Raw genomic sequence first — 144,179 nt, 5'->3', positions numbered from 1 at the left:
GTATTGATACTTCCAATTAATTTTAGAGTTGAAGGGCTATCATTTAATCTTTTATTTTTTCTCTTACCCGAGAATCATAGTTCTGATAATGTCAGCATTACCTTGCTGTATTCTACTCATAAGATGGTTTCAGACTAACAGTGCTACTATTGCAAACAATATTAGTGAAAAGTTCGTGTATTTTTTACTTTCTCCTTAGTAGATAAGTATCACTCCACTGGGAATATAGAGTTAATTTAGTGTATTTTCAAGTCACTTAAGAGTTTGTATTTAAGCCACTTTTTTCATTTTGCTTTTGATTTTTAGTGATTTATCACATTTTGTAAATTTATGATCATGTGAAACATTACATGGTTCTAAAGGAAAAATGTCAATAAGTACATTAAGAAAAACAGTATCCATCTTGGTTCCTTCTAGCCTATTTCTTATCTCTTTTTGTGGTAAATAAATGAGTTTTGGTTTATCCTTTTATGTCAAAATATAAGTATTTGTGTGTGATTACATGTGTACTCACACATATATACACACTTCTATATGTACATAATATAAGTCAATCGTGTCTGACTCTTTTGCAACCCCGTGGACTGTAGCCCACCAGCCTCGTCTATCCATGAAATTTTCCAGGTAAGAATACTGAAATGGGTATCCATTTCCTCCTCCAGGGGATCTTCCCAACCCTGGGATCAAACGCATGTCTCCTGCATTGGCAGGTGGATTCTTTACCACAGAGCCACCTGGGAAGGTATTCTTCAGGCACAAATACTGGAATTGGTTGTCATGCCCTCCTCCATGAGATTTTCCTAACCCAGGGATTCAACCCGAGTCTCCTGTATCTCCTGCATTGGCAGGCAGGTTCTTTACCACTAGCATGGCATGGGAAGCCCATGTACAAATATATTTATCTCAACACATACTTAATAGAAGATAAATATTGTTTGCATCTTGTGTTTTTTGAGTTAATATATCTCTCCATATATATGTATCACTCCAGCAAATGTCATATTCCTTTCCATTATATAATTGTATCATGTAGTAGGTAGTTTCCTATTGTGGACATTTGGTTATTTCTAGTCCTGCTGTTACAGATAGTGCAGCCTTGTGTATGTGTCTTTTCATGGGGTGTTTTGCTTCTTAATGTTTGGGACAGATTCCTAGAGTAGATAGAATTCCTGGATCGAAAGGTAAATACATAAGCAGTTTTGCTGGGTATTGCCAAATTCCCCTCTTCAAGGAGACCGTATCAGTTTGTATTCCCATCAGCAGTGTTTGAGAATGCCTGTTTTTCTACAGCCTATGAACACATTGTTATCAGGCTTCACAAAATGTTTTAAGTAGATCTGTGTTTTAGAGTCTTTGGCCAAAGTATGGTGGCATCTAAGGAGTCTAAAACAGGGAGATGAGTTGGCCTTGACAGCCTCAGAGAAATGCAAGCCTTTACTGAGGTTATAGAGTTACATTAAAGAAGCATTGACAGTATGCATAAGGAGGACTTAGTAATGATGGAGAGATTGGGGGTAACTTCAATTTCTGGGAGTATGAAAAATTAAAGAATACTGAGCATCAGCAGATTAGAGGATGGGAGAATTTCTTGAATTTGAGGTGCTCCTGAAATACATGTTAGAGATGCAGTTGGATATATGAACCTGAAGAGAAATTTGGGTTAGAGCATTTGAGTCATCCCTGTGTGATATGTGTAAATGAAGATGCTGAGGAAAAGAATAAAAGTGATAATGGAGCCTCAGCGTGTTCTTGACTTTGGTAAAAATAGTTTTATGGGTCCTTTCTATGTCTTCTTACTTAGCAGCTGATTTAACACCTCTGGGTGGCATTAGAAAAAGTATACTTCATTTTCATGACTTTTACACACTATACATAAAGATTGTGTATTCATATGCTCTACAATGTAATTCTGTTCTGAAGTCATACAAACTTAGTTTCAGGGCAAACATAGCTTAAATTCCTTTGATATAGGGAATGGTTTATTTTGACTCATCTCCAGTAAACATGATTTTATATATGATTTTAAAACTTTTTAAAATATTTCCATTCTTGGTATCTAACTTTGGCAATCATAGGCAAATGGAGAGTTCTTGCCAGTGAAATACCCTTTTTTCCCTATATTAACCATACAGGAGTATATGATAATGTCAGGATGTAAAAATCATGTTATAGCTGAGAAGAGGATCTCATATAAAAGAATAGTTTTCTATCATTTATGGCCTTAAGAATATTGAGTCAGGAAACACATTCACTACGTCAGAATTAGAAAAGCCCTAAAATAGCTAGTTAAAAGTCTTCACCATTTTAGTTTTCAAAACAACCGTATGGGCTAGTTAGTTAACCATTAGGTATTTACACGTGAGAGACAGTCATGTGTAAACTAAACACAGGTAGAACTAAAACAGCGAAGCTTGGTAACTTCCCCAAGGATACACAGTAGTAGGAAGCTAAAATGGAATTTAAACCCAGGCAGGGTGAAAATACAACATATTTTGAGTGAAGAGACAGGATGATAAAGGATTCAAAACTTTATGTTAATTCATTTATAATGTTTTATACTTAAAGGGTGGCAGGGTGACCAACTTAGACTATCAAGGATTAGGTCTTTAGTGGAGACTATGTATATTTCTTCTTGGCACTTAAGCTGTGGAACTCATTGTGTTTATCTTTGGTCCAGTATCAAGTATATTCTCTTGCCTATGTCAGAGCTATGTGAAAACAAAGTGACTTTTTTTAGAGTTAGAGCTGCCCTCTTCTCACTCACTGTCCAAGCAGAGGTTGCTCGGAGGCTTGTGGTAAAGGGGCATTGTAGCACTGAGGGTGAATGGACCAATCCTTTTTAAGGCCCCTTGTGAGTCTGAGATTTTTTTTTTCTTTTTTCGTCTCTGCTTAACTAAAATTTGAAGAAGTTTGATTAAATTGAGTGATTAGCTAAAATCCCACCAGGATTAATATCCATTTATTATAAATAAGTTAGACATACGGTGAGAGTCCTAGGCCTGCATAGTACTTGTTTGATTTGGAAGAACCGAGACAAGCTGCTAGAGCTGCTTCCAACTTCAGGCTCACTTACATTTTGAGTACACCACCCAATTGGTTAAGGGTTAATGGTCTTTTCCCTTAGTTACTACCTTGTTAATGCCATCACAAAATGCTGTGATATTTAACTATTCTTGTGTTTCTATATAGCACAGTAGCTTATCAAACTTGAGTATGCTTGAGAATTGCTGAGAGGATTTGTGAAAATAGACCACTGGGCCTCACTCCCAGAGTTTGAGTCAGATCAGAAGTGGAGTTAGGAGTTTGCATTTATAGCATGTTCCCAAACGGAACCACTGCTTAGAGAACCAATGCTATATTAGTCTGACCTACCCCAGGAGATTGAGTTTTCCAAGAGCAGGAACCAGAAATTACTTGTTTCCTTATCCCTCTACTAGCGAGCAATACATAAAGACAACAGATCTTATTAATGTTATAGAAAGCACTATGGACTGTTACATTGCTATTTTTGCCTATGGATACCAGATGTTAGGCCCCAAATAGAGGAACCTTCTTTTAAGTTCAAATCAGGTTTAGGTTTGTTAAACCTTTAGAAATTCAAATAAGATCAAGATTCTACTGGAATTCTTTTGCATGGGCTTCCCAGGTGGCGCTAGTGGTAAAGAACCTGCCTGCCAGTGCAGGAGACTTTAGAGACGTGGGTTCGATCCCTGGGTCAGGCAGATCCCTGGAGGAGGGCATGTCTCTCCAGGATTCTTGCGTAGAGAATCCCATGGACAGAGGAACCTGATGGGCTACAGTCTAGAGGGTCGCACAGAGTAAGACATGACTGAAGCAACCTAGCATTCACGCATATTCTTATTATGCATAAAGCAAATGGCAGAGCTGGATAAACTAATTCCAAGTTCAGGAAGAGATCAGCATCTAGTCTTACTAAAGTAATTTTTAAATGTGGGTTAAGAAAATGTAGAAAAGAAGAACTTGGTTTTTTTACCTACCCCTACTCATCATTCCCCATCACCTCCCTCCCCAAGCTAATTAAGAATGACTTATTAAGATTTTAACAAGACTTGTTTATTCTGGCATTTAAAATCAGAAATAAATATAATTTACTTAAGTGCCATTAAGAGTAAAATTATTAGGCTTTTATACATATTGCATATAATTTTAGTCTTCCATGCTGATAATCATAATCATAAGCAGTGTTCTGTGATTCTTTTTCCTCAGATACCCGGAAAGTGGTACTGTAGAAATAAATGTCAAGGATCTTCGACCACGAGCTAGAACCACTTTGAGATGGAATGAACTAAATGTTGGTGATGTGGTAATGGTTAATTACAATGTAGAAAGTCCTAGTAATAGAGGATTTTGGTTTGATGCAGAAATCACTACATTGAAGACAATCTCAAGGACCAAAAAAGAACTTCGTGTAACTGTTTTCTTGGGGTAAGATTCTCTTCACTGATGCCATTTAATTGCTGAATTAAGAAATGTAATTTTTAAGTGTTAAGCACATGTTCTTTAATTTAAAAAAAGATGGAATCCATGAAAGATGGAAATTTCCATACCTCGAGGAAAACTTTTTAATAAATTTCTTGAATTTTTTATTAAGAATGACCCTTAAATCTCCATTGCTACTTTAAGGCTGGAAGTATTATTTGAAAGCACCTTGGAAATAATTGAACATGTTATTAGAGAAATTTTTGTCTACTGTCCAGGATTCTACTAGGCTAAACCAATAATATACAGATGTGTTTCAATACCTATGTTTGCTCTGAAGATGTGTTGATAGAATAGAAATGACTGTCTACCTAGCCAGCTGTCTGCTGGACTTGAAAGACTAGCAAAAATTTTCCTTTATAGTAATTTTATTTAACTTAGGAACTTAAAACCACCTTTGAAAAGAATTCAAAACGTAAAATGTCACCCAAGATTTCTATCACTCAGATACTTCCATCGTTAATTCTTTAAGAAATACTCTTGTATGTTTCCTTCAAATGGTACAAGTACTATGCATTGTTTCAAAGCTACCTTTTTACACTTGGAAAAATGTTGTCAACACTGTTTTGTGTTCAGTTCTGAAGAAAATGAGAAATAGTCACTAATTTACTTTTTAAAAAAAGTCTGCCAAAGTATTTCCAATTCTTTATCATGATGCTTAAGTAAAAACCTTGTGTATGCACTTTTGTGCATTTTTCTTTAGAATGAATTTTTAAGAGTACATTTGCTGTGTTGAGCATTGCGGATACTAGAACGACCCTGACAGTTTTCTTTTACTTAAGAGAAGCAGCCAAACTAACATACTTGTTAAGTTCTGGTTAACTGATTATGCATTGTACATATATATAAGGGATACATATATATCTAGTTTAATATTGAGATGACAAATCTAAGATTAAGCATCTGCTTATGATGAGTAATATAATACAGAAGTTGGTAAACTGTGGCCTGTTGGCTACCTGTTTTATGAAAAGAAATTTTTATTGGAACACAGCAGTGCCCATTTATGTTTTAGCTAAAACTGGCTTTTTTATCTGTGTATTCAACAGCATTGTTGAGTGGCTGCAAAAATGAACCTTAGCGAATTTTAAACTACTTACTCTCTGACCCTTCATGGAAAAAGTCTGCTGACTCCTAAGATAAAGAAAAAGATTGTGAGCTTTTATTTTAGAAAACCATTTCAGAACTTAGTGCAAACACAAGTGTGATTCTGTTGTCAGGCTAAGGATGTAATAACGCAATTAACAGATTTCTAAGTAGCTTGAAATTCTGACATGGATACAAATCATGAAGGAAAGGAGAAAGCATCTACATAAATTAGTTATATAGAGATTCTTATAATGTACATAGGTGTAGGAAGTGAAAAAAAAAAGCATGTATACACAGCAGTACTTGTAACATTGAGCTAAAAAAGCTTGCTATTTAAAACGTTTTCCTGAGTAATTTTGAGGTACAGTTAAAGAGTGGAGCACTCTGGCTTTAGGGACTAGAGAAAAGATTGAGTGGAAATTACAGATAGGCAAATATTGACTCATGAGAAAATGGTGGTATTTGAGGGCTGTCCCAAAATAAAACACACTGTCCTATAAAGGCTTACGTTTGCTGTCATTTAGGTTTTTACTAGACTTGTTAAGGATACAGGAGCCAAGAAAGGAGTCACTTTGGCTTGTGGATGGGAATTTTTTTTCATTGTTAGAAATCTTTTCCCTTCACTGGAAGGAGTTTGGTGCTGTTACAGACAGTGCTTCCATGACATTATACTTCTGTCCTGCTGCTTATGTGTGTTAGTTTCTGTTGGGTGAGTGTTGTCTAGAAGAAGATTGTAGAACTTGTGCATCTCTAACTTTAGTAGATAGAACCAAATATTTAAGTGGTTATACCAGATTCCACTTCGACCATAGTAAGTTCAAATTGCTCTGCATTCTTAACCACACTTAATTTTGTCAGACTTGAGTTTTTGGTACTCAGGTGAGTTTCTAATAATACACTATTGTGGTGGTAATTTACGCTTCCCTGACTATTAATGAGATTGAGAACCGTATGTTTATTGGCTATTTGGATATCTCTTGTAAGAATCCTGTTTCAAGCGTTAAGGATCCTGTTTCAAGCATTGGTATATGTTGTAGTTAATTAGGTAGTCTCTCATTGAATTTTTAGGAGTTCTAGTTATGGTAACTTGACCATTTCAGTTATATGTGGAGAAAATACCTGCTTCAATTCTGTGGCTTATCTTTTTTCCCTATGTTTGAATAGTAGTCTTAATTTTAGGTGGTCAAATTTATCAAAAATTTCCCCTTATGCTTATACTTTCTGTGTCTTGATTTAAGAAACCTTCTGAGGGTTGGTCAGGGTGGGAGATGGGTGAGAGTGGTTAAAAGGTACAAACTTCCAGTTATATAAGTTGTAGGGATATAATGTACAGCATGGTGACTATAGTTAATAATGTACTGTATATTTTAAAGCTGCTTAGAGAGTAGATCTTAAAAATTTTTATCACAAGGAAAAAATTTGTAACTGTGGGGTGTTGGATGTTAACTAATCTTTTTGTGGTAAACTTTTCTGTATATCAAGTCATTATGCTGTACACCTTCAGTTCAGTTTAGTCGCTCAGTCGTGGCCGACTCTTTATGATCCCGTGGACTGCAGCACACCAGGCCTCCCTGTCCATCACAAACTCCCATAGTTTACTCAGACTCATGTCCATTGAGTCTGTGATGAGACATCCAACCATCTCATTCTCTGTCATCCTCTTCTCCCACCTTCAATCTTTCTCAGCATCAGGGTCTTTTCAAATGAATCAGTTCTTTGCATCAGGTGGCCAAAGTGTTGGAGTTTCAGCTTCAGCATCAGTCCTTCCTATGAATATTCAGGACTGATTTCCTTTAGGATGGACTGGTTGGATCTCCTTGCTGTCCAAGGGACTCTCGAGTCTTCTCCAGCACCACAGTTCAAAAACATCAATTCTTCGGTGCTTAGCTTTCTTAATAGTCCAACTCTCACATCTGTACATGACTACTGGAAAAGCTTCATGTCTAGCTTTGACTAGACAGACCTTTGTTGGCAAAGTAATGTGTCTGCTTTTTAATAATCTATCTAGGTTGGTCATAACTTTTCCAAGGAGCAAGCATCTTTTAATTTCATGGCTGCAGTCACCATCTGCAGTGATTTTGGAGCCCCCCAAAATAAAGTCTGTCACTATTTCCACTGTTTCCCCATCTCTTTGCCATGAAGTGATGGGACCAGATGCCATGATCTTCGTTTTCTGAATGTTGAGCTTTAAGCCAACTTCTTCACTCTCCTCTTTCACTTTCATCAAGAGGCTTTTTAGTTCCTCTTCACTTTCTGCCATAAGGGTGGTGTCATCTGCATATCTGAGGTTATTGAGATTTCTCCCAGCAATCTTGATTCCAGCTTGTGTTTCATCCAGCCCAGCATTTCTCATGATGTACTCTGCATAGACGTTAAATAAGCAGAGTGGACAATATACAGCCTTGACATACTCCTTTCCCTATTTGGAACCAGTCTGTTGATCCATGTCCAGTTCTAACTGTTGCTTCTTGACCTGCATACAGATTTCTCAGGAGGCAGGTCAGGTGGTCTGGTACACCTTAGACTTAAACAATTGTATGTCAGTTATATCTCAGTAAAACATGGAGTGGAGCAGAGGGGAGAAACTTCTCCCTACTCATAGAACATAAAGATATTCTCCATTATTACCTTATAAAAGCTTAATACCAGCTTTCTTTAGCTCTTTAATCCACTTGAAGTAGGTTTTTTGGTACAATGTGAGGTAAACATTAGACTTGCCTTAATACATGTGAATAATCATTTTTCCTGGCATCATCATTTAAAAGGCCATTCATCCATCTGATCTCTATTTTGTATCATTGGTTTGTTTTGTATATCCTTACATAAGTTTCATACTTTCATAATATGACAGAGCATTCTAGTCATCTTGGTAACATCTACATAAAAACCATTAGGAATTTGATAAGTACAGGATTAAATCTAATCTATGAGTGTGATTTCTTTGCATTTATTTAGGTCTTTAATATGATTTTGTCATGCTTTTAATTAGGTTAGGCATGTGCGCTCAGTAGTGTCTGACTCTGTGATCCCATGGACTGTAGCCACCCCCAGGCTCCTCTGTCCATGAGATTCTCTGGGCAAGAATAATGGAATAGGTTGCCATTTCCTTCTCAAGGGGATTTTCCCAACCCAGGGATTGAACCCAGGTCCCTGTGTCTTCTGCATTGGTAGGTGGATTCTTTACCCCTGGTGCCACCTGGGAAGCCCTTTTTATTAGATTGGACCATATGAAATGTTTTTATAGATTCAAAATATTTGAATGTTGACAATTATATGACTCAGCCTGGTAGAATTCTCTCCAGAGGTCTGATCTTATGTGTCTTTTATTCTTATTTAGCCTCAGGTACCACTTGTTATAAGTAAATAAATTTCGTTTTTCTTTCTTACTGGTATGTAAATAACCTTTGATTTTGGATCCATTATCTTTACTAGAGTTATTAATTTTAATTTACATGTAGGTAGTTTTGGGGTTTTTATGCTTGTAATCATAATCTGTGAATTATGTTTGTGTTAGTCACTCAGTCATGTCCGACTCTTTGCGATCCCACGGACTATAGCCTGCCAGGCTCCTCTGTCCATGAAATTTCCCAGGCAAGAATACTGGAGTGGTTTGCCATTCCCTTCTCCATGAATTACATTTATGTGTTCTTTTTCCTTTGATCTTTAACTTTGTCTTCATTCACCAGTTGCCACTTGGTTGTTAGAAAGAGGTGGTGAGAGTAGGTATCTTTTTTTTTCCCCCACCCTGATTGCCAAGAAAAAACTTTGTTGAACATTTTACTAATACTTACAATGTTTGACAGGTATTTTGTAGGTATGCTTTCCTGGATTTGGCTTGACAGTATTTTGTGTAGGATTTTTCCATTTGGGTTAGTGAGTGAAATCTGTATATTATCTTTCTTATCTAGCTATCCTTTACAAATTATGTTGATTTTATAAAAATAGTGTGCTGTAATATTTTTCTGTTTTATGGTAGAATTTTGTGTCCTTTTCTTGAATGTTTATTAGAACTTCTCAGTTAAGGTCTTTGGGGCTGAGTTTTCTTTGTACAAAGTTGTTGTTTTTTTTTCCCCCCTGTAATGATTATATAGAACTATAAGGTGCAAAGGAAGAAGCAAATAGAGGACATGATTTTTAATCTGCCTTGGAGATTTGATAAGGGAACTTGGAGTTAAAGTTCATTATTGTTTCTAATTTTTAATGTGAGTACCAAAAGGTGAATATGCTTAAACTATCTAGTTAACACATTGTATTTTTCACTTGTCATTTCTATTTCTATTTGAGCTTTGAAGAAAATAGAAGTCTAGGGTTTAAATCCATTTTTCCAACTTTTGTTCACTTACTCTTGTTTACTTAATACTATATAAAATTATATTAGATTAGAGTTTCCTAAGTAGAATTTGAATCCTACTTAGCAAAAACAAAAAAAAAAATTTAACCTCAAACTATGAATATACTTAACGTATTTTGCATCTTTTTTATAGGGTTTCATTTACTAAATTTTATCTATACTTGTTTATCATAACATCGCTAGTGGTGATTTTATTATTGAATGTACCATTTTTACAGAATATAAACTTGATGTCCATATCAAGTTATAAATCAAAGTTTACTGTATTCCAACCATATTGGCCTCCTTATGTTGCTTAATCATACAAACATGCTCCTGTTTCAGAGCCTTTGCCCTTGACCATTTCCTCTTACTGGTCTACTCCACACCGGTATTCATTTGACTGGCTTTGTCTTTTGTTTTATTCTTTATTCAAACATCACTTTGAAAGACAACTTTCTTGATCATGCTGTGTAAAATCATACACACCCGGCATGGGTTACTTAAATTCTCCTTTAGTCTAACTGAATTTCTTTATGATACTGATTATCACCTGACATTTATTGTTCTCTCTTGCCCTACTTGTATTAGGTTCTTATTATTGCTGTAACAAATTATCACAGACTTTAGTGGCTTAAATTGGAGAAGGCAATGGCAACCCACTCCAGTACTCTTGCCTGGAAAATCCCAAGGACTGAGGAGCCTGGTAGGCTGCAGTCCATGGGGTTGCGAAGTCGGACACGACTGAGCAACTTCACTTTCGTGCATTGGAGAAGGAAATGGCAACCCACTCCAATGTTCTTGCCTGGAGAATCCTAGGGATGGCAGAGCCTGGTAGGCTGCCGTCTATGGTGTCACACAGAGTCAGACATGACTGAAGCGACTTAGCAGCAGCAGCAATGGCTTAAATAATACAACTTATTATTTTGCAGTTCTGTAAGGCAGAAGACTTACAAATTTTACTGGGCTAAAAGTATCAGCAGGGGGTTGTTTTCCATTTTGGACACTCTGAAAAAAAATATAGTTCCTTGCCTTTTTAAGATTTTAGGGGTTTCCCAGTTCCTTGGCCTATGGCCTACTTCCTCCATTTTTGAAGCCAACAAAGTTGTATCTTTGACTATTCGTTTTTAGTCACATCTTCCTTCAGGCTCTTTCTTCCCTCTTCTACTTTCAAGATCCCCCATGATTACCTTTGGTCTATCTGTATAATCCTATTTAAAGGTTATTAACTTCATAATGTCTGCAGAGTCCCTTTTGCCATGTAGGGTAATATATTCATAGGTTCCTGGGCTGATAACAGATATCTTTGGGGCATATTATTTCGCTAGTCATACCACTAGAATGTTAATGCTTTGATTTTTGTTTTTGTTGCTGTGTGTCAGACCCTGTTCTAAGAACTAGTTAAAATAGATATTCAGGAGATACAGTATTTCACAGAATCTGAAATTAACTTTTCTGTATTTTAACATCTATGAAATTAGGGTGTATCTTAAAATTGCTATTGGACTGACTAAAGTTGGGTTCTTTCAGATACTTGATTTTACTTCTACTAGTTACCTTGGAGTGCCATCTAACTTGAAGTTAAATTTTCTATATCTAGAAATAGGACTAAAGAAGAAAGTATAATATGTAATGGCTTTATGGATAGTATGTAACAGCTTTATGGTCTGACACTATAGCTATAACTGTAATACATGGAAGAAATATACACAGAAATTTTAAAGTATTTTCTATAATCCTAATGATAACTGGTGAAAATGTCTTATGTGTAACGTGGAATAAAGCAAAGAAGTACTTATAGCATTCTCATTTAGGCATCCCTGGTGTCTTTGAGAACTAGGATTTTCTGATTGTGAAAGAAAAGAGAAACAGATAAATAATTGCTTTGTCAAAAGCAAACTTACCCTTCAGTTCTGAATTTGAACAGAAACTGTTTGCATGAGCTCATGAGGTATCTTGTATATGTATTAATGTGTATGTCTCAATTTTGTAGGTTTGTCCACTAAAAAGACCTGAAAATAGCAATCAGTCCAGTTGCAGTAAGCTTTTTAGCACCTAAATTGTGGTCTTGAAATAACCATTTCCACCTAAAAGAAGGCTTCCCGGATAGCTCAGCTGGTAAAAAATCCACCTGCAATGCAGGAGACCCTGGTTCAATTCCTGGCTTGGGAAGTTCCCCTCTGAAGGGTTAGGCTCACCCATTGCAGTATTCTTGGGCTTCCCTGGTGGCTCAGACAGTAAAGAATCTGCCTGGAATGTGGGAGACCTGGGTTCAATCCCTGGGTTGGGAAGATCCCACGGAGGAGGGCATGGCAACCCACTCCAGTATTCTTAACTGGAGAAGCCCCATGGACAAAGGAGCCTGGCAGGCTACAGTCCATGAGGTCGCAAAGAGCCAGACATGACTGAGCGACTTAAGTGCACACACACACACACCCCTAAAAAACCAGGCTTCATTGGAGATAAGACGACAGGCTACAGGCAGAAATGTACCAGAAGAACTAGGGACATCTTGTCTCGCAGATAACAAGGAAGCCCACAAAGACTGCTAAACTCTTGTCAGAAAGATATGAGAGTCAACTGGCTGAAGATGAGACAATTTGACCATCATTAAGGCAAATAATAACTAAAGTGGATTGAAACACCTCAAATATGTAAACTCATAGTAATATGGAAACTGGTCACCTACATAGAATGTTTGAGAGCTATTTTTTTTTTTTAACTGCTAAAGAAAGTATTCCATTTTTTTGTTATATGAGCTATACAACTGAGTTACCAAATAATTGATGTGGTCATGTTTTTCTTTATGGAATTATTTCAGCAAATAAGTGAAAAGGGAGTGAAAGAACTAGAATATCAACATTATCCAATCCCCAGTGAATTAATCTAGTCGTTGAGCGTCTGTGGCTGCTATCATCATAGGAAAAGACAACTAAATAATTAGGTGCTTACTGATGAAAATAGACCTGTAGATGATTTTACTCAAAAAATGAACCTATTTGAGTAAACATTGAGAGGAAGTGTCAGCGGTTTTATTCTATAAAGAGCCAGATAGTGAATAGTTTAACCTTTGGCCGCCAGATGGTCTCTGTCACAACTCAGCTCTGCTGCTGTAGCATGAAACCAGCCATAGAGAATACATAAACGAATAGGCATAGCTGTATTCCAGTAAAACTGGAACACATTTTTTAAAACATGCCTCAAAGCCACAGTTTTTGACCTTTTCACCAGACCAACTACTGATTTACTGGAAACACAAATGACAGAAAAAACTGAAATGAACTTAGGGAATTCAGATATCAAAATCAAAACCATGGGAAACTGTAGGACAAATGGTGGGGGTTCATCAACAAGTTATAAGGGAAAAGATTGGGAATTTAGTTTTTGAAACACAGAACTATATCATATACTTAGGGAGGAAGACAGGTGAGAAGAGTGAAGAAAATTAAGGTAAAGGTGACTCATGGGAGGGCGTGAAGAGGTTTTGACTTGGAGGGAGGATGTGAAGTGCTGAGGGAGTTGATAGTCCTGTCTCTTGTCATGGTTGATTACAAGGATATGTGCCTTTTACTTGGCTAAACTATACATCTGTCTATAAATTTTCTGCATTTGTTTGCATTCTACATTAGAAGTTTTAAAAGAAAGGTGAAATATTTGAAAAAGTCACCAAGCAAATAGTAACCAAAAAAACCAAAGGTACACTTCTGATACAAAATGCGTTAGTAGAGATAGAAATACCTTTCATAAGAACATTTAAGTATTCTTAGTCTGTATGTACCTAATAATATATCTTCAAAAATATAAAGCAAAATTTGGTAGATTAAAAGAATTATATAAATCTATAGTTATGGCAAGAAACTTTGAAGTATATGCAAATAGCTATAAATATGTTTGTGAAAAATATGGCTTAGTATTTGAAAGACTTTTCTTTGTAATGAGGTCATCTGTTTACTCAGAAACATGCATATTTATTGGAAATATGTTTAAATCTTTTATTTTAATTGGGAGTATAATTTTACCTTACCTTTAAATTTACAAGATAGGTGTCTTCTCACCAAATGATCTAAGTCTTGATTTTTTTTTTCCCCTAATATTAAAGTTAAATTTTAACTTCAAATATTAATCACTGGACTTTTCCTACTGTTGGAAACAGTAATTCAGTGATTAGAATAGCTATTACCCCATTTTTAGTAGTGTTCAGTGAGTTTTGAAACTGACTTTTAATTACTGTTTGCATATGGTTTAGATTTTGCTGACCTTTGTTCCTTTTTTAAACAGGGGTTCTGAAGGAAAATTAAATGACTGTCAGATAAGATTCATAAATGAAATCTTCAAGATCGAGAAACCTGGAGCCCATCCTCTTTCATTGGCAGATGGAAAGTTTTTAAGTATGGATCTTTCTTATGGGCCGAGACTGCATGTATTGTTCAGGATTGCCGTTTTGACTAGCCAGGGAATGACTTTTGAGGAAGTACAAAACTAAAAACCATACAAATTGATTTTCAAGACAACCATTTTGATATAAGATCAATTTGGTTTAATGGATTTTTATCAAATGATAAAATTTGTTTCCAAAGAGTATTTTCTCATCTTGGCATTTTATTGCCATTTTCTTGCTGTTTCCTTTATTATAGTCTGTCCAGATAAAAAACTCACTTTGGTAATGTGGCCATTTAAGATTAATAGTTAATAATGAGGCTTATTTTTATACTAGTAGAGCCTAAGAAGAATAATGCTGGTTGAGCCCTGAATTTCTGGGAGGTAATGAATGATTTATGTAATTGTTAGAATGTAGCCTCATCTCCTCATTGTATATAACGTAATTTCATGCAGCTAGTTGGTAACAAAGGTAGGACTAAATTCTAAGTCTTTTCCTTCATAGTTCAATTTCTATCTTTCCAAATAGGTTACAGTGTCTCATACTCTGTTAATTCTAATTTGTGTGTGTGTGTGTGGAGAACAATTCATTGAGCTTTTGCCATGTGTTGATGTCAGTGTCTCATATATTCTGGCAAAAGAAATATTCAAGATTAAAGAATCCTGCCTATCCTCTTCTTAACCACAGTTGTGCAGAATTAGAGCAAGACAAATCCTTTAACAGATTAATAACTAGACTTCCATGTTACTGGTTTAAGCCATACTCGTTTTTTGAGACTGCAATGCTAAATACATCTAGACTTGAATTAAGAACTTTAAGGCATACTGTGTATGATTGTATGGTTATATTCAAGGAATAAGGGTAACTTGTTAAGTAAATTTGTTTAATATGATTTGCTCTCAGTAAAACACAAAAGAAAAATTGACTAGGTTTTTCTTGTGTTTTCTCTGTCAGTATATCTGCATGTATATGTTCTTTGCCTAATGCTAATCATGTTATAGCTACGACTTTGAACTTCTGTGTAAGGAAACCATTTCAGAGCCACAGCCAGACTGCCAGTGATCACTCTAAACCAGAAATCTAAACATACCTTTGGCAACATGTCATTCTAGACATCTTTCTGTATCTGTATAATTCATCTTTGTGTGTTTATACAGTTCTGTATAAAAAATTTATTCTGCAGTTTCATTTTTTAATATATTTGGCTATCTATATTATAGTTCTTATAAATTTACCTCATTTTTCATAAAATTTATCCAACTGTTACTCTTTTGATACTTAAATTTAACTTGATGTTAGTGAGCATTACTATAAGACTTTTGTGTATATATATGTTTATTTTATAATTTCAAATGAACATTTTGGCAAAAAGTATTTTGGATTTAGATGGGAGAGACTGGCAGAGGAGGGGTGGGCAATAAGTGGAACCTGTTAGTTGCCAGAATTCTGAACCAACTGATAAGTAAGATTAAAAAAAAATCAACTGTTAGTACTGTATTTACTAATAAAGAGTATGTTGGGGGCATAGCAAAACCAAAATGGATTTGCTGACTTCTAACAGGTATACCCCTCCTAATTTAGTCCACCTGGGGAAAGATTTGGATCTGCAGAACAGATGATACCTAACACTTCCATTTCGGAACAACTTTGTTCAGTTATTTCACTGGAAATTTTAATATATCTAATGATGCCTCATGAGTTAACTGCATTACCCCTATGCATCTTGATGCACATTTGGGAAATAGTAAAGTCTTGCACTGAATTATTCCATATGGTTCTTTTTGTTTAAAAAAAAAAAGCTGTGTGCTATTCTCATGGGTTTTTCTTTATAAGATTCATAGACATAAAAATGATTTTAAGACTGGGCTTGCTATAATTTTGTTCTTAATAGGGAAAAATGACCCTGAATGTGACTCCTGTGGTGGAGACCCAAATAAGAAATGCCGTTCTTGCTCCTGTCATGTATGTGGTGGAAAACAGGAACCCAACATGCAAGTTCTATGTGATGAATGTAACATGGCCTATCATATTTACTGCCTGAATCCTCCTTTGGATAAGGTCCCTGAAGAGGAATACTGGTATGATTATCAGGGGATTTTTGTTGTTACTATGTAAGAATTGAATGTGCAATATGTATTTGAAACCCCAAAAGTAGATTTCTAAAGATACAAAAGTGTAAGAGGTGGATTTATTGAGAGACATACATGTCTTCTCTTGGCAGAGATGTGGTCCATCTCAGAAGACGAGTGGCCTGCATAATGTATACTGAAGTGCTTAAAATTGTATAACTAATGGTTATTTGGCATTGGTACCTTTATTCAGTTACTACAACAGCTTCTAAACTGATCTCTCACTCCTTTTTTTAATCCCTCCAGTCCTTTCTCCAATATGAGTCTATGTCCTTTCAAAAATGCAGATTTGGTAATTACTCCTTTGCTTCAGATGCTTTACATTACTGTAGAGAGCCTTGCACAGTGTTTTTTAGTTAATTTTTCCCACTGTATCTCTTACCACTTTCCTCTCTTATTTTCCCAAGTGGTCCCTAGATGGCTTCATGCAATAATGAGACTTTAAATACCAAGCAAATGGTTCAGAATTTATATTTTCAGACCCAGCCTTACCTGAACTTTATGTTCCTATATTCAACTGCTTGCTTGACTAGTATTACAAAATTAGTGACTCCAAGTGGAGATCTTGATGTCCACAAACGTGTCCACTGAAATCCTACTCCTCACTCAATCATCAGTAAATAATATCATTGTCTCATCCACCTGTTGAGGAAAAAGCTGAATTTCATTTCAATTCTCTCTTCTTCGTCACATACTCTACATCCAATAACATTAGCAAATCTTACAGTTCTACTCTCATTACCCAGTTCAGCCACCATCTGTACCCTGAACTGTATGTGTGTGTGCATGTATGCTCAGTTGTGTCTGATTCTACCACCTCATGGACTGTATAGCCTGCCAGGCTCCTTTGTCCATGGAATTTTTCAGGCAAGAGTACTGGAGTGGGTTGCCGTTTCCTTCTCTGGGATCTTTGTAACCCAGGAATTGAACCTGAGTCTCTGGCATCTTCTGCATTGACAAGTGGATTCTTTACCAGCTGAGTCACTAGGAACTCTATAGTAAATGCACAGCTAGTCGTCTTGCTTTCACATTGTCTACCAGCTATCCTTCCTGCCATAGCAGCAGAATGATCTAAATCCTGAATCAGAATACTCACCTGTTTAAAACCCCTAATGTCTTCCTGTTGAATTTAGGATAAAATCTAAACCCTTGCTGTCTGTGAACCGACTTCTGCCTACTTTTAATGTTCTTCAGAACATACTGTTCCTTATTATGCCTCAGGACCTTTACACTTAATGTCTCTTTGCTTGGACTCTTGATAGGTTTGGCTCTTCTAATCTCATCTGGAATAGCACTAACCCTGATGTATTTCCTTTATCAGTCAGTTCAGTTGCTCAGTCGTGACCAATTCTTTGTAACCCCATGGACTACAGCACACCAGGCCTCCCTGTCCATCACCAACTCCCAGAGTTTACTCAAACTCATGTCCATTGACTTGGTGATGCCATCCAACCATCTCATTCTCTGTTGTCCCCTTCTCCTCCTGCCCTCAATCTTTCCCAGCAATGAGGGTCTTTTCCACTGAGTCAGTTCTTCACATGAGGTGGCCAAAGTATTGGAGTTTCAGCTTCAGCATCAGTTCTTCCAATGAATATTCAGGACTGATTTCCTTTAGAATGGACTGGTTGGATCACCTTACAGTCCAAGGGACTGTGAAGAGTCTTTTCCAATATCACAGTCCAAAAGCATCAATTCTTTGGTGCTCAGCTTTCTTTATAGTCCAACTCTCACATCCATATGGAGAAGGAAATGGCAACCCACTCCAGTATTCTTGCCTAGAGAATTCCATGGACAGAAGAGCCTGGTGGGCTGCTGACCATGGGTTTGCACAGAGTCGGACACAACTGAAGCGACTTAGCATGCATTACATCCATACTTGACTACTGGAAAAACCAAAGCTTTGACTAGGCAGACGTTTGTTGGCAAAGTAATGTCTTTGCTTTTTAATAAGCTGTCTAGGTTGGTCATAACTTTCCTTACAAGAAGCAAGCGTCTTTTAATTTCATGGCTGCAGTCACCATCTGCAGTGATTTTGGAGCCCCAAAAAATAAAGTAAGCCACTGTTGCCACTGTTTCCCCATCTATTTACCATGAAGTGATGGGACCAGATGCCATGATCTTAGTTTTCTCCATGTTGAGTTTTAAGCCAATGCTTTGACTCTCCTCTTTCACCTTCATCAAGAGACATTTTGGTTCTTCGCTTTCTGCCATAAGGTTTCTTTCATCTGTTTCTGAGGTTATTGATATTTCTCCTGGCAATCTTAATTCCAGCTTGTGCTTCATCCAGCCCAGCGTTTCTTATGATGTACCATGTGTATATGTTAAATAAGCAGGGTGACAATACACAACCTTAATGTACTCCTTTCCCAATTTGGAACTAGTCTGTTGTTCCATGTCCAGTTCTAACTATTGCTTCCTGACCTGCATACAGGTTTCTCAAGAGGCAGGTCAGGTGGTCTGGTATTCCCATCTCTTTCAGAATTTTCCACGGTTTGTTGTGGTCCACAGAGTCAAAGGCTTTGGCGTAGTCAATAAAGCAGAAGTAGATGTTTTTCTGGAACTCTCTTGCTTTTTCGATGATCCAGTGGATGTTGGCAATTTGATATCTGGTTCCTCTGCCTTTTCTAAATCCAGCTTGAGCATCTGGAAGTTCACAGTTCACATGCTGTTGAAGCCTGGCTTGGACAATTTTGAGCAATACTTTACTATCATCTGAGATGAGCACAATTGTGTGGTAGTTTGAGCATTCTTTGGCATTGCCTTTCTTTGGGATTGGAATGAAAACTGACCTTTTCCAGTCCTGTGGCCACTGCTGAGTTTTCCAAAATTGCTGGCATATTGAGTGCAGCACTCTCACAGCATCATCTTTTAGGATTTGGAATAGCTCAACTGGAATTCCATCACCTCCACTAGCTTTGTTCACAGTGACGCTTCCTAAGGCCCACTTGACTTCACATTCCAGGATGTCTGGCTCTAGGTGAGTGATCACACCATCATGATTATCTGGGTCATGAAGATCTTTTTTGTATAGTTCTTCTGTGTATTCTTGCCACCTCTTCTTAATATCTTCTGCTTCTGTTAGGTCCATACCATTTCTGTCCTTTATTGTGCCCATCTTTGCATGAAATGTTCCCTTGGTATCTCTGATTTTTTTGAAGAGATCTCTAGACTTTCCCATTCTATTGTTTTCCTCTATTTCTTTGCATTGATCACTGAGGAAGTGATCTTATCTCTCCTTGCTATTCTTTGGAACTCTGCATTCAAATGGGTATATCTTTCCTTTTCTCCTTTGCCTTTCACTTCTCTTCTTTTCACAGCTATTTGTAAGGCCTCCTCAGACAACCATTTTGCCTTTTTGCATTTATTTTTATTAGGGATCGTCTTGCTCCCTGTCTCCTGTACAATGTCATAAACCTCCATCCATAGTTCTTCAGGCATTCTATCAGATCTAATCCCTTGAATCTATTTGTCACTTCCAGTGTATAATCATAAGGGAGTTGATTTAGGTCATACCTGAATGGTCTAGTGGTTTTCCCTACTTTCTTCAATTTAACTCTGAATTTGGCAATAAGGAGTTCCTGGTCTGTGCCACAGTCAGTTCTCTGTCTTGTTTTTGCTGACTGTATAGAGTTTCTCCATCTTTGGCTGTAAAGAATATAATCAGTCTGATTTCGGTGTTGACCATCTGGTGATGTCCATGTGTAGTGTTCTCTTGTGTTGTTGAAAGAGGGTGTTTGCTATGACCAGTGCATTCTCTTGGCAAAACTCTATTAGCCTTTGCCCTGCTTCATTCTGTACTCCAAGGCCAAATTTGCCTGTTACTCCAGGTATTTCTTTTATACCTTTATATTTACGTTATAGCACTTACCATTTTCTGAAATTGATTCCTTGTGTGTACTAGTCTTCCTTAACTATTTACAAATATTTTAATCACAAACATTTATCCCTATCCAGTGCTAAAATAGTTCCTAGATTCATAACAGACCTGATGAAGAGATGGATCCCAGGGATGACTATAATTAGAGGACTCTTAGATTACTCTGTGAAGTATTTCTACATTCATATTGAGGTCCTTAACCTTACATCTTTTCTACTTCTCCAAATCACATTGTCTGGATATTTAGTCTCTGAACTCATTTTCTCATTAGAGATGATACCTGCTTTCACCATAAGATCTTTGATAAAATTATAGTTAGAAGGTTGGCATATCAGGTAAAGCAGTCTTTCTTAAAACAAATTAATTTTTGGAAGTGTTCCTGATTTCCAGATTAGTAGGGATTTTACTTGATAATATTCATTGCCTTATCACACGTAATTTTGCCTTGGATTTATTTCTATATCTCACTGCCCAGCTAATTTTCTCAAGGTCTGAATTGTCTACGTATCTTGTCTATAGTACTAAACATAACGTCTCATAATTAGGTATTCACAATTAACTAGTGGGTATAGATATCATCATCTTTGTGAAAATATAGAAAAAGAAATCTAAGATTAATGGGTGGAATGGCAAGTTGATCTTTGGATATACCCAAAGTTTCCATTTCTTTGTGACTCAAAAATTGCCCCATTTCATTCTATAGATATACTTATTCTTTGCTTTTCAAAAATGATAACAAGGCAGCCTATAATGGTGTATACGTTACAGTGGGCTTCCCTGGTGGCTCAGTGGTAAAGAATCTGCGTGCCAGTGCAGGGGACACAGGTTTGATTCCTGGGTCAAGAAGATCCCCTGGAGAAGGAAATGGCAACCCACCCTGGTATTCTTGCCTGCGAAATCCCATGGACAGAGGAACCTGGCAGGCTACAGTCATGGGGTTTCAGAGTTGGATATGGCTTAGTGACTAAACAACAACAAACAACCCAAGTTACAGTACAGTGACAACCACAAATAGGCTAAAGGATAAACAACTGTAGAGAATTAAAATTGAGCTAGAGACAAACATCCTTTAATCCAGTATACTTGTTATAATTGGCTATAGATTTTTTACTTTGAAAATTGTAATAACCAGTTCAGATAGGGAGATATATCAGTTGCCATCGTTCATTGTTCAGTCTAGATTCATCTATTCTTACCATTTTTGTTTTAATGGTAAAAAATTGAAATGAACAATGTCTACGTTGAGAGTTAGTGATAAGATTAGAGTTTATGGTGTCATTTGGATTGGACAGCCTTGTTTGGCTTGTGTACTGAATTTGATAATAAAATATTAAGTTCTCTAAAAGAATGGAAAGCTTAATCATGTAAATATTTTGGAAAGTTTAGTACTGAAATGCCAACTGAAACTCTAATATGCACTAAATATTCAGTTCAGTCGCTCAGTTGTGTCCGACTCTTTGCGACCCCGTGAATCTCAGCACCCCAGGCCTCCCTGTCCATCACCAACTCCCGGAATTCACTCAGACTCACGTCCATTGAGTCAGTGATGCCATCCAGCCACTAAGTATTACACATCTTAAAAGTTATTCTAAACTAGAAAGGCCATTATTTGTTATTGACATTAATATATTATCAAAATTCTTTTTTTTTTTTTTTAAAGGTATTGTCCTTCCTGTAAAACTGATTCTAGTGAAGTTGTAAAGGCTGGTGAAAGGCTCAAGATGAGTAAAAAGAAAGCCAAGATGCCATCAGCTAGTACTGAAAGCCGAAGAGATTGGGGCAGGGTAAAGAAGGAAGTCTTTTTCTTCCTAGCTATAATGTTTATAATTGTAGTGCAAGTTATAATGTTTCGATTCCAGTAGTAGTAATGATATAAGTGATAATCTGAAATGTTAACAAATAACAATATTGACTAATCATATACATTGTTGGGATGTGCCTAATGGCCCAGTGGTTAAGCCTCTGCTCTTCCACTGCAAAGGGTATGAATTCAACTCCTGGTTGGGGAACTAAGATCTTGCATGCTGAACAGTGTGGCCCCCAAAAAAGGGAAAAAAAATTGTTAAATATTAATCATTAATTGTAGAGTTTTATTTTATCTGCATTTTATGGGGATTGAGGGCTTTCTTTAAGATTTAAAATAGCTGATTTCTCAAACAACTTGTTTGGTACCTTGTAGGGAATGGCCTGTGTTGGTCGCACTAGAGAATGTACTATTGTTCCTTCCAATCATTATGGACCTATTCCTGGAGTTCCTGTTGGATCAACTTGGAGATTCAGAGTTCAGGTATGTTTCTGATTGGCTTAGTCAAAAGAGTAAAATTGGGTATACCTCACATTGTAGCAGTGTTAATATTAGTTGATTCTAAGTGAACTAATGTAGGTAGTATCATATGGCATTCACTTTTTAAAATGAACAATTTCCTGTAGGATAATTAGGCACTTCCTCATAGCTTAGCAGACAGAGGAACATAACATCGTGGACTTGGGCATCATCTTAGCCTTTGTATCACTTTGTTTTATTTTTCTGTTATTGTTATACTCGTTAAAGTTATTATTCAGTATTCTGAAGAATTTTCCTTGCCCAAAATGCAATATTTGAAATAGATCTTCCGTCATGCAGTAAGTTCTCATTTAATGTTATTGATCTGCAAGGAAGCTCCCTTAGATAGTATTATTCTTCTCAGTGAATATTAAGATACTGGTCAGAGGAAATGTCATACAGTCCAAGGATTTGATTACTTCCCTTTTTATCTTAAAGAAGACTCTTATAGTTTTCTAATTACTTCTTTAGAAAGATAATTTTTTCATTGTGGAAAATTTAATGTGGGGAAAAAAAAATCTCTTAGTTTCCAGTTAGACAGGGTTCTAAACTTTCAAGAGCTGAATAGTGCTGGTGCTTAGAACTTTGATGAAATTCTATGATTAAAATAATGTAATACATATACTTAGCTTGAAATGTTGAATACTAGTGTATGATTTATATTTTAAAAACCTACTCTCTTCACCCATTTTCTGTTTCTAAAAGACAGTCACTTTAAAGTTACTTCTGAATTTACCTCCTTATATCTAAATAATATATGGCTTTTGTCTGTATTTTGGTTTTGTTAACCTCTTTCTGTGGAAGACAGGCATTTAGTTTAACAAGTACTGTGTTTTTTACAAATGGAAAGTTTTTGGCAACCCTTTGTCCAACAGGTCTATTGGTGCCATTTTTCTGATAGCATTTTAAAATTAAGGTATGTACATTTTTTGGACATAATGCTATCAAGCACTTAAGACTACAGTATAGTGTAAATAGTGGCTTTTTTATATACCGGGAACCCAGAAAATTCATGGGGCTTGCTCTGTTGTGATATTCACTTTACTGCAGTGGTCTGGAACCAAACCTGGAATATCTCTGAGGTATGCCTGTACAATAATATTTATTTTTTATACTATGCATTATTGATAATATTTAAATATAGAATAAAAGTTATAAAATACACTTCATTTTAGTTGCTCAGTTGAGTCCGACTTTGCAACCACATGGACTGCAGCATGCCAGGCTTCCCTGTCCGTCACCAACTCCCACTTAATTGTCTTGTTCTTTGGTTATTTTTTTGTTTTGTTTTTAATTTTTTTTCTTTTTGTATACCTGTCATTCGTTCCCAAATTCTAAAAACCTCATTAATATGGTCTAAGATGACTTTGAAGCCATTGACTTGAGCAACTAGAAGGATAGATTTGCAGTTTAGGAAATAGGGAAGATTCAGCACAGATATATTTTTGGGTTGTTCATAAAGCTGAGAATCAGATGGTCTTTGCTTCTAAAGTACTTGGTATTTCCAAGGCCTAAATCCAGGTTCTGTTGTTTTTATCATCTTCTCATTGACTTCTAATGTACCTCTTTACCCAGCACACTATACAGGCTTGAATTTCAGTTTCCCTTACTCTGAGAACAGTTGTGTAATAAACAAATGAATAGAATACTTCTCTTGGGGAGTTTGAAGTACATGAAGAAGTGACACTTAGTTTAAGTGAGGCAGAATTAAAGGTATTTGGGGAAATGTAGTAAGCCCATTGCAATAAACTAAAAATGAGTGATATGTTTGAGTATTACTGAGTAGTTGGGCTTAGATGTATAAATTCCATAAAGAAGAAACTGGATATAAGGATGAGAAAGTAGGTAGGAGCCCAGTTGAGAGAAGGTAACATATAATACTTAACTTGGGCTTGATATACTATTATGACCATTTAATACATGTTAAGCAGTTGAAAATTAAAAGCAGATTTATTCTTTAAAGGGTTATTCTGTTTTTGATGGGTAGAAGGAATTTGAAGGAACAAAGCTGGAGGCAGTGAAAAAGGGTATGTTTTTTAAGTATTCATGACTCAAATTAGAATTATATCAGTGAATGTGGAAAATGATGGATTTGAGAAGATTAGGAAGTCAAATGAGCAATATTTACAACCAGATGGGTTTGAAGAATACAGAAAAATGAAGCTGAAATAACTGTTGCCTGTCTGACTTGACTGGGCTTCTGCCTGCAATGCAGGAAAACCTGGGTTCAGTCCCTGGGTCCGGATGATCCCCTGGAGAAGGGAATGGCAACCCACTGCAGTATTCTTGCCTGGAGAATTCCATGGACTGAGGAGCCTGGTGGGCTACAGTCCATGGGTTGCAGGGTCAGATATGACTGAGCGACTAACAGTTTCACTTTGACTTGACTAGGGAACAGTACCATAATGAAAGATGAGAAATGAGGAGTTCTGGAATACTGATAGTAAATTATTTTTCACCTGAATTGAGCTGGAATTACACAGGATGATGATTATTTAATAGTTATTTTGAAACTCAAAATTCTAGGCCTGAGCAGTTTTACGAGTCATTACTTCAGTACCTGAGGAATATATAGTTGGGGAGAAGTCAAGTCTGAGCAAAACATGGAATTCTGGGTGACATTCGGTTCTTAATTGGAAGCTTTTAGGATACAGTAACATATGTGAAACCATTTTGTAAATGTAACTTAATGAACTGTTTGAAGGTATTTTGAGTCTCACTTGATGTTATAGGTGAGTGAAGCAGGTGTCCATCGACCCCATGTTGGTGGAATTCATGGTCGGAGTAATGATGGCGCTTACTCTCTCGTCCTGGCTGGTGGATTTGCAGATGAAGTAGTAAGTCATGATGCAACCTTGTTCTTTAGAACCTGTCTTGATTATTCAGTAAAATACAGAAGCTTTGTCCAGGATAAATCCCATCTCTTTAGCATCACTTTTGTGTTGAAGTGGTCAGTTCTATACAAGTAACATAGTAAATCAGTCAGTGTCTTTAATCATTTCTTGTGCTGATTACTGCAATGAAAATAGTCACATTTTCTTTAGAGCTCATTTTAATTTGGGGATAATTGTAGATTGACAATTATTAGAAATAATACAAAAATGTCTGTGCCCTTTACTCAATTTCAGCCAATGGTAACATCTTGCAAAACTATAGCCCAATATCACAACCAGGATACTGATACTGCTATACATTCAGGACAACATTTTCCTTACTGCAAGGTCCCTCACATTGCCCTTCTTTAGCCATCATACTATTTCTGCTTCCCCAATATCCCTTAACTCTAGACAACCACTAATTTGTTGTCCATTTCTATAATTTTTGTCACTTAAACATTTTTTATAAATGGAATCTTCTAGTGTATAATCTTTGGGATTAGGTTTATTCAGTCAGCATAGTCCTCATTGTGGCATGTGTCAATGGTTCATTCCTTTCTATTGCTCAGTAGTGTTCCATTGATATAGGTGTATCACAGTGTAACCATTCATCCATTGCAGCAAATAATGCTGCAGTAAACATTTGTGTACAGGGGGTTTTGTGTGTATAAATATGAGTGTTTGTTTCTTTGGGATAAATGCCCAGAAGTGTAATTGCTGGGTTGTATGGTAGTTGCATGATTAGTTCTTTAAGAAACTGCTCGCCCCTCAAAAAAATGGGGAGGAAAAAAAGACCTGCCAAACTGCCATTGTGAAGTCAATCCAGATACCATCTGGAAGACCGTATCTAATCAATTTAAGAAGTATTCTGGACTTTTTAATATGTACTTTTTATTAGACTTTCTTCAAATGATGTATACACTGAAGATGAATTCCTTAATGCCTTATTCCTTAAAATATAAACCTCAGTGTTGAATCAACAGTGTTTAACCCAAACCTCAGTTTGGATCTGCAAAGGGTCCCAAAAGTTTTAGGACATATAAAAACACTTAAAATCATGAAATTTTAGTTCTGATTCTTAGTCCAAAGGAAAAATTAGATGAAAAACCTTTATTACAAGCAAGAATGAAGTAAATAAAATCATTATATTCAGTCTGAATTAATTAATCTTGCATTGAAGAACGACTATTAAGATAGCGTTAGTAGAAGTCATTTACATACTGATGGTTTTCTTAGTTTAAGCACTGAATCAGGTAGAAACTTAACAATAATGATACAAAATTGTAGTTAAATTCTTTTCTAACTTTCTTCTTAATTATATGCAGTTGTCTTACCCAAATATAACTTGGGTAAACCCATAGATTTTGAAATGTGAGGAACTTACAATGCTATTAGGATTATAAATTTGAAAGTTATCATCAAACTTGGATATGGTATAGATTGCTGTTGAGAAATCAGTTTTGGAGTATTTATTAAAATGATGCCCTGTAAAGAACCTACAAACATAGTATTGATATATTTATTTTAATAACATTGAATTAATATTCCCAACCTATAAGACCTTATTTTGTAACATTCTATAGATTATTTGTATATCACAAGAATAGCTATGTCTGGAGGTGTTGGAAGCTATAATATTAAAATGAACTCTTTAGATCAAGTGATACACCTTGACGGTATATTACACACAAGACTGTATTTGAATTTTCCCTTATTTTGGTAGATACCTTGAGAGAACATGTCAGCTTATAACATCCTAACCAAAGTTCTGGCTATGAAATAAGAATGGGTGAAATCCTACCTGGATTTAGATGTTTAATGCCAAAAATGTTCTTCTGCAGGACCGAGGTGATGAATTCACATACACTGGGAGTGGTGGTAAAAATCTTGCTGGTAATAAAAGAATTGGTGCACCATCGGCTGATCAAACATTAACAAACATGAACAGGTACTCTTTATTGTTGGAGTTTATAAAAATTGTTTAGAATTTGGGCTTTGTATTAACAGTTGGAATATAGGACTATAATTTATAACTTACACTGTAGAGAAGAATCCTAAAGTGTAAGTTAATATAGCTAAAATAAAAATCTTATTACCTGATTAGTATATAAATACTTATAAGCTTTTAACTTATTTTTATTACTCTTTTTTAAATGACGTAATTCCCAGTCTTAATATGTGTGCTTTGCATTTGGAAACATGTTGAAAACTTTGAAGAAAAGAAACCTATATAATTTAAGTGAAATTAAGGTGAAGATGGCTTGTCTACTACCACATAGGTCAAATTTTGTTCTACTAAACACAAATTTATCTTTTAAAGTGACAGACTTCTTATTAGAAGAGACTAATGTGAAATAGGGTTATGTTTGGGAGCCACATTTATGTGCATGAAACATCAGATAACTTAATCAGAACTACACAAGGTGCTTTTAGAATTTATGTCTTTTAAGTGTCTAAAAAAAAATCATTATGAAAGAGCCACCTTGTGCCAACTTTATCGTATAGAAGTATTTATGATATTCCAGCTTCATTGGAATATAAAGTTTAACTTCAAATGTTGTATTCTGTAAATGCATGCTAGCACCAGAAATAGATTAAGTGACCCAAACCATCAGATAGCAATGACCACGTTGTAACTTGTCATAGTGATAATTTTGCAATGATAAAGTTGAAATTTTTTGTGTTTTATTATTAAGAATATTTTGTGAAATATTGAATAAAAGTGAGTTTTGCTTGCCTGAGTCTAAATCACTCAGTTTTAAGTAGTGTGCCCTTAATTTCTGATTACTATGTGAAGAATATACTTTGTGGTTTCAAGACTTTTATTGTATACCAAGTTATATAGAATCTGTTTTTATGTCTTCCTTCTATATTATTTCTGACAGTAGGATTATTATATTGAACCAGCAGAGGAGACAGGTCAGATTTGCTGGTGAAAACATTGTTGAGGTAGAAGTCTAGTCCCTATGCAGTCTTTTGCTAATGAGGAAGCAATTCTTTAGGAGGAATGATCTTAAAAAGAATTAGAAATATTTTGATGTGTATTGTCAATGTATCTTGAATTTGCAAAAAGGCTTTTTCATGTCAAATCTGAAAATTATATATTTTTTAAAATAATAAGATTATTTGACTTGAATGAAACTTCCTTTGTAACTACCTGCACTTGTACATGAGAGTTTCTTTTCAAGCTTGGAAAAATCTAATAAGTATACCCTGTTTATCATATGTTACAATCTCAGAAAATAATTGACAGACAGTAAAAATGTCTATATTAATGAAGAAGGTAGTGAAAATGAAATAGTAACTCAGAGAACAATTCAGGATTAACTTATCACAGAGATGTTAACATTCCTTCACTTAACTTATACACTGAGCTGTGCGTACGCCTTGTGATTGTAAAGACCTCTTCAGCAAAGATACCTATGTGTCTTACTATAAACATGAAAACTGGAGTAAAAGACCCTTAGCTTTGAACCATAGTATATTCTTTCCTGGAGTGTATATGGTCTAATTCCTTTTTGCTTCTCTACTGAGAGGTAGTTTGATACCTGCTCCTTGGTTTTAAGAAGTTTGTTCCTGTTTCTTCTCAGCTCTTCCACTTTATGAAACTGAAAAGGGCAGCAGGTAACCTGACCATCCTTTATCGGGACAATTAGAGGCAACCGATTGAGCTGTGGACAGAGTATTGGAAAAGCCTTTTGTTTTGCCTAGTTTCATCCTCTTGGACTCTTTACACAGACTTGAACAGACTGCACACTTACGTGAAACTGGAAGTGAGTTAATAATCCCAGTTAGTGGTGGCAGTCATTATGACGGAAGGTACCTGTGGCACCAAAGCATTCTACTCATTAACAGGAAGATAGTACATATCTCTATCTCAGTTCTTTTAGGGGATGAAGTATATGTATCTCAGTAGATATTCCATAAATAATACCAATGCTGGAATTGATGGCTACAGTTTCTTCTACCTGACAGGGTTTTAATGCATTTCTCATATGAGATTTTAACCAAAAAATGATAACTTGATGAGTTTTAATGACACCTAAAAAATTTTTTTTATAACAAAACACTTAAGTTCATTTACTTTAACTATGATAGAGACTATAATAAATGAGTCATTTAGTCCTAATTTTATTTTTTTGAGCCTGCATAAAAAGAACTATATCCTGGAAAAAAGTATTTTGTTCATATCTGATTCAGATTTCAGGGGAGGGTGTCTGTATATTTTTAACCTTAAATGTTCTCAGTGGATTCTTTGCACTTAAGTTAGGATACAGGTGTCTTACAGAAGGAATCCTCAACCTCACGGATCTCATGCCTGATGATCTGAAGGTGGAGTTGATATGATAATAATAGAAATAAAGTGTGCAATAAATGGAATGTGCTTGAATCATCCTGAAACTATCCTCCCCACCCCCATTCCATGGGAAAATTGTGTCCCATGAAACGGGTCTCTAGTGCCAAATAGGTTGGCTACCACTATCTTAGAGGAAAAATACTAACTTTAAATAGTTCTAGTTTGTCTTGGAGAGCAGGACTATGTTTCCCCAAGAATAACATCTAATAACCTTACTGATTAGTTACTACGAGATGAGTACACATACTAAGGAAGGTTCAGCTAAATCAAGTGCTGCTTCCAGCTCAGGGTTCCTCCTTGTTCATGTGTCATCAGTAAAATGTAGTGATCTTGAGCAGCCAAAAATCTTTATTGTCATGATTTAGCACAGGTATTTGAATGCTTCAGTTTTATTTAAACTTATCTTTTTACTGGAAATCTTTAAAGGATATCTTCATATTAAACTTGTTCTTTATTATCTTGTAAACTTTAAGGAATCTCTGTCTGGAATATGCAAAGTAGACCAAGAAAGGTCATTTGTACCTTGCAGACAAATTTATTTTTCTGGATTTCTTTCTACATTATTCCAACAATTTAACCTTATTCCCTTATCAAAAATAATGGTTACAGCAGTCAACTTGCTTTAGTTTTCCAACTTTCTCCCTTCCCTCAACAACGTTATTTAAAGAAAATTCCATGTATTTCTAGTTGTTTTCTATTATACGTGGCACAGATGTTATTACTTTCAGAAGAACCCTACAGGCTATCTGAGAACCAATCCCCTGGCTTGGGGGTGACATCAGAAAACTGATTTGTCTTCTCTGCTGGTGGGGGAAAGCATAATCCTATTATCTGGAATAATATGGAAAGAATCATAGAATCTTAACCATCAGGTAAGGCATAATTCACCTTTTAAGTTAGCTAATGATGTGATTATATACTTGAAGAAAGATTACTTGGTATAAAGACTTTGTTTTATTTTTTAGGGCATTGGCCCTAAACTGTGATGCTCCATTGGATGATAAAATTGGAGCAGAGTCTCGGAATTGGAGAGCTGGTAAGCCAGTCAGAGTGATACGCAGTTTTAAAGGGAGGAAGATCAGCAAATATGCTCCTGAAGAAGGCAACAGATATGATGGCATTTATAAGGTGCTCTATCTGGCATGACATCTTGTTAGTCATTCTTCTGGGCTTTCAAGACAGGGTTGCCACAGGGAACTGCTCTACTGTGGGTGGGCTAAAGGAAACAATAGAGCTTCTTAGTTGGTCTTTCTACTTTTTCTAGAAATAAAACAGGCACAAAATGAGCTCTTAATTTTGATACTTGTCTTTTAAGACTTACCTAAAGTCCCTAAAGGCAAAGTTATATTTGGGGTTAAGTTTTTTATAAGTGATATTCTCTTATGATAAAACTGTTCAAATAACTTGGCCGTTGTAAATATTGAATTCTTGTATCTTCCAGAATTATTCTAACTAATAGATTTTTCAAAGTAGAGCACATTATAATTTTAAAATAGGATGCATTCTTTGTTTTAAAAACGAAGGCATCTACTGCCACCATTTTAATCTACTATGTAAAATTATATTAATGAACATAATCTTGCTACAACTTGAAATTTATAGCAGTCTGTCCTTATGGGAATTATCATAATTAAGAAATAAAGTCAAAACAATATTTTAGTGCATACTTCTACTTACTATTCCAGCAAAGCCAGTATCTTTCAAAGTTGCATTTAGTTCTGCCAAGTTTACTTAGAACACTAACGTGACATTATGATTAAGTCTAAACTGTACATCTCAAACTAGCTGAAATATTATGATTTAGGTGGTGAAATACTGGCCAGAGATTTCATCAAGCCATGGATTCTTGGTTTGGCGCTATCTTTTAAGGAGAGATGATGTTGAACCTGCTCCTTGGACCTCAGAAGGAATAGAACGGTCAAGGAGACTATGTCTTCGTTTACAGGTTAGATTACATTTGTCTAGGCTACATGTATGTTCATAAAAATGTATGCCTGTGTACTATCTGTGTGCCTTAACACTGGATATAACCCACAGCAGTTGATCAGTGGACTGTAAGGGGTGAGGAATGAGATCACACAAGTATAGGAAAGGAAAAGAAGTAAAAAAACAGCCTCCTAGGTATCAAACTGCCCTAAGACCAAGAATTGTGCTTGGGGAAAACTGGGCTTGACAATGAAAAGTAAAATACATTTGACCCTTGAACAGTACAGGCATGAGCTAAATGGGTCCACTTATACACGGATTTTTTTTTTCAATAGCAAATATTGCAGTACATTTCTGCAGTTGGTTAAATCCCCAGATGCAGAAGGCCAACCATAAGTTACTCATTTTTGACTTCTGTACAATTGGCCCCACCCTAAATTCCTGCATTGTTCAAGGGTCAACTGTATTTCCAATTCACTCTGGACTTTTAAGTATGAGGGAAAGGGATACCTGAAATTGAGGTATAGGAGGCCTTGAGAAGGGAAGTTTTATCCTAGAGGGCACAGGGGGTGTGTCTCTGGTAGGGGAAGGGGGGAGGTGGCTTATAAGAGTGGTCTGCTTTCTACCCTTCTCACTTTTCCTCACCCCTTTTCTCTCTCCCCCCTCCAAGCTGCTTCCTTGTCCTGTCACCACCTTTAGTGCTTTGCCTTTTTTTTTCTCTTTGCCCATGCTTAGCTGTTAACCCATGTAAGACTTTGTTAGTTTTGTGTGCATAATGGATGGTATGGCTACATTCCCCCTCCACTGCCTATACACCCTAGACTTTGTCCCTGACACTGACTTCAGAGCATGGTTTGAGTTTATCCTCCATCATTCCCCATCACTGTGCTTCTCGTAAAGACTACCAGCTTTGTCATTTCCCCTGGCTCTGCCCACACTGCATGTGTAGGGGCTGAACTATGGGCAAGTGTCTGACCACACAGGCAGGTGAGTGTGTCTCTTCTAGTGCAAGTCTGTTTTTTTGTTTTGTTTTGTTTAGTTTTTTCTTTTTAAACTCACGGAATTGTTTAAATGAGATCCGTCAGCTGCTAAAATAACTGCCAAAATCATTCCTTTTATAAATACTTTTAAAACCTATTGTTAAATCCATTTTCAAAACATTTTTTTTTTCAGGTCTACTGTTCAGCAGAGCAGTATTCTAGATAGGTTAAATGTGAAACAGTTGAACAGAAAGAAGCATGTAAGCCAATCAGCTATGATGAGTTAATATCATTGAGACTTGTAACATTTTGAGCTTTAAATATGAGTGTTATCACAAAGCATGTCCAAAAAAATGTATAGCCAATAAAACACAAGGGTAACTGGGTAGAATTTACTCCTTAAAGTCTTACCTTTTAGTTGATAAAGGATTCAGTAGTGGCTTTAGGTCTTCTAAAAGCTCTCCTGCCTTACCCTATCTGCCTGTTAATTTTCGGAGGCAGAGACTTACCTTTCTATCTAATTCTACTTTCTTCCTCAAACTTTTTAAGCCACCTAGTCACAACTTGTAGACTGTTCTTTTCTCTTTTCAGTCTGAAACTAAGATCATGATGTTATAAAATAGAATATCTTTACAGTCAAAACTATATTCTTACACTGAATTGGGGGATTTTTAATAATCTTTTGTCCTTTGAATTCTGTTTCAATGTCTGTGTCCTTTATATAAATCCTTTTAATTTAGGGAAAGTATAGATCCCTCCCCATTCCCCTTTAACCTCTCTTCTCTATGAAGGTTAAATCTACATTGCGCTTTTTCCCCTCATCAGTATCCAGTAGGTTACCCTTCTGATAAGGAAGGGAAGAAGACCAAAGGACAGTCAAAGAAGGCCAGAGGAACCTCAAAAAGGCCATCTGCAGATGGTAGGTAATGATCTAAGGATGTAAATACAAATAACTTAGTTTTTAATAAAGGGAAATACTAAGAGTAAGCTGAAAACTCATAAGAAATTAAAAGAAAAGGGGTTTTTTTTGTGTGTGTGTATGGTGGGGGTGGAGTGGGGTGGGATATTTGTGTATTTGAAAAATGTCAGAGCCTAAACAGCAAAGTATCCTAAACTATGGGAAAGTTAGATGCTGCTTTATGCTTGTTATCTTCATGTTAAGCATAACTGGTGCCGGTTAACTCATCTGCTTAGAACCACTTGTAGTCTGCTGATATATTTTTAAATAAATCTAGATGATTGTCCAAGTGCCTCCAAAGTCCTCAAACCATCAGATTCAGCAGAAGCAGTTGAGGCTTTCCAACTGACCCCTCAGCAGCAACATCTAATCAGAGAAGATCATCAAAACCAGAAGCTATGGGATGAAGTTCTTGCATCTCTTGTGGAAGGACCAGTATGTAAAGATTTTTTAAAAGAGTTTCTAATATTAATAAATGATGAAAAATAATTTCCCTATGAATTATCATTTTCACAAGGCAGTTAAAACTTGATCCTTTTATCCAGGCTTCTCATTCAGTTGCTCCTTTCAGAAATGAGGCAGCACTCAAATGCTTTTAAGTTGATTTTAGGCCTCTTAGATGTTGGTTTTTTGACTACTTTGTGCTTAAACTGTATGAGGTACTGTTCATAGGGAGCATTTTCAGTTGTGAAACACATTCAATTTAATCTAAACCTCATCAGGAAAGTTTTGTTCCAAGTTACCTAATAGAATAAGTCTTAAGCAGTTCAGCACAATTTTCAGTGCTCGTATGTTTAGCCTAGGAGTAAAATAAAAACCAGCATTTAAGTATTTCCTGTGTTTTTTATTTTTTTGTTTTCTTTGATAATCATAACATTTTAAAGTGAAAAGGAATTTCAAGTTTAACTGATATCTGGGTTTTGTGTTAAGCTGTGTTTGCAATGAATTTTTATTATCAAATCCCAAAAGGTAAAGGTTCCAAATGTAAATTGTCCATTCATTCTTGGCTCACTGTTTTTGTCTCTCAGTTTACTTATAAATTTGATTCTTCAGTTTTCTTAGATATTAGACCTTTGTCAGGTATAGTGCATTACTCTTCTGTTTTCTTTCCTGTGTATGTGATGTGCAGCTGTTGGGGGTGAACTCTAGTAACCTCTCTTGAAATTCCATTTGATCACCTTTTAGTAGTTTTTTCCTTCCCATGTTTTCTTCATTTTCTGAGGGCATTGGCCAGAACTTCTGTGTGTTTGAAATGGGGTTAATGCATATCTTATATGCACCTTTTATGTGGATTTAGAGGAAACCCTCATAGTTTTTGTGTTGCTTTTAGTCATCATTATGGAAAAATCTTCCTGATACGCTTTTTAGACTAAGGAATGAATCAGTTCAGTTCAGTTGCTCAGTCATGTCTGACTTTTTGCGACCCCATGAACTGCAGCATGCCAGGCCTCCTTGTCCATCACCAACCCCCAGAGCCTACCCAAACTCATGTCCATTGAGTCGGTGATGCCATCAACCATCTCATCCTTTGTTGTCCCCTTCTCCTCCTGCCCTCAGTCTTTCCCAGCATCAGGGTCTTTTCAAATGAGTCAGCTCTTTGCATCAGATGGCCAAAGTATTGGAGTTTCAGCTTCAACATCAGTCCTTCCAATGAACACCCAGGACTGATCTCCTTTAGGATGGACTGGTTGGATCTCCTTGCAGTCCAAGGGACTCTCAAGAGTCTTCTCCAACACCACAGATCAAAAGCATCAATTCTTCCGTGCTCAGCTTTCTTCACAGTCCAACTCTCACATCCATACATGACCACTGGAAAAACCATAGCCTTGACTAGACGGAACTTTGTTGATAAAGTAATGTCTCTGCTTGTGAATATGCTTCTAGGTTGATCATAACTTTCCTTCCAAGGAGTAAGCGTCTTTTAATTTCATGGCTGCAGTCACCATCTGCAGTGATTTTGGAGCCCCCAAAAATAAAAGTCTGACACTGTTTCCACTGTTTCCCCATCTATTTCCCATCAAGTGATGGGACTGGATGCCATGATCTTAGTTTTCTGAATGTTGAGCTTTAAGCCAACTTTTTCACTCTCCTCTTTCACTTTCATCAAGAGGCTCTTTAGTTCTTCACTTTCTGCCATAAGGGTGGTGTCATCTGCATATCTGAGGTTATTGATATTTCTCCCGGAAGTCTTAATTCCAGCTTGTGCTTCTTCCAGCCCAGCGTTTCTCATGATGTACTCTACATATGAGTTAAGTAAGCAGGGTGACAATATACAGCCTTGATGTACTCCTTTTCCTATTTGGAACCAGTCTGTTCCATGTCCAGTTCTAACTGTTGCTTCCTCACCTGCATATAGGTTTCTCAAGAGGCAGGTCAGGTGGTCTGGTATTCCCATCTCTTTCAGGATTTTCCACAGTTTATTGTGATCCACACAGTCAAAGGCTTTGGCATAGTCAATAAAGCAGAAATAGATGTTTTTCCGGAACTCTCTTGCTTTTTCAATGATCCAGCGGATGTTGGCAATTTGATCTCTGGTTCCTCTGCCTTTTCTAAAACCAGCTTGAATATCTGGAAGTTCACTGTTTGGAGTGAAGGAGATTTATGAAATACCCTTTGGACTGATATTGGAGAGTTTTTTTCTTTGTTTGTTTTGTCTATAAATATAATATTTTGGGTTGTCCTTGGGTAGAATGAGACTTACATGTTTGGAGAACAGAGAAAAGTGAGTTAACTCTGTGAGAAGTGTTAACTTGCTTTTTAGCCTAGAGTCTCAGGCATAGAGCGTCTTGACTCTGGTATGTAAGAGTCATTTTCACTTAGAGCAAGTAAGAAACAACAAGCAGTTGTTGATTATGGTCTAATTTTCTGGTTGGAGAGGATACAGCTGGGTTAGTTGGTAACTCAGGTGAGTCCTAGCTATGAGTGGGCAGAAGACAGAGTAGCAGATACAGGTGAAGGATAATGACATCTGGTGCACATGAAAGTTCTCTTTTGCACATTTGTTGTCTGGGTGGAACTTATGTATTAGACTTCAATATGAGGCTTTTAATATATCCTGTTTATCAATTAAAAAAATCAAAGTCATCAAATCCTGCAAGACTTGATAGATATGTGCAAATCAAGTATACTTTTCAATCTCTTCTTTCAGTGTAACTTTTATATGAAAGTCAGCACTTGACAGTTCTCAAACAAACAATAAAACCCTGCCCTCTAGTGGCAGGATCTTACATACCTAGGTCAGGTGACTGTAACCTTGCTGCTAGTGGTTACCCTGCATAGGCTTCATGCCCATTTTCTTCAGATAAACCAAGAACAAAAAATCAGATTTTAGCCAGCTGTGACTTTTAAATAAGTACATATATTACATATGTATGTTTATATCCAAACACCTTCCCAAGGCCTTACCTGATCTGGCATCCCTACCAACCTCTGCATTCCCCTCTTGCCACTCTTCCCCCTCAAACTGCTTCAGCCACAGTGACATTTGTGCTATTTAAACACACTGAACCTGTTCCTATTCCTGGACCTTTATGCTGTCTCTCTGACTGGCATTCTCCTCTCTTTATCTTCATGTAGCTCATTCCTTCATATCCTGTAAGTCTCTACAAAGTACTACACTCCCCAAAGTACTAGGGAAGTACTACACTTCCTGGCTATATTTTCTAAAATAGACCCTCCTTACTGTTGCTTTAATTTGCTTTGTTTCCTCAGTTATGAATATCTGAAATTGAATTTTTAAAAATTTGCTCTCCTAAAGGAATATAAAGTTCTCTGAGAACAGAGACTTGGCCTTTTTGTTACTCTCTGTAAATGAGTACTTAGCACATTGTAGGAACTCAAAATGTTGATGCTACATATGTTTATATTGCACTGTGAAGGTACTGGGGAAATAAAGTCGTTTGACAGAGAGACGGACTTAGTATTAAAGTTTTCTCCACATCTCCCCGGAACCGGTATATTCTTCTAGTGTGTTGGATAATACTTTAAAAGTTAGTATCAAGATATAAATATGAAATGTAATCCTTCTTTGTTTGGGTTTTTTTTACCTGAAATTCTTGTAGATTCTACTTTTTCTATTAACAGAAAGAACAAATATAAAATACACTCCCCCACTACCCAAAAATAACTGAGTGGAGGATTATCCTGGTGACTATTCAAAAAACTACTTTTCCTTCTAGGTTAAACAGCTTGGATAAAATAGAACACAATAATGGCTTTTGAAGATTAAAGAGTACTCATTTGATCATGTTTGCTTTAGAAAGCTTGACCTTCTATAATTTAATCCCAGTTTGAGTAAATGTTAGCAATAGGAAAATAGGGGATTTTTGGACTGGGGCAAAATATCACAGAAAATTATCCTAGGAATATAAATACATTGATTCTTTGGGGTTTTTTATACTAGAGTATTATTGCCAAGTGGTTTCATCTTTTTCAGCATAAAAAATAAGTATTGAAGTTTTATAAGAGAAAAGGGTGAATAGATATATTAGAATATATATAGATATATTTAGAATAACATGGAGCTTTTTGAAAATCTTTATGTAATGACCTTGAGACAAGTTGTTCATGATTTTTTTCAAGTGAAAAATAGTAATCTCTGAAATATGTTTTCTTTTTAAAGTCATATCTTGACTTTGCAAACTTTGTGACTGAATCCTAAGATTTAAAAACTAATATGTTTATCTTATGGATGAGATTTCTGCAGTTTCCTATTACACATTTGCTTGTAGTTACAACCACTACTTGATTTTTTTTTCTTGATAGAAAGCGTATATACTAAACGCGATTGACACTTTTCCCCCCAATTATTTAGAATTCTGTTAGTATGTTATGAAATGCTAACCTTTTTTTCTTTTGCTTGGGTACCATTTTAGAATTTTCTGAAAAAATTGGAACAATCTTTTATGTGTGTATGCTGCCAGGAGCTAGTTTACCAGCCTGTGACAACAGATTGCCTGCACAATGTCTGTAAAGTAAGTAGAATTCCTTTCTCATTTTCCCTTATTAGGCAAGGAGGCACACTAACCTCCAAACCTGTTTTTAGCTCATGAAAAAGCAGTTTTTTTTCATGAAGCAGAATAGATAAGGAACCTTGCAGGATAGGAAGCATTTAATTTCATCTTGGTGGTGAATGCATATTTTAATTCTACAACAGTTCAAATCTATATAGTCTCCACATTCTACCATGTTTGAAATTATTGAAGATGAATTGAAATGGAAAAGAAAGTTAGGTGTTGCTGGTGTTTTCTATTAAAACTTATGTATGTCTCATATGTTATAGTGCAAACTGAAATAAGTCGGTGTACTTAACAGAATCTAGAACAAATTCTGTCTGGCAGCATACCCAGAGGAGTTGTGTATTGTCTTATCAGTGTGGTATAAAAGGAATTTGAATTTCAGTCAAACCAAGGTTGGAATCTTGTTCTACTGCTTGGTGGTTATATGTCCTGACCTAACTTCTGAGGTTTAGTTTCTTTTGTAAAATGGAAACAGACTTTCCACATAAGTGTTTTTATCTGACCTTGAGTCAGTTAAATAGTATCTTTTTGGAAAACACATTATATAAAATAGATAATGTAGTTTTACGGAGGGAATTCCTGAGTTTTTTTTGTTTTTTTTTTTTCTTTAGTGCCCCATCAGGAAAGATAAGGATTAAAATCCAATCTGGGTGAGGCTAGTAGGAACCATGCAGAATTCTAACACTCAATTCACTGAATGAGGAAATTTATATAAAAATTGTCATTTGCCTGAAGTCTCACAGTGTGTGTTAGAGGTGAAACTGAAGCCTTGTTTGTAAGTTCATTTTCTACTGCAGGTTCAGGCTTTGACAGTTGTTCATCTTTTATGTTTCTCTTGTTGCCAAACAGTAAGTTTCTAGTTCAATTCAAAAGCCTAAATTGTTGAGTATTTTCTATGTGCTTTACCCTCAGATGAAATCAGGTGTGTTTACTTTTCATTTTGCTTTTGGTTTTGCCTTAGGATTGTTTGCAGCGCTCCTTTAAGGCTCAAGTGTTCTCCTGTCCTGCTTGCCGGCATGATCTTGGCCAGAATTACATCATGATTCCCAATGCGGTTCTGCAGACTCTACTTGATCTTTTCTTCCCTGGCTACAGCAAAGGACGATGATCTGTCTACTACTGTGTTGCTCCCCATGGCTTTTTGGACAATAAGGAATCTAAAATGGTTGGGGGTGGTTGGGAGGGTGGAAGCAATGGTGGACCATATCTCACGTTCTGAAGCAGCTAATCCTCTTTCCTACATAGCCATCATCTTGTGTGTGTAGTGAGAGGCCCATTTCTCAACTGTCTTTTAAATATCAAAAGGTAGTTCTTGTCAGTTAACAACTAGTTTTAAGGAGTAAGAAGTCAAAGCCTCAGCTCTAGTTGATATCCAAGTTATGATTTATTTTGCAACTACCTCAGGACAGAAAAGATTTATGGGGATTTTTTAAATCATTGAGAAATTAGTTAAATGAAATTTTAGCTACACACTGCCTCCCAAATATTAGTTGTGCCTGGTTCATGTAATTTGATTTTAGAAAAGGAAGTGACACTTGAGATTGTTGGAATGAACGCAGCTTCTGTAGTGTGCATAATACATTTTTAATGTCTTCTTCCATTTCAGTGTGTGTTTTGCAAGAACAGGTTCATTTTTTAGCCCATTTTGTGAGCTCCATTGTGCTTTTTTCTGGTGTTTTATGCAAGTTGACTACTAATGAGAACAATATGAATGCATCGTTGCTGCATTAGTGTAATGTGGTGTGGTTTTGCACTTAAAAGAGGTATTCAGATGATCTAGTTGTAAATTTCATGAAAAGCCTCTTCTGTACTAGTCAAACTGCTTTTAGTGAGTCTCACCAGTGGTTTTACATCTGCAGAGCATTGAGGACTGGGCTGACTTTTTGAGAGGATTGAAATTGCTTCATATTGTGATCCTAAATTTTATATTCACTATATTCCCTAAAGTATACCTTAATAAATATTTTATGATCAGAAAAAAGCTCATCTTGCTTCACTTTTTTACATTTGTATGGCTTATATTTGTAGGTATATTTAAGGATCAGTCACTTCCAGAGTATTTCAGTGTGTGTTTTTACTGAAACAGACATTATGCACAATTTTTTACTCTTAATTTTTGGTATGAAATCTTAAGTACTAAAGGATAGATTTCACCCTGAATTTGATTTTTTTTTTTTTTTAACTAAATGGGGGAAATTTTCAAATTAAGAACCTAGTGACTATTTTATCTATAACAACTCAGTCTTATGTTCAATTTTAGCATAATCAGTGATACTTGTTTCACAGACATGAGAATATTCTAAAACAGTTCTAGTTTCTGAAACTAAATTTTCACAAAAGTTTTAATATTATTGAGTCATTTTTCCTGCCCTTGAATACAGAGTCAGAAATATAGCTATATTTATTGAATATTTGCTTTGCATTTGTTCATTTTCATGTGTATTCACTTAACCCTACTGACAGTCCTAATAGGCAGAACTTCTTATCCCCTTCTTATGGATGAATATCAAAGTCACAGAAAGGTTAAGAAACTGGCCAAAGTTCACTGGACAGGGGAGTGACAGAGCTGTGCTATACACAGGCCGTCTGAGTCTACACCTGGCAATCTACTTTGGGCTACATAGGCTTACGCTTGAATATAAGCCAGACTGGTTTCAGAACTTTTCCTGCATTCAGTTAAGCTCAAACACAGTGATTGGAGCTACTGTCAGCGAGGGCTAGTTTTAAACATTGGAATTGTTTTTATTTTGAATAAATTAGGTTGAAAATGAATCATTAAATTGCATCATCTGGTGTTGGCCATATTGATGCATGAAGAGTGGGGAATACCTTCCAGTTTCAACTACTTGAACTGGTTCTACTACTTTTATTAGGAAAACAAAAGATTCCCACATTTATGGTATCTATTTATTTAACTTTGCTATAAAATGATAGACTGTGAATAAAAAAACTGATTACAGTTTAACATGTTCAGAAGTGTCAAGAATGTCTCAAAGCTAAACAGTTTTATGTTGCTCAAGCTTTTTTTGAAGACTTCAAGGTTTTTTAACATAAAGCATAGGAAGTTTAAAAAATTTAATGGTAATTATATCCTCAAATCTAGTAAATATTTGTTCAAATTTCTCTTGTCTCAAATATCATAAATGGATATTTAAGTTTGTTTGAATCAGGACCCAAATAGACTTTAAATTGTTATTACTTGCTATCTTCGTATCTTTAATTTGTGTATATCTCCTGAATCTTTTTTTTTTCTTTGCCTTTTATAATTTGCATTTTGAAATGTCAAAAGCCTTTCAAACAGAATAGATTTTGCCAGTTGTAACCATGTGGTACAGTTTAACCTATTTTCTTCTAAATTGGTAGTTAGAATTCAAGAGTGACCAGATTTAGACTTAAAAGTGTGGCTGGGTAGGCAGCAAGACTTCTTCATAAGTGTTGTAGTTGTCCATCAGGAAGGTGGGACATAATATTTGATTGTCTCTTAGGCATAAGTTTGAAAGATGAGATTTTTACTGGATTCTGTTACATTTAGTAAGTTATCAGATCAGATCAGATCAGTCTCTAAGTTGTGTCCAACTCTTTGCGACCCCATGAATCGCAGCATGCCAGGCCTCCCTGTCCATCACCAACTCCCAGAGTTCACTCAGACTCACGTCCATCGAGTCAGTGATGCCATCCAGCCATTCATCCTCTGTCGTCCCCTTCTCCTCTTGCCCCCAATCCCTCCCAGCATCAGAGTCTTTTCAGTGAGTCAACTCTTCGCATGAGGTGGCCAAAGTACTGGAGTTTCAGCTTCAGCATCAATGAATGATGATGAATCAGCTTCATTCTTCCAATGAATATTCAGGGCTGATTTCCTTTAGGATGTACTGTTTGGATCTCCTTGATGTCCAAGGGACTCTCAAGAGTCTTCTCCAATACCATAGTTCAAAAGCATCAATTCTTCGGTGCTCGGCTTTCTTTATAGTCCAACTCTCACATCCATACATGACTACTGGAAAAAACCATAGCATTGACTAGACATACCTTTGTTGATAAAGTAATGTCTCTGCTTTTGAATATGCTTCTAGGTTGGTCATAACTTTCCTTCCAAGGAGTAAGCATCCTTTAGTTTCATTGCTGCAATCACCATCTGCAGTGATTTTGGAGCCCAAAACATAAAGTCTGTCGCTGTTTCCATTGTTTCCCTGTCTATTTGCCATGAAGTGATGGGACCAGAGGCCATGATCTTAGTTTTCTGAATGTTGAGTTTTAAGCCAACTTTTTTCACTCTCCTCTTTGACTTTCATCAGGAGGCTCATTAGTCCTTCGCTTTCTGCCGTAAGAATGGTGTCATCTGTATATCTGAGGTTGTTGATATTTCTCCTGGCAATCTTGACTCCAGCTTGTGCTTCCTCTAGCCAAGCGTTTCTCATGATGTACTCTACATATAAGTTAAAATAAGCAGGTTGATAATATATAGCCTTGGCGTACTTCTTTCAGGATTTGGAACCAGTCTGTTGTTCCATGTCCAGTTCTAACTGCTGCTTCCTGACCTGCATACACATGAGGCTAATGGAAGCTTCCTGATGGGAGAGACTGACTGAGGGGGAAACTGGGTCTTGTTCTGATGGGTGAGGCCATGCTCAGTTAATCTTTAATCCAATCTGTTGATGGTCTGGGCTGTTTTCACTCCCTGTTACTTGACCTGAGGCCACAGTATGGTGGAGGTAATGAAGATTACCTCCTTCAAACGGTCCCATGCTCTCACTGCTGCACGCAGTGCCCCCAAACCTGCAGGCCACCACTGACCCACACCTCAGCCAGAGACTTCTGGACACTCATGGGCTAGTCTCCTGTGGGGTCACTGCTCCTTTCTCCTGGGTCCTGGTGCACACAAGGTTTTGTTTGTGCCCTCCAAGAGTCTCTTTCCCAGTCTTGTTTAAGTTCTGGCTGCTCTATGGTGGGGTTAATGACGACCTCCTTCAAGAGGGCTTATGCCATACCCACCAAGAAGCCTTTCAAAAACAGGTTTAACAATAAAGGAACTCTTGAGAGGAAGCTCACATTTGTTAAGCATTTATGTGTCAGACATTATGACTGATACTGAAACTTTGCAGCAACCCAACAAAGAAGACATTTCTCTTTTATTACAAAGAAACTGGCTCAGGAAATGGAAGGAAAGTAACATCTGTGCTATGTTCTATGCCTATTGGGGTTTGTTTTTGAAGATTTTTTGATGTGGAGCATTTTTAAGGTCTTTTTTGAATTTGTTAACAATACTGTTTCTGTTTTTTTTTTAATGTTTTGGTTTTTTGGCCCTGAGGTATATGGTATCTTAGTTCCCCAACCAGGGATTGCACTTGCACCCCCTGCATTGGAAGGCAAACTCTTAACCACTGGACTGCCATGGAAGTTCCTGTTTGTTTTTAAAGTATGAAAAAGTATAAAAGTAGTATATACACAAGCTAACTAGTATTGATCATTTTAGGATCATTCTTAAGATTTTAAATAAAATACTATAAACAAAGACATACTTTAATCAATCACCTTGCCCATTCCCCTCCCTAAGAAATTATGAGTTCAGTGTTGCCTTTTCTGTTTATTTTTATACTTAGGTATTCATAAACAAAATATAGTCATTCAGATGTTGAAATCTTGACACTTATTTCATTGGACTTTATGCTTTGGGATAGTCTTCTCTTAATAGATGAACTTAGTATCTCTATGTTTATTATCCTGGCATGTATATTCCTGTCATTGCAGTTGTTGTTATGGAGGATACAGGAACGAATCTTCTCTTTCCTCCTTGTTCTTACATTTAAAGCAGATTTTATCTTCCCCCGACCCCCCAACACACACACCCATGACCAAAAGGTAACGTTTCTATCATTCTGTGATCATCCTTAATCTTTCAATATACCTACACATGAGAGCATATTGATACTGATATTTATAAAATGGTCAATTAGCTCAGTTTTTTCCTGAATAAAACAAGTATATTTTTATTTCCCTTCAAATTATCTTTTCTGACCTATTTTCCATGTTAATGTTTAATATTTGTTATAACTTATTTTTAAAACTCGTTATTTTAAACATGACTTACTGATTTACTTGATAAGTTTTGTCTATTTACTCACTGTTTCTTGTTGAATACTTCAAGATGTTTTTGTACCAGACTTTTCAGTGAGTCTATGAACAGTAAGTTTTCTCTTTGTGGGCTGAAAGTGTCTTTTTTCCACACTGATTTTAGAAAGCTAAATTGTCTGGGTTTAGAATTGTAGGTTCCCAGTTATCTTTCTGTCGCATCCTGTAGGTATTCCATTGTGTTCTGACATCTTTTATTGCTGAAAAAAGTTGGATGTCATTTTGATTATTTCTTTCAAGGATGTACATTTTTCTGTCTAATAACTTCTGAGTTTCACTAAAATCTATCTAGGTGTGGATTAATTTCTATTTGCTTTACTTGGGATTCACTGTATTCCTTTAAATTGAAAATGCATTTCTGGAATTTTTAATTTTTCCTTTAAAAATAATTGCTCCTCCCATTTTTTTATCTCCTTCTCAGCCTCCTAGAAGTTTGCAGCAGTCTACCCTCCATACCTTAATATCTCTTACATCTGTCTCTTTACCCACTCTGTGCTACAGTCTGGTAATTTCCTTAGATCTTCCAATTCACTGAATTTTCTGAGTCTAGTCCACTGTTTAACTGAACCAGTTGTTAATTTTGTTGAATGGGACTCTTTCACAATGCAGCTAGTATAAATTTGACTTCTGTGTTCACATGCAGCAAAGATTCTTGTTGGTGACTTTGTTTCCACCCATGGCCTGGGAGGGAAAGCTTGCTTTCCTGCTGTGACCCTGAACTAGAGATACCAAGTTTTCAGTCCTCCTACTGGGACAGAACTTTCCCCATTCTAAGCATACCCCATCTCTACTTCTTACTATCCATTATACCTGCAGCCTCAATTCCTAACATCTCTCTGCCCTGGCATCTTTGGAACGCCAGTTCCTAAGACACATCCAGTCCAGCCACCTCCATTGGCCTTGCAGTGTCAGGTCCTTTGGGTTCCCTCTTCATTTCTGCCACCTGGAGTTTTCCTCTTCTTCCTTGAACCTTTTTTTTTTTTTTAAACGGGGGGGAGAGAAGGTTTTCACTGGCATATCCATGTCTTTGGAGCAGGGATAGCAGCTATTCCCATGTGTGTTCATTCTGTGTCCAAAAAGAATTGAGCACCATTGGTAGTGTTCATTCCAACTCCTATTCATACACACCCTGTGAGGCGAGTAGCATCATCTCCACTTTACTGGAGATGAGAGTTATTCATCCTTAGTCACTAAAGGTAGTCAGGAGCAGACTTAGAATTGAAACTCATTGCTGTGTTACTTAACCACTACTTTATCTGCTTCACTGTATCGACTATTAACTCCAGTATTTTTATATCCTTTTGCTCTTCGAAAACCAGGTTTGGACACTAAAGAGAACCTGTGTGTAACCTGACTGAATTTCATCTGAAAATGTCTAAATGGTTGTTGCATGGCACTTGTTTCTTTTTAGAGACTCTTCTCATTTTCATATAAAAACCTTGGACTTCATTCCTAAATGCAACTAGTTTCTGGGAAATAATGAAGTTGTGTAAGGATGGTACTGAGGCTGTAAGTTGTGTAAGGATGGTCTTTCGGCCTCTTGTCTCCAAACTGCCTATTGCTCCTCAGGAGAATTAGACCCCAGTCTGACAGCACTTCTGTGAATGGCAGGCACTGTCCCAGGCTAAAGGCAGTCTTTCTGACAAAATACAGAAATAGTGCTGACTCTCCCCCGCTCCCCCGCCCCACAACATGGCTAGCACCACACACTATACTCACTCCTTTGCTATTTGCGAGTTTATTTAACAGCCTACCCAACTGTCTCCTTCCATGGAAAGTATTTTCTTCATTGTCTTTTGGAATGCATTTGAAGCCACTTCTCTTAACCAATAAAAACATCTAGTTCTTCTATTTTAGGGAACTTTAATATTCTTATGTAGTTCACGTTAGATAAAATGTCTTGAATGCAAGCAAGTTATCTTTTTCCACTCTTTATGCCAGACTTTTAAGAAAGAATCTGTTTGTATCTAATTCTGCTTTGGCTGCTTCCTACTGCAGTGAGTAGCAATTTTGGATCAAGTTCCCAGTGGCAGCACTGTTGGGGGAAATTCTGCATTTTTGGGGAATGACTGACATCACTCCTGGTGCTGTTGGATTCCACCCTGTTTTCTGGGAATTTATGACTGTGGCTCTGACTTAAAACACTTAAATCTTCTGAATCTCACCAAGGTTTTCGTTTTGTTTTTTCAAATGCTCCTCAGACGTGGTTTTGTAGGAAATTGCAGTTGTCATACTCCCAACTATATAAAAGCTTTTTTACTGGTGAGGTTAAAGTACAATGCAATAAGTGGATCAAAAGCACACTAAAACTCTCTTGCATTGGTTCTGAAAATCCTAGACCTCTATAAGAGATCCAGACCCACAGAGAGCCATGGAGGTCCATTAAAAAAAAATAATTTGTAGTTGATTTTTCAGCCTTCCATTATTCATTGATTCCCTTGAATTCAGAAGAAGTTGCAGGCACTCTCCAACCTGCATTTTAGAACTTAATTTGTAAAAGAATGATGGCCATAGCCTGTAGCTTAATGTAAGTAGAAAATGAAATCTCTTGATGAATTTTATAAATATTTCCTGTAGGAACAATGATACAGAGGAAAGAGGTAGATTTCCAGGCTAGCCTTCAAAGGCCTCTTAAACCATAGTTAAGCAGCACTGCTTTTACAGAAAAGGTATCTTAGTAACTCTTCCTGGTTCCAGGCACCAGAGACTGCCCCCTCCCCCAGATTGACCATGTGTTCCAAAACTTTGAGACAGGTCATCTGAGAACAGGGATTGTATCTTCTTTAATATCAGGGACTTAGTCCCCATTCCCAGGGATTTATACATGAGAGGTGGGGAAGAGACCTGGAAAAACCTCCAGAAGAACAATGTGTACAAAGGCTCTGAAGTTAGTTGGCCAGGTAAAGCCACAGCCGGGAGGCCCTTCTGAATGGGGAGGACTAGGAGATCAAGTAGTGAATGAAGCAAGTGAATTACACCTGAACAGAACGAAGAGGCAGCAGTAGGAGAGCATCACTCACCCACACAGGTGCAACAGGGGCCCTGTCTACTGCGGCCACAACCAGCCCCTTGGGAAGCCCCTGGGAAGTTTCCACTAGCTCTGGCCTCAGGGCTTTGCCACTCTCTGGACTCTCAGTTTTCAATTTCACAGATATTCTAACCCTAAGATAGTCACTCCTCTGTTGCTCACTTCCTTACCTCTGTCCTCAGGTTTGGCTCTTACTTGCTTTCCTCAGTTCAGAAATCTTGCTGCCTAGTTGGCTTCTAAGAAAGACTTCTTGCCCTTCCTCTTCTCTCAGGGCCCTCCCTCCCACACACATTTCCCTCCTGATGATGGGGTCCTCCCTCTACCCTTTTTATCGAAGGGCCTCCCCACTCTACTGCATCTGGGCCCTCCTCCCAGCTCTTTCTCACCCAGGGAACGCAGACCCTCGGTCTCTTCTGCCACCTCCATGTGCTGCCTGCCCCTCATTACTGTGCCTCTCCTCGTCTGCTTCCTGCCAGCCTGCCTCCCTCCCAAGTTTGGGCCTCCTCCTGCCTCCACCCCTCCCTTTTGTGAGACTGCTCTCAAGTCAGCTTTTTCACTGTCCCCCTGCCCATTCTCTCGATTTCTTCTCCTCTCCCTAATTTGAGGGAGTTCTTCCCGCCTGCCTCCTTGGGCCTTGTGCTCATGCTCTCGACTCCCTTCTCACCCTGGAGCACTTTTACCCCCCTCCCCCACCCCGTCATCTGACCTTTCTTTCCTGTCAGTCAGTCACCTGTCTTGTCACTGAGCTAATGATGATCTTTCCTCTTCCGCATCTAAATCCTTCCTGTCCCCACCATAGGCCCTTACCACCTCCTCCCCCATTTCCTTCTATTTCTAACCTGCATCTTTCCCCCATTTTCATTTCTCTCTCCTCACTTCCCCAGTTACAAATCCTGCCCTCCCTTCCTGACCTAAGGACCAAGCCCAACCCCTCACCCCCATACATTTTCTCCTTTTCCCTCCATCCTGAGCCAGGGCCCCATTTTTTCCTTTCTGGACCCCATTTTCGTCCCCTGTGATCTTGACTGTAGGCTCAAATCCCTCCTCCCCGTTCTTGATTTCAGAAATACTCCAACACCTTTCTTCAACCCCAGCCTTTATTCCTCATCTTCTTTCTTCCTACCCTATTTCCCAGGGATTCTTTAAACCCTTTACATATGAGACTGAAAATAGCCAAATGCTTAAAGATGGAAAATACATATACTAACATCTTCAAACATGCTTCTCCCTCTTCCTGATCCCTCTTCCCCACATCTAGTCATGGCTGGTTTCATTTTGTTCAGATTTTAGGCTGAATGTCACCTTGTAAGAGAATCCTTCCTTCCCTGCCATCCAATATAAAGGAGTCCCAAACCCCTAGCCACGCACCATACTGGTTTTTGTTTTCTAAAGAATATTTAATCCTGTGAAATCTTTGTGTTTGTCCATCTAGAATTGATGCCCCATGAAAGAGGCCTTAACTATCTTGTTCATCTTGTATCCATAGGTCACTGAAATGCTGTGTGTGTGTCCGTGCTTGATCCTGTCCAATTCTCTGTGACCCTATGGACTGTAGAGGCTGGAAGGGGACTGTAGCCCACCAGGTTCCTCTGTCTGGATTTCCCAGACAAGAATACTGGAATGGGTTGCCAGGGGATCTTCCAGATCCAGGGATCGAACCTGTATCTCCTGCATTGCAGATAGATTCTTGATTGCTGAGCCACCAGGGAAGCCATTTAGAATGGTACCTGGTACATAATGAGTCAGTCTGCTGAATAAGTTAGTGATTTCTGAGTGCCAGACACTATGTCAAGTGCTCACTTTGTCTTGTTTAATCTTTCCAACAAGGCTGAGGTAAGTATTTTTATTATTGCTATTTTATACCTTAAATAACTGAAATGAAGAAAAGATAAGTGAATTTGTCTGTTTTCTCAAAACAGTTGGCTTATCTGAGAATTGAATTCAATCTGTATGAAGTCACAACTCATGTTCCTTCTACTTTTCTGATGGTCCAGAGGAAAGGGGCTGTTAGGAAAGGAAAGGAAGGTGGATCTGAATGCAAGGTAGGTCAAATTGGAGTTGGGCTCCTGAGCTGGGTCAAGGAGTATAGGGTGTAGAGTATAGGACACCAGACCCTAAGTTTAGAATGAGGATATGAGAGCTAACATTGAAGAGCACTTTCTTTGTGCCAGACACTTCCAAACAGTATATTCTCTCCCACCTATGAGTGGTAGGTAATAATAGCATTTCACAGACTAGGAGTCTGAAGTTTGGAGAGATGCAGGGGAGCCGGGATATGAATGACCCCAGGCAGTCTGACTACAGGGCAGGTACTCTGGTTGCTGTCCTGTGCTGTTTACGAAAGGCGTGTGCTCCGTGTTGGACACCAACTCCTGCTTCCTGGATTCTTGTCTCTGGACATTCTGCAGAATGACCTAACTGACGTCACACTCCTGCCTCCAGCCTACCTCTTACTGCTCTCCGTAGAAGAGGTGATGGATGATGACACTCCACTAGCACTGGGGAAACCCCACTTTTTTTTTTTTTTTTGAAACCCCACTTTTTATCACCCCCCACTTTACCTGGGATCAGCATGGGGCAGCGATTGTGGATGAGTGTATCTGCTCTACAGACTCAAGCTTTTCTCCAGTGGGGTGTCCCCAGACTTAGATTGGTAAAGCACTGGGGTAAGAAATGGAGAAGCAAGTCCTTCCAGCTAACGATCTAAAACCACAGCTGTTTGTTGAACACATACTGTGTGGAAAGCCCTAGCTCGGCACTGGGAATCCAGTGATGAATAAGATATGATTCCCGCTCTCAGAGAATTTAGTGAGGCAGATAAAAACCAAGTAAACAGAATAATCATTAACTGTGCAGAAGGTAGGACAACAGACTGAGTGCCAAACTAGAAAATAACAGAGCCCATTTCACAGAGATGTGTGGAAGACCTGAAGAGTTGCTGAAACATGAAGAACAGGAGCCAGCAAAGGAAGATGGCGGGACAAGTGTTCCAGGTGGAGGACGTCACACAAGCAGAAACGCAGGTGAACACAGGAGCAGTGAAGACAAACAGTTTACTTCAACCTCTGAATCACCTGCTTTTGCCCCGAACATACTCCAGGGAATACGGACTGAGAAGGATACAGATCTTTATCATTTAATTATTACGTAAGAAAGGAACCATGGATCCCATCACTTCTCTACTGCTTTGGCCAAAATGAAGAGTTCTACAGACCTTTTAAGTGTGAGATTAAGTAGACCACTTGCAGAGCATTCAGTAGAGTGCTCAGACCTTTTGTCCAGATCACTGTCATAACAGGTCAAATAACAGTTGTTTGAGTAATAAGGAACCAAGTAGTCAGAATTAAAGCAGATACTCAGGAACAATTGGAGAACAACATCCAAAGAATTTGCTATTTCCATAGGAAAGTTATTTGTGACAGGCAAGCTAGTTGCCTACCTGAAACTCCTTCTTTTCTTCAGTTAACAAACTTCTGATTTTCTTAGGGGTAGTAACATGCCCAGGTGAAAGACCTGGGCATATCCCCTTGAAGCTCAGAGTGGTGACTTGAACCAAGCCTGGCCAGTAAAAGTGCAGAAGTTATTGGGTGGAACCTCTGGAAAAACATTCCAGAAGAAGCCAACTTGGATAGACTCTGTCTTTCGTTTCTCTTCCTTTTCCCTACCTAGAACTGGGTATCTGATGCCTGGGTACACAGCAGCCATCCTAGGACCATGAGGATGAAGACTATATGCAAAGGAGGCAGAATAGAAAGACTGAAGACTAGCTCTTGACTTACTACCTCTGGACTTACTGTTACATGAGAAAAAATAAATTATTTGATTAAACTGCTGTGTTTGCTTTTCAGGTATATGCAGCCAAACACAATTTTAACAGGGCTAAAGTGGCAATCACTGCTAAGACATACAAATGGGTTCTTTAGCCAAAGACACAACTGATAATGCAACAGTTCTACTGGGCTGGATCATCTCATTACCCTGCAAATCCCTCTGAGCGTAGGGTTATGAGGGAGTTAATGCTGAAAATTGGATCAAAAAGGCATTCTTCAAATTGGAATGCTTTTATTAGAATATTAATTGCAGACTTAAAACTACACATGGAAAAATGAAAACACTCAGAAATGCTATTACAGATTGAGTAAATTAGGAGGAGGAAAAAGATTTCTTCAGTGTATACAAAATGTAAACATTTGCCCTGGGGTTTCCCACAGATGGCACAGTCCACAAGGACTTATTTGGAATAAAAATACCTATTGGATCTGCAGTATAGCCTCTATAACATCTTCAAACTTGCTATATTGAAGTGAAAGTTACTAGCACACTCTGAATCTTCTATGCAAAAAAACTAAATGGGCCCAATCAAGGCAACTGCTGTGTGTGAAAGCAGAGACACCGGAGCAAATTAATCTTCCAGCAATGAGCTTCCACGCACTGTGCTAACTGTATTTACATTTACCTTGAGAGAATATACACAGTATATAAAACCCCTACTTGAGTCTGTGGTGGAAAATGAAATATCTCATGAGATGCTCCAAAGCGCATCAAGTCAGTCACTTGAACTTGGGGAGAGAACACTAAGAAGAGGCCCTCTTCTGTTCAGAAAATGGGGACTCATAAACATCCATGGGTGGACAGGTGCAAACCAGGTGCTGATCTCCGTAGATGTCATCAATCCGGGAGATGGTTGGCCAGAATTTGTTCTCTGGTTTCACAAAGGGCTGCAGGGGACAAAAGACAGAAATGACTTGGGATATCCTGAGAAGTTTCTTGGAGGGGTGGGGTGGGGAGGAGACTGCAATGCTGCTCCCACACCTGAGAGATCACTGGCCCAGAAAGTACTCAAAAATTATAAGAAGCTAAAATCTAGCCTCCTTCGTCACCATCCCTCCAAATCTCCCACCCCTGCTCCGCCAGACTGCAGAGCACCTTCACATAATTAAAAGGATGATGGTAGAAAACACTGACCCACTAGACAGACCCTTATTTGGTCTTCCTGCACTGTGCGCAGGTTGGCACTGTGTGCTTGGCACCCTGACCTCAGAACTTGGAAAGCCAATTTCTATGTTGTGTCGTTCTGCAAAGGTAACCTACATATGGTCACTATAGTGAGGAGGCGGCAAGAGCGGAGCCCTTGGAGTGGGTGATGGCCCCTCATACGCACGTGAACCTGGACCAGCTGGCCCGTCCAGCTTCAGAGGAGAACTTACAAGCGGGAATGCTGCCACCTCTCTGGAATACGGCCGATCCCAGTGGGAGGATGTGACGCAGGTCAAGGAGTGTGGAGACATCTGAGACAGAGACAATGGACAGGAGAGGGGTCAGAGCAGAGGCCTGCCTTTCCCTCTGCTCATCACATCTGCCAGCGAGCTGATGAAAGCCCACGGATGGAGGGTGGTGGTTTTGTTTCAGTTTGTGGGGAAGGAAATTTTGGTAGGAAAATGTTTATTGTGAAATATTTCGAATATCAGAAAGTAGCACATTTACCACCCAACAGAAATCAACATTTTGTCATGTTTGCTTAAGCTTTTAAAACAAGAAACATTACAGATACAGTTGACCATGCCAGCCTATCCCCTCTCCATCTTACTGCTGGTCCTCTTCACCAGTGCCAGCCACTATCTTGAATTTTGTTGTCATGATTCTCATATTTTTATACTATTACTGTATATGTTAATAAACTGCATAGAGCTTAGTTTGGTACACTTTTAAACCTTATAGTATCCTGTGTGTGTTTTATCCTCCACTTGCTTTTGTATCTCAGTATTATATTTTTTAGACATCCATTGCCATTTTTTAAAAAAAATTGTCTAAATCCTGAAAGAATCATCAGTATCCAGAGAAAAAAACGATGAGAGCAAATCATATTAGATTCCTCCACTATCCTAGGAGACTCGCACGGGACCAGCCTTTTCCCACCGGTCATTGGCCCCGGTGCTTCACCTTCAGCTGGGCAGCTCTGGACTAAGCTCCTCTGTACATCTCAGACTGCTTCTCTGGCTTGGAGCCGTAACGACACAACCACAGCCTTTGCGGTATTTTCAGTTCACGATCCCTCAGCTTAACAGTGGCTGGACCTAATACAGAACTCTTAGGGCTCTGACCAGATATAAAAGGAACAGTTTTGAAGAGGCGAAGCAATGTTTAACAAATTTTTCTCCAATATAGGCCGTAAACATGGTAAAAGATTCAGGCCAAGTACCAGTCTGGTTGTTCTAAGAGGTAACTATTCCAATATGAGAATATCTTTATCCAGAGTGTAAAAGGTAAATAATCTCAGTAGAGAGCATCAAACAGAGATACAGAATGGTAAGACTTCTCTAACTATAAAGTCCATCAGTCTCTGCTCCCTCCTTTGACAGCCAACTGGGTCCTTGTGGGGTGAACAGCACCAAACAGATACATAAAACCAACAAGTGCCCACTAAATAGATATTTAAAATTAGAACATATCAGAAATAACCACATTATACTTGAGTAACCACTGCTGTGTTGATTCAAGATTTAAACTTTCAGGTAATGAATTTATCCTCTCAGAAGAACAGTCTTATTCTAGGCAAGGATGTCATCTTCCAGTCGAGTTCAGAGGTTGCCAGCACCCCACCCAGACACTGCTTTCTGCTCTCTGGGATACTTTAGATAAAGTACCAGTGCCTGTGTACCTTCAGTGGGTTGACCCTGGGGTCGATGCGGCCCTCCTCAATGTCGGCAATTTCCTGTCGGATGCTGATCATGGCATCGCAGAATCTGTCCAGCTCCGCCTTGTCTTCCGACTCGGTGGGCTCAATCATGAGAGTGCCTGCCACCGGCCAGGACATGGTGGGGGCATGAAATCCTGCCAAGGAGATGGGGGAATTTGTGTCACTTAACTTTGACCTCCCCAGTTTGGAAGAAGAGACCCTCCCCTTCTTAAAATGTATTCCAAGGAAAACAATCTGAAAATTTTGCTATTGTATATGTCTAGGGATTCACTTCAGCACTGTTTATGGAAGAAAAGCTTAGGAAGTAACATGACATCCAACAGCAGAGGATCGGGTAGGCAAATCTTCCTGGGTATCCATACAATAAATATGCAACCATTCCATGTATTTGTATTTATATTTGTTAATGGCTCTGAACATTTACCCAATTTAAGTGAAAAGGGCAGGCTACATAACCATATTGTCTTGTTTTTAAAATGACAGTATATTATATATGCATATATATATATATACACACACATATATTTGCATGTGTGTATTATACATACTTTTTATATATGTGTATATTTTATGAGGGAAGCTGTTTCGAAGAAGAATAAATACTAAAATTTAAACAGGATTATTGGCATAAAATGAGGGTTTTTATTTTACCTTGTGTCTAGAATCTTTTTATAATGTTCATGTATTACTTGCAATTAAGAGAAATTAAAATATTATAGCCTACCAAAAGCTAAATAATGAGGTAACAAGCATTAAGGACCCTGATGTGAGTGTTACTGTCCTTATTTTACAGATGAGGAAACTGAGTCTTGGCCAGGATGTATAAAGTCTTTGTCTTTACACTGAATACAGGCTGAAGGTATTTCTATGTTTCCAAAAGTTTTCACATGCTAAGATGAATTTACAAAATATGATTGAGAGAGAGATTTCCTGGACAAAAGCCAAAAAGAACTTTTCCCCAATTCTTACAATTTTTCCTGTGAAACTTTAAAAGATGAAGAACAGCCTCTAGGTTGATATTCCTGTCAACTAAGTTTGCCCTGGAGGTCAATGGTTCCCAAATTCTGGTGTGCATCATTACATGGGGCGCTTTAGAGTCATGCCTGCATTGTTTAAAGGATTGTCTTCTCAACGTTTTATTATAGAATTTTTCAAATATACTGGTAAGTTGAAAGGACTATAGAGTGAACACCCGTACACCTATATGGCTTCTACAATGATGCTCTGTTTGCTTTATCATGTATCTAGTCATCTATTCCTATCACATATCAGCTGGCAAAGAATCCACCTGCAGTGTGGGAGATGGGTTCAATCCCTGGGTTGGGAAGATCCCCTGGAGGAGGGCATGGCAACCCACTCCAGTATTCTTGCCTGGAGAACCCCCATGGACAGAGTCACCTGATGGGCTACAGTCCATGGGGTCACAAAGTGTCAGACATGACTGAGTGACTAAGCACAGTCATCTACTCCTATCACATATCTAAAGCATTTGCCTTAGTTTTGATGCATTTTTCAAGCATGTTACAGTCATTTATACCCTTCCCCCTTAAACATTTCAGCATGCATATTATTAACTAGAGTTCCATATCTGAATTCAATATCTGTTTCCATATTTTGGTGATAGTTTGCACAAATTTTAAGTACCATTTAATTTTGACAAATGCATATAACTGTGTCACCCAAATCAGAAAGTCTTCTTTTTAAACAAGCTGATCTCATTACCCATTAAGTCCAACCTCAATTCCACGAGTGAACAAATTCAGCCCAATATTTTCTGCAATAGTGGTTCTCATATCTGGAACCATCTGAGTTGTCATGGAAACACAGATTCCTGGATTTTGACTCTGATTCAGGAAATCCAAGGTATGAGCCTTTAAAAACTCAGAATCAGGTTAATCACAACACTGTTAATCAACTATACTCCAATATAAAAATTTTAAGAAGTTAAAAAAACAAAGTTAAGTTTGGAAATCTCTGCCCTCTGGCAGGGTGCCCCTCACACACCTGATAAGATTCATCCATGAAGTACTTGTAAATACAGATCACTGTGCCTCATCCCTGGAATTCTGATTCAGTAGGTGTGATTAAGACCCAGAATCTGTGTTGTCATCTTCATTGTTTGTTTGTTTTTAGAGCCATTCACTTATTCTCTCACTTGTTAAACACAATTGTTGAGTGCTTCCTATGTGCCAGACACCTAGACCATCCTGAGCCTATGGCAAGTGTAGCCATCACTCTATTAAACATCAAAATATAAAGGTTGTAGATAGAACCGAATTTGGGAATACTGGGCAGTAACTCCAAATACCACTTCTCTTCTACCCCTCATCCCCCGCCTCCCTCCTTGCAAATGCTGCTGCAGTCAGATGTGGGAAACAGACCACACACCCCAGAAATGAAGCCTCATCCTGAATCAGTTACTGGCCGGGAGGTTAAGTCAGGTCACAGGAGTGGTCAAGAGGAGATTCTTAAGCAACTGCTAATTTCATTAATGAAAACCATCTTTGGTTTTCCCATTTATTATCAGGGTAACTCTGCATAATAAGATCATTCATTCATGGGAGGAAATGAGTCACTATGTGACTATGTGGGACTCCTGTTATGGTAGTAAAACTATAAAATTATTAAAGTTTTCACATTCCTTATTAAAAGAAGTCATTCAAATCATCTTAAAATTCAGATAGACTCCACATTCATCAAAAGGCAAAGTTCTCCCCAACTTAGCCTTCCTGAGAAATGAAGTCTTTGATGTTATTAATGTCACTAAGAAAACATTTTAATAAAGCCTGTGCTGAGTGAACATCCACTAACAATACACAGTTTAAAAAAAAGCTTCAAAGAAAACTGCATCATCTCTGTGAAAACAAGGTGCACCTATTCCTTCATCTCTAGCAGCAGCTGAAACAGTTATGCCACGGCTGAGGGGGCTCAAAGGCCATGAATCTCAAATGCCATTCATCCAATACTCCTACACGTTGTAGGCTCTCCACTGCCTCTACCATCACAGCAACTTACCTCTTCATGGCCCTCTCTGTCTACTTGGAGTGGGATAGGTCAAATAATTTACCAGAAACATGGACAGAAGACAGCAGTCATTTTCTTTGGGATTTTAAATTTTGTTAACAACAAAGACTCCTTTCCTAGCTGTTGATGGATTCAAGATACGTGATTTAATATCTTTCAAAGGACAGAATCTGTGGGGCCATAGGGCCATAGTTTTTTTTTTTTTTTTTACCCACAGTCTACGGCTCGCCATTTAGCCTATGGATCAGTTTACTGTGGTGCAAACACATTCAGTCTGTGGTCCATAACCAGGATGGGCAGCTGCATAAATGTCAGAAACCCAAGTTCTCCTTAAGGGGGGTCTTTCCTGTGAGACCACTCACCATAATCTTGAAGCCTCTTGGCCACATCCACGGCCTCAATATTTGCAGACTTTTTGAAGGGTCTTGTATCCAAAATAAATTCATGAGCCACATATCCTGTTGAGAAAAATTATTTCCATTCATGATTAACATCAGCTTGTTGTTTTACCCAAGAAAATGAACAAATAAATCAGCTTTTTAATGCATATCATTGAGGACCAAGGAACAATGGGTACTTGGTAAGTTATAGTTGACAATAAAGCCTTCATCTGCTCTTATTACATATAAAAACTGTTAACATGTCATGTCAATTTGTTCCATCCTCAGTGTTCTACACACCCATGAACCAGGAAGCGGGTGGCAGGCAGGACAGGAGCTGGAAGGCTTACTAAGGTCCCTGGGGATGAGACCACTTTTACTCAAAAGACCAAAAATCTACTTGCAACAGTTTAACATGTCATCATGCCTGGTCCTTATACAAAATTTTATTTTATATATATATTTTATTTTATATAAAATATTTCTAGTGTTAAAACTCCATTGATACATTTTTCAACAAGTTTGCTACCAATATCCAATTAATGGTTTCTTCCGTGGGCAGGTAAATGTATACTAAATGTATATGTGTAAGACACAATTTTATATGATTCTTCAAAGGGGCTTATGAGGTTTCAGTTTCAGGCTTCAGACTGAGAATTAGAAATAAGGCTGTTGAACAGCACACCGCAAGTGGCAAGGAGCTGAAGAGGCTGAAGTCTTGCGGCGGTCAGTTCACTTTGCTTCTCTAGGCTCAGGCCACCATCTCCCCATTATAAGCTGTTGACCACCCATCCAACATCAAGAATAAACCACTAACTCAGCATTCTTAAATAGAACAACATTCCTGGGAGTTTCCCAAATGCCATGGCCTACATAACTGATGAATTATCTTCAAGGAAAGTATCTACTCAGTAAAAAATAATGCACTCCTTCTTAACCCACTATCCTGATTCTCAGCAAACAATGAATCTACTTAAATATACTTGGAGAAGTCATAACTTCTCAATCCTGAGGAGAATAGCTCCAGTCATTAACAGACCCTGAAGACAAAATCTGTGAACTGCTCTGCTTCTTGTGTGATGAATACATATGAAGGGGTTAGCTTTGTTTGTAAATAAAAGTATGAGAACCTAAGACTTTGAATATACTGTCACCACATATCTTTAAAACAAGCTTTCTAACAATGATGAGGATTCAATAGTAAGGAGTATGGTTCAAAAGGAGAAAAATGTATTCAGAGGTAGATAAATCTAGAGGGGAAAAAAAAAAAAAGTGCCTTAAATGACCAGCTGGAATATTCAGGGGGAAAACTGTGAAATTATTTAACTCCTCATCAACTATTAATTTCAGGAATCCTAAATGCCCCACTATGCTACCGCAACTGGGGAGCCAAGCCTTGAGCTTCAACCCTTCTTTTCTGAGGTTCTGGCAGCCACCCTGGCATTGTAACAACAACTCAAAGAAAAAGGCTAATGGAGCTGACTGCTCTGCTCTGCTCTGTGGAACACTCAGCTGGCAGGAGGGGAGGAGGAGACAGGCTCATGATGGGGAGGAGTCTCTTTTGCTGGCCAGCAGACAGCACAGTCTTTCAAGCAAAGGTTCAGTTACTGAAAGGCCCCATCAAGCCCAGCCCAGCCCAGCCCAGCGCTGCTAAAGCAAGACTTCATCTGCAGAGGCCCCTGCCACAGCCAAGTGGTTTGGGAAGAGTTCCATTTCCAAAATGAGGTTCAGATGTTATTTTCTAAATCCATATTCTAATATGTTCAAATGGAAACTGTTAGTGGGATTTCAGCGTCTCTCTCTTCTGTCTGTCTCTACTTGAGCCTGAAAAGGGGTGACATTTAAACTTCATGTCTGTTGGGGGCCAGCCTGGAAAATCCCATGGACGGAGGAGCCTGGTAGGCTGCAGTCCATGGGGTCGCTAAGAGTCGGACACGACTGAGCGACTTCACGTTCACTTTTCACTTTCATGCATTGGAGGAGTAAATGGCAACCCACTCCAGTGTTCTTGCCTGGAGAATCCCAGGGACAGCGGGGCCTGGTGGGCTGCCGTCTATGGGGTAGCAGAGTTGGACACGACTGAAGCGACTTAGCAGCAGCAGACCCCTAGATGATCATCTTTGTTTGCAGTTTTTAGGGAGAAAAGATATACAAATCTTCTATGGCATACGGTGAGTCAGAGGAATCTGAAGTAGAAATTGTATAAACTGATTAGTGCAAGTTTTAATTTTCAGTGAGTAGGTGTTTCCTCGGGGCCTAACCATGACTATAACTGAGAGTCTGAAAAGATAACAAGTCAACGGAGCAAGGAAAGAAGCCAGGGATGGGAGTAGGAGATGATAGAAAAGCAAAATAGAAGTGGCTTGGCTCTACGCTTGGAACATCCCTCTCCCAACCCCTCATGAATTATCTTACAAGGCTGAGGATGACCTGGGAAAGTGCTACAGAAAGATAAGACTTCCCAAAACTGGAACTTACTTTTCCTGCATCCTCAGAGTGAGTGCCTAGAAATAAATGGAACTCACTAGCTAATTAGAAAGCTTGGGTGGGCAATCGACATTCAGTCATGCTTTTCAGTTGCAATCCAGGGACCACAACAAACAGCATCAAGAGGCCAGTTTTCCTGGGAATGAGGTCAGGTGGGTGGGGCCCCTAGCCTCAGGAGGTCACTTCCCAGCCAGGGAAGTGCACCCTCCCACCCATGCAAGGGTGCAGCCTCTGAAGCCCATGTCCACCAGCCTATAAAGGCCACCAGGAAAACTCCTCAAGGACAAGAATTTCCTTGTTAAGAGTTAAGATTTGTCTAAGATCAGAAAGGGATAAGCACTTAAGAAGTTGAAACATAAAGAAAACACTGGGACACTAACAAAATGGTCTGTTCCTGACAAGAACTCTGTTTAGACCAGACAGTGAGCCTAGCCTCCCACATAAGCAGACACTTGTAAACATCTTCAATTCCTCCTTTCAAAATGCCTCTGTTTACCTGAGTCAATTCCTTTCCTCATCCTTGCACAATAAATACTACCGCTGCTCCCCATCCTAATTCTTGCCTATAAATTCCTTGCTTCACAAAACCCTAAGCGTCAACAAGTTAGGCTGGTATTTTCAAATCTCTCAAAGAAATGGCTCATAAAGGGAAGCCTGAGAACTTCCCTGGTAGTCCCATGGTTAAGACTCCATGCTACCACTGCAGGGGGCATGGATTCTACCCCTGGTTGGAGAGCTAAGATTCGCCAAGTCTTACCGCTCTGCAAAAAAAAAAAAATGGGTGGGGGAGGAAGGCCTGTAGTTCACTAAAATTACTGCCTCACAGTCGTCCATAATTCCAGTCTTATTTAGAGCTGGTAAATATGATTAAGATGAGTAACGGTCTTCTAATATCGCCATTAGACACTCTGGAATACAAAGTGTTTATTAAGGACATTTCTATTTTGGGCCATCTGGAGGTACAGTGATCATTCTTTTTTAGGCCCTAAAATACCAAACCTCTGATTGTGTAATGAATGTGTTTACCAGACCAAACACGAGACAAGTTTTGTTTCATGAACTTTGGGATTGGGTAATAAAGTCTGTAATCACCAATATATTTCTGCTTGGGATGAGAAATACAATTCATTATTTCATTCTGGGATAAAATGTCAAAACAAATGGAAATTTCATCCATCTTTTTGTGTTACAAGCCTCCTGGGACAGCCTCTGCCTAAAGCAGTTGCTCGCTGCCAAGCACACGGCAGGCGCCTGATCGGTACTAGCTTGCTCACTCTCCTCTCCTCGAGTACCATCTCCCCCCGTGCGGTCCACACCACATTCATTCTCGCTCCAAGGAACTCAGGTTTGCATCCCACAACTCTGTGAACACACTAAAACCACTGAAGTTCAGTGGGTGATGTGCATGGTACGTGAATCCTTTCTTGATGAAGTTGTCAAACTTAATCCCAAGGACATATTAAATAAAAAATAATTTAACAACTAGGGAAAAAGTACCCTATACCTTGTAAATTAATGCAAAAAGATTATTTCCATGCATCACATTGGCAAAAACTTTTTGGGCTTGGCCTGTGTTCCCAGCCTGGCACTTGGTGTTCACTGGGCCCTGGGGCCATGGTCACTCACAGGCTGCTAGTGTGATGTAAGTTTGAATTAAGGATCTGGGGGCAGGCAAGGTCAAACGTGTCAAGTGCGTAAATGCATTCATATCCTGAGATAATTTATCTTCTACAACTCTAACTTATGTAGATAATCAGGGGTGTTAAAAAGAAAAACTAAGTAAAAGATATTCATTGCAGCGTTGTTAAAAATAATGTGGTGGTGCTGAGGGAACCCCATAGAATCTGACACATGATACATACCATAGAATGGATATGGCCACTTTCAAAGGACATTTAATGACAAGGGAAATGATCATGATATAAAATGAAGTTTAAAAAAACAAGATACAAGCTCAATTGTCTGAAAGTACGGTGGGAAGAAATACAACAAAATATTAAGCCGTTATGTCTGCTTGATGAAACCATGGGTCATTTCCATTTTCTTCCTCAAACTTCTTTGTCCAAATTTTCCATGTTGAGCACATGCACATGACTTATACAGCCAGACAAAACCAAGACTGCTGCTATCCTGAAGGCCAATACAGAAGCAGGATGCATCTCACAGCACAGGAGCTATATTTGAATTAATTAGTAGCTCTTGTAGCTTCTTTAATACCCACTTCAGAAGCATTTCATTGTGTTGCTTAGAGACATATTGCCCACAACGTTCTTTTCTCCTCTCTGGGGAGAATTGCTAACCAGAGCTGATTATTTAGTTCTTTTCTATTTTCAAACTCTGGAACCACCCTTGTGGATACATATTCACAAAGCAAGATTGGTCTTTAAATTAAAGATCACAGATGGAGATGCACACAGGCCAAGAGACAAGCAGGGCCTTGCTGCTGTGGCCCTGGGACTGAACACTGGTTACTGACTGCTCGCTGCCCTCTCTGCCCCAGGCTCAACATACAGCGGTCCCTGCTCTCCGATGCACACCCACTGTCAGGTCCTGCCCGCCTGACTCTCAGGGCAACCCCTCCTACCACCTCCAGGGTGACTTGATGCCTCTCCTATTATTCCCTCTACAGTAGCTTCACTCTCACCTCTTCACAGCCTTTCCCCTGGCAGCTTGAAATCACCTTATTCTCTTATTTAAAAATAATGAAGCTGCATCCTATTGCAGCAGCTCCTGCCCCCTTCACACTAAAGCCCCCAAACCATGAAAGTGTCTGCCTTCTCCTGACCTCAGTCCATGTCTCAGCCCCTTTCCAGCTGGCCCTTGCCTTGCTGCTGGCCCTAACTGCTTTCAAAGGTGACAGAAGGCTTCCTACTGTGAAAGGCATGGGTTCTTTTTAAGACTTGAGAGGCCAGCCACCTGCTCTTCAGCTGTGCCTCCATGTCACGCAGGACCACCCACGTGTGCTGACTGTGTGTGCTGTGTGACGCCAAGGACTGAGGCAGCCACAGCCTCCCCCTGCAGGAGCTTAAGGTCTGCAGGAGCGAGCCGACGATGAGTGAGTGGGAGACTCCTTGTGGTGGAAAGAGCCAAGAGGAGTAGTTCTCGCCACCAGGAAAGGAAAGGGCAGCCTCAGGGAGGAGGTGTGGCCAGAGCAGAGGCAGGAAGGATGGGTGCCAGGGAAACGCCGGGGGTGGGACGTGGGGAGCCTGACGCTGCCTCAGTGCAGGTGCCCCCTCACCAGGTGCTGCTTTTCCTGCACCTGTTCCGTGCAGCCATCTGCTTGAGAGGTTTCGCTCTGGTTTCTCAATATGGTTTCCTTGGGTCTTACCAAAGAAAAGTCTGCTCTCAGACTCTGTGCCCAGGGCCACACCTCTGCAAGTCCACCTGCGCCAGCCCCTCCCGTCACTTCCAGGGAGACCTAGTCCCTCCATCCCTGTCTCCCTCCCTCCATGATAAGCTAAAGAAAGTGAAAGTGAAGTCACTCAGTTGTGTCTGACTCTTTGCAACCCAGTGGACTGTAGCCCACCAGGCTCCTCCGTCCATGGGATTCTCCAGGCAAGAATACTAGAGTGAGTTGCCATTTCCTTCTCCAGGGGATCTTCCTGACCCAGGGATTGAACCCAGGTCTCCCACATTGCAGGCAGACACTTTAACCTCTGAGCCACCAGGGACGCCCTATGATAAGCTATAGCTGCTGCTGCTGCTAAGTCGCTTCAGTTGTGTCCGACTCTGTGTGACCCCATAGACGGCAGCCCACTAGGCTCCTCTGTCCCTGGGATTCTCCAGGCAAGAACACTGGAGTGGGTTGCCATTTCCTTCTCCAATGATAAGCTATAGAGGCTTCTCTAAAAGGTTTTCACTCTCAACTAACTAGTACATAAGTCCTCTGATTCTACTTCTAACAGCATGCTCATCCTCTGCCACTGTCTTGATGATGTTAACATCCTCTTAATCCTGTCATTCCCCTGCTCAGAAACCTTTCTGGCCCAAGGGTGGAATCCAGAGCCTTCCAAGACCCTCAAGGCCCATGCTACCTCTCCTGCCTTATAGTCTGCTCCCTCTCCTCCTACCCCATCCTTCAACCCACCCAAGACTCAGACAACTCCCTTCTCTCTAGCTTGCTCCTGCATCTCTGTTTACTGGGGTTCTGCTGTGCTTCCTTTCAAGGCTTATCTCAAAAGGCTCCTCTCAGAAGGCTCTCCCAACTAGAATTATTCCACTCATCCTCATGGCCAAGGGGCAGGTAAGAAGCTCATGGGATTTACGTATATGTCTCTCTATGGTGTGGTCCTTGTTGTGAGTTGTCCTGAGACTAAGTGCATGGCAGAGCCCCACCAATATCCCTAAGCTGTTTACTAGATGGAAGTTATTTCCAGTACCTCAAGGCTTTACTCTGGTATATGCTGAGAAACAGAAGTTTCCCACCCACTTCTGCAAGTCACATCCACTAGGTCAAACTTGGTTTGGCCAAGAAAAAAAGCCAAAGTGAATATAGGCTGAAGTTCATACTTGCCTCTCGCACCCCGGAAAAGGACTCTGTAGTGCTTTTCTAATCGCTTGGCCATGTAGTTTGCATTCAAAATAGCAATCTCTGTGGCCTGTTTAAGGCCCTTGCCTCCCATCATCTGCAATAGAGGAAAAAATACTCATCAATCACGGAACACAGAGATCCAATGGACACTAACCAAAGACATCCCCAGATGAAAGGAAATCAGCTCCCCACCACTCTCTGGACTGCAGGGGAGTGAAATATCCTAAGACATCTCTCAGTCTTCTCTAAGCCTAAAATAACTTCTGGTTTCCCTCTTTGAACAGTAATTTTATGTTTTTTATTGTAGTTAGAAAGCTTAGAACAGGGAAAAACTGACTGCTGACTATCGCCTTATTTACCCAAGAAAAAGAACTGTATTTGAGGAGTTTCTGTTTGGTTGTTCATTGTGAATTTGAGATGCCTTGATAATTGCCAGGATCTTGAGGGCTCTTGGCCAAAATCCCCTCTGAATCCATTTTGTATGGTTTGTCTTTCACGTGTCCATAGTTCAGGCTTCTATGTTTAACAACTGAAAGGTTCTCAATCTTATCCTTTTCTGGTGGTTCATAAGTCCCTATGATTTTATGGGGATAGCATCACCAGCAAAGAGTTTAAAACCAAGACTGTACCAATTTGTCCTGCCTACTTTCTTCCCAGAACACCTCAGATGATAAGGCTTGATGTATGTTAACACACAAATGATGTAAAACAAATGAAATAACAGTGCAGGGATACCAAAGTCCTTGGAGAGGACACGCTCGGCCAGGTTGGCCAAAGAAGGGTTTCCAGAGTGAGAATTAGAACTTGAGTAGAAACTTGAAAATGGGTAGAATTTGGACAGACAAAGAGAAAGGGGAAGACACTCTAGGTGAGAATAGCAGAAACAAAGGTGTGGAAGGAAGGCCCATGGCTGCAGCCTGGGCATTGCTGGAGAGCCAGGTGGGCTGTGACCACTCGCACAAGCTTCAAATCCTTGCTGGGAAAGACCTGGACTTGGCTTCTGCCTCTGGACCTGTGCATCAGAGTCTGAGCAACTTTATGGCCCCAGTTCCACCCTGCCTATACTGAATTGATTCTCTCTGGAATGGGGCCTGGGAAAGTGCATTTTGGGGAGAACCTCCTAAAGATTTTGTGTGGGCTGGGACATCCAGTGGTAGAGGCCAAGGGAAGCCAGGAGAGGATGGACAGTCTTAGCAGAAATCTAGCAGTTTGGTAGGGAGTATATGAGAAGAACTGTATAAAGGAGAGAAGACGATAATTCTAGAGTCTCGGTAATAAGTAACAACAGCCTGAAAAAAGAAAGAGCCCAAGGTAGGAGGGGTGGCTGAAACCCTACCATATTTATTTCATTCTTAAACTGAGTCTGTCTGGTGTATCTGGCACACAGCCAAACCAGTCCTAGGGCATTTATTTTCTATATGTGGAAAATCATCTCTAATCCAAATAACATTCCATAACAAATGACTCAGGTTCACAGAGACCAAAAGGAAGCTGGGAATTAAGATTCTGTTTGCAAAGAAGCAGACCTTTATGATGATTGTTCTTGTTGCTATTTGCAAAACAACTCGAGTATGATTTGAAAACGCAGGTTTTAGTCTCTGGGGTACAGAATTGTTGTCCCAGCTTCCCAGAAAGTTTTCATTAAGAATCATAAATGCCACACTGTTCAAGAATAACAACCAGCCCAGAGAGTCATCCGGCAAGATGTGCATAGCTGAGTTTGGGTTTATTTCACCAGATCCTCGCTTTCTCTCAGGAGGGGAACCAGCTGGGGAAGACTGCTCTAATTACCGGCTGAAGAAGTGTTCCTATCCAGTGTGCGATCTAGTCAGCTCAGGAGGTGGGCAGGCTAGTTTGAATACGAACTGTATAAAATAAACTCTGACCCTAATGTGTTTTGGGTTTTTTGTTTGTTTGTTTTTGTTGTTGTTTTTGAAAAACACAAAAGAAGGAAGCCCGTTCTATGACAAAGTCTAATTACCTTCGAGAATATAGTTCCACAGGCCCTAAAGGGCAAAGAGCTTCGGGAAAACCTCTACATAAGTGAATTTCTGCTATTTTCATCTTACCCTCCAGGCTCCCAAGAAATATAAAGCGAAATGAGATGTATTCCTAAAATTTATCCCAGGATCTCAACCAAGTGTAATAATTAGTATATGCACTGTTTTTCGCTTGTGAGGGGCTGTACAAATCCTACAGGAAACCAAATGACGTGGCCAGCACATCCATATGACTCATGGTACTTAGCTCTGTCTGGAAAAATATATCTGGCATGTCAGTTTCTCTGGTGTTAAACCCACTGTGAGAACCCAAAGGAAAACAGCCTGATGAAGAAAAGATAAAATGAATTTTAGCTGATCTCTTTAGGATGGTTTCTTCCACTCAAGTTGTCAGCAATTTTCACTGAACCACATCTCGATCATGGATTTCTTCATTTTTAAGTTAAGAAGGAATCTGCAGTCTCAGGTCCCCATCCATACATCACTCCCCCAAACCATCTAACATGCATTAGCAGGCCTCACCTTAATATAAGCCCATGAAATGGGCAAGATGCAACTGGAGCCCCACGGGGCTGCGCTGACGGTCCCCAAAGCCTGGGCATCTTCACTTGGTTTTAGCGAAATGATGGGATGATTAGGCAGAAAAGGAACAAGATGCTTCTTCCTGTATATATATTTTTTAATACAAATTTAGAAGATGTTAAAAAGATCTGGTCTAACCAAACAGGCAGGTCCTGGGCCCTCTCAGGAAGCTCTATTCCTAGCAAAGGAACTCTGACATGGAAGGTACCCGGCACCTGCTAAGGGGCAGATGTTCAGGAAGTCTCCCTTCCTTTCTCCTCTGCTGGAGGCATGGCTCACCAGCCATCAGCATCCTAGCAGCTCAAACAAGTACCATGGTGGAGAGCTGGGGAGAGACAGGCAGCCTGGAACATCATGCAGAGCTATGGGCTCATGAGGATGTGGGGACATCCCAGCCCCTCACACCCTCTCCGTCCCTGCCCTGGCCCCACACTCTTTCCCAAGGCATCTAAGGGATATAGAAGGATGCTGCTGAGATGCCCCATAGGGTGACAATCACAGGCCAGCCTGTGAACATCAGTTGCCCCATCTCCCCCACAGCTGAGCCACTGCGACCCTGTTGCCTACTACAGAAAACAGGAATCAAAAAGGAAAGAAGAAAAACCCAAGGGGGGCCAGGCTCTCCATATCCCTGAAGACTGGCCCCTTCCGCACATTTTGGGAAAAAGGAAGATGCTCAGGAAATGGTTGCTCAGCATCATTTCCATGAGATGATTTGATTTCAGTTTAAAAAGTTACCAACTGCTCCGAGATATTGCTTTAGTCTTATTCTGACTTCATCCAATTATTTCTAGTAATAAGGTTTGTTTCCTTCCTACTTATCTCAGATGTAATAAGAATTCAGGCTGTAAAGTGTCCAAAATATTACATCCAATTTCTTTTTGGCAGGGGGACATTTGAGTTCTACTCCTTTAGCAAATTTTAATTATACAATAGTGTTATCAATTTTAGCCACCATGTTATATGATAGATCCTCAGATGTAACATGTTATATGATAGATCCTCAGATGTAACCATAAGCTGATTTTAAAAACAAAGCTGCTTGGAAGTCTAAATTAAAGTCCAAGAGACCCTTCTAGGTGCTAATATACCAGTTCTTACTCATAATGCTCCAGTAAAGCTTACTATTCATTTCTCTGTTAATAAACCTGCTCTGTCTATACATGACTAGGAGCTGAGTGTGGCCATACACACTGTGGTTAATAAAATCTGTTTGCTTCCCCTTGAAAGCTCCTTGAAAGCACCCCATTCACTGCTCATCACCCAGCCCCTAAAGGCACACTACATGTGAAGGTATCCTGACACCTGAAGTCCTCGATGAGAAGAACAGAGTGTGGGGCCAACTCTCAGTCTTCAAAGCCATCCCGAAACCAGGGCCCAGAACTCACACTCCGATGGGCCCCATGCCAGGGCCGCCACCTCCATGGGGAATGCAGAAGGTCTTGTGAAGATTAAGGTGTGAGACATCAGACCCAAAGTCTCCGGGACGACAGAGTCCCACCTGTCACAAAGGGAAAGAACCAAAAGCAAAAGTCAAGAGCTGGGGGTGCTCTGGAGAGACAGCCATCCTGCTCTCCTGAGAGGAGAGGCAGGAGATGTGCACAGAAACGTCCTTAGATGGCAGCTCAAACCCGATATCCCACAGGCAGCATGCCCTGCAGTTTCTATGGAAACAGCAATTGACCATTTAGATTTTAAAGTATGATCTGAATATACCATCAACTCCTAATTATCCACCCCCAAGAAAGGGGAGGGGAAGTATAGGCCTTCCCTGCTATTGAAACAGGCAATTTCACCCCAGCATGTCTAGTACCCCAGCTTTGGATATCATGCACTTTACTGAAGGGCCCCTTAGGACACGTGGATATAGAGGGCTGGAAGGCTATCTGAGAGAATACTGAGCTGAGAGAGAGGGAGGGAGCCTGACAGTTTTCCTGAGACCATCCTGGTACCAGCCACAACATTCAACAGGTGTTCCTGCCACTTTGGCATTTGAGCTAATTGTGGATGTGATAAAAACTACAAGACTCATTTATGCTATTGAATCAATAGACAATCCCTGGACTGCTCAAAAGAGATCAGATAGAAGCAAAGAAAAACAAAAAGAGTCTGAAATTGGGACTTCCCTAGCAGTCCAGTGGTTGCTGCTGCTGCTGCTAAGTCGCTTCAGTCGTGTCCGACTCTGTGCGACCCCGTAGACAGCAGCCCACCAGGCTCCCCCGTCTCTGGGATTCTCCAGGCAAGAACACTGGAGTGGGTTGCCATTTCCTTCTCCAATGAATGAAAGTGAAAAGTGAAAGTGAAGTCGCTCAGTCGTGTCCGACTCCAGCGACCCCACGGACTGTGGTTAAGACTCCATAATTCCAATGCAAGGGGCACTGGTTCAATCCCTGGTTGGGGTTAGACCACACATGCCCCTCACTGGGGCTGAAAACAAAACAAATTAAAAAAAAATTTTAGTGAAAAGAGTCTGAAATGGTTTTAAAAAAAAAAAAGGAGAGGGAGTTGATATGACTCTTTAAAAGATGATGAGTCCCTGCCCTCCAAAGTCTCCCTAAAGCATTCCCTTAAAGGCACGTGTCACACAGACTGTAAAGAAGGCGAAGTGTTAAAGAACTGATGCCTTCGAACTGTGGTGCTGGAGAAGACCCCTGAGAGTCCCTCAGACAGCAAGGAGATCGAACCAATCAATCTTAAGGGAAATCAACACTGAATACTTGTTGGAAGGACTGATGCTGAAGCTGAAACTCCAGTATTTTGGTCATCTGATGCTAACAGCCGACTCATTGGAAAAGTCACTGATGCTGGGAAAGATTGAGGGCAGAAGGAGAGAGGGCATCAGAGGATGAGATGGCTGGATGGTATCACCGATGCAATGGACACGAACTTGAGAAAACTTCAGGAGATACTGAGTGACAGAGAGGCCTGGCATGCTGCCGTCCATGGGGTAGCAGAGTCAGAAACAACTGCTCGACTGAACAACAGCAGCAAAACGTCACACAGACCACCCCCTACACACACACAGCCCAGTAAGTAGTCAGGATCAGCCCTTCAGAGCCAGAGATGTGCAGCTGTTTTACGCTGATGAAACTGAAGCTAGTCCAAGGTCACGGGAGTTCAGTATCCACCAGGGGCCAAACCTTGGGTGTTAATTCCCTCAGGAAGAGGGGTCACCCCCCGCCCCTCCCCTGCAATAAGCTAAGAAAATTCAGCTCACTCCCTGCTTCCCTTCAACCTTTTTACTTCGTCCTCAGCATCCCCTGTGACTTCATGACCTCCTTGGGAGGAGTGTGTGTATGTGTGTGTGTGCGCGTGTGCACGTACCCGTGCATGAGCACAGTCACTCAGTCGTGTCTGACTCTTTGCGAACCCATGGACTGTAGTCTACCAGGCCACCCTGTCCATGAAATTTTCCAGGCAAGAATACTAGAGTGGGTTGCCATTTCCTACTCCAAGGGATCTTCCCAACCCAGGGATCGAACCCATGTCTCTCGTGTCTCCTGCAGTGGCAGGTAGATATTCTTTACCACTGCACCAGGATCTGCAATCTCAGTGAAATTATAGTACATACTTTGATTTGGCAATATAGAAAGTCAGTCTCTGTTCTGAATTCAGTGTCATGTTTTAAGACAACTGTCAAGAAGACAAAACAAATTTTTTTTTTCATAACCATTTTCTCACATTGCCCACCTGAGCATTCATGTTGGCCCCATCCAGGTAGACCTGGCCTCCGTGTAGGTGGATCAGGTCACACACGTCTCCAATGTTTTCTTCAAACACTCCATTGGTGGATGGGTATGTAATCATGATTGCTGCCAAGTTCTCCTTGTGTTTATCCACCTGAGACAGAAAAGTGGCAGAGGGAGCTAACGAGAGGAAGTGTTTCTTTCTTAACCAATTCCTCATTTTTTAAAAGGATTAAGGAAGATGAAGTCTTGGTCTTTTCGTTTCTCAAACTGTCTCAATGTAGGATGACACTAATAGAAGGTCCATAGCCATTTCTGCCTTTATAAATCATTCTAAAGAAATAACAAGATTCCTTTAGACTAAGTCTCCATGGTCAAGACCAAAAAACTGTTCAGAAGATTTCTGGATATTTTGGGCTGAATTCTCTAAAGTGGTTTTCCTTTGGTTCAAATCATCTCAATAATTATTTCAGATTTTTTCTGGTTCCAGACAAGTCAATTCTCATAGTTCATCTTGCTATGCTCATCTTGCCAAATCCATCCTATCCACTTTCCCTCCCATTCTATTGAGATTCGAATTCCCACTAGGAATGTTCTGCTCCGATTTAAAAAACAAACAAACATCATTTTTCTTTTGACAGAAGGCAAGCATATATGAAAGACATGTTCCTATTTTTTTGACCAGCAAGTCAGAGAAGAGGCCCACGTGAAAACAAAACAAACAAACAAAAATTTTAAATCATATCCTATATTGGAGAGACTTAATAATTACACTTTTTGACCCAGAATATTTATTGGTAAAAACTTTATGGGGCAATGGGAGGTGGGGAGGTGGATGTGAGAGATTAAAAAATGCTTGTTTTTATCTTCCTTTTGAAGGTTGTTACATGAACTTCTCAGTCTCCATGCCTAATAACCCCAACAAAATCACATTGCCATTCAAGTGATTTCCTTTCCTCTTAAGATGCAGCCTACAGTCCACCAGTGGAAAGCAGATACGGTTGCTAGGCAACATCTTCCTGAAGGTTGGGAGGTTGGGAGTTTGGGAGTGGGGGTTGGTGTTGCAGGAAGGAGGATGGAATGTTGCCTGAAATTCAGCAAGTAATGGCTGGGACCATCACAAACATCTGCAAAATCTACATTTCTGTTTTAATCCCCAACACAAAGATTGAGAATACCTATGACTTCCAGGATCATAGGTTTGTTCACGGGGGAAGGAGAGGAAGATTGGGCAGGAAGAAGCAGGCAGATTCTGCAAGGACTAGTCTTACTACCACCATGAATAATTCATTCAGTTTCTTACACACGCACATATTAGAGGACGGAATTTCAGTTTAAAGGACCTTCTCCTTGTTAAAGAAGGAAGAGGTGAAAGAAACTATGGTCACTTTTACTCTGGACCAAAAATGTGACTCTTGCTTTTATTTTTCTTATAGAGATGGCTAGGTTTTCTGATTTTATGCCATTTTCCCTAGACCCATTCGGAGAAGAACTGCAGTCTTTTAATGAGGATGCAAAAGAAGATAACGTTGACCTAAACCATCCCTGATCCTTGCCACTTCTTTCCAACCCAGACCTCCCCCATCTGGTAAGCGGAAGTTGAGTACCATAGCCTTGAGGTGAGCTGCATCGATGTTTCCGTATTTATCCACCTCCACAGGCTGAATCCTCATGCCTGCCATGTGGGCACTTGCAGGATTGGTCCCATGCGCAGATTTTGGAATGAGGCAAACCTTACGAACGAAAGGAAGGAAAGAGAGAAATCACCAGGCTGTTCATAATGGCAGAAAAGTCCTACGAAATGCTTGGAGCATAAATACATAGGTGTCATATACTCTATTTAAACTGACCGGTGGTGCCTTAATATCTGCTACAACTTCATGATTACTGTATTGAAAAACAGTGTCCAACAGAGGAGTTGACACCTGGATCCCCAAATACTGTTCCCGAAAGACTTTCAGAATATTAATACTCTCCTTCCTTATCCCAGTAACACCAAAACAAGCCTAGGCTTATTCTAACCTTGCCTCAGCAATAATATGTAGAAAGCACCTTACAAGAACATGAGATTAGAAATTAAACTCTAGGACTCAAATGCACACATCACAGCTCCAGTGCTCTGCTTGGCTCTGCTGGGACCCAGGAGAGATAATGGTAGACATTATCCCAAGGCCTCCCAGTGACAATACACCAGTGATGTCATCATTATTGGATGCTTACTCTGTGCAATAGATTCTCTGCTTACATGAGAATAGCCAAGCACAAATGCCCATCAGTTTCTGCCCTGTGCTCACACAAGGCATTCACTGAGAAGGTTGGCATCTGTATAAATAAATGTCTAGAGGGACTTCTCTGGTGGTCCAGTGTTTAAGAGTCCATAATTCCAATGCAGGGGATGTGGGTTGGATCCCTGGTTGGGGAACTAAGATCCCACATGCTGTGCAACACAACCAGATCAAAAAAATTAAATAAATAAATAAAAGGACCCTTTAGACAGGGACTGCTGCTGCTGCTGCTGCTGCTGCTGCTAAGTCGCTTCAGTCGTGTCCGACTCTGTGCGACCCCGTAGACGGCAGCCCACCAGGCTCCCCGTCCCTGGGATTCTCCAGGCAACAACACTGGAGTGGGTTGCCATTTCCTTCTCCAATGCATAAAAGTGAAAAGTGAAAGTGAAGTCACTCAGTCGTGTCGGACTCTTAGCAACCCCATGGACTGCAGCCCACCAGGCCCCTCCGTCCATGGGATTTTCCAGGCAAGAGTACTGGAGTGGGGTGCCATTGCCTTCTCTGAGACATGGACTACATCATGTCAAATAAGACTCCTTGGCTGGGAGGAAACATTTCTTGCTTTGTCAGGAGACTACTCCTCTCTTTCTAAAGGGATCTTGGTGTTGCCAGTATAATTAGGGAAATGAAAGTTCTCAACAAAAAAAAAAGTCTAGTGCCCACAGGTGCCAAAGGAACTCAGAATGAGGGGGTGCCACCTCAAGTTGAAGAGATCAAGAAAGAGTATTTCAAGAGCTTAAAGATGTGTTGAATTTTTATGGAAAATGGCTGGTGGGCATAATACTAAAATTCCCAGGTTTAAATCATTTTCATTTCCTGCCCCCAAATCATGTGAGCAGAGGTGAAGACACATGCTCTGTGTGATCTGATGATGCCACACTACAGGAAAGGGCGCCCTGCAGTTCCCTCCAACAGCGGTAAGGAGAAACAACGTCGACCCTGAAAACAATTCTGTTTTTGTTTTTAATTCCAGAACCAATACTGTCACCCTGTGAAGAAAAACGGATGGGCATTATAAAAATGGGCTTATGAAGGGGAAATTTAACTTAACAGCTGTTTCCTCAAAAACAGCAAAGCCATCTATTTAAGCAAAATGCATGTGACCCAAAGAGAACTATCAACAGAGGCAAAGATGAAATGACTTTGTTCTTCTTCTGTGGACAGTTAGCGCTTCTTTGAATGGTGACCCCATGAACTGCAGCACACCAGGCATCCCTGTCTTTCACTGTCTCCCAGAATTTGCTCAAACTTATGTCCATTGAGTCAGTGATACCATCCAATCATCTCATCCTCTTTTGCCCCCTTCTCCTCCTGCCCTTAATCTTTCCCAGCATCAGGGTCTTTTCTAGTAAGTTGGCTTCTTCGCATCAGGTGGTCAAAGTATTAGAGTTTCAGCTTCAATATCATTCCTTCCAATGAATATTCAGGGTTTATTTCCTTTAGGATTAACTGATTTGACCTCCTTGCTGTCCAGGGAACTCTCAAGAGTCTTCTCCAGCACCACAGTTTGAAAGCATCAATTCTTTAGCGCTTGGTCTTCTTTATGGTACAATTCTCACATCTGCACATGACTAGTGGAAAAACCATAGCTTTGACTATACAGACCTTTGTTGGCAAAATGTTGTCTCTGCTTTTTAATACTCTGTCTAGGGATATAAGGATTATCAGGAAGAAAATGTCTCAGTCATTTTTTCAATGATTTGTTGCTGTTAGACATTTGTGATTTTCTATGTGGATCCTCACTTTAAAATTTGTGGTACTGAAGGGACTTTCAATACCTAAGTTCTAGGACAATGTCCTAGGTTCTAGGACAGAACCTAGATTTGATATTTTAGCCAACACTAACTCTCTTTGGTTCATTTATGCCAATTTAGGTGGATTCTGTGTTTTTCTAACTCCCTAGTGTGCCTGGCATAGACCCAACATAGCTCATTTTCAAAAGACTTGCTGCATGAGTGAAGGATTAAGGAGAAGAAATCCTTTGCAAGGGAAATCAATTTCTTACCACTGGTCAAATCCAAAATCCAAAGGCCACTACTTTGCCCAGGCAACTGAGAAAAGAAAAATACATACAGGTTTTGGGGGAGGTTTTGGTGGTGCTTTTTTAGTTTGTTTGGGTCAATGTATGCCCTTTGTATAGGAAATTCAATCACTGATCAGCAAACCTGAATTAGTATTTGACTAACAAATGAGTAATAATTATAAAGTGCTTAGGATAGTGCCTGGCACATGGAATTTTTACATAAGTGTTTGTTAAATAATTTGTAGTCTCCCAAATTAAACTGGTAAATCAAGAATTTGGCCATTGCATTTTAGGAACCTCTGAAATTTAACCTAAGAGCAAATGTGAAAATAACTTCCAAAACAGTTTGAAATAAAAAAAATCATCAGGAATCCAGGAGGTTCCATAGCATATGACTTCCCCACACATTTTTTTTTTGCAAAACAGCATATATTTTACTAGTTTCTGTGATAGTCTATTATATGGGAGCAGCTGTCTTAGACATCTCTGATACAGAAAAATCCTCCATGATTATTTGAATAATAAATCATTTTCTTCTTCTCTAACTAAAAAGTCAGGTTAAATTAAAATCTTTAGGATGCCAACATTTCCAAACTTGAGGGTTCTGTTTCTACAAGCTCAATGACTGGGTAGTCGTCCCTGCCTCCCTCACCCACCCTCAAAATGCAGCATCCCACTCCTCTCTGTCCTTCAGTGGAATAACCTCTCCTAACACTTCAGTGATAGCAGTGTGAACAGTGGAGCCAGGAGAAGCATCACACACAAGGGGACTGAGATAGAAGGGAGGACTGGAAAAAACAAAGAAGGAAAAAGAGCTAAAAAGAATCCATGTGTCATAGAAGAACTCTGTTGTTGCTGTTGTTTAGTCACACAGTAGTGTCCAACTCTTTTGTGATCCATGGACTTTAGACCGACAGGCTCCGCTGTCCATGGGATTTCCCAGGCAAGAATACTGGAGTGGGTTCCCATTTCTTTCTCAGGGGATCTAACCAACCCAGGGGTCGAACCTAGGTCTCCTGCATTGGCAGGTGGATTCTTTACCTCTGAGCCACTGGGAAACCTAGGAGAACTCTGCCCAGGCCCAGTCTCTCATCCTTTTTTTGTGACCTTTCTGGTTTGGCCCCCAGCTCCTGGACACTGGACTACCCTGGTGGCTCAGGCAGTAAAGTGTCTGCCTACAATGCAGGAAACTCGGTTTCAATCCCTGGGTGGGGAAGATCCCCTGGAGAAGGAAATGGCAACCCACTCCAGTACTCTTGCCTGGAGAATCCCATGGACGGAGGAGCCTGGTGGGCTACAGTCCATGGGGTCGCAAAGAGTCGTACATGACTGAGCGACTTCACTTTCACTTTCCTGGACATTAACAAACAGTTCCTGGGGTCAGCCTGGAGAACTAGGAACCAGTGCAGGATGGGAAGCGTCACAGAGTAGACAGAACCTGTATTTTAGCTGGCCTTTTCTAGCTGGTCACAGGCCTTCCACAAGCACCACAGTGTGGATCCCAGCAGCTTCCCCATAAAGCAGGAACAACATGGACATGGTAACACAGAATGAATGGCTCCCTCTCCCGGAGTCCCAGAAACTTCATGGTTAAAGAGCATGAATAACAAAGAGTTCCAGGGGCTACTCAGTACAAGGAAGCCACAGAGGAAAAATAGAAAAGGCAACTCTAAATGTCAGTCATCTGGCAGCCTCTCATTGGATAACCAGAATCCCAACATCTCCTTTCTGACTCTATGAAAGCACTGACATTTTGAGGTCCAAAGAACAACTTTAATTCCAAAATCCTTCCTTAGAAAATCGAAGAATTCAAACCCAAGTGAAAAAAAAATAAAAAGTTGAGATATCAAGAAGGTGGGAGAAAAAAGTTTTTCCTCCCATTTTGTGAAAGTAAAATAGTATTTAAATTCTTCCCTGCAAAATCCAGGTAACTAGCCATAAATAATCTTCCATCTTTAATAAAACTAGGAATGGACTAAGACCCTACTTTTGTGTGCAGCCAGAAGGACTCCAGCCCCCTTTTCTCTAAACTTCCCGGGCTGGGCAGATGCTTGTGACTTGCTCCTGATTCCTACCCACTAATGCCATCTCCACAGCTCATGAAGTTCAAGGTCAGCGTGGCCACCACCAGGAACACAGGCCTCCTTTGGCCGCAATCTGAAGCCTGTGTTGTTAGGTCATCGGCTAAGGGCACTGCCTCAGGATTAGTGGAGGTCTGTGGTGCCCATTAGCACCTGCTGGTCCCACAAGGGCCTCCAAAAGCAGTTTGGACCCTGGAGACTAGACTCTAACTCACAGCAAACGATGAAACAGAACCGTGAACTCTGCTCCATGTCTTCTTTTGTTGTTGAGAGCTGAGAATCACTAATAAGGAATTTATTTATTCAACAAATATTTTTTGAGCATACATAGGGCAAGAACTGTGCTCAGGCACAGTAGGAGTTATAGAAGAATGAAAACTTGGTCTCTGCCCTCTGTCCAGGCCTGGGGCCAGGGCTGAGCCAAGGAGGGAGACTTGGAATGGCAACATTCCTTCCCCTTACACCCTTTGCTCCCTGGGGGCAGCAGTTCTGCAGCCAACTGGCTAACTTTTACAGACTGGGTTTAAGAAGACTTTTATCTCAAAATGTTTTTCCTCAAAATGGTCCAGTGAAACGTCTTAGAGGCAAGGATCGTAATAGCCACTCCATAGACATTTGTTTCTTGATTATGTGTTTCCCCAACTTCTTCCAAGAAGACTTGGAGGGAGTGTCCCTCAGAACAAAAGGGACCCTAAAGTTGAACCCACTGACCTCCCCGCACCCCACTCCAGTGGTAAGCACGTGGTTGATGCTCACCGTTCTGTGTGTCTCTCCTTTCGCATCTAAGTAGGCTCGGATAGAGGCCAGCCCGGCGTATTCCCCCTGGGCTCCGCTGCAAAGACACGAAGAAAAGGGTCAGAGCTTTATGCCTCTCTGCCTTCATGTACTCATTCAGTATTCATCAGGTATGGGCTGTATGTTCACCAACATGTGACACAAAGTCCCTCCTAGAAAACAGTAAGCTCGCCTAGGACCCCTGCGTGAGCCTAAAGCCTTGAACAACCAGAACAACACCTGGTCTGTGCACTATAGCTCACCCATTCCTACTCAGAGATGGGATTTCAACTCTCACTCAGGACCATACATCTAAAAAAAATCATTTTCATTATGGAAAGTTCCAAAACTGTGCAAAAGTAGAGAGAAGAATGTAAGGGACCACCACATTGTGCCTATTACCCAGCTTTAAAAATTAAAAGATCATGGTCAATCTTGTTTCTACCTACATCCCTCACTAACCCTCTCACTCTGAACTAGATTATTGTGAAGCAAAACTCAAGCATCATATCATTTCATCAATTCAAACTTCAATATGTATCTTTCAAAGATAAGAATTATTTTTTAAAATATAATTGCAATTATGACACCTAAAATGAGGAACAATAATTTCTTAATATCACTAAATATTTAGTCAATGATCCGATTATACGGCAAAGGAATAGTACATTGAGTACAATTAATTGAGTGTAATTGAGTGTGGTACCATTCCCGACAGACTCGGGTCAGCTTTCCTAAGCCCCACATACTCACGGCAGCTAGAGGCTGGCCATACCCATCTCAGCAGTCCTTGAAGGCACCACTTTTAGAGCACACTTAATGACTAACATTCCAGGGAGGGGTGCTGAGTCAATCATAAACTGTTACTTAATGTTCTCAGTACTCTCTGCAGGAAGGAAAGGAAGTGAGTAATAGGTTTTTTAATCCCATTCAAAATGCATGTTTCCTCCATTTCAAAAAATTACACCATCTTTTGACTCTGTGGAAGGCCCAGTGGTTTTGGCACCCATCCCTCCTGGTCACCCCGTAATAATGAGATCATACTCTAAAAAAGAATAAGCTTAAGAATAAACTAGATAAATTGTTTAATTTCTAAATGAAAAGCTAAGCTTGAGCCCTAGAAAACATTTTTTGAGAAAATGGTGGGATAGAACCAGCTGAATTTGAAATATCTGCAAACTAGTATAGGGACATTGATGGCTCGGTGTCAGGAGATGGCAGAATTGACGATTTAGGGCTCAGCATGAGAAGAGGACAGAGCAGAGGAAAACATCTGGAGGTGCAAGGCTTGGAGTCTGGCTGAGGAATAAAGCAAAGTGGTGAATCCACAGTGTGGGTGCCACAGAGCAACAGAAGAGACTAGATGAGCTAAGGAATAATGATAAGTGTAAGCTGCTCCAGAATTAAGCACTTCCTATTTGCCAGGCACTATGGTGCACAGACAAAACACAGGTAAATGAGAACCATTATTGCTGTCACCACGAAGCATTTTATAATTTTTTTTTTTGGCCTCAGGAAATGTATAGACTAGTATTATGCATGGAGCAGCTCTGCAATAAATGTTTAGTCAATCTGTTCAAAACTGAGTTCTTCTTCAGTCCAGACAACATTAATGTCATCATTTCGCCCATGGAAAAGGACTTCAACAAATGGACTTTGTCTCTACTCAATACTCTGTAATGAAATATTTGGAAAAAGAATTTTTTTAAAAAGTGGATATATTTACATGTATAACTGATTCACTTTGATGTATAGTGGAAACTAACACATTGTAAATGAACTATACTCCAATAAAAATTTAAAAATGGATTTTGTATTTCCTTCTGTGTTTTTCTCATGACTTCTACTCATCTTGTGTTGGAAGATCAATCAAAGAAGGAAAGAAGAGACTGGAGCTAGGAGCCAGTAATCTAAGAGAAAGGCAGTATGCCAAAGACTTGATCAGAAATGCTGGATGTTTTCTGGCTTAGATACTCTTAAAATCAGTCATGTTCCAAAAAAGTGCAAAGATATATTCTAAATCCTACATAAGGATTATTCCTGGGGTACTATGAAAATAAAGGGAATTATTAGTGCCACCTGTTGGTGAAAAAGCATTATGAACAGTATCTGCTTATCTGCATAACCCAGACTGAGAACTCATCAGAAAAGTACTACATGTGGAAGGGCAGCTAGGATAGTGGTTTTCTGACACCTATTCAAAACCAAGGGATTATACTGCATAGCACAGGGGACTCGATTCAATACTCTGTAATGGCCCAAATAGGAAAAGAATCTTAAGGGTGACCCACTTTGCTATAAACCCAAAACTAACACAACATTGTAAATCTACTATAAAATAAAAATTAAATTTCTGCATGGTTTTTAAACTTATGAAAAAGTTAACATAGAACCCATTTTGCATGACTGCAGAATATGCTACAATTCATGACTTAGGGTGAATCCTAGAAGTCACCCAAATTCAAGCTGAATTATACTATTCATGAACTGAGAAAACAGTAGCATGTTTTATTTATAATAGTCAAAGTGGGATGTTGTATTGATACAAATCAAAAGGTATTAAAAATGTGCTCTAGAGAAAATGATCATGTTATGTATGGATCATAACTGAAAATTTAGGTGCTTATAATTTCAGGTTTATACATTTTTTAAATTATTCTTGTTTTAATTTTCTCTAGATATCCTTTAGAAAATCATTAAATAGGTTAACACACCATTGTAGCTCACACACCAATGGCCACATTTAATGTGCAGTTTCAGAGAAGTTTTCTTTTAAGCTGTCTATTAGTCAGTGGGCCTATTTTATTTGTAACAACATCTGAAATTCTTAAGTTTTCTACACGATGTCCCTAAAAAATATTACATTTAAAAAGACATTTTTGTGAAAAAGATTTTTTGAGTGATAAACTGTAAATTTAAATATGAAGTGAATTCCTTCCCATCTATAATATCTAACACCTAGCCCATTGCAAAAACGGAAACATTTGGAAGCTAAAATATGCATCATTATCCAATGAAACCAAGATTTTTGTAGATATAAGATTATTCTAAAATTTATATGTAAAGACAAAGCAACTGAAATAGCATTCTGGAAAAGAAAAAAGAGCAATCAGTCCTGCTTCTAATGTCAAAGCTCTCCTTGACCTGATGTCCCTTTTCAAGTAGTTAGACAACAAGCTCCTCTGGATCTTAGTCTACATCTGTCACATGGGGATAATGCCACCCAATTTACAGATGAATTTAAAATTAGTATTATAAAAGTAATACATTCTGATTTTTTAAAAACTTCATCAATGAGAAAAGGGATGAAGCTTAAGGTAAAAAAAAAAAAAAAAAAGCCCCTAATTCTTACCAGTTTTACTCCCTCAAAAGAAGCACTATTCCTAATTTCTTGTGATACATAATGTTTTTTGTTTGTTTTTTACTGAAGGATAGTTGCGTTATAGAATTTTGTTTTCTGTCAAACCTCAACATGAATCAGCCATAGGTACACATATATCCCCTCCCTTTTGGACCTCCCTCCCATTTCCCTCCCCATCCCACCCCTCTAGGTTGCTACAGAGCCCCTGTTTGAGTTTCCTGAGTCATACAGCAAATTCCCACTGGCTATCTATTTTACATATGGTAATTAAGTTTCCACATTACTCTTTTCATACATCTCACCCTCTCCTCCCCTCTCCCCATGTCCATAAGTCTATTTTCTATGTCTGTTTCTCTATTGCTGCCCGGTAAAATTCTTCAGTACTACTTTTCTAGATTCTGTATATGTGCGTTAGAATACGATATTTATCTGTCTTTCTGACTCACTTCACTCTGTATAATACGTTCTAGGTTCATCCATCTCATCAAAACTGACTCAAGTGTGTTTCTTTTTATGACTGAGAAATATTCCATTGTGCATATGTACCACAACTTCTTTATTCATTCATTCATTTGTCGATGGACATCTAGGTTGTTGTAATGGGCATCTAGCACTATTGTAAATAGTGCTGCAATGAACAGTGGGATACACGTGCCTTTTCCAGCCCTGGTTTCCTCAGGGTATATGCCTAGGAGTGGGATTGCTGGGTCATATCATATGGTGGTTTTATCCTTAGTTTTTTAAGGAATCTCCATACCATCTTCCATAGTGGCTGTGTCAATTTATATTCCCATCAACAGTGCAAGAGAGTGTCCTTTTCTCGATACCCTCTCCAGCATTGTTTGTAGACTTTTTGATGATGGCCATTCTGATCGGTGTGAGGTGATATCTAATTGTAGTTTTGATTTGCATTTCTCTAATACTGAGCGATATTGAGCATCTTTTCATGTGTTCGTTAGCCATCTGTATGTCTTCTTTGGAGAAATGTCTGTTTAGGTCTTTTTCCTGCTTTTTGATTGGGTTGTTGTTTTTCTGGTATTGAGTTGTATGAATTGCTTGTATATTTTGGAAATTAATCCTTTGTCAGTTGCTTCATTTGCTATTATTTTCTTCCATTCTGAGGGTTGTCTTTTCACTTTGCTTATAGTTTCCTTTGCTGTGCAAAAGCTTTTAAATTTAATCAGGTCCCACTTGTTTACTTTTGTTTTTATTTCCATTACTCTAGGAGGTGAGTTATAGAGGATCTTGCTTTGATTTATGTCACTGAGTGTTTTGCCTATGTTTTCCTCTAAGAGTTTTATAGTTTCTGGTCTCACATTTAGGTCTTTAATCCATTGAGTTTATCTTTGTGTGTGTTGTTAGGAAGTGTTCTAATTTCATTACATGTAGCTGTCCAGTTTCCCCAGCACCATTTACTGAAGAGGCTGTCTTTGTCCCATTGTATATTCTTGCCTCCTTTATCAAAAATAAGGTACTCATAGGTGCATGGGTTTATTTCTGGGCTTTCTATATTGTTCCATTCGTCTGTATTTCTCTTTCTGTGCCAGCACCATATTGTCTTGATGACTGTAGCTTTGTAGTATAATCTGAAGTCAGGAAGATTAATTCCTCCAGCTCCATCCTTCTTTCTCAAGACTGCTTTGGCTATTCAGGGTCTGATCACAGCTTCAATTTCAGTGCTTGTGACTGGGTTGTCCATAATTTCTATTTCTTCCTGGTTCAGTCTTGGAAGGTTGAACTTTTCTAAGAATCTGTCCATTTCTTCCAGGTTATCTGTTTTATTGCCATATAGTTGTTCATAACGGTCTCTTATAATCCTTTGTATTTCTGCACTGTCTGTTGTAACCTCTCCTTTTTCATTTCTACTTTTGTTGATTTGATTCTACTCTCTTTTGTCCTTGATGAGTCTGGCTAAAGGTTTGTCAATTTTGTTTATCTTCTCAAAGAACCAGCTTTTAGTTTTATAAATCTTTACCATTGTTTCTTTCATTTCTTTTTCATTTATTTCTGCTCAGATATTTATGATTTCTTTCCTTCTACTAATTTTGGGTTATTTCTGTTCTTCCTTTCCAGTTGTTTCAGGTGTAAAGTTAGGTTGTCTATTCGATATTTTTCTTATTTTTTGAGGTAGGATTGTATTGCTATAAACTTCCCTCTTAAAACTGCTTTTGCCGCATTCCATAGGTTTTGAGTTGTCATGTTTTCATTGTCATTTGTTTCTAGAAATTGTTTGATTTCCTTTTTGATTTCTTCAGTAACCTGTTGGTTATTTAGAAACATGTTGTTTAATCTCCATGTGTTTGTGTTTCTTACAGGTTTTTTTCCTTGTAGTTGAAGATGCTTGATATGATTTCAATTTTCTTAAATTTATTGAAGTTTGATTGTGACCCAAGATGTGGTCTATCCTGGAGAATGTTCCATATCCACTTGAGAAGAAAGCATATTCTTCTGCATTTGGATAGAATGTCCTGAAGATATCAGTGGCATCCATCTCATCTAATGTATCACTTAAGATTTGCATTTCCTCATAAATTTCCTGTTTTGATGAGCTGTTCATTGGTGTGAGTGGGGTGTCAAAGTCTCCTACTGTTATTGTGTTACTGTCAACTTCTCCTTTTATGTTTGTTAGTGTTTGTCTTATGTATTGAGGTTCTCCTATTTGGTTGCATAGATATTTACAATCGTTATGTCTTCCTCTTGGATTGATCCTTTGATCATTATGTAGTGTCCTTATCTCTTGTAATTTTCTATATTTTAAGGTTTATTTGTCTGATATAAGGATTGCTACTCCAGCTTTCTTTTGCTTCCAATTTGCATGGAATCTATTTTACCATCCTCTGACTTTCAGCCTGTATTTGTCTTTAGGTCTGAAGTGGGTTTCTTATAGACAGCATATATATGTCTTATTTTTTTTAATCCATTCAGCCAGTCTGTGTCTTTTGGTTGGAGCATTTAATCCATTTACATTTAAAGTAGTTATTGACATATATGCTCCTATTGCCATTTTCTTAATTGTTTGGGTTTGATTTTATAGATCTTTTTTCTTCTTTTGTATTTCTTCACTATATAAGTCCCTTAAACATTTGTGTAAAGCTGGTCTGGCGGTACTGAATTCTCCTTAACTTTTGCTTGTCTGAAAAGCTTTTGATTCCTCCATCAATTTTGAATGAGATCCTTGCCAGGTACAGTAATCTTAGTTATAGATTTTTCCCTTTCAGTACTTTAAATATATCCTGCCATTCCCTTCTGGCCTAAAGAGTTTCTGCTAAAAGATCGGCTGTTAAATGTGTGGGGTTTCCCTTGTATGTTACTTGTTGCTTCTCCCTTACTGTTTTTAATATTCTTTGTGTTTAGTCTTTGTTTGATTAGTATGTGTCTTGGCATGTTTCTCCTTGGGTTTATCCTGTATGGGACTCTTTGCCCCTCTTGGACTTGACTATTTCATTTTCCATGTTGGGGAAATTCTCAACTATAATGTCTTCAAAAATTTTCTCATACCCTTTTTTTTCTTCTTATTCTTCTGGGACCCCTATAATTCAAATCTTGGTACATTTGATATTGTCCCAGAGGTATCTGAGACTGTCCTCAGCTCTTTTCATTCTTTTTACTTTATTCTGTTCTTTAGAAGTTATGTCCACCATTTTATCTTCCAGCTCACTGATTCAATCTTCTACTTCAGATATTCTGGTATTGATTCCTTCTAGAGTATTTTTAATTTCAGCAACTGTGTTGTTTGTCTCTGTATGCTTATTCTTTAATTCTTCTAGGTCTTTGTTAATTGATTCTTGCATTGTCTCCATTTTGTTTTCCAGGTTTTTTTTTTTAAATCACTTTTACTATCATTATTCTGAATCCTTTTTCAGGTAGTTTGCCTATTTCTTCTTCATTTATTTGGACTTCTGTGTTTCTAGTTTGCTCTTTCATTTGTGTAGTATTTCTCTGCCTTTTCATTAATTTTTTAACTTATTGTGTTTGGGGTCTCCTTTTCCCAAGCTTCAAGGAAAGTTGAACTCTTTCCTTGAAGAAGGTTGAATTATTTCCTCCTTTTGGTTTCTGCCTTCCTGAGGTTGGTCCAGTGGTTTGTGTAAGCTTGGTATAAGGTGAGATTTGTGCTGAGTTTTTGTTTGTGTTTGTTTGTTTTTCCTCTGATGGACAAGGCTGAGTGAGGTGGCACTCCTGTCTGCTGATGATTGGGTTTGTATTTTTGTTTTGTTTGTTGTTTAGATGAGGCGTCACGCACAGGGTGCTACTGGTGGTTGGGTGATGCTGGGTCTTGTATTCAAGTGGTTTCTTTTGTGTGAGTCCTCACCATTTGGTACTTCCTAGGGTTAGTTCTCTGGTAGTCTAGGGTCTTGAAGTCAGTGCACCCACTCCAAAGGCTCAGGGCTTGATCTCTATTGCCTGCAGTTAGTTGTTGTGGTCTTGATAAGTTGATGAATGAAAAGAACCCGAGGTCTTGCAAGGTCCTCTTCAGGAGAACATTGAGAAGGACCAGAACCCTGTCCTGCCTGCATCTGAGGTCCACAGGAGTGGCCTTCTCGGAGGAACTGGACATTTCACAGGACCATGACTCTGCAAAAGGCTTGCAGAACCACACTGCGCTTGGGAGCCAGAGTATGAAGACCACATGAAGTGTCTTGTGACAAATAATGTTTTGATGTTCAACATTTTAATGCCAAACTATCCTCATTAAACCCTTCTTTACTTTAAAAATACCATCCTCAAGTAGTTAGGAATAAAAAAAAATGACCCAAGTGAAATGTTAGCTAAGAAACTGACATTATGGTAAAACTAATCACAGTAAAAGGATTAACAAAACAGCTACTGTGTCAAAATGATCTGAATCAGTACATGGCAACCTCAGAGGACCACTCTCAAGAAAACATGATAAAGTGAGAAAACATGGTAAACAGGCAGGATAAAGAGGATATGCTTCCATACCTCAGAAGGAATTCAATCAAACTCTCTGTTGCATAACTCAAATATTCCCAACAGTATCTAGGTCTCTGCTTCAAATACCTTTAAATAAAACCCCCTCAATATGTTCTTACCAATCTCTATCTAATTTGACATAAATTATAAATTCTATGCTTAACCTTTGAATTCTGGGCAAAAAACATCTGGATGGATCTAGCCAACCTAACCTTTCTGATATCTCAAGAGCACCTTAAAGCAGTGGTTTTCAAGCTCAACATCCCCAGATATCCCTGGGGGACTAGGGAGAAATATAAAGTCTTGGCTCACACCCCAAGTGTACTGAATCAGAATTCTAGGGGTTCAGCCAAATGCAAGAACCATCCCTCGAATGAACTGGTTCAAAATTGGGAAGGGAGTACATCAAGACTGTATATTGTCACCCTGCTTATTTAACTTCTATGCAGAGTACATCATGTGAAACACTGGGCTGGATGAAGCACAAACTGGAATCAAGATTGCCAGGAGAAGTATCAGTCACCTCAGATAATGCAGATGACACCATCCTTATGGCAGAAAGTAAAGAGGAACTAAAGAGCCTCTTGATGAAAGTGAAAGAGGAGAGTGAAAAAGTTGACTTAAAACTCAACATTCAAAAACTAGGATCATGGTATCTGGTCCCATCACTTCAGGGCAAATAAATAGAGAAAAAATGGAAACAGTGGCAGACTATTTTCTTGGGCTCCAAAGTTACTGGATGATGACTACAGCCACGAAATTAAAAGACACTTGCTCCTTGGAAGAAAAGCTATGACAAACCTAGACAGCATATTAAGTAGTAGAGACATCACTTTGCCAACAAATGTCTGTATAGCCAAAGCTATGGTTTTTCCAATAGTCATGTACGGAGAGAGAGTTGGACCCTAAAGAAGGCTGAGCATCAAAGAATTGATACTTTCAAACTGTGGTGCTAGAGAAGACTCTTGAGAGTCCCTTGGACTGCAACGAGATCAAATCAGTCAATCCTAAAGGAAATCAACCCTGAATATTCTTTGGAAGTACTGATGCTGAAACTGAAGTGTCAATACTTTGGTCACCTGATGTGAAGAGCCAATTCACTGGAAAAGACGCTGATGCTGGGAAAATACTGAGGGCAGGAAAAGAAGGGGGCATAAGAGGATGAGATGGTTGGATGGCATCATTGACTCAATAGACTTGGGTTTAAGCAAACTCCACGAGATAGTGAAGGACAGGGAAGCCTGGGGTGCTACAGCCCATGGAGTCACAAAGAGTCAGACACAACTAAATGACTGAAGAACTACAACAACCCCTCCAAAACCTTACAAACTGCAAAAAATCCAAATATACTCTTGAGAGTCAAGAAACTGGGGAGAAGAGATCCTTCTCATTGCTTTATATTTCCCCCAAGATGGCTCTTTTCATCCTTCATCTTCTTTCTCTTTCTAGCAGTCTGAGTATCTCCCTGGAATATCAGTCACTCATCAGAGAGGGTCTCTGATATCTGGCCTCCCAGAGCTCTCTGTAGGGCAGGGTTCTGAAGCTGCACTAGGCCCACTAGGAAAATGAAAGTAAAAGCTGCTCAGTCATCTCTGACTCTTCCCAACCCCATGGACTATACAGTCCATGGAATTCTCCAGGCCAGAATACTGGAGTGGGTAACCTTTCCCTTCTCCAGGGTATCTTCCCAATCCAGGGATCGAACCCAGGTCTTCCGCTCTGCAGGTGAATTCTTTACTAGCTGAACCACAAGGGAAGCCCTAGGCCCTCTAGGAAAGCAAGTCAGAAATGATCAATGACATGTCTGCTCAATGACACTGACCATGAACTTAGGAAAGAAGGGGAGGGAGATGGCCAATATCAAGTGTTTGATGCTCTTTGTTGTCCATGGTGGCTCAGATGGTAAAGAATCCGCCTGCAATGTGAGAGACCTGGGCTTGATCCCTGGTTGGGGAGATGCCCTGGAGGAGAAAATGGCAACCTACTCCAGTATTCTTGTCTGTAGAATCCCCATGGACAGAGAAGCCTGACAGGCTACAGTCCGGGGCGGGGGGCGGTGTCACAAAGAGTCGGACACAACTGTGTGACTAAGCACAGCATACAGTGATCTGCACACCACAGTCATGATCTTGTGATCATGACTTAGCCTTCAAAGGCCAGTTTTAAAGTTCACTCCACTGGAAGATATGAGTCATCTAACTAAACCTCCTTCTTTGGGGTTCCTCCAGGGCAACACACTTTCCAACCCAATAGTGTACATTAGAATCACCTAAGGGCTTTTTAAACACTCAGTGAGGCTGGGTACTGCCCCTGGAGGAGATTCCAATGTAGCTAGTTTACAGGTGGGGAGGACATGGCTCCCCACGTAATTCTAATATAAAGCCAGGACTGAAAGCCCTGCAGCCCTGTGGTTTTCACGGTGTGGTAGCCAAACCAGCACATCAGCACCATCCAGGATTATATTAGAAATATGAATTCTCAGGCCTCAATCCGGACTTATTAGATCAGAAACTGTGGTGGTGGGGCTGAGCAATTTCACAAGCCCTACAGGTGATTCTCATGTATAATCAAGTTGGAGAGTCATTGAGTGTGTCCTGTTCACATCTCGTTTAAGAACCTTACCAGGAGGAGATTCCAGGAAAGTAACTGCTAGTTCCATCTACACTCAAGATCACAGTTTGCAGTTTTTAAAGACAAAAACAACTTCCGCACTATTATAAGCCAAGTAAGTGAATAATAATTCCAGCTTGTCTTTCACTTTAGATATCCATGGAAGGTGTTAATTACTGTTTCTGTCTGCCTCAAATAGTACATCATAATTCTAACCTAGCAGTTCCCAGAGTATTTATTTGTGTGCTGCTGAGTGATTTTCAGAGTGTCACCGTGGTATGGGGAGCAAGCTGAAGCAAGCTGTCCTGGGCACAGTAGGAAATGGAAAGGTAATTAAATATTATTTGGTTATGTTCTCCACCAAGCTGGAAATACTCTCTAGGTTCATAGACTGAGCAAATAAATAAGAGAAATGGGAACAAGTTTCTTGACATTTGTGTTTTAAGTTCTTTAAACAACTTTGGGATCTAACTGTTGCAGGAAATAGACCAAGGGAAGGCTTGGCTACTCGAAGCAAAGATTTCATGCCACAGTTTATGGTTATAAAATCCTTCATCATCCACATTTATCAGCCATACCTCAATGAAATCTCAGTCAAATCAAGAAGGCAGTGTTCCTTGCTTGCTGTACAGGAGACAAAACTACACCTAGCTCTAGGGAGGAAGCCACATAACAGAGCTCTGGGGACCTGACATATTCCGGGTGCTAACCTTTCCTTTACGCTGCTGGTTTCCCCTCAGAAAAAAAAATACACTGAAGAGAAAGGCCATATGGCAGCCTCCATCCAGGCAGGAACTACTAGCGAAAGAGAGAATAAATGCCTTCTGTGAGCGTAACACCGGACTGCGCTGGATTGGAAGACATTATGAGGGCCCAGGAGTGGAGTCCAGCAGAGTCATCAGGAAAACATGCAGAAACACTCAGGTTTATGCCTGAAAATTGCAGTTCTCCTGCTTAGGCATTTTAGAACCGTAGAGTTGCACTTCGAGTCCACTTGATGTTAAATATTCCTCTATTCTACAGAGCTTGGCTCTTTTTCCCTTTGTTGCAAGCCTGCCTCATTTTGTTTGAGTACTGCATTGCTGCAAAGGAAGACAGGTGGTCTGCCTCAACCCCAGGGCAGGTTCCCCTGAGATCAGGAGCGCCAGAGTGAAAATGAATCTGTAAGCATCTTATTAAGAATTTAAGTGTTTTGCCATATGCATGTCCCCCACAATAAAAATAACATTTTTGAATTGTATTAAAAATATATATCATGATTTTTAAAAAAAATTTAGTAATATAAAATACCATAAAGACAAAAAGTAAATATCATTTGAAATTCTATCACCTTGAGATAATTATTTGGGTGTCCATCCTTTGATCCTCTTTCCATCTATGCCTCTGCATAGATCTGTAAAACAGTATGGCAGTCCCTCAAAAAATTAAACATAGAATTACCATATATCCAATAATTTCATGTCTGGGTATACATCCAAAAGAACTGCTAGGGCTCAAATAGGTATTTGTACATCAGTGTTCACAGCAGCATTATTCCCTATAACCAAGAGGTCCAAGCAACCCAAATGTTCACTGATGGGTGAATGGATAAACAAAATGTGGTATATGCATACAATGGAGTATTATTCGGCCTTTAAAAACGAGAGACATTCTGACATGCCACAACATTGTTGAACTTTGAAGATCTTATGCTAAATAAAATAAGCCAGATAGAAGGACAAATATTGTATGATTCATTCATATGATGCACCTAGAGTAGCCAAGTTAATAGTGACAGAAGGTAGAATCATGGTTGCTAGGGGCTGGGGTACGGGCTAAGTGAGGAAGTATTGCTTAATGGGTACAGAATTTTGATTTGGGAAGGTAAAGAAGTTCTGGAAATGGATGAAGTTCTGGAACTTGATGGTTTTACAATGATGTGAAGGTAATGAATGCCATTAAACTTGACAGTTAAAAAACAGGTAAAATAATAAATTATGCTCTGGATATTTCACCACAATGAAAAACTAAGGTAGAAAATATTTTAGGAAGTAGCAGCTGATGCTATTTCCTAAAAATTATGCCATACTTACCTTTTAAATATCATGCAGTAACAAAAACTGAAGGGAAACATATTCAGATTCTAAACTTTCAGTGACTGGACTCTAGAATTATATAGACACATTAACCAATTCCAACTAGTCAGGCATAATAAAAGCACCAGGAAATGGTCCCTTGATAATAAGAGATTACTAAGCCCCCTGTTTTACAAGTGTAACTTCGGTGGCTAACATGGTACACTAAATTCTTTTTCTGTGCAGAGTGGTCAAGAAACTTGTTTCTTCTTACAGTAACTATAAAGCTTACATTGGCCCCTGAGATTTCACTAGCCAGCAGTAAATCGTGACGAACTAAACTGTAAGTAGTTGGCCCTGTGGTAGACTGACTCTGAGACCTGGAACACAGAATTATAAGACCTGGGAAAAAAAACTACCACAAATAAACCAAGATGGAGGCTGTAGTAAGCTAAAAATAAAATCATTCACATACAATACGTGGTAGATGCCTTTCTCTTTTCCCGAATGAGACATCAAATTTCCTAACTCACTGGAAACATAGCCCCTGTATTTTCCCAACAAAGAAGGAGGCATTTCCCCATCTGTCACAGCAGCCTCTGCTTAGGACCAGAAATATCTACTAAGCTTCAAAGGAGCCTCTGTAACTCTGAAGTCAGCTCTTGGAAATGGGTGGTGTGTCCAGGAAGTTCTGAGCTGGAGAAGGCATCACTGCCCAGAACTACAAAATAATAATGATTTCTTTTCCTCCTCCATGGAAAATGGGGTCTCACTGGCAATCATACAAATGAGGAGAGTAAGAGAGAGAAAGAGCATCAGGTTAACTGAGGAGAAGAGAGAAACTTGTAAGATGATGGTTCTCAACCTTGGCTGCAAGCTGGAATCACCTGGGGGTTCTTAAAGAAAAACCCATGTGTGCATCCCTTCCCTCCTCGTACTCTTTCCCCATCAAGATGTTGATTCTATCTGGGACTGTGAGCTGAACACCAGGATTTTTTATAGACTCATCATATGAGTCTAGTTTCCAGCCCAGGCCTAGGAACCACTGCTTTACAAAAGGAGAACCTCCTCATCCTTCAGTCAGTCTTCTGGAGACTCTTCAGAGGACCTCAATTTTTTGCAAGAGCTAATGATTTAAAACATGTTAAAGTGGTCCTGCAAAATAGCTCTTCAATAAGACACAGAAGATGTGATCATATTCCATCACTAGAGGGCAGTTTCTTCATTGTCAATACTTAATGTACTGCCCCACGTGAATTCACTCAGGTTCCTCTCGTAAAAAAAAAAAGCTGCATGATGATTTTTTAATGAAGGTATACTACCACCTGACTTTCATAAACGTCAGTTCCGTCCTATTTATGAAATGGGTGTTTGAGAGTCTAATATTAAAAAGGTTTTGTGTCCTTTTATTTGTCACATGCCCTCTTTCTAAATGGTTTGTATTGTATGGGATATGTTGTTTTCATAAAGTGTACGGCTCTGCTGTTACCTATGTTACCAAAACAGGAGGGAAGGTGTGATAGTATCTGACTAAGATCTGATTACTTTCTGTCTCAGAAAGTGAGCCGATAAATTGGCTCAGTTTTAAAATCACTTGATTTTTTAATCTTGAAATAGAAATTTGGCATTTCTAACAAGCTTCTAGGTGATGCCAATGTTGTGACTGCTGGTGGAGAAACCACACTGAGTAGTGGGAGGTAGAGAAGCTGGGGGCAGACACAAGATTCCTCTTCTGAAGATATCCTCAGATGTTGATGACATGTCTGCCTGCCATTCTATTCCCATGAAGACAGAAAGACCACAGATCCAGTGGATCCAAGCTGGATATGCATCAGAATCATTTGGTTGCTTCTTAAAAGCAAAGATTTTTAGTCTCAACCCCTGAAAACCAGTAGGTCTCGAAGAGGGCCCAGGAATTTATATTTTTTAACAAGTACCCAGGAGATGTTATGATGTCCTTCTGTTTTTGTTGTTGTTTTCATGTTTAAAGGCAAATGTATTCCATTCCTTTCCATGCAAAACATAATAAGGTATCTTATATGCTTGTTGTTTCTTTTCCAAATGAAGTTTGGAAACTTGATTTGGAGCCTCCAAATAAGTCTGGATCCTCCAACCTTGGAGGATCCACTCATCCTCTACAGAGAGCCATCTTATACAATGTTCTGCTAAGCATCTTACATAGGAGAGACTTGCTGACTAGTTAAGAGGTTTGTGCTGGGAGAAGAGCTAATGTCTACCGTCTCTTCTGTTACCATCAAGCTCACAGAAGGGCCATTGTCAACTTGTATCAAAAGATGCCTACAGAAACCATTCAGAGAGTCCATGGCAGGGAGGAAGGCACCAGACAAGAGATTTGCTCTTCTATGATTGGGTCAAGAGTCTCAAAGTTTCCATTAAGTCCTAGTCTCCAAAGCCATGCATAGTTAGTTACTTCCACTGCATTCTGTTGGAGCAGTCACAAACTTCCACTCAGATACAAGAGGGACTGTAGACCCCAGTACTCACTGGGAGGAGTGCCAAAGTCACACTTGACTGGCCACTACATTTCTGTGAGCTTGCCTGTTTTTGAAAATCACTTTTGCTCAAAATTTTTTATTTTACAGAGACTAAGGCCAGAAAAGGGGAAAGGATCTTTCAAGGTTATTGACATAACAAACTAGGATCCAGACTCTCCTGGTCCTACTAGATTGAGGCATTGCTGCTTATAAGGAGCTCAATTCTGATTCTTAAACGGTAAGATGGATGTAGTAACTACCTTTCAAAGATGGCCACAGTGAACCAGGATTTTCCACATTCACAACCACATGTTGGCCCCTTCCACATTTAATTTGGGCTGCCCTAAATTTTTCCAGTGGTCATGTATGGATGTGAGAGTTGGACTGTGAAGAAAGCTGAGCGCAGAAGAATTGATGCTTTTGAACTGTGGTGTTGGAGAAGACACTTGAGAGTCCCTTGGACTGCAAGGAAATCCAACCAGTCCATTCTGAAGGAGATCAGCCCTGGGATTTCTTTGGAAGGAATGATGCTGAAGCTGAAACTCCAGTACTTTGGCCACCTCATGCGAAAAGTTGACTCATTGGAAAAGACTCTGATGCTGGGAGGGATTGGGGGCAGGGGGAGAAGGGGACGACAGAGGATGAGATGGCTGGATGGCATCACCGACTCGATGGATGTGAGTTTGAGTGAACTCTGGGAGTTGGTGATGGACAGGGAGGCCTGGCGTGCTGCAATTCATGGGGTCACAAAGAGTCGGACATGACTGAGTGACTGAACTAAAGTGAACTGAAAATGCTATGACGGATAGAATGCTCTGGAAGGGATGCTGTGTAACTCCAGAGGCTGAGCCTGAAAAGGCTTGCAGCTTCCACATCCTTCCACCTTGGAACACCCCACTTTGAACCCAGACCCAATTCTGTGAGGGAGCTTCAGCAACCACTGGAGAGGTCCACATACTCAACTGGACTCCAAGCCAGCAGCCATCACTACCTGCCCAGCTCTGAAAATGAGGCCACTTTGGATCGTCTAGTCATCCATCCCAGGGGGTATTATACTACAAAAGATAACTAAAAAGACAGAAGAAGAAATCCCTTTACCTGTTAGGCTGGAAAGAGATTCGATCGTAGCCAGTGAGTTCACACAAATCCTTCTCAAGTTCTCGGAAAAGCTGCTGGTACCCTTGAGCTTGGTCCAGAGGCACAAAGGGGTGGATGTTTGCAAATTCTTTCCATGTGATAGGCTGAAGAGCAAGAGGAGAAAGCATATGCATATGTATACATTGTAATAGTAATAACAATACTAACTTTAATAATGATGATAACGATGATAGCAATGGCTAACACAGAAATTGCTTACTATGTGTCAGGCACTAATCTAAGCACTTTAAATAAATTCATTCATTTAACTCTTACCGCAATCTTATAAAGTAAGTACTATTACTGTCTTCATTGTACAAGTGAGTCACAGTGGCCCCGGAAAGGGCACTTACACAAAAATATAACCTTTTCCTATTTTTTGAGGAACAAAAAGGCCCCCAAATTGATTTATATCCATGAAACTCAATGAGTTGTTTCAAGCATGGTTTATTCAAACTCTTGCATAGCATATATATTATTCTTTTTTTCATTAAGCAGAATAAAAAGCCAACATAAAAGTAAATGAAGAAAATCCTATTATAATAGAAAATGATTCTCTTTTCCTAATGTGATTTGTCATATCAGAATAATCCCATAGAAAAAAAAAAATAAACATGCTGGCCTAGTACAGATACTTACCAAACACCACAGCAGGATACAAAAACCTTCTGTTGATACAAGGAATAAATTAAAACCTCAATCTCAACCCTTTGGGACCGAGAAATGATTTATAGAAAGCTTAATTCCACCTGAGCTTAACAACTACAAATTGATAAAAGCTTTTAACATGGCAGATTTAAAAGGGAGTCTGGGGTAGGAGAGGTAGGAAGACATAAATGCTATATTTTTACTTATTTTAACATTTAAAAATAATTTCAGTCATAAATGTAAATGATAAGGTTGTGATAAAGTTAGGGTTTCTGCCAAGATTGTTTAAGAGTGAGGTAAGGGATTTCTAAAGTAGTTATTAATCACAGTCCCAGTGGCAGCTTCTCTCATTATCTACTTATGCACAAGCCAAGACACTGCTTCTGGTAAGTCCCCTCTTAATAGACATGACCTACTTACCGTGAGTTCAGATGAACTGTTGAGCTTCATGGTACAGGACCCCTTTAAGAAGCACAGCCAAAGTGTATTACGTTAGTGACTTCCTATGTTCCATCTGATCAGTCCGCCCATCTCCCTGAAAGGCCAACCATTCACCTCTCTTGCAGCATATTAGGTGTGACCCAAAGAGGTGGAATCAGGGTGGGGTGGGGAATGGAAATAAAGGCAGTAATTACCAGTGGAATCATGCTATGCACAAGGGAAATGTCTTTGTTTTCCAATCTCTTCATGTATCGGACAATATTTGTTTCTGAGTGATAGCTGTGAACATAGAACACAGGGTTTAGGCCAATATAATTAAATAAGAGCCCACACACATCTTTCTAAAAGGTTAAGATACACTGAGATCTACCTTCAACATACAGGTCAAATTAGGCCATGAGCAACATGCCCACAGAGTATCAGAGAGAGGGCATGGACCACCCCCCACAGACCACAGAGGATTCCCTAGGACAAGAAGCTGCCCATGGGCATGAGAGAAAGGGCTGGAAAGAAGACGCTGCTGAGTCCCTGGGTATGATCTTCAGCCTGGCAACCTCACATCCAAACTCCCATCTTATCAGGAGTAGAATTATGGGTTATGGTACCCAGGAAGCAGAGCCATCAGGAAATATGATGTGCTTTGTGCCCAGGTTAGAACTGGGATTTAGCAGTTACTCAGGCTGAACCACAATAACTGTATTGTAGTGGAAGCCACTCTCCACTGTGCTCCCAATGCAGAAGTCACACAAGCCACACAAACCTGTTGAACACTTGATGTGTGAGGAATGGGCTAGTCCTCTTGAAGGCAGTCCCTAGAATACCTCTCCGCTCCTCACCCATGCTTTCAGCAACCAGCTCCTGCACGGAGAGATCACAGACACTGAAGGGCGGAAATCAGGCCTGGAACCACATGCGAAGCAGGCTTCCATTAAGCATGTGTTGTGATAGAGCACCGGAAATTCCCTACCACCCAACCTCCCACCCCCCATCAGGGACATGTGGCATGGTGCAAAGACAGAGGTCAGGGTCATGCAGTGTGGCAAATTCTTCAAAATACCATGTTTAAGTTCCATTGAACTTAGCGACAGTAAATAGAAGCTGTACAATTTTTACTGCCAAAACAAAAATTGACATCTCCTGCATGTTCCATGGATAATGAAGCAAGTTACAGTAAATTATTTTAAAGGGCTATCTAAAAATTTACTATGATAAAGCTCAAGTAAGGATTCTTATCTGACACTGCTCTTTTGTCTTTGAGAACAATTCTAATAAAATACAAATGTCAAGGCCATTCAGTAGGATAAGGAACAGGCTCTTCAACAAATGATGCTGAGAAAACTGGATAGACACATGCAAAAGAATGAAATTGGACCCTTATCTTGCACCATACACAAAAACTAATTCAAAATGGATTAAGGACCTAAATCCACAAGCTAAAACTATGATATCTGGGACTTCCCTGGTGGCCCAGTGGCTAAGACTCCACGCTCCCAATGTAGGGGGGCCCAGGTTTGATGCCTGGTCTGGGAACTGAATCCCACATACTGCAGCTAAAGATTTCCACATGCTGCAACTAAGAACCAGTGTGCCAAAATAAATAAATTAAATATTAATAAATAAATAAAATAAAATTACAAAACTCTTAGAAGAAAGTATAGAGGCAAATCTGCATGACCTTGGATTTGGCAATGATGTCTTTATGACACCAAAAGCATGAGCAACAAAAGAAAAAAATAGATAAAAGTGTACTTTTGTGCATTAAATGACACTATCAAGAGAATTAACAGACAACCCACAGAACAGGGGAAATATTTGCAAACCATATGTCTGATAAAATATCCAAAACATATAATTAGATACATGGCTTGCTCCTCATTCTTCTCCAGGCTGATAGAATGGCTCTCTGGAGCCCTCAGTGGGTATTCCCTAAATTCCTCAAATGCATGGAACAAACACTGTGATTAAATTTAAATTAATTGTGGAATTCTAGAGGGAGGATACTTATTCAGTTTTGTTTATTAATTAGTTTAAAAGAGAACAGTGTAATACTTCTTTGATAATTTACATTTGTTTTCTGATTTGAAGTCAGGTCTCAAAGAAAACTTAGACAACCAGAACAGCACTGATAAACACTCTGGAACCTATTTCTGCTTCCTTTCATTGGTTTATTTAGCAAATATTTATTGAGTGGCTCTTATGCTATAAGCCTTGCAGAGTGTTGTGATTAACACCTTGCTACAGGTGTAGGTAGCTACTGATGCTTCTCTTCCATGTCACAGAATCTCATCCTCACATGTCCCAGCTATTTCATCATTTTAGAAACCAACTCAGTCACCCCACACTGCTTCTAGTTCTCATGTTCTCTCTCTCTCCTCCTAGCCTTTGTGGCGGCTTTTCCCAGCATCTGGAACACCTGTAGCTCCATCCTCCTTCTCTGCAATTGTGTCTGGATAGCTCCTACTTATCTTTCAGGTCTCCACTTAAGAGAACTTCTTCTGAGTCTTGGTGAGAAGCCCCTCCTCTGTGCTCATCACAGACAGTGCCCATCATAATACCTCACCTAGACTGCATTCTTGTGCTTGTTCAGATCCTCAACAGACTAGAAGCTCCATAAGGGCAGGAAATATGTCTGATGTAGCACTATCCTGGGGATGTAACAACTTCCCTGGTGGCTCAGACGGTAAAGCGTCTGCTTTGCGGGAGACCTGGGTTCGATCCCTGGGTCGGGAAGATCCCCTGGAGAAGGAAATGGCAACCCACTCCAGTACTCTTGCCTGGAAAATCCCATGGACAGAGGAGCCTGGTAGGCTACAGTCCATGGGGTCACAAAGAGTCGGACACAACTGAGCGACTTCACTTTCACTTTCACTCTGGGGACATAACACATAGTAACGACCTGGCACATATTAGGTCAGTTTTCCCAGAATCAACATAACCAAGATGTAAACGTTATGAAGCTTTGTATTAGGAATAGCTTCAATTAAGTACGATTAACAGTCCTTCCCACTAACCTGTCTAATCAGTCCTGGCTGGGGCCCAGAGCAGTGACCTCTAACTATCAGCAGTCATGGGAGCAAGAGAAAAATCAGTAGTTTAATTTTAACAGCAGGCCACCAAGGTCGTTCCTGGGCCCCCTCTCCCTCACAGCTCAGGCCCACAAGAGGCAAGGCCATCTCTGACATCTCCCCAGAGAGTCCTTATGAGGAGTGTGTATTTTAATTTACTTACTGCAGACGACTCACAGCCGAAGATCCACAACAAGTCATCCAGATCTTTTTCATTGACTGTTTCATCAAGAGAAATACCAAGCTATAGAAATGAAAATGAAAGGGAAAACATCAGCTCTAAATGTCAAGATCAGGGCTGACATAAAAAGGAATGAATTTGAGGAAGCTGTAGTGAGGTGGATGAACTTTAAGAGACCGTCTTACAGAATGAAGTCAGAAAGAGAAAAATAAGTATCTTATATTAACGCATATATATGGAATTTAGAAAAATGGTTGTGATAAACCCCTTTCAGGGTAGGAATACAGATGCAGACTAGAGAATGGGCTTGTGGACACAGAGCAGCAAGGAGAGGGTGGGATAAACTGAGAGAGGAGCTCTGACATATATACACTACAACGTTTAAAATAGATAACTAGTGGGAAGATGCTGTATAGCACAGAGAGCTCAGCTCAGTGCTCTGTAATGATCTAGAGGGGAGGGATGGCGGGGTGAGGTGGGAGGGAGGCTCACGAGGGAGGGGATATATATACACTTATGGCTGATTCATGTTGCTGAACAGCAGAAGCCAACACAACACTGTAAATCAATTATCCTCCAGTTAAAAATAAGCTTTAAAAAAAGAACTGAACACACACACACACACACACAAATCAGGGCTGAAACTCTAATAAGAGAAGTCCAAGGGGAGAAATTGCTGGACAAAACTCTCCATTGTCCTAAAAAAACAGAATATCATTATGTCCAGGTTGACTCTTTGGCAAAGCAGTCTAGTCCAGTCCCAAACTCCACAAGATCCAGAGTTTTACAGCCACATCTGAACTCGTCTGAGGGCTGCTGGGCACCCCTTTTGGTACTAGATAAGCTCACCATTTTTTTCCCTTAACTTGCCTCATCTTATTGCTTATCATAGCCTTTACCTTGAACAGTCATATTGTGAATAAAGGAGTAGTATGAGCAAAATATGTGCCTAAGAGTTCCATGTATGAAAACACAACACCTTAAGGAAAGTTGACAATGAATTACCATTTAAAAAGTCACAGGGTTCCAAACTGGAAATGAAAATTGTTTACAAAGAAACAGATTGTGCCCAAAGGTCCAATACTGAGATCTTTTTTAAATAAAAAGATATTTTAATGAGGAAAGTCATGAAAATTTATAGAATTTGTAAAATGAAACTGAAAGTCTGACTTACGGTGCCATCCTCAAAGAGCCGAATATTTATTTGTCGCTGAGCGGCCCTGCCCAAGACCTCCTTCACTGAGCAGCCACACTGAATCTTCAAAGTATCAAAGAACAAGTCATGCTGGAGTTGGTGCCCGGCTCGCTTGAGACCTAGACAAAACAGGAGAGCCACCGGTCTCTACAGAGAAACCTGACCTTCTGCCCCAGACACTTCACAGAGAACTGAAGGGTAAATCCTACTAACAGTCTGTTTCCGGTCATACCCAGAGATTTGGTTGCTGCTTTCAAATTTTAAAAAATTAAATATTCACTATTATGCTGTAGAAAGTTGTGAAATACATATAAAAATGGAGGAAAAATCACCATAATTACCATCCACTAGTAACTAATGGTTACTTTTTGGTACAGATTCCTCTGTATCAGATTCCTCCCAGATTCCTCTGTACAGATTCCTCCCAGAAGGGTGTATATGTATGTGTTTCTATTTGTAATATATCACATATATATACTTCTTTATCCTGAAAAAAGTATTTAACATATCATGAACACTTGGCTTTTCAATAGATCAAAACCCCCATCTTTATTTTTAATGGCTATATAATATTAAAACTTAAATTGTGTACCATAATTTTAACTAATTACTTATTACTGGACATTTAGGCTATTTCCAAGATTGTAATACTGCAAATAATGTTTCAGTGGAAACCCTTTACATCCTTATCTGATTATTTCCTTTAGAAACATTCCTAGAATTTCTGGATCAAATTGTAGACACTTTTTAAGTTTTTGATACAAATTGTTTAAGTGCCCTCATAAAAGTCATACCAATATCAGTATTCTTTTTTAATCTTTGCCAGTGTAATGGGAGAAACATTATTTTATTCTTTAAATTTACATTTATTTAATTAATAGTGTTGAAATTATGTATGTTCATTTGTATGCTTTCTTTTAAAATTACATTTAATGTCCTTTGCTCAGTTTTTTCTCAGGGTGTTCATCCTTCTTGTATATGGGGTCTGGGGGAAAAAGCAAAAGCAAAAGCTCAGTATACTAAATATACTAACACTCAGTCAATCACAGATGCTGAAAATATTCTTCCCAGGTTTTTATCTGACTTTTTATTTTGCATGTGACATTGGCCATGCAGTGAGTTTTTAATTTTACTTATTCACAATTATCAGTCTTGTTACAACCAAAATTTTTAAAATAGACAACTGACTCACCTTCAGACAAAATCAAAGTGGCATTATGTACCCTCCGAGCAATATGTTCCAGCCCATGGGACCCATGGTAGATTGCAAACATCACAGCCATATTCGCCAAGAGAGCCTAAACAAAGAGCATTTAAAGAATGATGTTCAGCAATGTGATAGAAGACAGATACTGAAACTGAAAACAGGGACTAAGCAAAATGATCAGACTTCCTGCCTTCTCTATGCAGTTGGGAACCATTTATAACCTGCCTGCCATCTAAGGTGCCTTAGAGTCACTACACTAAACCTTTGAATGTGACCATTAATAAGAGGTTCCATTCACGCAACATAATTTTGTCATTTGTAAAGGGGTAATCAGACTGCCATCAGATATGTGATATTTAACATTGGAAAACAGTGGAACAAAGACCTCAGGGGAACAAAATGAGATCTAAGAATTTTAGGCTCAATAAAATGGTTCTTCAAAGATAAAAGCAACAAAAATTTTCAAACACACAAGAACTCAGGGAGCATAATTCTCTTGAAGTCTCAAATAAAGCACTAAAAACTGAATTGCGGCCAACCAAGAGGTGAATGGTAAATTTACAGCAAAGGACCACCAAAGATAAAAATGCAGGACACAGAGAATAAAACCAAAATGAGATGGCAGGAGATATATTAGAAAGGGAAAACCAGAACCTACGGCTTATTTCCTGCTGACAGTAAGGTCACCTTCTCAGGTAAGTTATCTCTTTTGACTGTTGATTGAGGTTTCACAGAAGTACTTACAGGGATGTATCCTAGTGTGATACAAAATGGGAAAGAACGGGCATTGAATCTCTCAGAGATTCGGGGAAGGAGTCCAGCATAGGGAGCAAGGAAGGGACCACTGTGATGGCACCTTGGATCATGGAGAAGGATAAAACGAGGGTGGCTTGGGTCAGATACCAAAATGAGTGCCAACTTGGGGGAAAATAATGGAGGCCCACCTCCTGATTCTCCTCCTTCTGGCTCTTTCTCTCACCTGTCTACCTTCTAACCATGCAATATCATCCATGGTATCTGGTCCAAACGGGTGAGGTAGGAGACTCCTCATTTGCTTTAGTCCATTCAATTCTCCCACATCTCCTAACATCTCATCAGTCCAGCATCACAGTCTTTCTGAAGTTTCCAGTCCCACTAATGTTACTTTTGTCCTAACATACTAGGTCAGTAGTTCAAGATCCACCTTTATGGCCAATCATCCCAAGGTGGGAAGGGGCACTTCATGAAGTAGAAACACTACTCAGCTGAGAAACATAGTGCCTTGAAGTTGGATGATGTTCAGTATCAGATCTATTGTGTTAGGTACACTTTTCCTCTGTGAGGCTGCTAAAAGGAATATCTCTGTGGCAACTTCTAAACAAGAAAGAGTTCTTGAAAAATGTCATAAAGTGAAATCAAAGTCAGTAAAGAAAATGAGGAAAAGAAGACATCAGAGAACACAGCAGTAGGCTTTCTTGGACCAAATCTCAGAGACAGTACTGACACTCTTGTGGACTCCATGTAACAATTAGAAATAAATACGGAGGAATCACAACACCTTATAGCTACAGAGAGTGCATTTCTGAAGTAAAATATCCATAGAATAGAGTATCATGGCTCGTGGCTATGCTGCCTGGAAATAAAAACTCAGGCTAGAGTTCACAGAATACTCTGGAAATCTCCCATCACAGAAGTCTTGTGGAGGTTGATTCATGTTCCTTTTTAAACTAGAGATCATGAACTAGAAGAAAAAAAAGAAGTAGGAACATAACTTCTGTTCACTGTAGACAGCTCAAGTTAACCTGGAAAATTAATTCAAACCTTAAAGCAAAAAACCCTTAGTGTACTTAATGACCAGAGAGATACCTTCTGGAAGAATATGAGCAGAAAGCAGTAGAGGAAAAGAAGATATGTTAGCAGAGAATTCAGCAAAAAATGAAGGGTAAACTATAGAAAGTAAAGGCATCATATAAAGATCAATTTGCTGTCAACAGAGGACAAGCTTGTGACAACTGGCTCCTACCTGTGATACTAAAGGAGCTCTTCCCTGAAAAGCAGCCATTTCCCTGAGACAAAAAGTATAATGCAAGCAAACCAACAGAGGATACTGTTTCAATGACCAATGACTATAGAACAAGCTATTACTGTTGGTGTTGTTTAGTCATTAAGTTGTGTCTGACTCTTTGAAACCCAATGGACTGTAGCCCGCCAGGATCCTCTGTCCATGGGATTTCCTAGGCAAGAATACTGGAATGGGTAGCCATTTCCTTCTCCAGGAAATCTTCCTAACCCAGGGACTGAACCCACATTTCCTGAATTGTAAGGCAAATTCTTTACTGCTGAGCCACCAGGGAAGACTCAGAATAAGCTGTAAGAAGACCTTATTGTCAACTGCATCCCTGGAGAGGCTTTCTAAAATCTGGTGGTGGTATCGTGAGCCAAAGCCCTGAGGGGGAAGAACACTGTACTGACTGCTGAGTTATCTACAAGATCTTTTTCTCTGGCCCTGAATAGAAGAGATGAACCTAAAATGGATCATACGCTCAGGTGTGGTCATCCACCTGATCCTAGGAATTGGCTGAGTGTCAATGAATACTGCTCCCTTTAACCTGAGCTCTTGGGCAATGTTCAAGTAACTCCTCCTCTTTCATCCCATCCATTTCAGGAATACCTCTCATGATTTCTCAGTAAGAATACCCCATGACCACCACTGACTGGCCAATCTAAACCATCCCCTCAATACAGTCACCTCAAGTATCTTTACTCGCCTTCTTCACACTAACCTGGAGCGCCTCCATCTCAGCCTTAAGAGAGTTACTACACATAACAGAGCTGCCCTGCAGCCAAGAATGCCAGAGACCCTAACGGGTGAAGTATGTACATACATGGAACCCCAGTAAAATACAAGACTGGCATTCTGACAAGACCACAAGGCTTCTCTACCAACAAGACCTTGTCATTTCTGGTGTGCCAGCTGCTCGGTAGATGATGAATGAGTGAAACAACAACTCAGTAAAATGAATAAGAGATCATTTCTGTAGACCATAAGGCATTCAGTGAGCAGGTCAGGTCTGTGACCTACCTGAGCTGTACAGATGTTGCTGGTAGCCTTGTCTCTCCGGATGTGTTGCTCCCTGGTTTGAAGAGCCAGACGATACACTTCTTTTCCACTGACATCTCTGGACCAAGAATAAAACATTCAGTCAGCACAGATCATCACAGTACTGAGAACTGCCATAAACAGAACTGCTTCTTTCCTTCCCACCTTGAAGTGAATTCAGCAATGTTACTTAGGTGCTAGTCCATAAAGAGCAATTTCCAAACTATCTTCTTCCAAATGGGACTACTAATTTTCAGTTTGCACCCTGAGGATTTGAGGCACTGAGATATATACAATAAGTTGGAAACCTTAAAAGAAAATTTCCCGGTAATCTCCCTGCCTAAAATAATGATGATAATTGAGGATTAAACTCCACTCTGAGCTTCTTGGGAGATTCAGAGAACAGGGAAATACTGGACAAGGGAAACAATTTTTATACCAGAAATCTGAGCAACTATGTGGTTATAAATAAAGTTAATAACCTTACCACTTGTCTCTAATAAAATCTCTTCTTTCTTAATGCAATTAAAAATCTAGATAAACACAGAGATTCATCAATCTTATTTTCTATTTCATCAACTCCTTGGTCCACTTTCCAAAAAGGTCGGAAGTTCAATACAAAAATTAGAAGGTAGTAATTGATATATGAAATTCTTTTAAAATCAGAAAAACCTCTGCCTTATCTTATCTGGTGAAGAGACATCATTGAAAGAAGCTAATGTAAAAATATCTAAAGAAAATATCATTTTTACATTAAAAAGCAAAGTGTCTTTTGCTATCATGTGACAAAAATAAAGTATTTCAGAACTTCTCATCTCCATCACATCAAGCACTACTCCAGACTATTCACTTACTTACATTAATAGTCCAATTTTTATGAAAGGTCAAAAATAATATGCTAAATCTCCACAGTAATAATCATGGCACTCATCTAAGTTCTTAACCTGATGATCTTTAGCTGTGAGAAGCAGCCAATAAAGTATATTTGGAGGGACTTCCCTGGTGGTCCAGTGGTTAAGAATTTGCCTTGCGATGCAGAGGACTTGGGCTCAATCCCTGGTTGGGGAACTAAGACCCCACATGCCATGGAGCAATTGAACCCAGGCACCACAACTATTGACCCCACGCACCGCAACAAGATCCCACATGACACAACGGGAGATCCACTGCTGCAACTAAGGCTCGGTGCAACCAGATATATAAATAGATATATTTGAAAAATACTGTAAAAGGAAGTACATTTGGAAATTACTCAAAGAGCCAAGGGGCAGGCCTCTAGGAAAGAATGTGGGTCACACTCAATGTGTGCATAATACTCTCTTACTGCACTTGTCTTTACACAGACACATGGCAAGCTAATCCTTTCAAGAAAGAGACTAATTAGATATAGAACACACCTAAAATATTCAGTCTTTCAAGGCTTTCATCAACCTAAATAAATTCATTTCTATAACTTCAGTACAAATGTGTTATACATTGCATGCATGCTTTTCCAAATATGCACAAATTCATGGCATTTGAGGGCTAAATATAGGAGAATGGTGTGTGTGTGTGTGTGTGTGTGTGTGTGTGTGTGTGTGTGTGTGTTGGGATGGGTTAGGGGGTAGAAAGGGCACTGATACCCCAAACATTAGTATCCTAAATATACTCTCTCTTTTGACTCTATGTTCTATATTTCCTTAATTGACCCAAAAGGACCCTGTTAAATTCCAAGAGATATCAACAACTTTTGTGAGCAAGAGAAGGAGCAGGGAAAGCCACAACCACAGTAAAAGGGAAGAAGCATGAGCTGCTTTACCTTGTTACCCCCACCATTCTTCCAGGCATCATCCTCACCAAGTTTTCTCTGACAGCAAAAAAGGCTGCATGTGGTCCACCATAGCCCAGTGGCACCCCAAATCTCTGTGAGCTGCCCAGGGCGATGTCTACCCCAAATTCTCCAGGAGGCCTCAGGATGCACAGAGCTAAAAGGTCAGTAGCACAGCAGGCCAAGCTCTAGAAAGGAAATAAGAGAAAATGGAAAAGGTTGTGGCCTTCCCTGAGAATAGTGGGAGGGTATCAAATTATCTCCATTACAGGCAGACTGGCAGAGTTGGTTTGTACCCTGTGAAATATGTTTACTCATTCATTCATTTAAAATATTTACTGAGTGTCTACTATGTACCAGGAGCCAGTGAAGAAAGCAAACTTGAAGAAAGGAGGTAGGAAGGAGGCAGCTTTACCATACCAGGTGATAAAGGTGTGTGAAACACACCAAAAAGAATAACAATAATCATTCAAAGTTGAGACACTCCTCCACGGACCCCCACAAGGAAAGGTTCTCCTACCCCGGCCTCGTGGGCTCTCTCCACGAGCTCTGTGAAGTCCTCCACCTTCCCCTCAGTGTCTGGGTACTGGAACAGCACTCCACTGACATCTTTGCTGCTGAAGTCCATTTCATGGGGTAACTTCAGCTCAATGAGGACTCCAGAATACCTGGAAAGATAAAGAACAACCATGTTTTTGGTTTACAGGGAAAATCAAATTACCTACAGTTTCTTCTCCGTGAAGAGATTCCTATTCGGTGTCTTCCTCAGTGCCCCACTGCCTACCCCATCCCAACATGCACACATACACCCCCATTCCACATCTGGCCCTTCAGTACTAACAGTGCTTCTCACTGGCTCATATGCATCCAACAGCTCAGCTTGTTTCTGTCCTCTATCCTTCTGCTCCTCTCCTGCTTTCCTATCAGGACATGCTCCTGGGACAAGAGCAGGAACATGCCTTCTTATGGCTATAGAACCAATACCGGTAATGGAAGAGCCGTCGCTACGTTGACCTTAGATGGGTCTTAGCGAAAGTCTCTCAGTCGTGTCTGACTCTTCACGACCCCATGGACTGCAAAGCCCATGGAATTCTCCAGGCCAGAATACTGGAGTAGGTAGCCTTTCCCTTCTCCAGGGGATCTTCCCAACCCAGAGATTGAACCCAGGTCTCCTGCATTGCAGACAGATTCTTTACCAGCTGAGCCAAATGGGCCTTAGGTGAATGGAAATCTCAGTAAGACAAGGAAGAAAACCTTCCTTAGTTCTTGTAACTATCTAATTTCTATCATGTTAGAAAACCACTTCTGAAGGAATGGTGGTATGGGTTCAGGGGAAAGGCTTTCACAAGGAGAAAGCAAATAAACACACCCACATGTGGCAGCTGTGCTGTGTTTGTTTTATTTGATTACAGCAATTTAAAAAAATGTGCTTTCATCTACATTGTACTAACCTAGGTATTATGTAGATTCCTAGGAGCCACGTTTGTAGGAATTTCAGACAGGAGCCATGTTTGTAGGAGTATATACAAAATTAGGACAGTGTGTGAGAGTTCCACTTTTAGTCTGTGCTTTTCAAACTTTTCAAAACACTGTTGAAATTATTTTGATATTCTTAATCTTCTTTTTACAAAAAGAAGTCAAAACAAGGTGGTAACTTATTAAAAGGCAAAGGCAATCAAATCCACTGTGTATTTTCCCCTGAATTCTGACATGGTTTACTTACCAGTAAGATCACGGGAAGAAAGTGGGAGGGAAAATAGAACTCAACAACCCCAATTTAAACCAGTTTCACCTCCAATCACTTTGGAAATAAGAGGAAGAAACAACAGAGGTGAGCATAATATTATTCCCGAGTTCAAAATACAAATAAAATTAATTACTTGGCTCGAGTTTGGACGACAGCAATAGTTTGTGGGTGGCAACGGGGGTCAACAAAAAACTTCCTTCTTTTGTTCTGCCTGTTGAAAAGAAAAACTGCATTCAAACATGAACATTAAAGAGATCAGAGTATCTTCTAAGAATGCAAAAAGAGAGATGGTACTAAATGAAAGTCTGAGCATAGAATAAAAAAAATCAGTCACTAATAACTAACGGTGATGTTTCCTGATCAGAATTTCACTGAAATCCAATTCAAATTCTAACCCCATTTAGCAAAATCAATCTTGAACTGGTTTAAATTTTTTTAAATATACTATGAGGAAAAAGAAACAAATGGGTAGTAATTAGGTACAAATAGAAACAAGAAACCAAGTCTTCTAAATAAAAACATTTGTGAATTTTATTGCCAAAGGAGCATTTGTTGTTGTTTAGTTGCTCTGTTGTGTCGGATTTTTTGTGACCACATGGCCTATAGCCTGACAGGCTCCTCTGTTCATGGAATTTCCCAGACAAGAATCTGGAGTGGGTTGTAATTTCCTTCTCCAGGGGATCTTCCCAACCCAGGAGTCAAAACCACATCTCCTACATTGGCAGGCAGATTCTTTACCACTTAGCCACCAGGGAAGTCCCAAAGGAGTACTTACAGATTATCTAAACCAAGTGTCCTCATTCAAAGGAAAAGGATGGAATTCAGGAAACTTCTGAATCACTGAACATGCGGAGATCTGGGAAGAATGGGTGACTCTGAGGCAGCATGGAAGCTCTGAGCCCTTTCAACATACCCAGGCCTATGCAGACCTCCTGTCTGGCTGTTCCTGAGTTATATCATTTGCTAATACACTGTTTCTAGTAAGTAAAATGTTTCTCTGAGTTCAGTGAGCCACTCTAGTAAATTTAATAGAACCTTAGGAGGGGATCATGAAAACCCCATAGGTTGAATACAACCTGGACTTGAGATTGGCATCCTGAGTCAAAAGGGGCTGTTGGAACCTTCATCTATAGCCAGCTGGTCAGAGAACAAAGAACAACCTGGGCTTATGACTTGCATCTGAATTTGGGCAGGGGCAGAGGGATGGGGGCTTCCTTTGTGGCTCAGACAGTAAAGCCTCTGCCTACAATGCGGGAGACCCGGGTTCGATCCATGGGTCAGAAGTTCCCCTGGAGAAGGAAATGGCAACCCACTCAAGTATTCTTGCCTGGAAAACCCCATGGACAGAGGAGCCCGGTAGGCTACAGTCCATGGGGTCGCAAAGAGTCAGACACGACTGAACGACTTCAGTTCAGTTCAGAGGGGTGGGGTGCAGTCTTATAAATCTGATCCATGAACCTGTGGAATCTGATGCTATCTCCAGGTAGGTGGTGTGAGAATTGAATTCTCAGACACCAGTGGGTATTTGTTTGCTGGTGTGAGAAGAAACCCCCTCCCTGACTGGAATTGGTACCAGAACCAATTTAACCACTCCTCAAGCCTCTGGAAGCCAAAAAGGAAACTTACATGGGCATTCAGAGTGTAAACAAAGAATGTTGCCCCCCAGTTCTACTAGGATCAAGCTGTCAGCCACTGTAGTCTACCAGTGGACTAGGGCCAGCACCCCAAAACCTCAGACAGACACGCCATCAATGTGGGCACATTTCCCTACGACAATCCACATGAGAATCTACCCAGAAGGAAGTTAAACTCAAATGTATTCACAAGACAAAGAATGAAAGAAGCTGAAATGTATTCACAAGACAAAGAATGAAAGAGGAGCTGGAGAATAGCTATTAACTAAATGTTAACCAAAGTTAACCATGACCCAGCAACTGTACTTCTGGAAATGTGTCCTCAGAAAATAATCAGAATTTCTGACAAAGATTTATCCTAAAGATGCATAAAAATAATCTAATAACAGTGAAAAATGGGGACAGTGTGTAACAATAGAGGTGAGGTTACATAAAACTCCCACAATAAAAGCCATAGTTTAGAAAACTCACTAAAGAAATGGGAAATGTTCCCCCAAATATTGTAAAGTAGAAAAAGAAAACAAGCTATAAAACATTAAATAAAACCTGAGAAGAAATTCATCATAAAAGAGAGTGATACTTATTTACACGTTACATTACAGATTGCTAGGCATTCTCCCTGTTAACCATGATAACAGAAACCCAGTATGTAGAGGGCAACAATGTGCCCATCTGAAAAAACTGCATTTCCCCAGGTGACTTGTAGGTACGGGTAGTCAATGAAACATAAGTAAGTTGCTAAGTAGGGGCTTCCAAAATACTACTGGCTTATTTTGCTAAAAGTGCCCTTTACTTCTTCCTGAATGCAGACATGATGGCTAGAGCTCCAGCAAGTCATCTTGTGATCAGGAGGACTGTAGACAGGGGCCATTGCCTACCATTGCAGTAAACAAAGAATGTTGCCTGCCATTCCAGTTCTGCAAGGATAAAGCCACTCGGCACTGTAGCTGCCCACTGATGGTGTACCCTGATAGTTCAGGATGGAGAAAAACAGGAAGTATTATACGCTTTGGAGATACCTAAGATAGTTAAGAAGCACTTCTAAGGAATAATTTCAATGAGCCCAGATTCTTGCATCTTCCCATACACTAAAAAGCATTAACATCATTAACCTGAGATGTCTGTTCTTTGTGATTTGCAGTAATCTTTTGATGTTGGACTACATGGGATTTTCTTCCCCCAGCAAAAAGTTCCTACATATTCTGGCTCCTCCCTGACCTCTTGGCAGCAGTTCCTCAGAGCTGTATGAAAGACTGTCTCTGGGACTATTGTCCTCAGTAAGATCCCTGGATAAAACTTAACTTGCAACTTTCAGGTTGTATCCTTTTCTTCCATCTACAGGATGAAAGCCTCACACTGAAGATGAAGCAGAGAGGTGGGTATCAGTCCGTGATGCTACCTCAGAGCTGCTGCAACATCCCTGAGCAACACTATGTATGTGATGAGCAAAACATCTTTCTTAAGAACATAATGTTAAACAATGAACAGCAGTGGCTTTTTAAAGGCACTATATTTTGTATCTTTTATTATCTCAACTAACTTGTATAATGATACTGATGTAATATATCTCATACACGTGTGTGGGGGGGGGGGCAGGGGAAGCCCCACCCACACAGCGGTGGTGAGACTGGCCAATGTCCCTTGCTCTGGGCCTCTCACCTGTGGCAGAGCTGCATCGCCTCTGCAGCCGCGGTGGCCTCATCCAGCAGGGATGCATTAGCCATGTCCAAGCCTGTGATGTCACACACCATGGTCTGGTAGTTGAGTAAACTCTCCAGTCTCCCCTGAGACACCTCTGGCTGGTATGGAGTATACTGGGTGATCCTGTAAGGGACACAAAAGGCTATGTCCAACCTGTGAATCCACTATTGATAAAAAGTTCACAATATGCATTCATTTTAGAATTAGGTATCTGAAAACTAAGTTTTCCCCTCTTGAGAATGATATAATACATAGATAAGCTTACTTGTTGTCTTCTGTAAGGAAGCTTGGAATTAAATCATGGCAATAATACTTATCCTTTGGTTGGGGATAATCAGTACATACTTCTCTATCCCTCTAAGTTGTATCATCTTACATTTACATTTCAAGGATCTTATCATAAGTACGTATTTTATTGTAAACTGGCTCTTAAAATCCACTGGAGCCTATCTATGGTATTAGAAACAGAATTTTAGAAAAAAGCTCACCTCAATCATGGTTCAAGAATCTAATATCTAATACTCAAGACTTTTGGCTTTGGGGGAGAGCAGTTTTGTTCATACTAATCAGAAGTCCTATGTGCACCTAAAAAATTAATAGAGGTCAATTTAAGAATTGTCACTCTCCAGTTATTAGAAGTCTATCCACTGAGTGCCTTCGTCACTTTTTATCATTCCTTCATTTATTTACTCATCCCACAAATATTTGCTACATGCCCACTAAGTGCCAAAAACTATGATAAGTTCAGGTGACACATCAAAAGTAAGATGAGTAACAGTCTCTGATCTCAAGGAAAATATTATAGTGGGGAGAGATAAAATACATGAAATCATTTTAGAGTGATAAACATTTTAAATAATGAGATGAGAGGATGGCTGAAGACCTGGGCAGAGGGATCTTTTCATCAAGAATCCATTCACTGTACTATCGAAGTGTGTCAGACTGGAGTCCATGTTCCCAGGACTGATTAGCATTGTTTCTCATCTCTTTTGTTTTCATTCCTCCAAGCCTGAAGAGTGTTTTCCTTTCTTTCCTGATGGTAATCACACTCAGTGTATTACCATCTTTTTTTTTTTTTTCCCGGTAAGGCTTTGAAATCAATGTCTTCTTACTTTGAAATCAATGTCTTCTTACCTCTGAGGGAGGAGAGAGTGGGGGAGCTTACCTTACCAAGCAGTACAACATTAAGACGTTGAAATAATTTCCCTGAAATGTTCATTGGTATAGTAGTGTGTGTGTGTGCTGTAACACTGTTTGTACAGCAGAGTACATTTTTGCTTCAATTAATTCCTTGAACAGCCTAGCTTAGCAACTGTAAATCAGTTTGCCAGATTCTAAGTGGCTGGTGAACTGGAATAAATGAGGCACACAACACGTAACGTAGACAAAGTAGAAAGGGAATCTGAGCAGAAATGGGGTCACGCAAAAGGCATCAACAAGGGGCAATTGTGATCTCAGATCAGACAAGATCTTCATACATGTGTCTGCAACAGAAAGACATATGCTTAAATTGCCTGCTAACATGAAATTTTCATTTTACTCACTATCATTATTTGACATGTAGACAGACACAGAATTAGACACACACACACACACACACAAAAAGCCAAGCATATACATATATCAGCCAGCCCATCCAAAGAATTCATCACAGCACTGAATATAATATTGAAAAATGAGCAACAAACTGTCTACTAAAAGGAGAATGATTAAATAAGAGAACATGCATATAATACTATGGGTTGTGAAAATGATATATAAAAGATGTCCTGACACAGAAGATGCTCATGATACATTAATTTAAAAAGTAAAATATAAAATACCACAATCTTGGTTTTGTAAATTTGTAGAAATGTGTGAACCAAAATGTAAACAGTAGTTTTTTCTGGGTGGAAAGATTAGTGTAATCTTTACTTTCTTTTTATTTATTATGTTCTAAATATTAAAGACATTGGCTACTATTTATTAACTATCTTCTGTGTGTCAGGTCATAAGCGCAGGTGGCTGCGACGGGCGCGCTAAAGCGCAGCCAAGAGGAGCCACCCCACGTCCGAGGTCAGGGGCAGAAGCCGGGAGGACCCCATACCCGAAGGGCAGCAGCCAAGAGGAGTTACCCCATGTCCGAGGTCAGGGGCAGCGGCCAAGAGTACCAGACTGCGACGGAGCAGGAACGGCCTAGAGGAGATACCCAGAGTCCGAGATCAGGGGCGGCGACGAGGAGTTAGCCCGCGTCTGAGGTCAGGGGCTGCCGCCGGGAGGAGCTACCCCATGCCCCCACGCCGGAGGCCAAGGGCGGTGGCAGGGAGGAGCAACCCCAGGTCCAAGGAGCCATGGCTGCGCGGGTGCAGGAGGGCCTAGAGGAACTATCTCACGTTGAAGGTCAGGAAGGGCGGCGGTGAGGAGATACCCCTCGTCCAAGGTAAAGAGCAATGGCTGCGCTTTGCTGGAGCAGCTGTAAAGAGATATCCCACAACCAAGGTAAGAGAAACCCAAGTAAGACAGTAGGTGTTGCAAGAGGGCATCAGAGGGCAAACACACTGAAACCATACTCACAGAAACTAGTCAATCTAATCACACTAGGACCACAGCCTTGTCTAACTCAATGAAACTAAGCCATTCCCATGGAGCAACCCAAGATGGGCGGGTCATAGTGGAGAGATCTGACAGAATGTGGTCCACTGGAGAAGGGAATGGCAAACCACTTCAGTATTCTTGCCTTGAGAACCCCATGAACAGTATGAAAAGGCAAAATGATAGGATACTGAAAGAGAAACTCCCCAGGTCAGTAGGTGCCCAATATGCTACTGGAGATCAGTGGAGAAATAACTCCAGAAAGAATGAAGGCATGGAGCCAAAGCAAAAACAATACCCAGCTGTGGATGTGACTGGTGATAGAAGCAAGGTCCGATGCTGTAATGAGCAATATTGCATAGGAACCTGGAATGTCAGGTCCATGAATCAAGGCAAATTGCAAGTGGTCGCACAAGAGATGGCAAGAGTGAATGTTGACATTCTAGGAATCAGCAAACTTAAATGGACTGGAATGGGTGAATTTAACTCAGATGACCATTATATCTACTACTGTGGGCAGGAATCCCTCAGAAGAAATGGAGTGGCCATCACGGTCAACAAAAGAGTCCGAAATTCACTACTTGGATGCAATCTCAAAAACGACAGAATGATCTCTGTTCGTTTCCAAGGCAAACCATTCAATATCACAATAATCCAAGTCTATGCCCCAACCAGTAATGCCGAAGAAGCTGAAGTTGAACGGTTCTATGAAGACCTACAAGACCTTTTAGAACTAACGCCCAAAAAAGATGTCCTTTTCATTATAGGGGACTGGAATGCAAAAGTAGGAAGTCAAGAAACACGTGGAGTAACAGGCAAATTTGGCCTTGGAATACGGAAGGAAGCAGGGCAAAGACTAATAGAGTTTTGCCAAGAAAATGCACTGGTCATAACAAACACCTTCTTTCAACAACACAAGAGAAGACTCTATACATGGACATCACCAGATGGTCAACACCGAAATCAGATTGATTATATTCTTTGCAGCCAAAGATGGAGAAGCTCTATACAGTCAGCAAAAACAAGACCAGGAGCTGACTGTGGCTCAGACCATGAACTCCTTATTGCCAAATTCAGACTTAAATTGAAGAAAGTAGGGAAAACCACTAGACCATTCAGGTATGACCTGACCTTATGACCTTATGATTATACAGTGGAAGTGAGAAATAGACTTAAGGGCCTAGATCTGATAGATAGAGTGCCTGATGAACTATGGAATGAGGTTTGTGACATTGTACAGGAGACAGGGATCAAGACCATCCCCATGGAAAAGAAATGCAAAAAAGCAAAATGGCTGTTTGGGGAGGCCTTACAAATAGCTGTGAAAAGAAGCGAAGCAAAAAGCAATGGAGAAAAGGAAAGATATAAGCATCTGAATGCAGAGTTCCAAAGAATAGCAAGAAGAGATAAGAAAGCCTTCTTCAGCGATCAATGCAAAGAAATAGAGGAAAACAACAGAATGGGAAAGACTAGGGATCTCTTCAAGAAAATCAGAGATACCAAAAGAACATTTCATGCAAAGATGGGCTCGATAAAGGACAGAAATGGTATGGACCTAACAGAAGCAGAAGATATTAAGAAGAGATGGCAGGAATACACAGAAGAACTGTACAAAAAAGATCTTCACGACCCAGATAAACATGATGGTGTGATCACTGACCTAGAGCCAGACATCCTGGAATGTGAAGTCAAGTGGGCCTTAGAAACCATCACTACGAACAAAGCTAGTGGAGGTGATGGAATTCCAGTTGAGCTATTTCAAATCCTGAAAGATGATGCTGTGAAAGTGCTGCACTCAATATGCCAGCAACTTTGGAAAACTCAGCAGTGGCCACAGGACTGGAAAAGGTCAGTTTTCATTTCAATCCCAAAGAAAGGCAATGCCAAAGAATGCTCAAACTACTGCACAATTGCACTCACCTCACACGCTAGTAACTGCCAAGTCACTTCAGTCGTGTCCGACTCCTAGAGACCCCATGGACTGCAGCCTACCAGGCTCCTCCGTCCATGGGATTTTCCAGGCAAGAGTACTGAAGTGGGGTGCCATTGCCTTCTCCGACACGCTAGTAAAGTAATGCTCAAAATTCTCCAAGCCAGGCTTCAGCAATATGTGAACCGTGAACTTCCTGATGTTCAAGCTGGTTTTAGAAAAGGCAGAGGAACCAGAGATCAAATTGCCAACATCCACTGGATCATCGAAAAAGCAAGAGAGTAGCAGAAAAGCATCTATTTCTGCTTTATTGACTATGCCAAATCCTTTGACTGTGTGGATCACAATAAACTGTGGAAAATTCTGAAAGAGTTGGGAATACCAGATCACCTGATCTGCCTCTTGATAAATTTGTATGTAGGTCAGGAAGCAACAGTTAGAACTGGACATGGAACAACAGACTGGTTCCAAATAGGAAAAGGAGTTCGTCAAGGCTGTATATTGTCACCCTGTTTATTTAACTTATATGCAGAGTACATCATGAGAAACGCTGGACTGGAAGAAACACAAGTTGGAATCAAGATTGCCGGGAGAAATATCAATAACCTCAGATATGCAGGTGACACCACCCTTATGGCAGAAAGTGAAGAGGAACTCAAAAGCCTCTCGATGAAAGTGAAAGTGGAGAGTGAAAAAGTTGGCTTAAATCTCAACATTCAGAAAACGAAGATCATGGCATCCGGTCCCATCACTTCATGGGAAATAGATGGGGAAACAGTGGAAACAGTGTCAGACTTTATTTTTTTGGGCTCCAAAATCACTGCAGATGGTGACTGCAGCCATGAAATTAAAAGACGCTTACTCCTTGGAAGGAAAGTTATGACCAATCTAGACAGCATATTCAAAAGCAGAGACATTACTTTGCCAACAAAGGTTCGTCTAGTCAAGGCTATGGTTTTTCCTATGGTCATGTATGGATGTGAGAGTTGGACTGTGAAGAAGGCTGAGCGCTGAAGAATTGATGCTTTTGAACTGTGGTGTTGGAGAAGACTCTTGAGAGTCCCTTGGACTGCAAGGAGATCCAACCAGTCCATTCTGAAGGAGATCAGCCCTGGGATTTCTTTGGAAGGAATGATGCTGAAGCTGAAACTCCAGTCCTTTGGCCACCTCATGCAAAGAGTTGACTCATTGGAAAAGACTCTGATGCTGGGAGGGATTGGGGGCAAAAGGAGAAGGGGATGACAGAGAATGAGATGGCTGGATGGCATCAGTGACTCGATGGATGTGAGTCTGAGTGAATTCCGGGAGTTGGTGATGGACAGGGAGGCCTGGCGTGCTGCGATTCATGGGGTCGCAAAGAATCGGACACGACTGAGTGACTGATCTGATCTGATCTGTGTGTCAGGAACATGTTCACAATCTTTTTTTTTTTTTTGATGATTATGTTACACATGTTCTTTGTGTCATCCTATATCCACCCATTTCTTTGTTGTCTTACTAGCCTAGCACAATTCTTAAAACAGGAAATTATCAAATATTTCTGGTGCAAATATATGTTTAACTTTCCTGCTCGAATGGGGATTGGTTCCCAATTACTTGTTGGAAAAAGCCTTAAACCTCCCAAACACAGTCTTTCATACCTAAGACGGTGCTCTCCTTTGGCTAACAGACTTTGGGATTTAATGTTTCCCTTCCCTTGCTCAGCCTTTTTCTCCTTGCTCTAAGTCTAAGCTTAGGCTGAAAGCTTTAAAATTATTTTCTTGCAAAGATGATAATTATATGATCTTACTACTTTTACTTGGAAACTTCTTTTATTGTCCACACTTTTTTTTAACACTACTAAACAGGCATAAATAGTCTTAAAAATCATTTATTAATGAACTCAGATGGGTGAGTCTCAAGCCTGGAGACACTAAATAAACCTTCATTTCAGGAGAAAAATGCTAGCACAGGGCCTGCCATCCTACATTGAAGGGTTTAGTTGCCTCAGGCAACCAGTGATCAAGAAAATGTCTGTGATCTACAATTTCTATGTTCCAACTGATTTTAACTCAATTGGTTTCTGTTCCTAGATGTATCTGAATATTAAAAAACAAAAAATATCTGCATATCCAAGAAGGCATTCTGTCCTGTTTAAAAAGGATGCTTGATACATTCAACATGGCATTAACATTTATTCCAAAATAATCAGTATTCTTTATGATTGTGACCAAAAGAAAATGGAGGTGGGGGGGAATTGCAGTAGGACAAACATTCATGAGATTCTTTCATTCAACTCCAGTGCCAACATTATACAAAACAGAAACAGTCACAAGGAAAATGTAAATGTTTTGATATTAGTTAACTGATACTATCAGCAGTTGAAAATTTCAAAAGTAGATCCCACGAAGTATAATCTAGGCCTAATGTAAATTTTCTTGTAAGAGCCCAAATGTTTGTATTCTCTGGAGGCTACGTTACTCATTTATTTTCACCTCACGTCAGCGGAATTTGTTGGTTCCATCTCTATGACAACCATTCAGAAGGGTGATAATGTGAAGTCTACCCACCCTCATGTGCACAGCCCGCCCTGTCCTGGCTGGCGAGGGCCGGTATCACCCTCTGGTTCAGATCAGCTTTCGGAGAATACAAAGGAACAATACTTAAAATCACCCCAAAACCAGGACTGAAAAGCAAACAGCACTGTCCACCTCTCAAAACTCTGGTGGCTCTAAAGTAAATGAACACATCCTCTCACAGCCAGGAAGCAATATGGTCAATGTTCTGTTCGGCCACCAAGAGCCGAGACTGCTGGCCAGTATTCAGACGGCTAGAATGTGCAGTCCATTCATGTACTCTTGAGGCTTGTTTTGTAAGGAGGAGGAGACAGGCCATTTGCTTTTGAAATCAAACTTACCATGCAAACTTTTACCAATACCCTAGTGGAAACGAAGCCCTCAGCAATACAAATACTTCCGTGTGTGCATGCGTGTGCGCACACACACACACATACACATATATATACACACGTGCACATACACACTTAGCAAGAACACTAGTTCTTTGACAATTTATTCTTGCTCTCCTATTAATAAAGAAATGAACCATACTGAAACTAACAGCAATGCAGGAGTGATTAGGCCAGATCTGGCTCCTCTAATGATGGGACGTGAATCACTGTATCTAGGACAAATGTCCTCACCAACCAGCACTACCTGTGTGCTTATGCAAAAGCAGACAAAAGACAAAAAGATATTGTGCTTCCCACCCAGTCTAGCCTGTGCCCTGAACAACACACAATGGCAAGTTCTGGGACTTTGGTGGGGAGTGGGAGGAAGCTGGGGAACAGAAGAGTCATGCAAATCAAATCACGGCACTTGTGTTTCTCATCAAGAAATACATTACCATCCTGAGTTCTCCAGTAAGTTCCGCAAAATTGTCTGTGGTACTGAGCAGTTGTAATAGCCCATGCCAATATATGATCTCCAGATCTGATTCTTGTTGGAAATGGCATGCAGAGTTGCAAGGATTTCATTTTCACCTGATTGCGGAAAAGAAAGAAATGTTACAGAGAGAAAATATCTCAAAGAGAGCTCTAGGTATAGTGTAAAGCCCTAATTTTTTCAATATTGACACAAGAACAGCTATATGGAAAATATAAGAATCATCTTCTTAGCAACACTAAGAACTAGATGCAGAAATCTGAAAAAAAAAAAATTGCCATACAGCTCTCAGTTACTCTTCACAATTTTTTGTGGCTTTTCTTTTTTTTTGGTGTTGTTTGACAGAATTTCTCAATTTTTAACACTTGCCTTATTCCAGGTTTTTTCTGCTCCCTTCACATGTTTTATTTACACTAAATAAAATTTCTGCTCTTAGTAAATAGTATTTACCCTTTTAAGTTGCCTTATGCCAATAGTTGGTAGGTCTTAAATAACACATATGAAGGATCTTTTTTAAGTAGCTGATCACTTATAGCTATAACTTATAAAAGACCCTTCACTCAACCAAGAAAATATCAATTATAATAAAAGAACCACATGCAGTTTTAACCAGCATTTTCATTAAGGCACTAAGGTAATTAAGGAGTAATTATAAAAGTTCCCAGATGCAGGCCAGACCCTGTTTTGGGTCATTCATATAATAATAAAATAATAATTGGCATCTGACATTTTAAGCACTTACTCTTTGCCAGGAATTGTACCAAATGTCTTCCACGTAGCTCTGGCAACTGAGGCTTGAAGAGGATCACTCACCTAAGGCTATGCAGCTTTAAATTAACTACCGAGTTGAACTCCAACTTCAACACTTTCCCCAATGGGCCAGACTGAGATCTCCTACATTTATAGCACTTATAGTTAGATCATATGCATATAGCTGCTAAAGTTTAAGTGAGATTTAGCTACTTAGGCAAATGTCTACCTGCTTTAAGATCTTAGGGACTCAGTCACTGAATCTTGGGATTTATTGATTTTATTGTTACAAATCTAGGCACAGCCATCTAAGATAGCAAACTGGCTAGGAAAATGCTTCCCAGTGTTTTAATTCTACTGAACTCTAAGTGACTATTATTCTCATTAATCCTCCTTTATCCTCAATGAAAACATTCTCACCCTTGGCCATGCCCTCCCATCCCATTTGTTTTCACAGTAAATAAATGCAAGAGAGATGTGTCAGTTTGTCAGACTAGGCTAACAAGAGAGAAGTATCAGTTTGTAAGTATCAATTTCATGAGTAAATATAACCCAATTGCCTTATAATGGACAATCTTGCCTTCTTCCACTGAAAGTTTAGGACATAAAAGTGAATGTACAATAAAACAGTATCTGAGGAGATACCCAAGTACAGTATCCTTAGGAATAATCATGTAAGAAATGAAATCACTTTCCAAAGTCTTCTTAGGGTACGGTGATTGAGAAGCCCAGTAGGAAGGGAGATTAATTAGCAGTGCCTAGCAGACACCCAACTCAGCAAAGCCAGCTTCAATTAAGATCCTGTGCAAGGAGGACAGGTCCCTGTTCCATATTATGCCAGGAGGACAAAAGGTCCAGCTCTCAAATGAGAGCAATCTTTGAAGGACTTTGTCAAATCAAGAGTTTAACCTTTGAGTGACAAAGATTATTGAATAATATAATTTTCCCCCACATAATAGAAGATGAATCTACTGGTAGTGTGGATGGGTCAGAGGGGAGACTCTGAAAATAGGGAGAGATAGTAAGAAGCCAGCACAATAGTCCAGGAGGGAGATGGGCCAGGGAGTGTTGTAAGTAAAACTGTATCCTCTCCCTAGAACCTAGACAAGTACATAAAACATTAGGGGCTGCTAAGAGAGATGCTGATGTTTATCTGGAGACCCTAAACTCTCAACTAGAATGGTGGAGGAATCTGACTTTTCCTTTTGCAAAAAAAAACACATTCTCTCCTACCTCCCAGCAGAGCTGAAGATGTTAGTGCAAGCTCATGTGTCCAGTAAAAGAACCTCAGTGACAGCACAATGCCTTTCTTGTCCATTGGTTCTGCAGCCTCCTGCCTCTTACAGCCTCCTACTTCCATTGTCCCGTCCTGCACATATGCCTTCACCACTCCCTATACTAACCAGGGACCCACTGCCACATCCTACATCAGTTCAGGGCCTCCAGATACATATCAGCACCACTCACAGTTGCCAACATCTTACACACCTGGATAAAACACCTGAAAAAATTTAGAGGCCAATTAGCATAAAAGAAGAGCAAAATAATTAATTATAGATAAGAGTTAGAAGCATAAATATGTTCAAACTTGAGACATACCAGTTTTTAATCCTGTAACAGACATACTCTAATCACTACAGGATCAAACTTTCCAAGCTCCTGTGGGCTCTGCCCCCACCTAGCTTGGGGCTAATGTGAAGATAGCAGGCCCTCCAGGATCCACAGCTTCCGAATTTGTGGAGTTCAACCAAGATTCAAAAACATTCAGAAAAAAGACTTTTCAGAAAGTTCCAAAAAGCAAAATTTGATTTTGTCATGTGTTGGCAGCTATTTACATATCATTTACATCATATTTACAACTATTTAGATAGCATTCACATTGTACTTAAAGCTATTTATATACCATTTACATTGTATTAGGTATTATAAGTAATCTAGGGATGATTAAGTATATGGGGCGGTTGTATGTAGTTCAGTTCAGTTCAGTCTCTCAGTCATGTCCAACTCTGCTGACTGCATGGACCACAGCACACCAGTCTTTCCTGTCCAAAACAAACACCCAGAGCTTGCTCAAACCCATGTCCATTGAGTTGGTGATGATATCCAACCATTTCATCCTCTGTCATCCCCTTCACCTTGTGCCTTCAATCTTTTCCAGCATTAGGGGCTTTTCCAGTGAATCAGTTCTTTGCATTAGGTGGCCCAAATATTGGAGCTTCAGCTTTAGCGTCAGTCCTCCCAATGAATATCCAGGACTGATTTCCTTCAGGATTGACTGGTTTGATCTCCTTGCAGTCTAAGGGACTCTCAAGAGTCTTCTCCAACACCACAGTTCAAAAGGATCAATTCTTGGGCGCTCAGCTTTCTTTATAGTCCAACTCTCACATCCATACATGACTACTGGAAAAACCATAGCTTTGACTAGATGGACCTTTGTCAGCAAAGTAATGTCTCTGTTTCTTAATATGCTGTCTAGGTTTGTCATAGCTTTTCTACCAAGGAGAAAGTGTCTTTTGATTTCATGGCTGCAGTCACCATCTGCAGTGATTTTGGAGCCCAAGAAAATAAAGTCTCTCGCTGTTGCCACTGTTTCCCCATCTATTTGCCATGAAGTGATGGGACCGAGTGCCATGATCTTAGTTTTTTGAATGTTGAGTTTTAAGCCCAGCTTTTTCACTCTCTTCTTTCACTTTCATCAAGAGGCTCTTTAGTTCTTCTTCACTTTCTGCCATAAGGGTGGTATCATCTGTGTATCAGAGGTTATTGATATTTCTCCCAGAAATCTTGATTCCAGCTTGAGCTTCATCTAGCTCAGCATTTCACTTAATGTACTCTGCATTTAAGTTAAACAAGCAGGGAGACACTACACAGCCTTGATATACTCATCCCAATTTTGAACCAGTCCATTGTTCCATGTCCGGTTCTAACTGTTGCTTCTTGACCTGCATATAGATTTCTCAGGAGGCAGGTCAGGTGGTCCTGGATTTCCATCTCTAAGAATCTTCCAGTTTGTTGTGATCTACACAAAGGCTTTGGCATAGTCAATAAAGCAGAAATAGATGTTTTTTTGAACTCTCTTGCTTTTTAAATGATCCAACGGATGTTGGCAATTTGATCTTTGGTTCCTCTGCCTTTTCTAAATCCAGCTGGAACATCTGGAAGTTTGCGGTTCACATACTATTGAAGCCTGGCTTGGAGAATTTTGAGCATTACTTTGCTAGCATGTGAAATGAGTGCAATTGTGTGGTCATTTGAACATTCTTTGGCATTGCGTTTCTTTGGGATTAGAATGAAAACTGACTTTTTCCAGTCGTGTGGCCACTGTGGAGTTTTCCAAATTTGCTGGCATATTGAGAGCAGCACTTTAACAGCATGATATTTTAGAATTTGAAACAACTCAGCTGGAATTCCATCACCTCTAACTATCTTTGTTTGTAGTAATGCTTCCTAAGGCCCACTTGACTTCACATTCCAGGATGTCTGGCTCTACGTGAGTGATCACAGCATTTTGGTTATCTGGGTCATGAAGATCTTTTTTGTGTAGTTCTTCTTTGCATTCTTGCCACCTGTTCTTAATATCTTCTGCTTCTGTTAGGTCCATACCATTTCTGTCCTTTATTGTGACCGTCTGTGCATGAAATGTTCCCTTGGTATCTCTGATTTTCTTGAATAAATCTCTAGTCTTTCCCATTCTATTATTTGCCTCTATTTCTTTGCATTGATCCCTGAGAAAATTTTCTTCTCTCTCTTTGCTATTTACATTGTATTAGGTATTATAAGTAATCTAGGGATGCTTTACAGTATATGGGGAGGTTGTGTGTAGGCTATATGCAAATACTGCACCATTTTATATAAGGGACTTGAGCATCTAACAGTTTTGGTATCCGTTAGGGGTGGGAGGTGTGGTGGGCGGGGGCAGAAACCAATCCCTCCTGTATACTGAGGACAACTGTATTCTTGATTGGTCCTCATCATAGCCTGGTCTTGATGATCAATTTTACATTCTACTGGGAACACAGTGAGTTGATAGAATGATTAGTCTTTGTACATCGAGCTAATGGACACTGGTGAACCACCAAGAGTAGGGCAAGTACTTGGTCATGCTTCTGAAAGTTATATGGTCTGAGAAAACTATACCATTCACTCATCCGTTGCTCATCATGACCAGATAGAAGCCAAGACAGTCTGTGACTTGAGGAAGAGTTAAGCTGCCTCTTACTATGATAAAATCAAGACCTCACCTAGAGATTAACATACTAAATCAGAAAGAGAAAGACAAATACTATAGGATACCACTTATATGTGTGGTTTAAAAAATGATACAAATGAACTTATTTACAGAAGAGAAATAGACTCACAGACACAGAAAACAAACTTTCAGTTACCAAAAGGAAAAGGGAAAGGAGGGATAAATTGGGAATTGGGGATTAATAGATATACACTCCTATATATAAAATAGATGAACAATAGGGACCTACTGTATAGCACAGGGAACTATATTCAGTGTCTTCTAATAATCTATAATGGAAAAGAATTCAGTAATATGTATTGATATATAATTGAATCACTTTACTGTATACATTGTAAATCAAATGTATTTCAATAAAAATCAATTTTATCTAAAAAATTTAGACCTCAGACTTTACCATTCACATTTAATAAAAAACACTTCCCAACACACAACTTAGTGAGTGTCTGAATTATTTCTAATGTTTGTTAGCTGGTCACCATTTCTCATACCTACTAATGAAATCTTACTTTGGTCCAATCAGCACAAGAGCCAACTCAGTGAGTGCATTTAGGATCCCAAGGTTTGAGTTAATATGTTAAGTGATGCCAAGATTCAACAGGCATGGAGAAAAGGGGAGAAAAAGGGAAAGTCCACTATCAGAGGTCTACTGCTGAACCTATCTGAAATGGAACACAGCAGAAACAGTCTCTAAGAGCAAGTTCGGGGTCATGATTGGTCTAAATAAAAGCCCCAATCCTAACCATGCAACATACCCCATTGTACTTCACAACAGATTACATACATTCCTTTCTTCCTTGGAAATGAATTCCTTTCTAGAGAAAATAGCGTGGGATGCTTCATTCCAAAGTGGCAGCTTTCTCCCCCCATGTAGTAAGACAAGCAGTTTTAAAAGGCAGTTGTGTCATACAAATGCTGGACAGCACAGCCCAAGGAAAGCTGTGTGGACAAAGAGGAGAAGAAGCAAGATCAACTTCCCCCCAGAGTGAACCCCACAACAGCGCACATTCCTCACTCTTGTCCTTCCAACTTGACAAAAACAGCTTCCTCCTGTAAACAGGCCCAATTCCAGTAACCATATTCCTGAATGTGAAGGACAATGAAACAAACCAGGGAGGAAATGAGACAGAATGAGAAAGGGAATGTCCATTAAAAAACACATCAATGGATAAACAACAAGGTCTTACTGTTTAACATAGGGAACTATATTCAATAGCCTATAATAAACCATAATGGAAAATAATATGAAAAACAATATAATTCATACATATACACATATAAATGTATCTGAATTATTTTGCTGTACACCAGAAACTAACACAACTTTGTAAGCCAACTATACTCCAATAAAAAAATACAAAACTATGTAGAGACACCCTGATGCCTGCCTAGGGCCTCATAGAGCAGCCAGTCCTGTGCCGTCCCAGCCATGAAAGGCCTCAATCCTTCAGCGATCTGAACAGTAAGTTCTTTTCTTGCGGAATAAATGCCTGCTTCTGACCTTGTTTACTCCTCTACCTCAGCACATTGCATAATGCCCTGGTCCTACTGTACCAGGAACAGAGTTCAGTGACCTGGGTACTACTCCCCAAGAATCTGTAGGTGGGTCTCTCACTGTTCCTGCTTCTCAGAATTCAGAACGAATGCTTCCTCCTTCCATAATGCCACAAAAGAGCCTTTCCTTTGTCACTTGCACCTAAAATATCAAGGAGAACTTTGTACCAACCACTACTCCAAATATACTTTCTGATAGAAAATAAGCTGATTTAGCTGTTAAATTGCTAGGTCTAGGTTTTAATTTCCCACATATGTGAACTTTGACAAAAACTGGGAAAATGTTGAGCAGGTAGGCTATATGGGTCAAGATACCTGTTACACTCCAACACACACACACAAATGCAAATACATACAAATTATTCCCCATTCTTAACCCATTCCCCAAACACTCAATATGATGATTGTTTTTGCCACAATCATATGGGAAAATGCTTTCTTTTGCTTTTTAGACAATCTAAAACTAATATGCCTAAGTTATTACAGAGTATATATAATTTTACCATTTATATTAAAAAATTAATGTATATGCATATTATATGTTAACAGAATAGCTCTGATAAATGAGAAAGTTTCTTGCTTTTTCCTGTGTATGTTTTCACACTTTTAAGTTCAAGACAATATGCCTGTGTTATTATTCAAAATTTGTAAATTAAAATGTTATGCACAGAACAAAATCCTCCTTGTGAAATAAATTGGTGAAGATACCTACAGTCCCCGCAGTGGCTGGCTGTCCTCAGAGCATTTTCCACGTAGCCCAGCAGCACCCAGAGTGGAGCAGCCACTCAACCAGCAAGAGCCATCCTCCCACGCCCTGCCCTTCATGTGCTTGGCAAGATGCTCAGAAAAGGACTCCAAGGAAATCAGCAGGACTGAAAACCAACAAACTCATATTTGAATTTGCCCAGAAAGGCCTTTTTCTGCCAGAGGCTACAGGGAAAAGCTGGGGCTAGAATGTGAGGACAGAGACTGACTTAGCATTTTTCTTGCCAACTTGTAGATCCCTGGATTCAAAGCTGCTCAGGAACCATGGGGTGGGGTCAGGGGCTCTCAATTCAACATAAACAAACCATGGATGATAGCATATATCAGGATTTTCTGATTTCCTAAGTGGAAGCCAGAATTTGCCCTCTAACTCCATCCCCATGTGCAGCCTTTCTCTAAGGTCACCTTTCTCCCTCCTCCATAAATAAGTGGGGTTAAGCCAGGCTTAACCCCACTTACTCAGCCTATAAACGCTACTCCCTCTTATCTGTCAAGTTTCTTTCCCTGGTGAAGAAATTGCCCAACCACAGTCTGTTGAATCTTAGAATCTGTTCAGTCCAGGAAGGTAAACCAACCCATAAGCTCTGTATAATGCAGAATTTTGCATTGTTCAGTCGCTAAGTCGTGTCCAACTCTTTTGCGACTCCATGGACTGTAGCCTGCCAGGCTCCTCTGTCAATGGGATTTCCCAGGCAAGAATACTGGAGTGGGTTGCAGAAGGACATGGAAACTCTGCAAGATTGACAGGGGGGAGCCCATCCCACATATCAGGACGTGGTCTGGGCAGCACCACACAGGCCTGATGCCCCACCCCCAATCCTGCCAGGCTCTTTCCCATCTCCTTGCTCAGCCAATTAACACCCAACCTCACCTAGCCCCTCATGACCTTCAGAAATTAGAACCCTCAGTCAGGTACTTCCAGCTTAGAGGAGCCAAGGCATGTCTAATCCACGTTTCTGATGGCTCTTTGTCCCTACAGTTCTACCTTCTCACCCAGGAGATACACAAAGAGTATAGGCATATGGAGAAATTTGTAATCCACCCCAGAATCTCACCAACTAAATTATAACCTCTTTGTGGGCAGGGGCATAATGGTTTGCTAGGCATATAGTAGGTGCTCAGAAAATGCAAGTGAATGAAAATTCACCTAAATCCCCACATATAATTAGCTCAATATTCACAATAAGTCATGCATTACAGAATCCACGAAGACAAATCAATGTGCAAATTGTTCTCACATCCCTAAAGGCACAAGCTTCAGAAAAACATTTCTAAATAGAAACTTGCAGCTATGAAGCAAGTTCTGTGAAATAATGCAGTGAGTACAATAATTTCATATTTTCCAAAATTTTCTTTCCTTATTGTTTAATCAGTTAGTATATTGGTGATATGGACATTGAGAATCCTTACAAAGTAAATCCCCAGTGTGCATTTTTATTAAAATACTGCACGTTTAACAAGTAAAACAAACCTCAGTAGTCAAAACCAGATCTAAGATTTCTAAAAGCAAAGCACAGTGTCATTTGGTGGGGGAAAAGAGGATATAAGGAATAGAAGCCAGAGCACCTACCCTACGACAAGCAGCTCACAACCTCACTGTTGACCAGCCCCCTTAGGGCTCTGAGTTGACTCAGGTTAGCAGTCAGGCCCCCACTCTCATTCCCATAAGGTGGTAACTGACCTCCCACCCCAGTGTGCCTCACAGCTCCCAGCCTGTGCGGGCCTTGAAGTCCTTGGCCACTTGACTTCACCAATCCTCCACCTCAGCTAAACTCAGACATCCCATTTCTGTTTCTGCTCCCCTGTCACTAAATGATGTTGGGTGAGAGGACCCTCGCAAACTTTATAGATTCAAGGCATCAAATCTCGGCAGGAAACTTCCTTGGGGTGCAATGGATAAGAAGCCACCTGCTAATGCAGGGGACAGGGGTTTCATCCCTGGTATCGGATGACCCTACATGCTGCAGAGGAACCAAGCCAGTGTGGCACAACTACTGAAGCCTGCATGCTCTAGGACCCTCGAGCCACAACTAAGGAGCCCACGGGCTGCAACTACTGAAGCCCACGTGCCCTAGAGACAGCAAGCCGCAAATACTGAGCCTGCATGCTGCAGCTACTGAAGCCCATGTGCCTAGAGCCTGTGCTCCACAATGAGAAGCCCTCACAATGAGAAGCCCACGCACCACAACTAGAGTAGACCCCTCCCTCTGCAATTAGAGAAAGCCCATGACAGCAACTAAGACCCAACACAGTAAAAAAAAAAAAAGAAACAACTTATAAAAAATCTCAGCAGGTTTTCCATGCAAGGTGATCTAGGTTCCTCACTACTCAGATGGTCACTTTCTCACTTTTCTATCACTCAGTCTCACCCTTTCTGTCTCTCACTCAGATCATTAGACAGGCAGTCCCTAAACTCCTCCCACCGCAGAGTGTCCTAATGTCATCAGGTAGACTTTCTTCTCTCTGATCCCTAAGAAAAGTTCAGAATTTGACACTAAGTCCACAAGGCCTGACTTAAGATTTATCCTTTGGCCTCTTGGATTACTTCATCTCAGGCTACTCTGCAATCCATCCTTTTCCATGCTTTATTTCCCCATGTCATGGCTTCTACTTTCTTCCCAATACTCCATCACTAGGAAATCTTGCTCACTCTCATGAATTCATTCAGAAGAGTCACTAAATCTGTAACTCCATTTCTAGTCTCTCTCTTGAGCTCTAGACTTGTATTTTCAACTACTGCTTCAGCTTCTTCAAATGCATATTCCACCAACACCTCAAATTCAATTCTGCTCAAACAAGACTCACAGTCTCGTCTTCCTCCAGGACCCTCCTCTTCTCCCTGTTCATGCTGTTAATATCACCATCACCCCAAGACACTCAGCCTAGAAACTGACCTGCAGTCCAACCTGCTGCCCCTCTGGGCCAACCACCATGTTTGTACCAAAGCATACTTCCCAGGCTACTCCCAGCCACTTACTAAGCCCAGTAGAACGAATGCAGGCCCACTTCTGTAAAGATATGGGACTCCTCTGGTGGATGACTTTGGCTCAAGGACTCCACGCAGACTGACCAAAATTTTTTAGATCTGTGTTGCAGTCTCCGATTCTTCTTACCCAATTCTCCTTTCATCCCTCTTCTCCACCTGAGTCAGACCTGCATCACCATCTAAAAGCTCCCCAGTCTTCCCCTGCTCCCACTTTTGCATATCTAATATCCTTGTAGCGACTGCTTCCTGGTAGACCTGAACTAACGCACATTTTAAATTTCACCTCTAACCTCTCCAATAAGCTCCCAGTTGGTCTCCTTGCCTGTATCTCAGAGGCACTCGGCCAAACACAATTTGAATGTATACTTCCTTCTGTCATAACTGTCAATGTCTCCCCATTATGTACAGGAAAACAAATCCTTTATCACAGCTTTGGGCCCACCATACCTTGCTTTCTATACGTCTCGGCAGCTAAATATTCTATACGTAGTTAACTCACCATACGTGTCCACACTTTCACCCTTCTGTTCATGCCATAACCTCAACCCAAGCATTCACCCTATTTGTAGAACTGAGGAGCTATTCAGTATCTGAACCTACAGTCAGGGATCATATCTTTATCACCCTTTACCTCCTGACTCTTGCATTCTCAGTGCCTAAGCAGTATCTTATTTTCTATTGAAGTTTCTCAATAAATGAGGAATGAAAGTAGATGGAGAGGGTCATAGATGTAGATTTGGGGACAGTAGCTTATAACCCAATGGTAACAAAGGGGACTAGGCTGGGAGATTTAGGGTATGAGCAAATGGCCCTATGTACTTTAACAGTCAAGAGTAATGCCATATTTAAAACATGGTATAATTGACTTCATTTTTATAGCACTGAATATTTTTTTAAAGTTAGGCAAGATTCATTATCATTTATAATACTAAGTATATGCTAACTTAGATGAATGTGGTAGTTTAAAAAATATGTTTGCAGAAGATTTTTAGGGCACTGAAAAACCCTTTATGCTAACTATAACGGTGGCTACATGTCAGTATACATTTGCTCAATTTCACAGAATGTACAACACCAAGAGGGAACCCTAATATGAACTATAGACTCTGGGTGATGATGATGTGTCTCTGTAGGTTCACTGGTTATAACAAATGTACCATTCTGGTGGAAGATGTTGACAATGGAGTCTCCGCATATGTGGAGGCAAGGGCTATACAGGACCTCTCTGTACTTTCTGCTCAATGTTGCTGTGAACCTAAAACTGCTCTGAAAAGGAATGTCTATTTTTAAAAATCATGTCTATAATCTTGTTTACACTTCTCCCTTCAAAAGGTGGAAACTAATTCCCCTTCCCTTGAATTTGGACCAATCCTAATGATTCACTCTAATGAACAGAATATGATATAAATGATACTATAGGACTTTCAAGACGAGATTATAAAAAGGATAGTTTCTGCCTGGCTTTCCTTCTCTCTTGAATCACTGGCTCTGCATGAATCCAGTTGCCATGCTGTGAAGACACTCACTCAAGCAGAATGTGGACTGAACTGTGTGAGGAGGCACCAGGGCCTCCCACTGACAGCCAGCACCAACTTGCCAGCCATGTGAATGAGCCATCTTGGAACTGGCTCCTATAGCTCTGGTTGAGCATCCACCAGTGTGGGACCACAACCTCATGAGTAACTCAGAGCCAAAACCCCCTGGTTTAGTTGCTTCTGGATTCCCAACCTCAGAATCTCTGAGGATAATAAATGTTTGTTGTTGTTTTAAGCCAGTGTTTTGTAGTAATTTCTTATAAAGCAAGAGATAAGAAATAGAGCAACTTTTCCAAAGAAGAGACAATACTTTAAAATATTGTTAAAGAATTTCATTTATATAAAATCTTTGATGATGCTGGATAAATTCCATGATCCTTTACCAAGATCAAGTGGGAAAAGCTGTTTTATATTTTAAGTTATTTGTCTCAATCACATGACCTATTTGGTGCCTCATCACCTTATGTCAGCATGTTTGTATCTTTGTATGTCAAAAAATAAGAAAGTCCTGTGAAAGGATTCCAATCCAAAATGGAATCTAAGGATACGAAAATGGAGAATCTCATACCTGCTCCCTCGGAAGAATGGAACTTGAGAACTGAGAGACTGATTTCCTGTAAATACTCGATTTCTAGAAGGCTGGGACTTATCTTCAGACCAATGAACATCCACCAAAAATCTCTCCATAATCAAGCCAACAAACTTACTGTCTGGGTTCCAGCTGGATGGCCCTCTCTTTGTGCTCCCTGCCCATAAACACAACCTGCCCTAGACCTTCAACTAACTTTGCAGCTTCTATAGCATGTGTCTCCCAAACTGTAATTCCTCTGCTACTTCCAAATAAACTCAAATTTCTGGTAATTTGAGCTTTCTGACCTCTTTATTTAGGTTCTTTATTCAATTTACCTCTTTATTTAGGTTGATAGTCCAAAACATGTTAATGCTTAAAATGATACTTTACAAAGAGTGAGATTTCTCACTTGGTGTTCTAATTTCAAAAGGAAGGGAAAAACACTGATTATAATTTATTGTAGAATTCATCTTTTAAATATTTTCACTTTTTCACTTCTATTGGACACACCACCACATACATATTTGTCTGACATTATCTGATATAATAAAAAGTATCACTAGTCTTTGTGTTTGGTATTTCCTGAGTGACAGGAGTATCTTGTGTTATTCATAACAAGCCCTTCTGAGCATACCTGAGTATCTGCTAATAGATGAGGTTCAGTTCAGTTCAGTCTCTCAGTTGTGTATGACTTTTTGCGACCACATGGACCGCAGCACGCCAGGCTTCCCAGTCCATCACCAACACCCAGAGCTTGTTAAAACTCATGTCCATCGAGTTGGTGATGCCATCCAACCATCTCATCGTCTGTCGTCCCCTTCTCCTCCCACCTTCAATCTTTCCCAGCATCAGAGTCTTTTCAAATGAGTCAGTTCTTCACATCAGGTGGCCAAAGTATTGGAGTTTCAGCTTCACTATCAGTCTTTCCAATGAACATCCAGGACTGATTTCCTTTAGGATGGACTGGTTGGATCTCCTTGCAGTCCAAGGGACTCTCAAGAGTCTTCTCTAACACCACAGTTCAAAAACATCAATTCTTCGGCGCTCAGCTTTCTTTAGAGTCCAATTCTCACATCCATACGTGACTACTGGAAAAACCAAAGCTTTGACTAGATGGACCTTGGTTGGCAAAGAAATATCTCTGCTTTTTAATACGCTATCTAGGTTGGTCACAGCTTTTCTTCCAAGGAACAAACATCTTTTAATTTCATGGCTGCAGTCACCATCTGCAGTGATTTTGGAGCCCCAAAAGTAAAGTCTCTCACTGTTTCCATTGTTTCCCCATCTATTTGCCATGAAGTGATGGCACTGGATGCCATGATCTTAGTTTTGTGAATGTTGAGCTTTAAGCCAACTTTTTACTCTCCTCTTTTACTTTCATGAAGAGGCTCTTTAGTTCTTCACTTTCTGCTATAAGGGTGGTGTCATAGATGAGGGTGGGGTCCCTAAGTAGCCTCAGGATGGGACTGGTCAGCAGAAAGGCCAAGTGATTAGAAAGGTGGAACTCTTCGGGCCACCCATTGACCTCTAGAAGTAGGAAGGGCAGAGGGCTGAAGAGTAAGCTCTATAAAAACAACAGATTTGATGAGCTTCTAGAATGGCTACTACATTCCTGTGTTGGGAAAGGGATGCACCCCAGACCCATGGGGACTAAAGCTCCTGTGCTTGGGACCCTTTCAGACCCCACCCTATGTTGTTGCAGTTTAGTCTCTAAGTTATGTCCAACCCCACGGACTGCAGCATGCTAGGCTTCCCTGTCCTTCACTCTGTCCTGGAGTTTGCTCAAATTCATGTTCATTGAACTGGTGATGCTATCTAACCATCTCAGCCACCCCCTGCTCCTCTTGTCTATCCTATGTATCTCTTCATTTAGGTGTTCACCTGTATCCCTTATAACATCCTTTTAATAAACTGGTAAACATAAGGAAACATTTCTGTGTATTGCGTGAGCCACTCTAGCAAATTAATTGAACCAGAGGAAGGGATCCAACTCATAGCTCATTAGTCAGTGCTGCAGTGGTAAAGAATCTGCCTGTCAATGCAGGAGACGCAAGAGACTCATTCAATCCCTGGGTTGGGAAGATCCCCTGGAGGAGGAAATGGTGACCTGCTCCAATATTCTTGCCTGGAAAATTCCATGAACAGAGGAGCCTGGTGAGCTACAGTTGATGGGGTTGCAAAGAGGTGGACATAACTGAGGGACTGAGCACAACGGGTCAGAAGCACAGGTGACAGTCCTGACTTGTGATTGACATCTGAAGTGGGGGCAGTCATGGGGGGTTAATATGTGAAGTCTGATGCTGTATGCAGGTAGATAGTGTCAGAAGTGATTTAAATTGTAGGATGTCCCCTGAGAATTGAAATACTGCTTTGTGGTGTTGAAAAACATCCCAGAATCCCCCAAATCATCAGTGTAATTATTCTGTTAAGATGCCATCAAAGATGAGACTATAATAATACTCAAATATTCTGTAATCATGCCTAGCACATTGAATTTTGCCATCTTATTTTTCTCACTGAAGGTACTGCCTTTTTGAGTTTTCTCCTTCTTATAATTACATATTTACACACACACACAAAATACATAGTCAATATAAAGATATTATCATTGTTTCTGTAGATATAGGAGATATCTATAAAAGATATATTTCAACTTTTTACACTGCTTTCAGAAATCCCAGTTTTTCTATTTAATTTCACATCATTTCTGTACATTTACAGCATTTTATTCATAGTTCTTATGACATCTTGGACATTTTAACTTTTGAACTCAAGTCACAGTAAGACGTAAGCCCACTGAAGATAGTGATTATGTTTATTCATACATTTATCCTTGCAATGCCTTGCCAATAGTAAATGGTCATAAACACTTACAAATTAGGCAGTAGGTTGACTGTACAAGCTTTCAGTCAGATCAGTAGGGGTCTGCCCCATAAGAATTAATGACAAAAATATAAGGACAACAGACTACTATGAGAGTCTAAACATACAAACAGACAATGGCCAGACCATATATAACTATAACATTTTCACCTACCACTTGCAGCAACCTGCTCAGGAAACCAACCCCCTAATCCACAATAAACCACCCTTGAGCCAGCTTGCTACAGACTAGACTTGCAGAAAGCTGTCTTTTGCTATCTCCAGCGACAATGGCAGAAAATAAACAATAACTTCTCTAGCAATCAGCCCAAAAGAGCCAGGACTTGACTAATAACTGACAACTACACTAATCTTGGTGCCCGCTTCCAATCTAGAACCAACCAGACAAAGCTGGACAAACAGACTTAAGCAATCACAGGGAAAATCCTGCTTTAGATGGAAGACTTGCTTTTGTTGGCCTACCTACATCTTGTTCAGGCCACCAGGGTGCCCCTGAAGGCCTTCCTACTCCTCTGTAAAACAAAAGGCTGACTTCTATAGCAAGTTCAGAATAAACAGCCTTTGCTTTTCTCATTTGGCTGGTCTTTGTTTATTTCCACAGTTGTATAAGAATTCATTGGAATTATCCTAAAGATGAAATAATAATTTGTATATGCTGGGATCTCAAGAAGCCAGAAATGGCCAAAGGAGAGATTTGTCACAGACTGCAGGCCGTACCTGACAACAGACTTAATCCAGCTGAAAGATAACTGATGTCCACAGCCAGGAGAACAGATGCCCTGCCAGTGTCCTTGGGGTCAGTTCAGAAGAGTGGGTCACCTGGGTGACAGAGTTGCCACCTGCAGCTGCATTGCACAACACTGCACCCTTTGCTCACTGCAAAATCACTCTAAACAATATTGCTTGGAACATTAGGTTGTCACAAGTCCATCAAAAGTCTCATTCTGACAACTCAGCTGCCCAGTTCGGGTCGAATAACTTGAACATCTAAGGGTTTAGTGTCTCCTCTCTCTTCCTAATAAGCATGCTCATAATAAGCAATGTGCAATTTTCTGTAAACTTGAAACCCTGCTGCTTCTGTGAAGTTATGGGCTACTTCAGTCTGGTTCACTTGATATGACTTCACTGAAAATACTACACAGAGAAACATATCATAGCTGAAAGTGAGTGGTGTGATTCATAAAGTATTTTAAGTTTTGTATTAATTGCAAAATAAATACATAGTTACTGTAGAAAATCTAGAAAAAACAGGAATAAAAAGAAATCTAAAATCATTCATAATGGCACCATCCGGAGAAACGAATGTTTCCATTGACATAAATCCTAGTTTTTTTCCTTTGTGTATGCCAGTGGAGGGTGGGGTTCACTTGAATGGGATGAACAAGTAGCTTTGTTTGTTTCTCTAAAGTATGGCTTACTGTGAAGATCAAGACTGAGATCAAGGCATTCTTTCAAGGCACTTCCTTACATGTCCAAGGGCGGAGGGGAGCCTCCTGCATGACAGCCGAACCATCCATGCTTCCCTGACTCTGTCAGCCCACTCTGTCCTGTACAATCTGTTCCCTCTGGCTACAGCAGTCTCCCCTGGCCTCATCCAACAGAGCATTACTACTCATCCTTCAACACCCAGCTCTGACCCTGCACCTCTGTTACCCCTTCCCTCGCCCTGGCAGTGGGCCTGAGTGTTCTCAGACCTGGACTCTCAGCCTACTGTGGCATTTCCACTAGGGTAGCTGGTGGAGTGTTTCCAGTGTGTTGGGCTTGTGCACACCTGTAAACTGGATACTGAGGAAGAGTCAGGACAAGGATTTTCTACTTTAGGGGACAATGAAGAGGACTGGAGTGTGAACAGGGCCTGCACTGTATGGGTTGAATTCTGCCTCCACTGCTTACCAGTGGTGACCTTGGGCATGATTCTTACTCTCTGTATGCCATGGTTTTTGTATTTATTTTGGGCCACGCCACACACATGTGGGATCCTAGTTCCCTGACCAGAGATCCCTGCATTGGAAGTGCAGAGTCTTAACCATTGGACCACTAGGGAAGGACTGGTATGTTCATTTTAAGTCAGAGTTGATAATGATAGTTACCTCATAGGGTTGTAATAAGGATTAAATTAATATATGAAAAACATTTTAAAAAGAGCTCAGTACATGCTAAGTACCACATAATGGTTTGAGATCATAAAGTTATGAATAAGAACCCAAGTATCTCCATACTGCTTACAGCTCTCACAATCCTCTTTTACTCAGCAATGAGGAATTTAAGACATGTACTAGCTCTTAGTTTTCTCTCTACTCAGTGAACATATATTTGGTCTAGGATTCCTCTGATTATGGTAGAACACAGGCACTCAGCTTTTGTGTGAAACCAGGTTTGGATCACGATGCTCCACGAGTAAATGAAAACGCTTCTACTAGAGGTTACCTGCACCAATTTGCCCTCCCCACGTGGAACACATTCAGTAACCATTGCAGAGTAAAACACTGATGCCTTTCTGGTGCATTCTGAACCCCCATCCTCCCTATCCCCACTCCCAGCTCACTTCCAAGAAGCAAGCTTTGTTGGAGAGCCAATCTACTTCAGGGCAAGGGAGACTCCTGCCAGTGCAATATTTTCTGAGTCACTTCAGTCTAACCAGATGGAAGCAGCCCCAAACTTCACAGAAGCTGGGTTTAAAGTTTACACATAAATTATAAATTACTTATCAGAAGTCTGCTTCCAAAGGAAGGGGGAGAAATGGAATCTCCCAAGGTTCAAATTATTCAGCTGGAAACAAACAGTGACACTACAAGAGGCTAGATAACTTGGACATGGTTCCTAGACTCTGATGCTCTCAAAGAACATTTTAGAGTATATAGTAAAAGGGCTGACCTAAACATTTTGTGACTTTGAAAGACTCAGGAAGAAATTTATTTGTTAAAATACTCACTGATGACTTGCTTTAAAAACATATAACTATACTACACATCCAATGAATCAGGATTCTGATTTCCTAAAGTTGAAATAGATAAGGCTTCCAGCCATCCCCAGGTATCAATCAGTTCAAGCGGACAAAAAGTTCATATTTTCTTTTATAAACAAGGTCCCTTCCATCAGGGGAAATGGTTCAGATTTGAAACCAATAAAGGGAGCAGCCCTCAGCACAGCCTGAATTATAGCATTAGTCAGCTGGGGGCTGGACCTGCTTTATAACTCAAGTTGTATACTTGAAAACAAAATAAAGCCTACTTTCCACATATCTTTTCTGTCCCCAGACCTAAAGCAAACCAATTGTCTTCTCTTCCCTTGACCTCAGAAGACATAGCATTATTATGATTCAAAACCAGGAGAATACTTTCCTGTTTATTAAAAAAAAAAAAATTTCAGCTCTGCCTCCCCACTTGAATTTTGTGCGTGTTGTGTGAATTCTTGCTCAGTCATAGATGTCAAATAATCTTGAGACCATTAAAATATTTTAAAATATAAAATAAAATTCTAAGAGAGTCTATGGGTAAATTAAGATTTCTTAAAAATCATTCAGACTTTAAATGGTGCCCTTCAGTGGGTATAAATAATAAAATTTGGATCTGAGATGGAACAATTGGAAGCTACTGTGATGTAAATAACCTTGGGGTAGGAGGCCAGATGTCTGGGTCTCCCATTTTTGTCACTCTCCTATTTCAAGACTGTAGGCAGTCTTTTCTCCCTTCTGAGTACCCCGATCTGCAGAGAAGTGGGGACATCTTCCAAGCCAAAGGATGGGAGAATCATACCTGGACAGGTGCCTGGCGAGTTGGGAATCCTCCGCACTTGCTGGTGCATTGCCTTCCCCACCCCGACCCCTGCCCCTGCCCCAGGAAGTTTGCTGGCTCCTTGAGGAGCGCTGAGACAGAGAACTATTCCAGGGAGCCGAATATATTGCACCCTCTCCCGCCCCGTGCGGTAGGTACCCAGCGCTGTTTTAGCTTAATAAACATTCTCCCTCCTGAGCAATCCTGACCCACAGATGGACTTTCAGAGACCACAGAAAACAAACAGGCCAGAGCAAATGGAGTCTCCCGGTTACTTACAGACAGGGTCATCCATTTTCAAGGGTCTCTTCAGGCGGATGCTGGCAGGGATGGTCTTCTCGATCAGTTCATCAACGCTCTAAAATTAAAATTCAAGCTCGTGAACACTGAAGGCAGAGGAAAGAGCTTCTGAGCTAAAAGTCACCTCTGTATTTTGCATATACAAAGGCTTGTGGGGACTTCACTTAAATGGTCTAATTTTTAAAAAGAGTTTCTTCTTAAAAAGGACAACTTTAACAAACCAAAAATCACTCGGAGCGGGGTAAAATAATTAGGGTAGTAATTCGGCCACTCTGGCTTGGATTTCAGTGGGCAATCGGAGATAATTGGATAAATCGGGAGGTCCTTCTCTTGCGAAGTTAGAGCTCATCAGCAGGGCCTAACTAGGTTGTAAAATACACGATTTCGAGGCGCGAAGAGCTGGTGGAGGAGAAAGTAATCTGGTGGGAGAAGTCTGGGGAACGCGGACTGAGCACGCGCGCTGTCTTCCACACCAGAGCCCCGGACCAGGGTGCAGGTCCCAAGCGAAGCGAAGCGGGGCTCCTGGTGGGGGCCAGGAGGCCGTGAGGGCAGAAGGCGGGGCGGGGGTGAGGCCTGGCAGAGCCGGGTTGGGGTCCTTACCGCCAGCCCCAGGGCCTGTAGCATCTCCTTCTGGTCTTTGTCCCCGGGGCCGATATGTCTCCGAGCGAAGTCGTCGTGTCTGGGGAGGAGGCGCTCGAGGAGGCGCGAGGCCCCGGCCCCGCCGCTATCCCCGCCGCCGCTACTTCTGTCACGGCCCCTCGGCGCCCACCGGGGGCCAGCTCCTCCAGCCAGGCGGCGGCCGCCCCCGACTCCGCAACCCAGACGCAGCCCCCAGGCCCTGGCGCACGTCTGCATGGTGGTCGTCACCGTCCCCTGCCTGGGCCCGCGAGGCTCAGCCGGGCTTTCTGCTCTTTTTCTGGTCGTAGTCCCCTGGGTGGCGGCTGCTCCCAGGTGTCTGGAGCCCCTTCCCGAAGGATGACCGAAGGGACAGATGGATGTTCAGAGGCAATGAATGGGTGCCGCGCCGATTCCGGACAGGCGCGCAAACTTGTTACTCCTCTCGAAGCACCTGCTTCGCACACTTTAAGCGTCGTTCTGGGGGTGGGCAGTGGGATAGGCCCAGTGAACGCACGGCCAATGGGAGTGAACGGAAGGGCGGGGCAGGGTCTGCCCTGCCCCGCCCCCTTTCCCTACCCCCTCCTCAGGCCCTCCGCGGGCCCCTGCTGCTCTTCTCGCAGAGCCTTCCATCCTCAATTACCCCTGCTCCATCTCTAGTGGGTGCAGGGACCGAGAGCTCCCTGCGCTCGGTGCCAGAGGCCACAGGCGAAGTGCCTGGGGGATTCAGCTGAAATGGAAGGTGATTCCGACAGGGAGGCCAAACTCATAGAGTTGGTTAGTCTGTTAATTTTAGGGTATCTCCCTGTCATACCTCGTGGAAACCAATATGCGCAGATGAGAGTTCTTATATAGTTGTAGGATCATGAACAAGTTATCCAACCTCTGAGCTTCGGTCTCCGCATCTAACAGAGCTGGATAGTATTTAAAAAGAGATCGTACATTGAAACTACAACCATAACACTAGCCTTGAACTCTTCTCTTTCCCCCTTTCCCGCCCTGCTCCCTCCCACCGCGGCGGGGCGGGGGGCGCTGTGTGTTTCTGTGTGATATAAAAAATGCAAAAAATACAAAGGTATACATTTTGCACTGTCACCTTAGTTGAAAAATTATTTATACCTGGATATTTTGGAAATCTAATCTCTCTAGCTATCTCTTGAGATTTTTACCAGAATGAGCTTTCAGAATTCCAACTCTAATAGGGGGAAGAGTGAAGGACAGAACATTAGGTGTACTAAGATTAGGGAAAAACAGAACCTGTCCTCTTTCTCCTCTAAGCTTCCTCTTTCAGTCTTATTCTGCACAACCTGGGTTCTGTAACTCACAGGCGCAGAGAGTAGGCAGAGAGGCAGGAAACTAGAAATCAGAAAACTGTAGGCAAAATGTGTGTGTGGCAGGCAGGGTAGGGGGTGAGTGATGAACTAGGAAGGCCTGGCTGAATATCTCTGAAGTTTTTCACTAGTTTGGAATTGAAATTACAGCCTTCATAAAAGTTGGGAGATATCCTTGGTGCTAGTTGCTATGGGATAAGACAGAAGCAGTGTGCATTTATTCCCCACTCCTGACTATTCTCTATGGATCATAGGGGCTGGAAGCGAGAGAACTATAATTCCCAGATTGGCTCCAGGCTTCTAGATGTTAGTCTTCTGTCAACAAGATACACTTGTGTGAGAATTGGAAAATAGAATAAAAGTAGAAACCATTTTCTTGTTTTTCTGACAGCAGCAGAGAGATGTATGGATGGCAGCAGACATGAAGTGATTTCTTACCAGCCATCCACATTTGTGCAGCAAGGCAGCTGTGTTAACCAATGGAAAAGTGAAAGTAAAGTGACTCTTTGCGACCCCATGGACTGTAGCCTACCAGGCTCCTCCATCCATGGGATTTTCCAGGTAATAGTACTGGAGTGGATTGCCATTTCCAGCAGATCTTCTGGACCCAGGGATGGAACCCAGGTCTCCCGCATTGTAGACAGACGCTTTACCATCTGAGCCACCAGGGAAGCCAATGGGAACATTCTGTGATTTTCCAACCTACGAAGCAGCAGAAGTTTCTCGCTGTCCTGGACTAGAGCTTCAGTGGTTGACCTGAAGATAATGGTGTTCTATCTACCCTGTCTCTTGCTTTTCCAGTCCTTCCAGTGATTCTATATCCACCTATTCCTGATACTTTAAGCCAGGTATTGCTTGAAATATTTTGAGTGTTTTGTTTGTTTTCCTAAATAAACTTTAACAAAGACTATAACTGAGCCCAAAAGTAGTTTTAAGATAGTAATCTTAAAGCTTAGAGGGATTAGCTATTTGGCTGAATTCTATTTGAAGTCAATGATAAAGTTATCACTACTGGAGAATGAGATCATGATAGTCTTAGGCAGAAATGGAAAGTTATTTAAATTATCAGTCTGGGGCTTCCCTGGTGGTGCTTTGATAAAAGAATCTGCCTGCCAATGCAGGAGACATGGGTTTCATGCCTGATCCAGGAAGATCCCACATGCTGCAAAGCAGCTGAGCCCCTGTGCCACAACTATTGAGGCAGCGCTCTAGAGCCCTGGAATCAAAACTACTGAAGCTTGAGTGCCCTAGAGCCCATGCTCTGCAACTAGAGAAGCCACTGCAATGAGAAGCCCACACATCACAACCAGAGAGTAGGCCCTCCCTGCTGAAACTAGAGAAAAGCCCGCACAGCGATGAAGAGCCAGCATAGCCAAAAATAAAATAAATAAATTAAAAAAATATATATCAGTGGGGAATAAATTTCCTATTGAAGACAAGTCTTTGCTAGACCAAATAGTTGCTAGGTTAGACCCTTCCAGTGGGAATGATTTAACAAGGACTATAGAGAGGGATAGCTGCTTCTGAATGCCATGGAGAGTCTATCCAGCAAAATGACAGATCAGGGACTTCCCTGGCAGTTCCAGTGGTTAAGACTTCGCTTTCCAATGCAGAGGGTGCAGGTTCAATCCCTAGACAGGGAGCTAGGATCATACCAAAAACAAAACCAAAAAACAGAAGCAATATTGTAACAAATTCAATGAAGACTTTAAAAAATTGTTTTTAATTTAAAAAAATGAAATGACTTCTCAGAGAACTAGAGAATTTCAAGCTCTATAACTTCTGTAGCTTCAGGGAGAAAGTGAGTGAAGTTGCTCAGTTGTGTCCAACTCTTTGCAACCCCGTGGACTGTAGCCTACCAGGCTCCTCCATCCATGACATTCTCCAGGCAAGAGTACTGGAGTGGGTTGCCATTTCCTTCTCCAGGGGATCTTCCTGACCCAGGGATCAAACCCAGGTCTCCCGTGTTGCAGGCAGACGCTTTACCCTCTGAGCCACCACAAATCAGACTCACTGTTTGATCCTCCTGATTACCAAATTATCATAAAAGTTGAATTCACAGCTTTATTAGGGCTCATATGTGAAAGCTTGGGATTAATTTAAAATCCCAAGACTTGGAATGGGGACATCGTGGTAATTTGGATTGAATTTGATTATCTTAAACCCTCAAATCCCACTGAGTCCCCTTTGCAACCTGAAACACTCCCTTCTCCCCTCTTTGAGATGCTGGCGATTCCTTGCCTCCCTTCCCTTCCCTTGCTTGAAGATTCTGTAATGGCTTCACTAAAAAATCAACCTTACAGAGGTATGCCAATGCTTCTTTACCTCTAGATCCACAGGGAAAGTCAGATTGCAACATACTCTAGGAAGGTGAGTAAGATGTCTGACACCAGAGGAGACACTTACGCAGGGAAACAGTTGTAAGACATTGCTAAAGTACATTAGTGTTGGAGGATTTCTCTGTAGGGGTGAGTTCTAGACCAAGGAAGAAGGAATATAAAATCGAAATTATTCGTGTGTTTGCAGCACTAGATATTCTGAGTTTAGTGTATTAATTCAATCAGTTAGGAGTGGCTCTAAGGGTCTGCTGAGTTCGTTGACTAAAACCAGGCTCAAATTATTATTGTTGTTGTTTAGTCGATAAGTCATGTCCAACTCTTTTGCAACCCCGGGGATGGTAGCACTCAACGCTCCTCTGTCCATGGGATTTCCCAGGCAAGAATACTGGACTGGGTTGCCATTTTCTTCTCCAAGGGATCTTCCTGACCCAAGGATCGAACCTGAGTCTCCTGCATTAGTAGGCAGGTTTTTTGTTGTTGTTTTTTTTTCACCATTGAGCCACCAAGGAACTCAGTTATGGCCTTCATTAAATTACATTAAGATACTAGAACTTTCTTGGCTTAATAGAAAAGAAAGGATCCAAAGACATTAGAAGAGGGAATTCCCTGGTGGTCCTGTAATTAGGACACTATGCTTTCACTGCTGAGGACCTAGGTTCATTCCCTGGTTGGGGAATTAAGATCCCACAAGTTTCATGCCCAAAAAAGAAAAACTGGATAACTACGTGTAAAAGAATGAAATTAGAATACTCCCTAACACCATACACAAAAATACCGCCCCCCCAAAAAGAAATAAACCCAAATGAATCTAAATGTGAGGCTAGTTGCTATAAAACTCTAAAAGGAAAATATAGGCAGAACATTCT

The 144,179-nt window shown here is 40.2% G+C and overlaps 2 protein-coding genes across 5 annotated transcripts in view; one reads left to right on the top strand and one right to left on the bottom strand.

Moving 5' to 3' along the window:
• Window positions 1-40,722, top strand: part of UHRF2 (ubiquitin like with PHD and ring finger domains 2) — a 72,890-nt gene extending 32,168 nt beyond the window's left edge. The window contains exons 4-16 of one of the 3 annotated variants that reach the window (NR_198873.1): window positions 4,228-4,446; window positions 14,198-14,307; window positions 16,189-16,375; window positions 21,964-22,087; window positions 22,483-22,590; window positions 25,359-25,463; window positions 27,344-27,450; window positions 30,825-30,895; window positions 31,664-31,804; window positions 33,591-33,684; window positions 34,001-34,158; window positions 38,598-38,696; window positions 39,703-40,722. Coding sequence is in view for 2 of the 3 variants with exons in the window: in NM_001434931.1 (NP_001421860.1) it covers window positions 4,228-4,446; window positions 14,198-14,307; window positions 16,189-16,375; window positions 21,964-22,087; window positions 22,483-22,590; window positions 25,359-25,463; window positions 27,344-27,450; window positions 30,825-30,987; window positions 31,664-31,804; window positions 33,591-33,684; window positions 34,001-34,158; window positions 38,598-38,696; window positions 39,703-39,849 (1,762 nt within the window). In the remaining variant the exon portion in view is untranslated. Of the gene's footprint in view, window positions 1-4,227; window positions 4,447-14,197; window positions 14,308-16,188; window positions 16,376-21,963; window positions 22,088-22,482; window positions 22,591-25,358; window positions 25,464-27,343; window positions 27,451-30,824; window positions 30,988-31,663; window positions 31,805-33,590; window positions 33,685-34,000; window positions 34,159-38,597; window positions 38,697-39,702 lie in introns of all 3 variants that reach the window. The other 2 variants (NM_001434931.1, XM_024995922.2) reach the window with 2 other exon arrangements.
• An 11,008-nt stretch (window positions 40,723-51,730) lies between these two features.
• Window positions 51,731-140,088, bottom strand: GLDC (glycine decarboxylase). Of its 2 annotated transcripts, XM_024995534.2 has the most exons (26): window positions 139,629-140,088; window positions 139,008-139,086; window positions 119,625-119,760; window positions 111,698-111,862; window positions 108,538-108,615; window positions 107,178-107,325; window positions 106,649-106,845; window positions 104,833-104,929; window positions 101,757-101,862; window positions 100,544-100,683; window positions 99,352-99,432; window positions 96,884-96,981; window positions 96,318-96,402; window positions 96,103-96,144; window positions 94,996-95,138; window positions 90,679-90,741; window positions 78,428-78,503; window positions 72,890-73,015; window positions 71,287-71,436; window positions 68,985-69,097; window positions 67,537-67,678; window positions 64,997-65,108; window positions 57,979-58,074; window positions 54,554-54,726; window positions 53,103-53,183; window positions 51,938-52,613 (listed from the first exon to the last, which is right to left on the bottom strand). In XM_024995534.2, the coding sequence occupies exons 1-26, from the start codon at window positions 139,881-139,883 to the stop codon at window positions 52,470-52,472; spliced, it is 3,126 nt and encodes a 1,041-aa protein (XP_024851302.1). In that variant the 5' UTR covers window positions 139,884-140,088; the 3' UTR covers window positions 51,938-52,469. The 2 variants fall into 2 exon arrangements, with proteins under 2 accessions (NP_001179880.1, XP_024851302.1); NM_001192951.1 differs by lacking the exon at window positions 90,679-90,741 and having other exon boundaries at window positions 51,731-52,613; window positions 139,629-140,052.
• Window positions 140,089-144,179: the final 4,091 nt, after the last annotated feature.

The sequence above is a fragment of the Bos taurus genome, chromosome 8, assembly GCF_002263795.3.
Source record: "Bos taurus isolate L1 Dominette 01449 registration number 42190680 breed Hereford chromosome 8, ARS-UCD2.0, whole genome shotgun sequence".
In the NCBI taxonomy this organism is placed as follows: domain Eukaryota; kingdom Metazoa; phylum Chordata; class Mammalia; order Artiodactyla; family Bovidae; genus Bos; species Bos taurus.
This window is presented reverse-complemented; position numbering and strand designations above follow the sequence as displayed.

Bases quoted from the DNA above. Each gene is read 5' to 3' on its own strand.
- GLDC (XM_024995534.2), bottom strand. From the start codon at position 139,883: ATGCAGACGTGCGCCAGGGCCTGGGGGCTGCGTCTGGGTTGCGGAGTC. The intron at 100,684-101,756 runs GTGAGTCAGTTG...TGTTTTGTCTAG, and splicing joins CACTTTGATTTTGTCTGAAG to GTCTCAAGCGAGCCGGGCAC. The intron at 71,437-72,889 runs GTACTCAACTTC...TTTCTGTCTCAG, and splicing joins CAGCTCACCTCAAGGCTATG to GTGGATAAACACAAGGAGAA.